General features: G+C 35.8%; 1 protein-coding gene across 1 annotated transcript; it reads left to right on the forward strand.

Annotated features, from left to right (window-relative positions):
• Positions 1 to 18,524: 18,524 nt before the first annotated feature.
• LOC148938683 (uncharacterized) lies at positions 18,525 to 81,649 on the forward strand. The gene is made up of 3 exons (XM_089107609.1): positions 18,525 to 18,567; positions 78,737 to 79,351; positions 81,310 to 81,649. The coding sequence occupies exons 1-3, from the start codon at positions 18,525 to 18,527 to the stop codon at positions 81,606 to 81,608; spliced, it is 957 nt and encodes a 318-aa protein (XP_088963735.1). The 3' UTR covers positions 81,609 to 81,649.
• The last annotated feature ends 62,530 nt before the right edge of the window (positions 81,650 to 144,179 follow it).

A 144,179-nucleotide genomic window follows, 5' to 3' on the forward strand; every position in this document is an offset into this window, starting at 1 on the left:
AATATTTCTAAATCATGGTAATTTTGTACAAAAAACATTACTCGATATTATTAAAGCAGACAGATAAGGTCAAGCCGACGTAAAGTGGCCAGTAGATCATCCGGTGTTTTTTCTATGCAACCAATTTTATAACATAAATAGGTCGTCAGGAAAAGGCTAGCCATGGAAGGAGAGAAAAGGAAGGTCGTGAGAGAAAAGTCGAAAAGGGCACAGACAAACTGTTTTCATAAAGATTTCGAAAGTGAATTAAAATTAGAATTCATTTGGATCTACACGACGAGATATCCAATTCATCGGCTTATCATTTATGCCAAGTTTGCAACTTTTCTAGTCAAAGTTCTACTGAGAAATGTCGTTAGTTTTATAAACAACATGATAACCGTGCCTAATTTGGGAAACACAGTGATATCCTCATAAGTAATTTTTCTTAGAAAACTTTCGAGAAGACCGTTCGACCATTTTTTTTTCTGTCAACTGTAATTTGACGGTTCAGCTCAAAAAACAACCTAACATAACCTAACCTAGCCTAGGTACCTTTCCCTCCCCTAAACCACAAAAAAAAACAGTTTAAACATTGTAAGCGCGATAAGAAATCACGCTTTGCAATCCATTATTGGATTGCAATACTCGTTTGTCTGTTTTTTTCTTGTACAGTCTACAGCGCTGGGTTAGATATAATGCACCAGTACCCTTATTTTATTTATTATTTAATGAATTTGAAATCAAATTTTAGTTTGTCCATACCAAATATAACACCGCTTAATCATAAGCAGCGCAATAGTGCTGCCTACGCAAATAACAATGTTGGCACAATGTATTATTATTATTTTTTTTTGGTTTCTTGGTCTTAGGCCAGGGCACTTCGTGTCGAAAGAGTTGTCGTAGAAACTTCGTCAAGGGCTCATTCGATTGGAAATTAAAGTGGCTTGTGCACTTTTTAATAATCGAAAATGATTGGAACGCAACTAACACCCCTTCCACGACCACCATTTCCCCAAACACATCCAATCAAAATTTTGAGTTAGCCATTTTGTTCAGCGTAGTTGATATCCAGGTAGAAATTATGTTTTTGAAGAGGAAACTCCTCCCAGCCCTCAGGGCAAGGGTTGGAAGTTGTGCCCTGGGGGCATATAAGGTTTGTATAGAAAGCGTTTTCGAGAAAGTTCAAAAAAGGCTCGTTTGATTGGAAATTCAAAGGGCTAGTGCTCTTTTTAATAGTCAGAAGTGCTTGGAGGGCAACTAATCCCCCTCTCCCACCCATCTTTTCCACAAACACATACAATCAAAATTTTGAGATAGCCATTCTGTTCTACATAGTTGAAAGTTCTGGAAATTTGGTCTTTGAGGATGGCATACCCCCCCCCCCCCGCTCCCACGCCCTCAGGGCAAGGGTTGTAAGTTATAAGGTTTTTTTTTATAGAAAGCATTGCCGTAGAAACTTCAAAAAGGGCTCATTTGATTGGAAATTGAAATGGCTAGTGCCCTTGTTAATAGTCGAAAGTGATTGGAAGGCGACTAACACCCTTTCCATGCCCATCATTTATCCAAACACATCCAATAAAAATTTTGAGATAGCCATTTTATTCAGAGCAGTTGAAAGGTCTGGAAATTATATCTAAGAGGATGACACTCCCCCCACAGCCCTCAGGGTAAGGGTTGTACGTTATGCCCCGGGGGCATATAAGGTTTTTATTAAAAGATTTGTCGTAGAAACTTGAAAAGGGCTCATTCGATTTGAAATTCAAAGGGCTAGTGCCCTTTTTATAGTTGAAAGTGATTTGAGGGCAAATAACCCCCCTTTCACGCCCATTTTTTCCCCAAACACATCCGATCAAAATTTTTAGATAGCCATTTTGTTCAACGTAGTTAAAAGTTTTAGAAATTAGGTCTTTGAGGATGAGAACCCCCTTAGAAACCTCGGGGCAAGGATTGTAAGTTATGCCCTGGGGGAATATAAGGTTTTTATAGATAGTGATGTATTAGAAACTTCAAAAAGGGCTCATTCGATTGGAAATTAGAAGGGCTCGTGCCCTTTTTAATAGTCGAAAGCGATTGGACGATAACTAACACCCCTCTCACGCCCATCATTTCCCCAAACACATCCAATAAAAATTTTGAGATAGCCATTTTGTTCGATGTAGTTAAAAAGTCTTGAAATTATGTTTTTGAGGATGACACTTCCCCACTGTCCCCAGGGCAAGGGTTATCAGTTTTGCCCTGGGGGAATATTATTTTTTTTTATAGAAAGCGCTGTCGTAGAAACTTCAAAAAGGAATCGTTCGATTGGAAGTTGAAACGGCCAGTGCCCTTTTTACTAGTCAAAAGTGATTGGATGGCAAGTAACTCTCCTCTCACGCCCACCCTTTCCCGAAACACATCCAATCAGAATTTTGAGATAGCCATTTTGTTCAACGTAGTTGAAAGTTCTGGAAATAATGTCTTTGAGGATGACAACGCCCTCAAAGTCCTCAGGGCAAGGGTTGTAAGTTATGCCCTGGGGCATATAAGGTTTTTTTTAGAAAGCGCTGTCACAGAAACTTCAAAAAGGGCTCATTCGATTGGAAATTGAAAGGGCTAGTGCCCTTTTTAATAGTCAGAAGTGATTGGAGGGCAACTGACCCCTTCTTACGTCTTACGCCCACCATTTCCCCAAACCCATCCAATCAAAATTTTGAGATAGTAATTTTCTTCAACGTAGTTGAAAGTTCTGGAAATTAGGTATTTGAGGATGACAACCCCCCCATTGAAAGTATTGTCGTAGAAACTTCAAAAGGGCTCATTCGAATTGAAATTAAAAGGGCTAATTCCTTTTTTAATAGTTGAAAGTGATTGGAGAGCAACTAAGGCTCCTCTCACGCCCACCATTTCCCTAAGCACATCCAATCAAAATTTTGAGATAAGCATTGGGTTTAACGTAGTTGAAAGTTCTGGAAATTAGGTCTTCGAGGATGACAACCCCCTCACAGCCTTCAGGGCAACGGTTGTAATTTATGCCCCGGGGACATACAAGGTGTTTATAGAAAGCGTTGTCGTAAAAACTCAAAAAGGGGTTATTCGATTGGAAATTGGAAGTGTTAGTGCCCCTTTTTAACAGTCGAAAGTGATTGGAAGGCTTGACATTTTTATAGTAAAGATCGATGTGGGTTCAACGTATTATCCTTTTTTCTTTTTTTTTTTTTTTGTTTAGACCAGGGCAATTCGTATCGAAGGAGTTGTCTTAGGAATTTCGAAAAGAGCTCATTCGATTGAAAATAGAAAGGGCTAAATCCCTCTTTAATAGTCGAAAGTGATTGGAGGGCAACTATTCCCCCTCTAACGCCCACCCTGTCATTTGCCCATTATGTTTAAAAACTAAATGTGCCTTAAGATTAAATCAAAATGCACTGTGTTAATACTGATTCCCAATAAAGCATCTCACCAGTACCCCAAAAACGACTGAGGGCATTACGTTCAAACTTTTGGGGCTACTTCTGCTCTTGAAATTTAACCAAATCAGAATAGCATAAGTATATCCAAGCTATCAAAGAAAGTAAACAGATTGTTTTTGCGAATGGTATCAAGTTTTCTGTTTCAGGTCAACTAGAGGAGGTATGAAACTAAATTAAACACTACTATTTGTGTCCAGATTTTTAAAAGGGTGTATGTTGTTAAAATTTTCTGAAAATTTTTCTCCAGCATACAAATAGCAGGCCAAACTATAAATCTTAAAAAAACGAAAAGATTTAAAGTATTTTTTTCTTTTTCCCTGAAAAGACTATGTCAATATAAAACGAACAGAAATTAATTAAAAAAAACTTTTTTCACAAAATAAGTTTTTCAGAGAAAAGTAAAGAACTCTATTAAACCAAAAATGAGCAAAAATAAAATCAAATAATCTACCAAGCGTGAAACTACCACAAATCAGCATCGATAGATAAATGAAACCCAAAACGAACAGAAATTACAATAAACAACCGAGTCAAACTCAAAACGAGCAGAAATTAACATGAGTAAGGCTCATAACCCCTATGCCTTCCCAAGGCCAGAACATAAATTGCACTGTACTGAAAAAAATACAAATGAATGTGCTTTGTCAGTTTAATATACATACACTGAAATTTAGTAATCAATATGTTAATATTGTTTGATTTATTAAAGTTATAAAGTAAAAACGTTAGTAAAAACAAGCAGCCCCCTTCCATGCCCTCTTTTCCCTGATGTGTCCTATCAAAATTTTGAGATAGCCATTTTGTTCAAAATAATCCAGTTACCGTATGAAATTTCCTCCAGGGTTAACAAAACCTCCCAGAGTCCGGACGTAAGGGTTGTAAGCTGTACACCGGGGACACTTAAAGTTCTTATAGAAATAGTGTTCGTATAAACTTTAGAGGAGGCTCTTTTGATGGAAATTTGAAACTTCTCGTGCCTTTTTTAAGAGTCAAAACTGATCTGAGGTTAATTAGCCCCCCCCCTCCACACCTTCTTCTCTAAAAATGCATCCGATCGAAATTCTGAGATAGTCATTTGGTTCACAATAGTCCAAAGTTCATACAACAATGCTTTCAGGATAGACATAGCCCCCAAGGCCTCGAGGGCAAGGGCTGTAAGTTATGATCCGTGTCATATAAGGTTTTTATTGAAATGAAAAGTTCTTGTGTCCTTTTTAAGTGTCAAAAGTGGTTGGAGGGCAACAAGCCCCCTCCCCACGCCTATCATATCCCAGCACAGATCCAGTGACAATTTTGAGACGAGTACTTTGTTCAGGTCCAGTAATTATGTCTTTGCGGATGTCGACCCCTACCTCCTCCCGCAGCCCTCAGGGCAAGGACTGTAGGAGATTTGAATGCTACTTTTACTACTACTACTACTGCAATTACCACTGCTACTGCTGCCATTATTACCCCTAAAACTACTGCTTTTGTACACTGTTCTATCAGGACTGAGGATATTGAAATGAACATCTGAGGAAATGTTGAGGGGAGAGTTAAACTAAATCAAAACATACTATGTCAATTCAGATTGTCACAAGGGCACATCACCAATATTTTTGGAACGGCTTTCCGTATCAAGCTGAAACTTCCGGAGCACCATGAAGGGGAGGTTCAACTGACCAAAAGGCATCTTGTACATGCTACTACTGCTATTAATACTGCTGCTACTACTGTTACTTCTACTGTTACTACTACTACTACTACTACTAATTCAACATTATTACTGCTACAACAGCTTCTACTAATGCCACGACTTCTATTATCCTAATACTATTAAGGCTAAACGTACGAAGGTCAAAATTTGACAGAATATTGAGGGGACATTCCAACTAAATGAAAATACACTATATGGATGAAGATTGTCAAAACGGTGTATCTCAATAATGGATTTGGGTATTAAGTTGAAACTCTCAGAGAATGCTTAAACGGGTAGATCAATTGATCAAAAGATAGCCTAATATGTACATGCTACTACTAATACCACTAACACTGCTACTGTTACTGATGCCACTAATACCACTACAGTACTGTTTCTAAACTACTCCAACTACTGGCTCAATTGCGACTACTTGTATGGCTAACAGAATTAAGATTAAAAGGCCGCAAAAGGGTAAATCAGCAATATGTTTGGAACGGCTAACCGTTTCAAGATAAAACTTCCAGGGTATCATGAGGGGATGTCCAACTAACCAAAAGGTAATGTGTTTATGCTACTCCTGCAATTAATACTACTGCTACTAATAATACTACTACTAATGCAACGCTACTACTGCTAGTACTTCTAGTAAGTAAGTAAGTAAGTAAGTTTATTCAACAATAAATACAGATTTGAAATACGATATTCTTATTACCCCTCGAAAGGCTCCATAGCCAGGGATATAAGGGGGATACAACAACAACAAAATCAATATAAACAACAACTGAAAAAAAAAACTATACGCCGACAAAACAATAGATATACTTAAGAAAATTATTTTTGGCTTATATAATAATAATGTGACTTATTAACCGCCAATTTAAGAAGTACTAGCTGATACATGCACGATCTAAAAATTTTAGAGATTTATAAGTTATACATAAATAATTTTGCCATCTAATATCAAATCGAATATCAATATCAAATAGAAGAAACACATTTTATGAAAGTTAGATACCTGTTTTTTGTTCCAATGGATATCAATGAATATAAAATCAACGGTAAATTACACATAAAAATAACAAATGCTTTCATATATTCTCCCCCGAAAGGCTCTATGGGCATGAAAAAACAGGGGAGAAACAAAACTAAAAAAAAACAAAAAAACAAATACATTCATCAAACATTTTTAAATAATAAATTCACATCACCAAACCAAACAATACCCACCCCCACCAAAAAAAAATTCAAGCTAGGCAAGGGAGTAATAATACATGAATCCACCCACACAAATAAATTAGAGAACCAATCAACTCATCGGAGAACCGGGAAAAAAATTAATTATTTGCAAGAAAATCTCTAACATGCTTTTTGAACATACCAAACGATTGGCAGCCCCACGCAGATTCTGGGAGAGTTCCAAATCATATTACAAGCTATCGGAGGGTTAAAGTCAGACCGTATTGACGGAGCATAAGGTATCTGTAAATTATTGGAAGTGCGGAAAAAACAAGTCGATTGCTCGGAAATAAAAAAATATATTACTACATAGGACAGCAGGAAACTGGCCATGTAACCTCAAAAAATTAAAAGAAACACAAGACAGAAATAATTGTCCTGCTACTACCGCTACTACTATTATACTATTACTATTTAGGCTAAGGGTATGGAGGTGAAAATTTGAGAGAATATTCAATGGAAATTGGAAATAAATCAAAAGATACTATGCGCATGCAGATTGTCAAAGGTGCGTTTCTCAAGAATGGATTTAGGTAATAAGTTTGAACTTTCCGAGAATGCTTAAAGGGAAAGATCCATTGTCCCAGAGGCAATATGTGCACGCTATTACTAGTGATACTACCACTGCTACTTTTACTACAACTAATACTACTACTCGAACTACTATTTCTATTGCAACTTCTTGTAAAGCTAAGAGAATTTAGATGAAATTTTCAGGAAGTATATGAATATGCAGGTTATCAGAAGGACATATCCGCAATGTCATGGCAATAGCTAATGGCGTTAACTTGAAAATTCCAGGGCTTGATGGGGGAATGTTCAACTGATTAAAAGGCAGTATGTTAACACTTCTGCTGCCGTTAGTACTAATTTTATTAATGTTAATACTACTGCTAGTAATAATGCTACACCTGTGAATACTATTATAACTATGCCTAAGGGTATGAAGGTGAAATTACCAGGGAATATTAAATGAGGAAGGTGAGCTGAATCGCAACACACCGTCAGTATGCTGGTTGTCAAAAGGGCGTATGAGCAATATCTTAGGAGTAGTTTGGTGTGTGAAGTTGAAATTTACAGGGCTTGTTGTGGGTTTTTTTGAACTTATCAAAACACAATATTTGCATCCTAATACTACTGATTCTACTTATACTACTACTACTGCTACTACTACTACTGGCACTGCTACTACTATTACTACTGCTACTACAACTACTGCTATAAAGCTAAGGCTACTACTATAATTCAACTTCTGTTACAGTTACTGATATTACTACTGGCACTTCTACTACTCCTACTTCTCCTTCTACTACTCCTACAATGCTTCAGTATCGGCTTATGGTATTAATTTGAAACTTTCAGCTTGTGTCGAGGGGGATACTGAAGAGAACCAAAGGTCCTATGTGCATACTGCTACTAATGGTTCTTCTGTTACTACAACTCCTGCTGCTACGCGAGCTCAGGATATTAAGGTGAAAATTTCGAGGAATATTTAGGCAGATGTTGAACTCAATAAAAAAAACACTATGAGCATGTAAGATTGTCAAAAGGGTGACACAGTAATATCTCAAGAACGGCTTATATTATTAAGTTGAACCTGTCAGGGTAACTTGTGGTGGATTTTGAACTAGCCAGAACGCAATATATGTGTACTATTAATGCTACTACGATTGCTGTAACTAATGACGCTAAGGGTATTAGGGCGAAACCCTTAGGTAACGTTTAGGGGGAGTTTCAATTAAACAAAAAAAAATATATGCCTGCAAATTTCAAAAGTGCATATAAACAATATCATAGGCAGCGCAGTGCTATCATATATAGTACTATCATAGAGCTAATCTGATTGGAAATTGAAAGTCCTAGTGACCTTTTAAGAGCAAAAATGATTAAAGTGCAAACAGCCTTCTTCCCAGGCCCATTAATCTTCTGAACACATCCAAACAAAATTTTTAGATAGTCATTTTATTCAGCATAGTGAGACGGGCCAAAAACTATGTCTCTATGGATTTTGGGTATGTCAACCCCCACAGTTATTCAATTTGACTATTATGCTTGTAAACTAAGTCAAAAGGCACTGTGTGTATGCTGGTTGCCAATAAGACATCTCAATGGTAAGAACTAAGTTGAATATTTCAGGGCTACTACTAATACTATGCTCTGCTCTTATAATTTAACTAAATCCAGTGAGAGTAAATGTATCCAGGCTTTCAAAGAGGATAGATAAATTTTTGGGAATGGTATTAATTTTTCTTTTTCAGATCAACTTGAGGAGGTATAAAACTAAATGAAACAATAGTATTTGTGTCCAGATTTCCAAAAAGATGTATGTTGTTAAAAACTGTTAAATAATTTTCTCCAACATACAAATAACAAACCAAGCTGTGGATTCTATTTGAAAAAAAAGATATTTAAAATGTAATTTTTTTCCATCAAATAGACAATGTCAATAAAAAACGAACAGGAATTAATTTTAAAAACTTTTTCAACAAATTAAGCTTACTGAATTTTAAATGTTTCCACCTTATCAACTTTGTAAATCGAAAATTGTTAAGACTTTAAGGAATAAATATCGGTATAAGTATATCAATTTGTTAATCCACATTTGTTTGTTTTTACCTCAGTAAAGTGCAAATTATGTTCTAGTCTTCAGAAGACATGGGGGCTGTTAGCTCTACTCATGTTAATTTCGCTCGTTTTTAATTTGACTTGGTTATTTATTCTAATTTTTTTTCATTTTGGGTTTCATTTATTTATTGATGGTTATTTCTGGTGGTTTTACGCTTGGAAGATTATTGGTTTAATAAAGCTGATTTTTGGTTTAATAAAGCTCTTTGCTTTTCTTTGGAAAAATTATTTTGTGGCAGCCCTTTTCATATAGGGAATAATTTTTGTTCCTTTTAAGTTATTAATTAAAAAAAAAATTTCCACAAAATAAGTTTTTCAACGAAAAGCAAAGAACCCTATTAAATAAAAAAATGAGCAAAAAAAAATCAAATAATCTACCAAGCGTGAAACTACCACAACTCAGCATCGATAAATAAATGAAACCCAAAACGAACAGAAATTAGAATAAATAACCGAGTCAAACTCAAAACGAGCAGAAATTAACATAAGTTGGGCTCAAAACCCCTATGCCTTCCCAAGGCCAAAACATATTTTGCACTTTACTGAAAAAAGTATAAATGTTTTTACTTTTATAACTTTAATAAATCAAAAAAAATTAACATTTTGATTACCAAATATCAATATATGTATATTAAATTGACAATGCACATTCATTTGTATTCTTTCAGTAAAGTGCAAATTATGTTCTGGCCTTGGGAAGGCATAGGGGTTTCGAGCCCAACTTATGTTAATTTCTGCTCGTTTAGAGTTTGACTCAGTTATTTATTGTAATTTCTGTTCGTTTTGGGTTTCATTTATTTATCGATGCTGATTTGCGGTAGTTTCACGCTTGGTAGATTATTTTATTTTATTTTTGCTCATTTTTTGTTTAATGGAGTTCTTTACTTTTGTCTGGAAAACTTATTTTATGGAAAAAGTTTTTATAATTAATTTCTGTTCGTTTTATATTGACATAATCTTTTCAGGGAAAAAAGCAAATAATACTTCAAATCTTTTCGTTTTTTTAAGACTTTATAGTTTGGCCTGCTATTTGTATGCTGGAGAAAAATTTTCGGCAATTTTTAAGAACATACACCCTTTTAAAAATCTGGACACAAATTGTAGTGTTTAATTTAGTTTCATTCTTCCTCTAGATGACCTGAAACGGAAAACTTGATACCATTCGCAAAAAAGTCAGTTTACTTTCTTTGATAGATTGGATACACTTACGCTGTTTCGATTTGGTTAAATAAGAGCAGAAGTAGCCCCAAAAGTTTGAACATAATACCCTCAGTCGTTCTTGGGATACTGCTAAGATCCCTTATTGGGAATTAGCCTTAACACAGTGCATTTTGATTTAATCTTAAGGCAACATTTAATTTTCAAACATAATGGGAAAATGGGAGGGTGGGCGTGGGAGGGGTATTAGTTGCCCTCCAATCACTTTCGACTATTAAGAAGGGCATCAGCCCTTTCTATTTTCAATCGAATGAGCCCTTTTCGAAGTTCCTACGACAACTCCTTCGATATGAAGTGCCCAGGTCTAAAAAAAAAAAAAAAAAAAAAAAAAAAAAAAAATCATATATCCATGTCGATCTTTACTATAAAAACGTCAAGCCTTCCAATCACTTTCGACTATTAAAAAGGGCACTAGGCCTTTTGATTTCCAAACGAATGAGCCCTTTTTGAGTTTCTACGACAACACTTTCTAAAAACACCTTATATGCCCCCAGGGCATAAAAAACAACCCTTACCCTAAGGGCTGTTGGGGTAGTTGTCATCCTCTAAGACCTAATTTCCAGAACTTTCTACTACGTTAAACAAAATGGCTATCTGAAAATTTTGATTGGACGTGTTTGGGGGAATGGTGAGCGTGAGAGGGTGGTTAGTTATACTCCACCACTATCGACTATTAAAAAGGGCACTAGCCCTCTCAATTTCCAATTGAATGAGTCCCTTTTGAAGTTTTTACGACACCTCTATCTATAAAAACCTTATATGCCCTCACAGCATAACTAACAACCTTTGCCCTGGGACCTCTGGGGGTTTGTCATCCTTAAATGCATAATTTACAGAACTTTCAACTACGTTGAACAAAATGGCTATCTCTAAACTTTGATTGAATGCTTTTGGGGAAATGGTGGGCGTGAGAGGGGGGTTAATTACTCTCCACTCACTTTCGAATATTAAAAAAGGCAATTTAAATTTCCAATCAAATGAGCCCTTTTTGAAATTTCTACAACAACTTTCTATATAAACCTTATATGCCCCCAGGGCATAACTTAAAGCCCTTGCACTGAGGGCTCTGAGGGGGTTATCATCCTAAAAGACCTAATTTCAACAACTTTCAACTACGTTGAACAAAATAGATATATCAAAATTTGGATGTGTTTTGGAAAATGGTGGGCGTGAGAGGGGGGCTGGTTGCCCTTTAATCACTTTCGACTATAAAAAGGGCACTGGTCCTTTGAATTTCCAATTGAATGATCCCTTTCTGAAGTTTCTACAACATCGCTTTCTATAAAAACCTTATATGCCCCCACGGCATAACTTACAACCCTTGCCCTGAAGGCTGTGGGGGGAGGGGTTGTCATCCTTAAATACTTAATTTCCAAAACTTTCAAAAAATGGCTATCTAGAAATTTTGATTGGAAGTGTTTGAGGAAAAGATGGCCGTGAGAGGGGGTTTAGTTGCCCTCAAATCACTTTTGACTATGAAAAAGGGCACTAGCCCTTTGAATTTCCAATCGAATGAGCCCCTTTTCAAGTTTCTACGACAAAGATTTCAATAAAAACCTTATATGCCTCTAGGGCATAACTTATAACCCTTGCCCTGATGACTATGGGGGGGGGGGGGGGTGTCCTGCTAAAAGGTATATTTTGCCAAAATTTAAACTGCGTGGAACAAAATGGCTATCAAAAAAATTTTGATTCGATGTTTTTGGGGAAATGGTGGGCCTGGAAGGGGTGTTAGTTGCCTTCCAATCATTTTCGACTATTGAAAAGGGTGCTAGCCCTTTTTATTTCCAATCGAATGAGCCCTTTTTGAAGTTTCTACGACAACACACTCTATAATAACCTTATATGCCCCCAGGGCATAACTTACAACCCTTTCACTGAGGGCTGTGGGGGGGTGGTCATCCTCAAAGACCTAATTTCCAGAACTTAAAACTACGTTCAACAAAATGGCTATCCCAAAATTTTGATTGGATGTGTATGGGGAAAAGGTGGGGGTAAAAGGGGTGTTAGTTGCCCTCCAATCATTTTCTACTATTTAAAAGGGCACTAGCCCTTTGAATTTCCAATCGAATGAGCCTTTTTTGAAGTTTATACGACAACGCTTTCTATAATAACCATATATGCCCCAAGGGCATAACTTACAACCCTTGCCCTGTGGGGGAGTGTCCTTATCAAAAACATAATTTCTATCTTGAAATCAACTACGCTGAACAAAATGACTATCTCAAAATTTTGATTGGATGTGTTTCGTGAAAAATGGTGAACGTGGAAGGGGTGTTAGTGGCCTTCCAATTACTTTCGACTATTAAAAAGGGCATAAGCCACTCCAATTTCCAATTCACTAGCGTTATGCAAAAACCGTCTAAGTCACATTTTCCAAATTTTACAGGAGAGCGATTTTTCTGGTTGAAACCGTCTCCTGAATCCGATTATGAACGAAAACTACTGGGGAAAAATGATATATACAAAAAAACATCGAGGAATCGAAATTTGCCATTAGATTTCGCTAAAATGGAGTATATTTTGAGATAATGGACTTAATCGTTTTTTGCAAATTGAATTTTCTCAAAATCTTTCAAAAAAAAATTTGCAAATTCAAGCTAAGTCAATTCCGTTTATGTAAGAAATGGTAAAAAAAAATTGTAAAACATGAGAACATTACCTCATTCTTCTTCATTTTCATTTTCGAGGTAGTCCACCGCTGTATTGTCATAAAGCAAATTTTTGTAGAATGCATGATATTCTTCAGGCACAAACGGCAGAAGTGACATCAAGTCGTCGTATTTCGCTTTGGAAATCGTCTTCCCATTGGGATACTTTGTCTTCATACCTGAAAATGAAATTTTCTGAGATCCTGTCTTTCTAAAAATCATTGTTCTGAACGGTGCATCTTCATCTAGACAAGTTTTGAACTTGACGATGCCACATTCTTTTTCGTATCTCAACCAACGGACAGCTAACCAAGAGAATGGCTAATTTGCGGTGTCCACTGTCCTTTTGACACATCTTTTCCTGAAAAATTCGTTATAGTCAAACATTTCTAACTTTGACATCTCAGTGGTGGTCATGGGTATTTTTCCCCTTGCAAAATGTATTAAGTTCGTCCAGTCAGCTGGAACTCGGATTTCGAAGTCTGTATACTTTTTGACCTTCTGAATCCTGGCATGATCGCTGTCGCGATCTTTTGTAGAAAGCTATTTTAGTCTGTACGAAGGGCGTAGGAAGACACTGCTGAAGATCAAAGACCTACAACAGAGTGGAATGGTCGTTCTTTACAACCTCTTTGTCTTTCTGTTTAGACTCCTACGCCGATTTATAGGCTGTCACATGGGCCTCAAGCTGAGCTTGCAAGTCTTTTTTGGAATCTTCAGGAATAGCACAATTAAGCTGTTGCTTAAGCTTCTCACACGTTCCACAAACGTCCCTGACAGGAGGTTTAAATCCAAGATTGTATTCTTGATAGAAAATTTTCTTGTACATTGCAACCGATTTTGCTGGCAACCCCTTTTCTGCAGCAAAATCTTTGTAAAGATCGTACATCTTCTGAAGGCTTAGATTAGAAGAAAGATATTTCCTAGAAGTTTGTGACCTTCCATAGTGGGATTCATAAGCAGGAAGTGATTCAATTTGCTGCTTTATGAGCTCAATGTCAGCCGGGACTGATCTGTTGAAAGCTTGGCGTCTCTCAGGAGTGCTAATAATAGAAAACTTCCCATGTTTTCCTTCAACCGTTGCAAGCTCTGCTTTGGTTAGAGCAAAGACAGACATAAAACAGGACTTGTATATTTTAACTTTCTCCGATTCAACAGTCACATAATAGTACCAGGCATAGCGCTCCTTGTTACTATCATCTTTTCTCTTCCTGGTTCGTTTCGGTCAAGTTCTGTTCATTCAGTTCAGAAGAAATTGCTGCTGCTGTTTCTTTTCACCTATTGCCCAGTAAGGATTCAAACAGACTGGGTTTAGTTTCAATACCAAATTTTTCACAACAGTTCAGCCTGCACCTTCTAAAAGCTTCATTCGGTCTCCTAGCAGGGTGAACAATATTTTTGTTAGTCACATATTCTTCGCCTTTGTATTTACTTTCCGTCTGTTCTCTCCGTCTCATGTTCTTCCTACTTCGGCCACGCTTTCGTCCGGAATGTGCATCTTCCGCAGTAATTTCACTGTCTTGTTCAGGCAAAAAATCTGTCACGGGTTTTGAACAACATTCCCTGACCCACGGGATGGCACATTCTGTTCTTGTTGGCTTGTATTATTATTAATTTCACTAGGACTCTCTTCTAATTGTAAAACACTAACTGACTGGGTTGTCCTGCCATCAAAGTCCGCTTCCTCAGCTGGCTGAAGGCTTTTGTATACCTTTGGAGGATTAAGAACAAGAGCAACGGAGTCTTTTTGTCGCTGCTACTACTGGAAGGAACAAACTCAGAAATCATCAATTCTGCAGAAGAAAGATCCTCCTCTGGGTCACTATCTGTCAAAATTTCGTCAATTGCATTTAGATCAGAAGGTTTCGAAAGATCAAGTTTTCGCCTGGTTCTGCGATCCTATTGCCTGGAAAAAAGGTAGTGTTGAAAACTAGTTTAAAGCCTTTTAAGAGTATCAAGCATCTTTCAGTTCTGTCACAATACTCTCCTACCCAAATGAGCTTAAATGTATACTTTTACATCCGTGGAATCAGTTCTCCAATTTGGCCAATGAGCCCACAAAGACTTAAATAAATAAAAAACTAGCTTTTTCTCCTGTTGTTGTAGCGAGAATACGCTATTTTTTGGCTTTCTATTTGGGTGGATAATGTGAATTGGGGATACAATGCCCGGCAAAAGACAAAACATATGTTTTTGTAGCTGCAATTCTGGTTTTATTAATTCTAAAAACATTTGCTGCAGAGGCTATTAACTTTGAGGATTCATTTATAGCAAGAGTGACATTCTGAGTAATTGGGTGGTGAATAGCCTGCTTAGCAATACTATCAGCAATTTCGTTACCCTTAATCATTATCTGAGAAGGAACCCAAATCATTTTCAATTGAAGAGCATGGAAAGACATTATTTCTCTGAATCTTTTCCCGTAGATGAACAATGATTGGAATAACTTTACCTTGGCTCTTTTTGAGATCAGAAAGAACCCTTTTAGAATCACAGAAGATATCAAAGGAACCTAATCCAGGTTCCAGCACGGCATCCAGAGCTTTCTGGAGAGCAAGGCATTCCGTATGGAAAATCGAGATTCCATCTGAAACTCTCATCCCAATTGATGAACCATTCTATTCAGAAACAGTGCATTTGGAAGGCTTTCCATCATTGGACACTAAACTATTAGTAAATATATTTTTCCTACTGCAAAATTTTGTCAATTTAGCTATTGTTAGTTGACAAAGGATTGAAGTGTTCATCATAGTCTTAGGGCAATCCGTTCCAGGGATATTAGTGTCTACGGCATTATCAATACTATTGGAAGGATTGGAGGTCTGAGTCTTGCAACAAAATATTAGGTTTTCAGGAACACCAATACTATCCAGTAAGGAGCTCAACTTGACAATGGCTGGACTACTATATGGCTTCCAATTTTCACATGAGAATGATAAATTTGCCGAACACTCCTTGAAAAACAGGGTGGTTATGATTGTTGTTAACTTTCATAAACTAATTAGATGATAATTTCAAGAACCTTTCTTCTAAAGAAGGGATATTCACCTTCTTGTACAGTGCTGCAGTGGGTGTACTTTTACGAGCACCAGTGATAAGTCTCAGACTCTAATGTTCTAATGATTCTATTTTAGAAAGTACTCTTTTGAAGCTGAGAAGTACACAGAAAGACAATATTCAATCTTTCCATATATTATGGAAATGAGTAGTTTTCGAAGCCCATCTCGGCTGGCACCCCACTCTTGCCCTGCAACGGCACGCAAAAAATTCAGCCGTTTTCAAGTGCATTAGTCAGATAAGAAATCTGAACATTCCAATTTAACTTATTATCGAGCCAAACTCCAAGGAACTTTATATTCCTGTCAAAGTGAATGAACTGATTATACAGAGTCAAACTGGTTGAGGGAAACCTTGCCTTTGGTCACTTTTCCTATAGAAAACAGTGCCAGTAGTTTTTGGGATAGAAAAAAACAGACTTTTTGGATTAAGCCATATTGACAGTTTATCAATAGCTCCCTAAAGTTGGGGTTTACGAAATTTCCGGACAAGTGCCCTTAGTCCAAATGGCCAAGTCATATGCGTACAAAATAAATTTTACTGTGGGTATATTATCAAAAAAGACAAGCCCCTCAGGCATGTAGCCCTTGGGGGGATTTTCCTGCAATTCTTGTGAACTTGGGACAGGGTAATCCTTATCACAGGAAAATGTTAACATTAGATCATCAGCCAAATCTAGCTCAGATCATCAAACCAGAACCTTATTGGACACATATTGATTCTTGACCTTAAAACAGTTAACACCGTTGATTGACCCTACCAATATTGAGTCCTTTTGGAACTCTTTAGTCTGCTTTCTCAAAAGAATAATTGCTTTCATGATTATCCCCAGAGTGGGATTAAGGGGACCAGGGTGACTATTGCTTGTTAACCAGACTCTTATGATTTTTACTCATAGTAATAACATTGGTCTGAGATAACAGAAGATGTAGCTGAACATCCTAAGTCAGGAGGGTCGGACATTCCTAATGGCTAGCCAAGCACTATAGGAAACACCAAAAAAAAAAAAAAAAATAACACTACCAGTCTCAAGATGAAAAGAAGAAAAGGAAAAATGGCTTAAATGCCTTTAACCTTTAAACTAATAAACACAAGAAAATCAAAATTTAGCAAAATGCTTTATTAGTTTAATCTTTTCACCATTTTCTCCTTCCAGAAATTCCATTTGGTTTTTAAACACTGATAATGGTGATGAATCAAAACAGTACAAGTCAAATCTTGCGGCCACAGACAAAAAGCAAAAACATGCCAAGTCCAGTTACCGCCGGATCCATGAACTTGGATTGTTTTTGCGATTTACAAATTGCTCTAAAGGGACTTAGACTGAAAATTCAAATTTTAACTCTGACCTTATTTGAAGACGTAGATCGATTCTGATCATACCAAACGACTTGTCGTGAAATTTTACATAAGGCGGAGCCCATAACTCAATTTCGTAAAAAATGTGACTTAGACTGTTTTTGCATAACGCTAGTGAATTGAATGAGCCCTTTTCAAAGTTTCTACGACAACTTCTTGGATACGAATTGCCCTGGTCTAAAGGAAAAAAAAAAAAATACATTGTGCCAATATCGTTCATATATGCCCCCAGGGCATAACTTAAAACTCTTGCCCTGAGGGTTGTGGGGGAGTGTCCTCCTTAAATACATATTTTCTATCTGAAAATCAACCACGCTGAACAAAATGGCTATTTAAAAATTTTGATTGCATGTGTTTGGGGAAATGGTTGGCGTGGAAGGGGTGTTAGTTGCCTTCCAATCACTTTCGACTATTAAAAAGGGCACAAAACACTCCAATTTCCAATCGAATGAGCCCTTTTCGAAGTTTCTACGACAACTCCTTTGATAGGAAGTGCCCTGGTCTAAAACCAAGAAAAAAATATTAATACATTGTGCCAACGTCGTTCTTTACTTAGGCAGCGCAATTGCGCTGCCTATGATATGCCGTACTTATTTTCATTTGAAAATTATTTATGTATTCAATGTTAATACAAAAAGTAAGGGGATCGTAAGTATATTTTTAATTCATTTTTGAAGAGGAGACAAAACATAGACCCACTCCCCCCGATACAGCCTTGAAGGAATACGACTATATGGGAGGAATGAGTTGACAGCCCCCTTCACATACGAAATATTTTCGTACTTATCAGATGATTAAAAACAATTGTACATTTTTATCAAATTTAATTTTATTTTAACCCTTTAGGATAGGAGTTATCCTTTTGGACGTATAAATATGTAACAGCATTTTTGCCGTGTGTTTAAAATCAGCAGGATTGTAAAGATCTAAGCATTTTAGTAAGGAATAAGTAATGTACAAAAGAATAACCTGAACAAATCAGGAGCTGGAGCAAGGATAAAGGTAGTTCCTATTAGCCCCTCCCCCCGAGAGAACTAATAAAAATTATGTGTGTAACCATGAATCACTTGGGAGACCAATATTGTTTTAGTTTTTCTTTTATTCTTTTTGTAAAGGGTATAGTTTCATGGTTTGGGATTGATAATAGTCTTATTCAGTTACATTTCATTGAGACAGCCTTTTTCTTAGTATCTAGCGCAACTCAAAACTTTCTAACCTGGGAAACAAAAGCAGAGCCTTTTACCAGTCTCCGTCATAGCTGTAGAAGTAATGCTTGTATTTAATAAGTTCAGAGACAAAACTTTGAAGAAAGGTAAGCTGCATATTAATTATTGGAAATAGGAGTGGTCCCACTCTTCCTGCGTTGGCCGTTACTAATCAGTCGTAAAACCCGTCGGGGCTTGGACTCCCGGAGATTTTGGAAAATGGAAATAATACAGAGGTTTGACAACACCTTCAGGGAAAATGGAATAAAATGAGATCAGAACTCGGGGGACCTTTGAGTCACCGCTCTCTCCCCCAAAAATTCAAATACGAGTATCGAAGATTTTTGTTTTCTATGGATTATCAAAAAATTGATTCTTTTTCAGCCATCATGAAGGATTTCCAACAAAACTTTGTAAAAGTGTATAGAAAAGTCCGATTGTGTTTATATAGCTTAGTGCTTGGCGTTTGGTGGGGAGGTGGAGGTTCTTTAAAGAATCACATATAGAACCATGAATGACAGAACAACACATTGTTTTTGGAAACATGAACAAAAGAATTTTGTTGGTCAGCATTGCTGTCAATACTTTAACTGCAATAAACCATGTCAAAGATGATTATGAACACAGACTTTCAGGTTTCCAACCAGAAAAATTAGACATGTATTTGGCAGAATTTTGTCTATTTACTTCTGCAGAACAGTTCACTGGTTATATGCATTGACAAAGTCGACATGCTTTCATGGAAGCAAAGAAATATCCGAATAACATGTATGCTCTTTAAGAAATCTTACATAAAAATGAGGATGAAATATACACTGAAAACTGAGATTATTATTATTTATTTTTTTTTAGTCCCTCGCGCGTAATTTTGAAAAACCCAGTTTAGACTATTATCAAGATTTAGTTTTGTCAAATTTTGTCAAGATAAGTTGGTCAAATGTTACAAATGAATCAGGCTTTTAAGTTTTTTTTTATATGCTGGTCTAAGATCTTGGTAATAGCGTTTACTTGAAACCTACACTAATTTGGAAGACTTGGCTTGATAGTCTCTAAAGTGTCACATTGTTCTATGGTCAGGTTCAAAACGCTTAATGTGTCAGTTTCTATAATCCTTTTTTGGCTTGACAGATTCGTTGACAAGAACAATCTTCGATATAATATAATTAAATTAAAACTACTACTACTACAAAAAACTCACTGGAGCACCTAGCCGCTTGAGGCTAACACAGCTTCGCACGCTCCTTGTCCATCCCAATCTATTTAAAACCTCCCTCCTCACACCCTCTGAAAAAGTTCCCATTTTTCTTAACTCTTCCCTTAGGACATCCTCTAACCCTATTCAGGGAGAAGGTTGGCCGACTAGGACAATCTGTCGTCCTTCAATCGCAGAATGTGTCCTAGCCATCTCATTCCTTCTCTCATTATAGCCCTAGAAAATAGGATTGATCCATGTTACAGCTTACTATTTGAGATACTGTCAGTCAGTCGGATACCTAAAACGATCCATAAGCATATTCTTCGGAAAACATCTAGTAACTCCTCCTCTGTTTTTCGGAGCGTCCACACTTCAGAACCATACTTGACCTTTGTCATCACTGTAGCTTCCAATGCTCTAATATTGGTTCGCAGACTTAAATCCCAATCCTTCCAAACTTTTTTCAATTGGGGGGAAAACACCGTGGGCCTTGGCCATTTTACTTTTATCATCTTCACTGCACCACCGTCTTTACTAATAATACTACCTATAGGTAAGTGAAGCTCTCCACTTGATCAATATTTTCGTTACCCAGCATCGCCTCTTCCAGTTTATTGTTTCTAGTCTTAGTGAATTTGTCTTCTTGACATAAATTTTCCTATTCTTGCACAAAAACAAATATTAATAGAGTTCTGAACATTTCTGCTTAAAACTATATTAGGATTTTGTACAAAAATTAATTAAACAAGTTAAAACATAGATGTTAGCAGTCAACGGTCAAACGAGTTAACGGCATCCCTCTCAGAATTTTCTGAAAGTTTCACCTTAATACCCTAAGCCTTTTAGAAGATCCAGGATGAAACATATCCTCTTTTCCAATAAAAAAACCTTATATGTTAATAATGGCTACTTGCATAATCTTATAACCCTTCCTCCGAGGGCTGGAGGATTTTTCATCCGCGCGGGCATTGTTATTTGACTATTTTTAACAAAATAGCTCTTTCTAAATTTTGATTTGGTGTATGTGGGAAACAAAGGGCATGAAGGGGAGGTTGGTTACCCTTCGAGCCCTTTGACTGTTATAAAGAGCACTATTGCTTTGAGTTTCCAATCGAAAGAGCCCCCTTTGAAGTTTGTACGACCATCTCTTCCATATAAAGTGACTTCGGTAAAGAAAGCGTTGTCTAGGGATTATTATTGACTGATAATGTTTATATGCTGAAATATATTAGAAGAGAGAAACCACAAAGGAAGAAAGCACCATCATATTTCAGTTTAAACATCATTGAGTCAAGAGTAAATAAAAGGGAATGTGTTAAGAAAGCATTAAAGAGCCTTCGAACCATCTGTGGACGGTTATAATGGTTTCGTTTTAGAGGTACGAAGATAACTTTTATGAGCTTAAATCCTAAAAGAGGGCTCTAAAATCCTAACGCTGTTTTTTCTAAGTTTGTATGTTCCCTTTGAAACATATAATTTTAAGACGATAATTAATCTAATTATAGCCTACATGTAATTATAAGAAAACGCTTTTCGGTATTTTCAACCAGTAGCTGGTTGAAATATACCAGTAGCTTAATATACCAGTAGTTAATGGAAATATACCAGTAGTTAATATACCAGTAGCTGGTATATTAACATGATAAGTAATGAAGCTGCACTGAGATAGCCGTTATATGCTTGCTTTCAGTAGATGAAATATTTTTTACCAGAAAAGAAAACTTCGAAAAATAGTCTGGAAGCTCTCGAAAATGGTGTCGGACCGAAGTGAAGACTGCACCATTGAAATTATCATACCGAAACCTGCGTATAGGAGATTTACAGTCCTTCATCTTGAGCCTTGAAATATAAGTTACATCAAAACCTTACAAGCTGCAGCACTTATGATCATGAGTGCTGTACTGTTATGATCCAGCAGCATTACACTGCTGCTACATCAAAACCTTACAAGCTGCAGCACTTATGATCGTGAGTTTTGTTCTGTTATGATCCAGCACACTGCTGTATCCTTGCATTAAACTGCTGCTACATCAAAACCTTATAAGCTGCAGCACTTATGATCATTAGTTTTTTTAAACTAAAAACTTTATCTCGCATAATGGGATAGTACCCAAGTAACTGCAGTCAGGCAAGTGATTTTATTCTCTAAATCGAAAAATAGAGAGTTGTCAATCCCTGAAGCCGCATTTTATTTTCTTGTAGAGATGGCATACAATTTCGCATGCAAACATCTTTCGGAATATAGAATATGAGCTTTTCTTTGGTATCTTTATTATTTTTGGTACTTTCGCATTATCCAGGCCTCTCTAAAAAGTCAAGTTTGGTTAATGCTAATGAAATAAAATAAAGTAGGATGACTATATAATATTTTAGAAACAAATTTGGGCTATATGTTTGCACATTAGGGGGAGTGGGTGGGGGCAAAGCATAGCATATATTAAATACGTAACCTAACCTAGGTACCTCCCCCCCCCCAAAAAAAAACAACAAAGAACAACCCTTTAAATATCTTAAAACCACGCTATACAATGTATTTCTTTACTTCGGTGTATTGAATCATCTTATAAAAGCGGGTTTTTCATTGCGTCTTTCCCGTTTGACTGTAGCATATCTTGTTGGACTTCTTTATAGGGGCCCTGATAATGCGAAAGTACCCGCTTTTCCTACCCACTTCAAATAGAAGGGGCTATTTTAGAAACTTGGAAGGGGGATCAGGCAATTGAAAATTAAAAATTCTTGTGCCACTTTTAAAAGCTGAAAGTAGAGGGGGGGGGGTTCTACTCCGAACAGCACACCAAATATGGGCGTAGAATACGAACAGCACACCAAATATGGGCATAGAATACTGACGGGGCACCAAATAAGGGCATAGCCTCCCTAGGGAGAATGATTACATAATGGGGTCAATGACCTCTTTTTCCAAGGTCGATTTATTTGATGTTTCTATGTGTAATAACTCCGGAACGAAGGTTGCACATGCGCATTGAATTCTAACGGGAACAATGTTATTGATCTAGGACTCGAGGGGAGAAGTGAATTTCCGAGAACTTGATTGCATAATCGATCGCGAATGTCATGGTGTCCAGAAATAAGGGCATAGAATACTGACGGGAGTCCATACATGGGCATAGAATGACGTAATCGACTAGGAAAATGGATTTCTGAGAAATTGATTACATAATCGGTAGAACCCTATCAGAAGGTCATGACGGGAGTCCATACATGGGCTTAGAATGACGTAATCGACTAGGAAAATGGATTTCTGAGAAATTGATTACATAATCGGTAGAACCCTATCAGAAGGTCATGACGGGAATTCATTTATGGGCATAGAATGACATAATCGACTAAGACAAGCAAGTTACTTTCTTAATGTCCCTCCTAAACCCATTTTCCAACTTGAAGTACTTATCTTTTTCACCCACAACTATACTTTACAGCTTTTTTGATACCTCAACACAAAGAAATACTTTTCAAATACCATTTCAGAGCAAGTTACTTTCTTAATGTCCCTCCTAAACCAATTTTCCAACTTGAAGTACTTATCTTTTTCACACACAACTATACTTTACAGCTTTTTGGATACCTCAACACCAAGAAATACTTTTCAAAGACCATTTCAGAGCAAGTTACTTTCTTAATGTCCCTCCTAAACCCATTTTCCAACGTGAAGTACTTATCTTTTTCACCCACAACTATACTTTACAGCTTTTTGGGTGTCCCAACACCAAGAAATAATTTTAAAAGACCACTACAATGCAGGTCACTTTCATTTTGACCCTTCTAAACCTCTGCCCCAACATGATGGAAATTACTTCTTCACCCACAAATATTACAGTACAGATTTACGGAAACCACTACAAAAACACAAGCATAACAATGACAATAAAATTTAAAGTTACATTATTTAAGATAATCCTAAAAAACTAATAAAACTATTATAAATACTCATTATCACCACAACTATATAATACATCCTTTTGGATAACTCAACACCAAGAAATACATTTCAAAGACCATTTCAGAGAAATTTACTTTCTTAATGTCCCTCCTAAACCCATTTTCCAACTTGAAGTACTTATCTTTTTCACCCACAACCATACTTTACAGCTTTTTGAATACCTCAACACAAAGAAATACTTTTTAAAGACCATTTCAGAGCAAGTTACTTTCTTAATGTCTCTCCTAAACCCATTTTCCAACTTGAAGTACTTATCTTTTTCACCACAACCAGATCATACAGCTTTTTGGATACCTCAACACCAAGAAATACTTTTCAAAGACCATTTCAGAGCAAGTTACTTTCTTAATGTCCCTCCTAAACCCATTTTGCAACTTGAATTACTTATATTTTTCACCCACAACTATAATTTACAGCTTTTTGGATACCTCAACACCAAGAAATACCTTTCAAAGACCATTTCAGAGCAAGTTACTTTCTTAATGTCCCTCCTAAACCCATTTTGCATCTTGAAGTACTTATCTTTTTCACCCACAACTGTACTTTACAGCTTTTTGAATACCTCAACACCAAGAAATACCTTTCAAAGACCATTTCAGAGCAAGTTACTTTGTTAATGTCCCTCCTAAACCCATTTTTCAACTTGAAGTACTTATCTTTTTTACCCACAACTATACTTTACAGCTTTTTGAATGCTCCAACACCAAGTAATACTTTTCAAAGACCCTTTCAGAGCAAGTTACTTTCTTATTGTCCCTCCTAAACCCATTTTCGAACTTGAAGTACTTATCTTTTTCACTCACAACTATACTTTACAGCTTTTTGAGTGTCCCAACACCAAGAAATACTTTTCAAAGACCATTTCAGAGCAAGTTACTTTCTTAATGTCCCTCATAAACACATTTTGCAACTTGAAGTACTTATCTTTTTCACTCACAACTATACTTTACAGCTTTTTGGATACCTCAACACCAAGAAATACCTTTCAAAGACCATTTCAAAGCAAGTTACTTTCTTAATGTCCTCCTAAACCCATTTTCCAACTTGAAGTACTTATCTTTTTCATCCACAACTATACTTTACAGCTTTTTGTATACCTCAACATCAAGAAATACTTTTCAAAGACCATTTCAGAGCAAGTTACTTTCTTAATGTCCCTCCTAAACCCATTTTGCAAGATGAAGTACTTATATTTTTCACTCACAACTATACTTTACAGCTTTTTGAGTGTCCCAACACCATGAAATACCTTTCAAAATGCATTTCAGAGCAAGTTACTTTCTAACTGTACCTCCTAAACCCATTTTCCAACTTGAAGTACTTATCTTTTTCAACCAAAACTATACTTCACAGCTTTTTGGATACCTCAACACAAAGAAATACTTTTCAAAGACCATTTCAGAGCAAGTTACTTTCTTAATGTTCCTCCTAAACCCATTTTCCAACTTGAAGTACTTATCTTTTTCACCCACAACTATACTTTACAGCTTTTTGAATACCTCAACACCAAGAAATACTTTTCAAAGACCATTTCAGAGCAAGTTACTTTCTTAATGTTCCTCCTAAACCCATTTTCCAACTTGAAGTACTTATCTTTTTCACCCACAACTATACTTTACAGCTTTTTGGATACCTCAACACCAAGAAATACTTTTCAAAGACCATTTCAGAGCAAGTTACTTTCTTAATGTCCCTCCTAAACCCATTTTCCAACTTGAAGTACTTATCTTTTTCACCCAAAACTATACTTTACAGCTTTTTGAGTGACCCAACACCAAGAAATACTTTTCAAAGACCATTTCAGAGCAAGTTACTTTGTTAATGTCCCTCCTAATCCCATTTTCCAACTTGAAGTACTTATCTTTTTCACTCACAACTATACTTTACAGCTTTTTGAGTGTCCCAACACCAAGAAATACTTTTCAAAGACCATTTCAGAGCAAGTTGCTTTCTTAATGTCCCTCCTAAACCCATTTTCCAACATGAAGTACTTATCTTTTTCACCCACAACTATACTTTACAGCTTTTTGGATACCTCAACACCAAGAAATACTTTTCAAAGACCATTTCAAAGCAAGTTACTTTCTTAATTTTCCTCTTAAACCCTTTTTGCAACTTGAAGTACTTATCTTTTTCACCCACAACTATACTTTACAGCTTTTTTGATACCTCAACACCAAGAAATACTTTTCAAAGACAATTTCAGAGCAAGTTACTTTCTTAATGTCCCTCGTAAACCCATTTTCCAACTTGAAATACTTATCTTTTTCACCCACAACTATACTTTACAGCTTTTTGGATACCTCAACACCAAGAAATACCTTTCAAAGACCATTTCAGAGCAAGTTACTTTCTTAATGTCCCTCCTAAACCCATTTTGCAACTTGAAGTACTTATCTTTTTCACTCACAACTATACTTTACAGCTTTTTGGATACCTCAACACCAAGAAATACTTTTTAAAGACTATTTCAGAGCAAGTTAATTTCTTAATGTCCCTCCTAAACCCATTTTCCAACTTGAAGTACTTATCTTTTTCACCCACAACTATACTTTACACCTTTTTGGATACCTCACCACAAAGAAATACATTTCAAAGATAATGTCAGAGCTAGGTAATGTCTTCATGTTCCTCCTCCCCACCGTGTAATTCTTGAATGAATTATATTTTTCACTCACAACTTAATTTTACTGCTTTTTGGATAGCTCAACAACAAGAAATACATTTCATAGACCTTTTCAAAGCAATTTACTCTCTTTATGTTCATCCTAAATCCATTTTGCAACTTGAAGTACTTATCTTTTTCACCCACAACTATACCTTACAGCTTTTTGGATACCTCAACAACAAGAAATTCTTTTCAAAGACCATTTCAGAACAAGTTACTTTCTTAATGTCCCTCCTAAACCCATTTTCCAACTTGAAGTACTTATCTTTTTCATCCAAAACTATACTTTACAGCTTTTTGAGTGTCCCAACACCAAGAAATACCTTTCAAAGACCATTTCAGAGCAAGTTACTTTCTTAATGTCCCTCCTAAACACATTTTCCAACTTGAAGTACTTATCTTTTTCACCCACAACTATACTTTAAATCTTTTTGAGTGTCACAACACCAAGAAATACTTTTCAAAGACCATTTCAGAGCAAGTTACTTCCTTAATGTCCCTCCTAAACCCATTATGCAACTTGAAGTACTTATCTTTATCACCCACAACTATACTTTACAGCTTTTTGGATACCTCAACACCAAGAAATACTTTTCAAAGACCATTTCAGAGCAAGTTACTTTCTTAATGTCCCTCCTAAACCCATTTTGCAACTTGAAGTTAGTGAAATTTTAACTCAAAACCATTACTTGTATGAATTTTTGTGTCCGACATTCCAAGAATGACAGTTAAATGTCAATGTTTAAGCAAAATTCTTTCTATATGTACATTAACAACTAATTTTCAACGATGCAAGATTTACCTATCTCACAATATAATCTCCTTAAAAAAAATTATGTTCCCACACCACCAATACAAAACTTTCAAGGACCATTTCAAAGCAAGTTACTTTCTTAATGTCTCTCCTAAACCCATTTTGCAGCTTGAAGTACTTATCTTTTTCACCACAACCAGATCATACAGCTTTTTGGATACCTCAACACCAAGAAATGCATATTAAAGACCATTACAGAGAAAGTTGATGTCTTAGCATCCCACATACACTCATTCTCGAACTTGTAGTATTTATGTTGCTCACCTACATCTTTACTTTACAGCTTTTTGAATAACTCAACCCCAAGAAATACTTTTCAAAGACCATTTAAGAGCACGTTCCTTTATTAATATCCCTCCTAAACCCATTTTGAAACTTGAAGTACATTTATTTTTCACTCACAACTGTACTTTACAGCTTTTTGAGTGTCCCAACACCAAGAAATACCTTTCAAAAGGCATTTCAGAGCAAGTTACTTTCTGAATGTCCCTCTTAAACCCATTTTCCAACTTGAAGTACTTATATTTTTCACCCACTTTCTCAATGAAAAAGAAATTAGTTTTTAATCAATTCTTTTTTTCCAAATAATATAAAAATTTTCCACTTCGGTTCAGATTTTTCTCAAGGGAATGAAAAAATTTAAAATAATGTTCCAAATTTTCTCAACAAAGTGAAGAAAAGTTTTTGATCTCATCTGAATTTTCCCAAAGAACACGCTCCAATTCTAATTTCTCCAGAGAAAACAAAAATCTTCCAATTCAGTTCTTTATTTCACAAAGACATAAAGAAATTCTCTTCTGAATTTTCTTAAAGAAGTGAAAAAAAAGTTAGCTCAGTTCTAAATTTTTCATAGAAGACAGGAAAAGTTATACTTTGATCGTGAATATTCGAGTTCTATTCTGAATTTTACCAAAGAACACAATTCAATTCTAATTTACCCAATAAAAAATTTAAAGTTCATTTCTAAATTTTTCGGAGGAAGATAGAAAGAGTATGGTTAGGTTTGGTTAGACTAGATTAAGTTAGGTTAGGTTAGGTTAGCCTACGTACGCTTCACTTAGGTTAGCTTAGGTTAGGTGAGAGACATGCAAAAAGTTAGGTGTATGATTAGGTTAGGTTAGGTTAGATTAAGTTAGGTTAGGTTAAGTTAGGTTAGACTAGGTTAGCCTACGTACGCGCGCGTTACGGTTGTGGGTGAAAAAGATAAGTACTTCAAGTTGGAAAATGGTTTTAGGAGGGACATTAACCAAGTAACTTGCTCTGAAATGGTCTTTGAAAGGTATTTCTTGGTGTTGGGACACTCAAAAAGCTGTAAAGTATAGTTGTGGGTGAAAAAGATAAGTACTTCAAGTTGGAAAATGGGTTTAGGGGGGACATTAAGAAAGTAACTTGCTCTGAAATGGTCTTTGAAAGGTATTTCTTGGTGTTGAGGTATCCAAAAAGCTGTAAAGTATAGTTGTGGGTGAAAAAGATAAGTACTTCAAGTTGGAAAATGGGTTTAGGAGGGACATTAAGAAAGTAACTTACTCTGAAATGGTCTATGAAAGGTATTTTTTGGTGTTGAGTTATCCAAAAAGCTGTAAAGTATAGTTGAGGGTGAAAGAGATAGGTAGTTCAAGTTGGAAAATGGGTTTAGGAGGGACATTAAGAAAGGAAATTGCTCTGAAATGGTATTTGAAAAGTATTTCTTGGTGTTGAGGTATCCAAAAAGCTGTAAAGTATAGTTGTGGGTAAAAAAGATAAGTACTTCAAGTTGGAAAATGGGTTTAGGAGGGGCATTAAGAAAGTAACTTGCTCTGAAATGGTCTTTGAAAGGTATTTCTTGGTGTTGAGGTATCCAAAAAGCTGTAAAGTATAGTTGTGGGTGAAAAAGATAAGTACTTCAAGTTGGAAAATGGGTTTAAGAGAGACATTAAGAAAGTAACTTGCTCTGAAATGGTCTTTTAAAAGTATTTCTTGGTGTTGGGACACTCAAAAAGCTGTAAAGTATAGTTGAGCGTGAAAAATATAAGTACTTCAAGTTGGAAAATGGGTTTAGGAGTGACATTAAGAAAGTAATTTGCTCTGAAATAGTCTTTGAAAAGTATTTCTTGGTGTTGAGGTATTCAAAAAGCTGTAAAGTATAGTTGTGGGTAAAAAAGATAAGTACTTCAAGTTGGAAAATGGGTTTAGGAGGGACATTAAGAAAGTAACTTGCTCTGAAATGGTCTTTGAAAGGTATTTCTTGGTGTTGAGTTATCCAAAAAGCTGTAAAGTATAATTTTTTATGAAATATATAATTACTTCATGTTTGGAATTGGGTTTATGTGGGATATTTAGATAGTAATTGGCTATTAAAAGTTCTTTTAAAAGTATTTCTTGGGGTTGCGTTACCCAAAAAGATGTAAAGTATATTTGTGAGTGAAAAAGATAAGAAATTCAAGTTGGAAAATGGGTTTAGGAGGGACATTAAGAAAGTAACTTGCTCTGAAATGATCCTTGAAAAGTATTTCTTGGTGTTGAGGTATCCAAAAAGCTGTAAGGTATAGTTGTGATGAAAAAGAGAAGTACTTCAAGATGGAAAATGGGTTTCGAAGGGACATTAAGAAAGTAACTTGCTCTGAAAAGATCTTTGAAAAGTATTTCTTGGTGTTGAGGTAACCAAAAAGCTGTAAAGTATAGTTGCGGTTGAAAAAGATAAGTAGTTCAAGTTGCAAAATGGGTTTAGGAGGGACATTAAGAAAGTAACTTGCTCTGAAATGGTCTTTGAAAAGTATTTCTTGGATTTGAGGTATCCAAAAAGCTGTAAGGTATAGTTGTGATGAAAAAGATAAGTACTTCAAGTTGGAAAATGGGTTTATGAGGGAGATTAAGAAAGGAACTTGCTCTGAATTGGTCTTTGAAAAGTATTTCTTGGTTTTGAGGTATCCAAAAAGCTGTAACGTATAGTTGCGGTTGAAAAAGATAAGTACTTCAAGTTGCAAAATGGGTTTAGGAGGGACATTAAGAAAGTAACTTGCTCTGAAATGGTCCTTGAAAAGTATTTCTTGGTGTTGAGGTATCCAAAAAGCTGTAAAGTACAGTTGCGAGTGAAAAAGATAAGTACTTCAAGTTGGAAAAAGGGTTTAGGAGGGACATTAAGAAAGTAACTTGCTCTGAAATGGTCTTTGAAAAGTATTTCTTGGTGTTGAGGTATCCAAAAAGCTGTAAAGTATAGTTGAGGGTGAAAAAGATAAGTACTTCAAGTTGGGAAATGGGTTTAGGATGGTCATTAAGAAAGTAACTTGCTCTGAAATGGTCTTTGAAAAGTATTTCTTGGTGTTGAGGTATCCAAAAAGCTGTAAAGTATTGTTGTGATCGAAAAAGATAAGTACTTCAAGTTGCAAAATGGGTTTAGGAGGGACATTAAGAAAGTAACTTGCTCTGAAATGAATTTTGAAAAATATTTCTTGGTGTTGAGGTATCCAAATCTGTAAAGTCTAGTTGTGGGTGAAAAAGATAAGTACTTCAAGTTAGAAAATGGGTTTAGGAGGGACATTAAGCAAGTAACTTGCTCTGAAGTTGTTCTGAAAAGTGGATCTGGAAAATAGGTTCTTGAACTTGTTCTGAAAAGATATAATAAAGCCATAAAAAAGTATTAAAAAAATGGAGAGGGGACTCTTTGGGGCCCGGGGAGGACCTTTGGGGATCCGGGGCCCTTGAGGGCCGGGTGGTCCTTTGGGTGCCCGGGGGACCTTTGAGGACCAGGGGAGGACCTTTGGGGGTCTGAGGAGGGCGTTTGGGGGATAACATTTCGAAATTTTTACTTTTTAGTTTATTTTTTTTTGCGGCGCATCCCTGCGGCGCATCCTGCGGCGCTTTCCTGCGGTGCCTCCCTGCGGCGCATCCCCTGCGGCGCTTTCCTGACCCCGCGGCGCATCTCTGGGGCGCATCCTGCAGCGCATCCTGCGGCGCTTTCCGGTGGTGCCTCCCTGCGGCGCATCCCCGCGGCACTTTCCTGACCCACGGCGCATCCCTGCGGCACATCCTGCGGCGCTTTCTTGGCCCACGGCGCATCCCGGCGGCGCTTCTCTGGCCCGGGGGACCTTTGGGGACCTGGGGAGGGCCGTTGGGGTACAGGGAGGGCCTTTGGGGTCCGGGGGGCACTTGAGGACCGATTGGTCCTTTGAGGACCAGGGGAGGGCCTTTGAGGGTCTGCGGAGCGCGGTGGGGGTCCGGGGGGCAGTTGGGGGTCTGGGGGGCCCTTGAGGACCAGGGGAGGGCCTTTGGGACCCCGTTGGTCCTTTGGGAGCGCGATGGGCCTTTGGGGGGCCCGGGGATGGCCTTTGGGGGTCTGGGTGGGCGTTTGGGGGCGCCGGTGGCCCTTTGGGAGCCTGGGGGGCCTTTGAGGACCGGGGGCTTCCTTCGGGGTTGGGGTAGGAGGATTGGAACCCTTTGGCGTTGGGTTAGAGGACCTCACAACACTGTTCAAATGAAACTTGTGTATTATAACGACCACACTCAAAACCTCTTCTAAAATCTCTTCAAAAATCATCTTTTAAAATGTCTCTAACTGTTTTGCCGAAATAGTTCCATAACCTGTCTAAACCAGTTTCGCCCAAATAATCCCTAAACGAAATTCAGCGTGTTCCTTTTGTTTTTGGCATCTCTGCGCTAATGCATTTCAAATTAATAAGAAACCTGATTCCCGCGCTAAAACAATTCATCGCTAAGATGTTTCTTGGAGAATTGTTTCCATGGCCTTTGGTTATTAATATCTTTTGGAGTTCGACCAAAGGAGTTGTTTCCGAGGCCAAGACATTAATGATTTGGATCTATTCCTGGAGAAATGTTTCTAGGCGAAAATTTTTAAAGTCTGACAGATGATGTCATTGATTGATTGATCTGTCAAGAAAGGGGAAATTAATTTGTTGTTTCTAAGGGGAATTATTGATTCATGATAGGTGAATTGAGGTCGACAGCACAGGTGTTCCAAGGTCGATGTTGTTGTTGTTGTTGTAAGTGCACGCTCTCAGCGAATGTCAAGGTCGTTGTTGTTGTTGTTGACTTGGAAATTTAGGTCACGATCGATTACGCAATCAAGTTCTCGGAAATTCACTTCCCCCTCGTGTCCTAGATCAATAACATTGTTCCCGTTAGAATTCAATGCGCATGTGCAACCGTCGTTCCGGAGTTATTACGCATAGAAACATCAAATAAATCGACCTTGGAAAAAGAGGTCATTGACCGTTTACGCAATCTTTCTCCCTAGGGAGGCTATGCCCTTATTTGGAGCCCCGTCAGCATTAAAAATGCCGACAGGACCACGTGGTCCTGTTCGGAGTAACACCCCCCCTTCTACTGCTGAAAGGTCCTTTAGGGCAATCATCATTCCTCTTGCTTCCTTATCTACTATCCAGCTCTCCTCTAACCCCTATGGTATTAAATCAAATTTTAAGATATCTGTTTTGTTAAAAAACTTTGAAATGTCTAATAAGTTTTGCCTACGGGGTTGAAACCACCCCCACAGCCTCAATATTAAGCAATCTTACCCTGCTATGCTAAATCAACGCCCAGGCACACGAAAAAATAATGAAAGTAAAATAAAAATGAAAAAAATAAACATTATAAGACATTCTACACCTCATATTATGCCTCTATTTTCGAATGTCGCTCAAATATTTCTAAATTCATTATTTTCTTCATTATTTTTATTTGTCATACTTCCTCTGTGGCTGCTCAATTTTGCATCTGGAGTGAATTTTCCACGGGGAGCCAATATCCGGGGGCCAATTTTTCACCGCGGGTAGCTGAAACAGAGGGAGACGTATTCCGAGGAACTTTTCCCCTTGGAGGGATTTCAACGGAGGGAATTATCCGGGGCTATTTTTTGTAGGGAGATTTTCAGGGGGAGTAAGCCTAACACCGATCAGGACGGATATTAGTGATTTCGTTCAAGTACATCCTGTTCTAACTTGTTACTATGTTCTAATAGAGGGATCCGATTAATGGTAAGGCAAGATCCTCCTTGTTGGCACTTTGAAAGCGTTTGACTCTGCACCACGACAGTAGTAAGGCATCTATTGATTGAAAACTTACATGATAACTTACATTGAATTGCACAAGAAAACCCACGCGTGTGTCATTACACTTACACGTGAACATTCTAAAAAGCTTGGTAGGGTTTTTGTAGTGACAATTTCCAGACAACATTGGCATGCGTCTTATCGGGATTAAGAAAACAAAGGATGGAAACGTGTGATTCAATACACCTTGACAAAAGAATTTTTTGGCAATTGGCATTTTTTTTTCTGATAAAGAAAAAGGGTTTAGCATTTATGAATACTTAGATATGTACTGTATAATACACAAGTGATGTTTGGACAGTGTTGTCAATTTAAAATAGTTTAACGTTATACTATACGAAGAAGTTGATACTAAGAGGTGTGTAGATGACAAGAAAAGAATTGTAATAACGGATAGCTTTACTTTTTCGATGTGTTCCATATAATACATAAGTGGTGGGGTGATGGCAGAAGGATCTCTTAGAGTACTTATAGTGCTGTACGATGGGCCGAGCTGCTAGCGAAAACCCCGTCTGAATGAGTTGAAATAAAAAATTTTAACAAAAAATGGCTGAAAAGTGCTTTGGGGGAGATAGGTTGATTGTGTACTGTATAATACACAAGTGATGTTTGGACAGTGTTGTCAATTTAAAATAGTTTAACGTTATACTATACGATGAAGTTGATGCTAAGAGGGGTGTAGATGACAAGAAAAGAATTGTAATAACGGATAGCTTTATTTATTCGATGTGTTCCATATAATACATAAGTGGTGGGGTGATGGGAGCGGGGTGTCTTAGAGTACTTATAGTGCTTTACTGTGGTACGAATTGCTTGTGAAAAAACCAAATGAATGACTTGAAATTAAAATTTTAACAAGAAATGTCTGAAAAGTATTTTTTGGGGGATGGGGCGATGACAGAGTGGATGTCTTAGACTAGTTATAGTGCTGTACTCTGGCATGAATTGTTTTCGAAAACCCGGATGAATTCGCTGAAAATAAAGTTTTAACAAGAAATGTCTGAAAAGCGCAGTTGTTTTCATGTAAAAATATCCTTCCCCTTTTCCGTGGAAAATTCCCCCCTCAAGACAATTCTTAATTTCTGATCGCGCTTTTCAGACATTTCTTGTTAAAACTTTATTTTCAACTAATTAATCCGGGTTTCCAAAAGCAATTCATGCCAGAGTACAGCACTATAACTAGTCTAAGACATCCACTCTAGCATCGCCCCATCCCCCAAAAAAAACTTTTCAGATATTTCTTGTTAAAATTTTATCTTCAACTAATTCATCCGGGTTTTTGAAAGCAATTCATGCCAGAGTACAGCACTAAAACTAGTCTAAGACATCCAATCTGTCACCCCGCTCCCATCCATCCAAAAATATTTTATTCAGAGATTTCTTGTTAAAAAATTTTATAGTGAATCCTAAATCTTTAGAAACAGCCTCTATTTCGTCCTGTTTAAGTTTTGATGTTGTTCCTTACTTTCAGTTGAATAAACTTTTTTATAATTCAATTTCTGATCATGGGGGGTAGGCAGCGGTTGAAGTTGTTTTCACGTAAAAATATCCGTCCCATTTTCCAAGTAAAATTCCCCCCCTCAAGACAAATCTTAATTTCTGATCGTACTTTTCAGACATTTCTTGTTAAAACTTTATTTTCAACTAATTCATCCGGGTTTTCGACAGCAATTAATGCCAGAGTACAGCACTATAACTAGTCTAAGAAATCCACTCTGTTATCGCCCCATCCCCCAAAAAATTCTTTTCAGACATTTCTTGTTAAAACTTTATTTTCAACTAATTCATCCGGGTTTTCGAAAGCAATTCATGCCAGAGTACAGCACTATAACTAGTCTAAGACATCCACACTGTCATCGCCCCATCCCCCAAAACATACTTTTCAGAAATTTCTTGTTAAAAATTTTATTTCAAGTCATTCATTTGGGTTTTTCACAAGCAATTCGTACCACAGTACAGCACTATATGTACTCTAAGACACCCCGCTCCCATCCCTCCAAAAATATTTTATTCAGAGATTTCTTGTTAAATTTTTTTATAATGAATCCTAAATCTTTGGAAACAGCCTCTATTTCTACCCGTTTAAGTTTTGATGTTGCTCCTTACTTTCAGTTGAAGAAACTTTTTTATAATTTAATTTCTAATCGCGCTTTTCAGACATTTCTTGTTAAAACTTTATTTTCAACTAATTCATCCGGGTTTTCGAAAGCAATTCATGCCAGAGTACAGCACTATAAATAGTCTAAGACATCCACTCTGTCATCGCCCCATCCCCCCAAAAATACTTTTCAGACATTTCTTGTTAAAACTTTATTTTCAACTAATTCTTCCGGGTTTTCGAAAGCAATTCAGGCCAGAGTACAGCACTATAACTAGTCTAAGACATCCACTGTGTCATCGCCCCATCCCCCAAAAAATACTTTTCAGACATTTCTTGTTAAAAATTTTTATTTCAAGTCTTTCATTTGGGTTTTTTACAAGCAATTCGTACCACAGTACAGCACTATAAGTACTCTAAGACACCCCGCTCCCATCACCCCACCACTTATGTATTATATGGAACACATCGAAGAAGTAAAGCTATCCGTTATTACAATTCTTTTCTTGTCATCTACACCCCTCTTGGTATCAACTTCATCGTATAGTATAACGTTAAACACATTTCCATCCTTTGTTTTCTTAATCCTGATAAGACGCATGTCAATGTTGTCTGGAAATTGTCACTACAAAAACCTTACCAAGCTTTTTAGAATGTTCACGTGTAAGTGTAATGACACACGCGTGGGTTTTCTTGTGCAATTCAATGTAAGTTTTCATGTAAGTTTTCAATCAATAGATGCCTTACTACTCACGACGTGGTGAGTTTTACTGTATTTGTCGAATACGTTTGAAAAGTGTAAAGACTGTTTATTGTGTTTATGAAGAACCACTGTGTGCAATGAACCGATTCAAACATCTCAGTTTTGGGAAGAGGTTTAACTCAGTCTTGAGCGGTAACCTTGTGATGCTTTTTTCGCGGAAGATGTCACTGTGCTAACATTTTTCAAGGAAGATATTAGGCCCGTACTTTTGCACTATGATCTTACATCTAAGATCTCACATCTTTCTGCAAAGATTTCCGGTCTTTTAACTCATCTTTGTTCTAAGATCTTACAGCTCACTGATGTTAGCAAAAAGTATGAAAGACGCCATCTTTCTGCCATATAGAACAATGATGAGAGAACTTTGATAATATACTCATCATTGTTCTTAGACCATTGATCAGAGCAGAATGAGGAAAGACATTTGCAGAAGAACGCTATAAGATGTAAGATCTTAGTGTTAAGATTTCTCTTTTAAGCGTTCTTTGTCAAAAGATGTAAGATCTTAGCACAAAGATGAGTAAAAGAAAGGCCCTATTTTTAGTAACGTAAGCACCCATGCAGGGTTGCCACCCCTAGTGATTTATCACTATTTCTAGTTGTTTTTATGTCACCTAGTGATTTCTTTCTAGCTAGTGATTTTCGTTTGAAAAGCAGCGATTTTTTTCCTAAATCTAGTGATTTTTCATGGTATAGTGCTTAGATCCATGAGTTAATCGAATAAATCATACAAGAAGCAAACTAATAAAAAAAACACACAAAACAGTGATTCACCACAGTTCCTAATACGTTCCAGATTAGCATTTATGCAAATATAACGCCTTTGAAACTTCCGATTTCCCACCATATATCCATATCAAATATTCTATATTTCCTATTTTACAACATTTGCTCCGGCTGAATTTTTGTCTTCAAATTTATGTTTTTTTTGTTTTTTTTTTATTTAATGTATCAGTTCTAAATTAGATTTTCATCTGTTAAGACCTTTGAAAGTGGAGTGAATGGTGGATATGAACACACCCTTTACATCTGCAAATAGAACAGAAATGGAATAATTGAAAAATAAGATGGTAGTTAGCCTATTCATTAAATATAATTTTCTTAATGAAAAAGGAAATCATTTAAAAATTACGTAGGACTTAGTGATTTTTATAATAGAATTTGCAATACAAATGGATAGATTAAATCGATTGTAGTTTGATTATTGAAGTCGGTTGGATGTAAGGGGGGGATATCTACTCTGGGAATGGTCTAATGATTTTACTTTCTACTTCTAATATCTAATCAAAACTCCAACAATTCTCCAAATTCTCTTATTTGTAACTGAAACACCTAATAAACGTAATATCCTATTCTTTACGTTTTTGGGTTTTTGTGCTAATTTATCACACAGTTTACGGTAGCGAACAGTAAGAATAGACCTACAAGGTTCAATAGTAACCGAAATTCTAGAAACAGAATTTTGACGTCAATCAATATATCATCGGCTTATTATGTTGATTCCAAATATATAAGATCCATTAAGCTTAGTTTGACCCATAAAAGGCTAAGAAACTGTGAAAATTTGCCGGATTTTTGAAAGAGGAAGGAAACACCCAATAAAAGTGAAATAATTTTAATTAAAATAAAAACCATTAGATTCGGCGCAACAGTGAACCCTACTGTACAGGTTTCAAGCCCATATCTGCAAAAGTGTTGAATTTTGTATTATTTGCCAGAAGAAAGATCACGAATGCATGTTAATTTTTTTTTTTTCCCAGGGTGATCGTATCGAACCAACGGTTCTAGAACGTCGGAAGAGGGCTCATTTAAACAGAAATTAAAATTTCTGGTGTCCCTTTGATTTTACCACAAGGTAGGGTACTTTACCCCCAAACCTTCCTAATGTGCAACTATATAGCCCAAATTATGTTATTATGTAAACTAAAGTATTATATTTCATCATATTTTGGCATATTTCATTAGGATTAACATAATTTTACTTCTTGGGTGTGTTCCGTATAATTAACAAGTGCCTCTTTATTTTTAAGAAGCAATAAGACCGATGCTTATCGAAATTTGTGAAGAATGGGACACATTTTTTCCATGTAATTATAAAAGGGCCATTTTCAAAATTGTCGCTGGTATCCCAATAATTATACTAGCTCAACCAGAGTAAAAAGAAAAACAGCTTCTATATTTTTTGGGGAAAAAACTGGGGTTTCGGATCGACAAGGAAAAAAATTAAAAAGAAAAAGCAAATATTTCGATTTGATTACCGATAACCAATTTTCAGTGATCGGAGTATAAGCCAAGGATACAAACTCAGGAACAGAGAGGAAGTAAGTATTTTGTTCTATTCTCCGCATAAAGATGCAAAAAGGCATTTCTCAAAATTTCAAGGGTATTTTTCATTTAAGAAAAAAACCTCATCAAACTAAAGGTATTTTTCTACGCGCCGATTTTTTTAGTGAATTTTTTTCAAGAATCTAGTGATTTTTTTCTCATCGGGTGGCAACCCTGCCCCCATGTGAAATACAGATAAATGTAACGAAGACCATTTTCCCCAAAGTTATCTAATCAAAATCTTGAGATGACTGTTTTGTTCAGTATAGTTAAAAGATCAAATAGCTATGTCTTTAGGTGTAAAATAACTTTCCACAGTCCGTGGGGAGAGGCATGTAAGGTATGAAATTTGCCATTGTTTACGTATAGTATTTGTTATTGGGAAGTATATAGATATTTTTAGGGGGGTGCTTCGGGTGTATATCTATGGGGAGAATCTTACCTTGGGAGTGAAATTTCCGGGGGTGAATTTTCCAGGGAAAATATCATACTGAGGGGATTTGACAAAAATATTATACGAAATTCTTTTTAATTGTCTTACATTCACTTTGCCAAATTTTACATGTGGACATGTCCCGGGGGAATTATCCAGGGACTATTTTTCGCGTGTTTTGATTTCAGGGTAATAAATTCCACAGAAGGGGATATTTCTGGAGTGGTCAAAAAACCGATTAGAGATTAAAGTCTTATTCGAATAAAAGAATGCTAAGGAGAATTTTTCAGGCTGAATCGTCCGCAAGCAATTCTATGGAGAGGGGTGATTTTCAGCGAGGATGGAACTGTCTGGAGAGAACTTTTACGTTAGATGAAACTTTTACGGAGGATTTTACCGTGGGGGGGGGGAGGTATTAAATGAAAGTTGAGCCAGATTTAGCCGGCATTACTTGAAAAAAACATCAGAAAATAAATAAAAACAAGTTTTTTAACTGAAAGTTAGAAGGAACATTAAAACTTAAAACGAACAGAAATTGTTCCATAATGGAGGGTTATCTCTCTTCAATAGCTTGCTCCTTACGCTAAAGTTTGACTGTTTGTGCCTATTTTTTAAGAGCTACTACTGAAACACGAAGCCTTTTAATTAGAATAAGAAGCCTTTTTAAAAGTGTTAACAGATTTAGCGTAAAGAGCAAGGTATTGAGGAGGAGGGGAACCCTTCATATACTAAATAAATCTGCCAAAGTTAATGTGCAAAATTGATTAATTGAGGAGCATAAGCTCACGGGTATACTTTACCCAAGCGCTTGTCATAAGAAGAAAGGGGTAGCATATTTGTCACTTTTTGATTCATAAAATTTGGTTTGTATTATAAAATGCACCCTTTACGTTGTCACCCTTTACTTTACGTTGTCAATCATGCAAAGACAGGTATATTTAAATGAGATGTCGGCTGGATTATTCTAATGACGTATCTCTTGTACTATGCTCATGTTAGCAGGTCATTCGGATCTAGTTTTTTTTTAGAATCTCAGGCTGTAAACACTGGAGTAGTTAACGCACCACTACTAGTAAGGTTCCTTTTTGTGGAACTCTTTAGAATTTCTAATTTGGCTCATTTATTTTCTATTCTTAATAATTTGACTTTGCCTATCTGTATACTAGCAAAGATTGCAAGATTTATGGTATGTTCATGCTCCCTCAGGCACTATCACGGTTCTAAATGCTTTCTTCCCTTAATATCATTGACTTGATATTGTACTGTATGTATTGCTTTTAATCCAAACACTTATCTGGACACAATCCCCGATTTTTCTCCGTTTCCTAAGAATAGAAAATCGGATCATCATCTACAATCATTGTTTAGAAACCAAGCGGAACAGATAAAGCCTTGGTTGGCATCTCTGCATTCAAAAGAACCAGTAAAAGCTGTTTTTCTTAAGAATTTAAGTTAAAATTATTAAAAGTAATAAATTAATAAAACAAAATATTTACTTTTTAGAAATTCTATTGACCTAAATTCAACGGGAAGGGTGAAAAAATAAGTAAAATTGCATTACTACTAAAAATTTATTGCAGCACCAAGCTGCCAAGAAAAGCTGCCAAGCCAAGAAAGCTGCGCATGCTTTTTCTTCACACAGATCTATTCAAAGCTTCAGCTTTTTTTTCCCTCCGATGAAATTCTAATTTTCTGTAATTCCGTTATGACTTCTCCCCACCCCATTTGAGGACGATTTGATTTGCATTTAACCTCATATGTCAAAAAGCAGGAATTTTAGCAATCTACCCTTCTCCATCCGCAAAGCTTCACCCTTTAATACCATAATAATTTCAACCTTTATTTCATCATAATCCTTGAAAGCAGTATAGAGCTGCATTTTTCGTACAGCTTATCTTTTGATATAAGGTCAGTTAAATGGGTTCTTGAAAACGGTTCTAGGGACAGTGTCGTTACTAGCCAAAATGTTTTTTGTGAGGGAGGAGCAAGAGATTTTACTGACTGGTTATTTATTTTTACAGACTTTTTTTTTTCAATAATTATCATAATGTCCGTATCGAATACAGTACGGAAAATCACGGCACGAGTCGGTAAAATCGCTGGATTTACCAACCGAAATTTAGATGTTGGTATATATCATATCACTATTTTAATGCTCTTTATTTAACCAAAAGGAAAATTGTGGCATAATCTGTAAAATCACGGTAAAAGGAGTCAGTAAAACTGGTGCGTTTACTGACCAAGTTCGAAATTTCGTGTATATGACATGTCAGTATTTTCGTGGTCTTTACTGAACCGAACAAACAATTTTACAGACTTATTTTTTTACCTTGTGACCAAAAAATTGGAGAGGGGGCGTTCTCTCATACGTTACGGCCCTGGCTGGGGGTCCCCCAAAAAAATTCCCAACGGGAAATTACTGCCCTCCCCTTCCCAGCAGAAAATTTCTCCTGAAAACTCCCATCGGAAAATCACCCTGGAAAATTCTTCCGCGGGATATCCCTCCCACTGAAAATTCCCCTTCCCCGTGGAAAGTTCCTTCCCCTGGAAATATACCCCGCAGACAATTTACCCTCCCGGGTTAAATCTCTCCCCATTTTCTCCGGATAATTCCGACTTTATTAGCAAAGGAAATTGGAAGTTTTACTCTCCTGTTTAAGTAACAACAAAAGATTTTGCCATAGTAGTGGTATTTTCTGCAATTTTTTGGGATAAAACGACAATTTTGGCCCAAAGGATGCTATAAAGCCATCAAGTGAAACACACAAAGAAACTAAAAAACGCATACAAAATTTGTTTATATCCATTTTTGTTACGTTTTTATGAATCAGGCAAACATTTCGGGGGGGGGGGGGGTCAAACCCCCTAATCCTCTCTCTGGGTACGGCCTTGCGCGTCCATGATCTTTCTTTGGCAAAAATGCAGTTTCAAATATTCGTACATTAGAATTTGAAACCTCTACAGTAAAGTTCTCTAATTGTATTGCAGTTAGGGAGGGGGGTAGATGCTTCAAAGGATGCATTTTAATTCCAAAAAACCTAACTCTCATTGAACCTTTAGATAAATACAGAATTAGTTCTATAGAAGAGGGTGGAGGTAGATTTGATATATAATCCCTCTCGATTGTCGGGAAAATTTCTGTTCTACATTGTCATCGTGAAATTAAAGAGCAACATTAAATCCCAAAATGATTATAATTTATTCTGCATAATAATTTATTAGTAACATTAAATCCCAAAATGATTATAATCTATTCTGTATAATAATTTATTAGTAACATTAAATCCCAAAATTGTCATAATTTATTATGTATTGGAGGTGGATGTCCCCTCTTTATCCCCCCCCCCCTCTCAGGATCTTAGAAATTTCAGAGGATGCTCATTCGATCGGAAATTGAGATTTTAGTCATTGTTTTAAAGTTGAAAGTGCATAGAGACCAACGAATAGGTTAGTCTTTGTAGGAGGACTTGAGTAGTAATGATAGTGCTGATCCGAAACTTACATGAAAATTTACATTTAATTTCACAAAAAAGTAGTCTAACCAGTACATTAAGTTACCAAGGAGAGTCACACCTTACCAGGGTGCGGTCATCACGACAACTTGATTGGTAATTGGATTTGAATAAAAGGACTGATTTTCATTGCAATTCATATTAGTAAGAGAATTGAATTTAGAGAGAATAGTTTATTTGAGAGGATATTAGTAGAGAAAATGAGTGGTGCATTTACATTATTGGAGATTGATGCTGGAGCCGGCAGCAGCAATGATATACGAGTACGAAACGTGGCTGTGGAAATAACCGGAGGTTGTAGACTATGCCTTGAATGGGACGATATGTATGCCAGATACGTGATATCATTAAGTAAATTTAAGCTGGAGGAGCAACTATGTTTTGCTGGAAAAGTTAATATTGTCCATATAAATAAACTTCGGACAGCATTAGGTGTGCTATCGAAATATATTGATGAGAACAAAATGCATCAGTGAATATTATTGTTGTAATTATGCTCAATAAAATTGTTTCTAAATCAAAGGTATTTTTCTTTCTAATAGTAGACTAGCGTATATTTTTTTTAGAGTAGAAAAAATTATGGTTAGTCTGAAGTTGGTTGTGAGAGTGTTAGGACTCCATTAGGAAATGGATAGATTTGAGAAAGAGCGAATCATGGGGAATCTAGTGTTTATGGAAAAACGTTTGATTCTAGATGATGATTTTCTAGAGTTGTCTATTCAAAGGAAGATATTTTCTCGGGGAACGCTTGTCGACATAATGGAAACTGATTCTCGATCATTAGACTATTGCATAAAGCTTCTACGTCGTGGTCCAAATGCATTTACACAATTTATTGATATATTGATCACGACACAGCAAAATGATATTGTGGATATGCTTTTAAACATTAGTTTAGAAATTTAGGACTTTTTTTTTCATGAGAAATATGGCGTGCAAGGATGATTTACTCCTCTCTCACTATCCCAGACATTTTTTTGTTGTTGTTAGCTCAGGAAAGAATCCTAAGTGTGATTTTAGTTTATTGCTACGAGATTGGTATCGTCGTGGTTTTAGATTGTTCTGGGAGGAGGAGGCGGGTCACCGATTCAACTGTTGGAACAACAAAAGAATATGGTTTCTACGTCATCGTTGTGAAGATAATGGGTCTTAAGATTATAAACCCACTCATTTTTATTTGACTGTGACGGAGTGTGATTCGACACTTGAGGACACTGTTTGTAAAATTGCTTCAAATAACCAAATTGAAACATGTGAATTCTATAGAATGAATGAAAATAGTATCATCGACTATACAAAGAGATATGACAAGAATGAAGTTACACTCTACTGTATAAAATGTGATTCTGACATTTCAGTATGTCAGGATTAGTACACTGTGAATTCGCATTATCTACCTGCTTTAGTGGTTGTCGGCTAATACCTATACCTAGTAGAAGATGATATCTAAAGAGTAGAAAAGTCGTTTTTATCATGTTTATAAATTTTTATCATTTATTAATAAACAATTTCAAATACATTTTTAGAACGTTTTGTTCGTAGGGCACTAAAATCAAAATTAAATACGCTTGTAAGTTTACTTTCCATTAGAAAGTCGTTCAATCGAGGTAAGTCAACGTAGATGTCGAGAAACTGCTTGTAGGTATAGCCACGGCATCTGAACATGAAAAAGAGTAGTGCATGAAAGTCACATGTCTTAGTCGTTAAATCTTGTACTCTTCGTTGATTTTGAATAATGGTTTTCCCACTACTTTCAATAAAGTTGCTGATGTATGGTATGTAGAATTTATACGATAGGCCAAGAGGATAAAAAAATTCAATATTCTTCGCTGTTTGAAAGATGCCTAGCCAATGGCCAGTCTTCAATGTCGATTGACTGCTATTAACAATGATTAGGGTATTGTTAACACTTGGAATTTTTTCAATGAAGTCCGAAGGTATGCAATAGGACTTGTACTGGGACATGTATGGATCCATACTAAATACGTTGATTATTTGGTTTGTGTTCATGGTGCTAGGTCTAGTAGAACATTGCCGTCGGGTGTGATTTCCCAATATGTTTCAAATTGACTCAATGGTATTAGTGTGATACTCTCAGTCAAAGCATCGGCAAATGTACACTCTAAACGTACATTCCCTGTTCGTACTATGTTCATATTCTGAGTCCCCGACAAGTCTAAAACAATTATCCCATGATTTTTTGAAAACATTGAATCGGTTATTCCATTTTCAAATAATTGAGAGTCATGATCTAGGGATTGCATAGTCAACTCATACAGAGTTCTGTAGGATTTTTTGTCAAAAGATAAAGTGTACAGTGGAATACCATTCCCTTTGCACACAAGGCTAGATAGAACAAAAAAATTAAAATCATGGGGGGATTCAGTCCAGGATCCAACTGCACTGCCACTCTTCACAAAGGACAAAGCCAATTTTGATGGAATTTCTCCATTGATAAATGATGAATCGCTATAGCTAGGAGAGCTGGTGGCGATGTGACGTTGATTGATGATTGTATAGGGGACAAGAAGTTTAATGTTGTTACCATTGGCTCTTAGATTTTCCACTGCCAATGCAACAGAGCTCATAACCTGTTGTTTTCGGACGTGGAGAATTGCCGATGTAATAATGACATTTGCATCGGGTGCTGCAGGAAGTGTTTTTCTCAAAATGAAATTCGATGAGGCCATCTGTAACTTTATGTCAATCTTGACATTGGGGGGTAACCATTGGGATATATTGAATATCTCATGATTTAATTTTCCAACCAGATGATACTCTTGGCTCACTGCAGTAGTCAACTCGCCGTCAGTATCAACACCTGATCGATATTCATAGCCCAATGATAGTCCTCTCAAATCCTTGTACGCCTTTGGTGTCATCATCATAAATTGTATGTAGCTTCCATAGTTGGATAAGTTATTGCTATTACTCACCAATGTTCCATTAATAAATACATTAATTTGTTTGAACAGATTGTGTAGAATACAGTTTTCATAGGAGAGACCATTGCCAGCAGTTGGAGTTGTACTATCTGACTTTTTCTTCACCACAACATTTAAATCAATAAATGTTGATGACAAATCAATGAAATAGTCTTCATTGGAAAATATTTGAAAGTGTATATTTTCCAAGAGAGGTAGTTGGGGATGAAACTGTTCATAGTAGCCATACTTGAAACTTACATAAACATTTTCAGCATTGAATAGATACAACCAGGACCTGATTGATGGATACTATTCTTTCTGGGAGAGATAGGTCATCTTAAAAAAAGAAATCCTTCTTTGATCTAACAATCTTTTTCTTCTTCTTCTTCTTATTGGTCTTCCTTGTTTTATTCCTCAAAGTCCTTGTTGATGTCCTTCGCTTCCCGCCTGGGTGAAGACTGATGAATGAATGACGCGCACGCATCCTTTTCAATCCCTCCCCATTTTGCCGAGATTTGAATTGCTCACCAACGGCTCTTGCGGAAGATCTAATATTTTCCTTAACACTCTCCTCGAAATTCTTGCCCGACCCCCAGTCCTGTAGTGTTGAGGCAGCAAAATTTGATGCAGCAGGTACAAGATATTTTCTGGCAAGGGGTAGTGCAGAACGAAATAGCCCAACAAACCAGCTACCAAGACCATAGCCAGACATTGTAGTACGCCCCTTGTAGTAGTCCAATCCATTGCCTATTTGACGTGGACTCAGAGCATCAACATAACAATCGATATCGGGACAGACAAATGGAATTCTTCTATTGTTCATTTTAGGTGATGGTGCTGTCGCCGACAATGGGTCGAAAATGACATGTAATCACTACTAAGCCTTTTGTTATTGCTAGAGGATCACCCAATTCACTTCTTAGTGTTAACTGACAGAGTTCCAAATACGAAGTGTTTACAGGAACATACTGAAGACGCTTTATATTATAGTGATGAACAAGTTCATGAGTTGTTTTTCGTTCAAGAACACGTAGGAGGGGGACATTTGAATTACTGACTTTCGATGTTTCCAAAAAGGATGCATAGAGAAATATGCAAGAATCTGAGGCAAAACCAGGTGGATAATCAGCAAAAATAACTTGATCCATCCCGTAAATGGTGCCAGCATTTTCCCCATTGATCATATTCTGTTTAAACCCAAGAACATCTCTCAGATTGTCATTGAGAATAATTATTTCAGCCCATTCATAGTCGACAAAGAGTGTCCAATCGAATGGTATAACTTTTCTATCATACACACGATCCTTTCTCAGGATGTCATAGGTATTTTTGAGAATACAGTCGACAGGAGCCACTTCATACGAACCTTCCAATTTGATGGCGGGGGAGAGTTTCGTCCAAAAATCACTTGTCGTATTCAAGTCGTTGTAGAGAGGATCGGAAACATTGAACATAAAAATTACAAAGAAATCATTGGGTATTGTCAAAATCTTCAACACCGATCCGAGAATCAAAATCAGAGTTGTGTCCTAGCCACCGAACAAGTTACTGTTTCCTACCCCTGTGAGTACGTGTCTGTAATATCTTTTCAATTTGATAGATTTCACTATTATCTTTAACTTTTTGTTGTTCATAGTCATAAAAGCCACCGAGAATCTCTTCATCTTTGGTATCGCGCAAACGATAAGTTATGGGTTTAGTTTCTAGGATTTTTGTCACTTTAAAAAGTTCTGTGGACCACAAGTAATTCCCCTTTTCAAAAACGTTAGTTGTTCTATTAGTTCAAACAGTATCACCAACATTCTTCTTGGAAATCATTTCACTGGAATATTATTTAAAACAGGTGTCAAGTGTATCAGAATCAGAATGATAAACTTCCGTTGGGGATGAGTTGGAAAATGATCGATGAAGTTGTTGATTATAGATCGACATGATTTTATCTAAATCCAGAATAAAAGACGGTGTATTTTTCAATATACAGTATCTTGACATTAAAATTCGAATAGTTCTTATCAATCGTTCGGCCAATGCAGCCTTTATAGGACTATGACTATGATTGAGCAGTGCATTATATTTCGCTAGTACTTTTGCAACATGGGGATTAACAAATTCACTACCGCGATCCGTTTGTATTTTTTTTATATGAATCCTGTTCGAGAATATTTTCAATGGCCTGAGCAACTTCGACGCCTCTCTTTGATCGCAATGGAATTGCATATGCAAAACGACTATAAACACTGATTGCAAGTAGAATGTACTTGTATGGTGTATTGTGACGTCGTTGAATCTCATCTAGAGTCAGGAGATCTGCTTGCATTATATGCAATGGGAAAAAGGCTTTAGTTTTTCGATATTGATTAGCACGAAGTCTATGATTTCTATGCAGAGTGTAACTTGATCCATTTTGTAGATAGTCTTGTTCACTTTTAGTGTGAATACCAGTGACATTGGAAAGAGTGGTGGGTGAACTTAAACTCCCCGCCTCACCAATATTTACGTAAACATCTTTCAGAAACTATTTTGTAAATAAGCGCATTGTGTAATGCCTATTACCCTTTTGTACGCAAGTTGTAGTTGTTGATGGTGACATTATACGTGTTTGTTTTTGTCTCCCCACCATTGTCAACTTTCCTTTAAGTTGGCTAGTACTTTCCAAGATTGACTTAAAATCTTCTTCTTATTCTTCTGCCTCTTCATGTTCATATTTTAATGGTGTTGTTGTCGATGATGATGATGGTGCATGTTCATTTAATTTTTTTAGAATTTGTCTATTGCTAATAAGACTTTTGGGGAAGTTTAATGTATTTAGAAAGTTGTATAGATGAGCGTCAAATGATAGTAGTCCTTTACGATTTGTAACCATATCATAGATTAAATCAAGTAGATTATAGCTCTTGCCCTGAATTATAATCCTTTTCCCATTGCTCTCAACTTGAACATGATCTTGACCACTCTCCATGAGATAGGTTAGGAGTCGTTTACTTTGTTCACGATATGAGTGTGGCATTAGATTTCCAATTTTCAATACAGTTGAATCCAATTCTTCCTTCTTTAATTGTGTTCCAGCAGCAGAATCCTGAAGAGATGATTCTATTTTGTAACCAATACTATTAGGCTTTACGCGAAAGGACTGATGTTTGTTCAGTCGTTGAAGTGCATCTTGATTTAAAAGTAGTTTTTTATCATCCTCAATGTTTTCGTTTTTAAGGAACTTACTCAGATTGTTCATAAAACGTTCTAAAGGTGAGAGAATAAGTTATATTCGAGTCAATTCATAGGATTTTGCCATTCTCTCTAGAGAAAACTGTTTACAAGTTCTGAAATTATTGGCAGTAAAAGTGTGAAAAAGCTACCGCCCGCCTGAAAAAGTTGTGTTTTTTTAATATTCTTCCCTTTTTCTAGAGGCCCATGTACGTACAATGGCACGATGTTGCTTTACCTGTTGCATAAATACTTCTGGCAGTTGAACATTACCCTCGGTCAAATTTAAACAAAGTTCAGATAATAGATTAATGAAATCATTTTCAATACCATGTTTGAGTATGGCTTTCCTAAGCGAGGGTTTTGAACTGCTTAGAACTGAAAACAAATGTCTATTTTCATGTAGTTTCTTCAGTGTCATGATAGCAACTAATAGGTCTTTTTAGTGTTCACGGGGAGATATACTGTAATTTCATTGTCAAAAATATCTGTGACTACACGCAGATCCTCGGGTGTATTTTGATTAAGATCCAATAGGATATAGCCGTAGGGTTTATTAGCTGCCTGATTGTATGCTGAGAGCAGAAATTTAGGGGTACCGGGATATATCTGTTTATTGAGAGTTATTAGCGAGCTAGAATCACGAACAACTCAGTAGATGATAGAGTAGGTGCAGTTCAATGCAAGTGTTCGCATGCATTTGCTCTGATGAAAGAGAATGTGTAGAACCAGAGTAGCGGAAATCTTTTCATGATGAGAGCGAACAGTGAACAGTTGTAGCATTTCCTGGGACCATTGTTCAATAGATCAGCCAGATCGTCAATAATCAGCCAAGAGTTTGATTCAATAATGCTGAAAACATCAAGTCCCTGTATGAATTGTATCTGCACCAAACCCGTGGTGGCAATTGCTTTTATTTTATCGTATGACTCCTGCAAAATACTGTAACAATAGTAGATTTTTTCGGCTTTCCTACAAATATTTTATCGCAATCTTTATTTATTTTAGTTAAGAGTGTCGTTTTGCTTGACATTGATGCCCCAGACAGAAACGATCTGAATGGTTTTTCAAATTGATACATGTTCCCTTCAACAGTTCACCTAGACAATTAACTGTAGACTATAGCTGTCTAATGGCTGTCCTTCAACAGTTCACCTAGACAACTAACTGTAGACTATGGCTGTCTAATGACTAAATAATTTCCCTATTACTACTAGTCCGTTCAAGAATAATGAGAAGAAGAAGAACACGAATAAAGAATCATATTTTCTTTTATTATATACACATAAAAAAGTTATAACACTTAAAAAATACTACATTGAAAAAGCACATTAAACATGAAAAATATACACTTTTTAATTTATAATATAAAAATACAACATTTACATAGGCACTAGAAAAAACCCTTAAATAAATACACTTTTTTTTTTCTTTTACTTATAAAACATTTATTAGAATAATGCACTTGAAATAATATCACACTTTTATTTACAGTATTTGGTATGGGATACCCCGGGGGCAGCCGCGGGGCCCGCTGTGGCGGGCCAGGAAGCACCGCGGGAAGCGCCGCGGGCCGGGAAGCGGGGGTCCGCTGCGGCGGGCCGGGGCATTAAATAGTGGAAATTGCTCTGCCTTGCACACACATTGAAAATTGTTTGTGATATAGAAAAAAAATTTTTTTTAAACATCCAATTACCCAAAAAACCCTCCCACCCCATTTATACTTTTTTTAAATGAATTTAAGTTAATTTTTCTTGACCGAGTTGTTTTATGTACTCTATACATTCAATTCGGTCTGAAGTTAAATAATGTCCGTGTGGTAGTACCTTAAGACCATCCTCAAGTACAAAGACTTTGTCCGATATGGCAGACATGGCCTTTTTGTAAACTCTACATGCGTAATTTTTAAAATGTAAAGAGCAAATCGCTATGAGCTTCGTTCTTGGGACTAAACTACGTTCCACACAGTTTCTGGGCACACTAGTGTCAAAATTTTTTTCACATAGTGTTTAGGTACCCCCATCCAAACTTTTTTGATACCCTTGTGGTGCGTTTTCACCTAGTATACCTTTTGCCCAGGACACACACCACTGGATATCAGATCGCTACCCGTTTAAGATTTTAGCAATCAAAATTGATTTGGGGCCTGGTGTTTCACTAGCTCTGGGTAGAGGGATTCGTCCCAATTAGTGTAGTCCATTCGTGAGCTAATGTACTCGCTATTTTCCAAATCATTCAATAGATTTTCAGTTTTGACTTTTAAGAGGAGTGAATCAGTGTCCCCGTAATACACTTGAACTTGTCCCTCAATCGGCCACTGTACCTTGCATACATTATAATAAAATGACAACATGAGTTTCTTGCATATTTCAGTTATTGCACTCCCCCCTGCAACATTTTTATTTAAAACAATGTTTCTTTTCTTACGGTGTAGGATGCGATGCGGTGTAGGATGCACCATATCAGAGTCTATGATTGTGAACGATGTGAACTTGGGATCCGCAATGATTCGAGCACAATCTTTGGGTTTGGTTACAATGTCACATCGACTTCTGTTTCGTACGCTCTCGCACATTTTGCCGAAAGCTGAGTTCAAAATGATTTTATAGACTTCTATTTCAACTTTCGTTTTTGCTTGTGAAAGCTTACTGACAAAGGTGTCAATAAACCTTTTCATGTAAGGCTTTTGATCAAATTGGAGGGCTCTATGAATCTTTCTGACTTTGAAACCATTGGACACCATCCATTTCAATAGCACGTGATGAACAACGATATTCTGTTTCGGGTTGAGGTCGGCAATTAGTTTTTGTTTTGAAGGTACCTAGTGCATACTCCCATCCTCTACTAAAGATAAATTGTAGGGGCTCAGAGAGTCCCTACCCACCGGTCTATTTATACAAGGAAAAAAAAAGTATTTCACCGAGTCATGGATTTTCATGGATGTCTCACCGTCGCTTTAAAAAAAACATCCCTATGACCCATTTTCCTCAACACTAGCAATGTCGGGGATATTCGAAGCACACGGATTTTCAAGACCTTTATAATTGCCACACGGCAAACAGTAGTGAGACATTGACGATGGGTAAAGAGAATTCATATCCAAAAGAACCGCGTCCGACTTTTCATCGGTGTGCTCTCCGGTCGGATCAGTTTTCATGATACGATCCCTGTGAAAAACATACCCACCCCTCATTGATCTCTCTACAAACAGATGCTGATCCACATCGGCGATCAGACCTATTTCTTCTTCGATGATTTTAAGTATCAAGTCCATCACCAAATGAGCAGTGGAAAAATAATAACCTAAATCCAACCCAAATTCCCCATAGATTCTATCCGTATTCTTGCACACAGTATCCAGAAGAGTGAATACGTCACTAGCCAAGTATAGTTAACAATAATCCCACCCATTTTTACATCCACCCTTTGCCCAAACCCTCCTAGCAAATTCATAGTCGCTAGTGGTGCACTCACTCTAAGTAAGAGAATTGTAAAAAGCTTCAATTGGCGGTAATGACACCTCATCTAGCCACGAGGCAGAGTTGTAATAATCATATGGATATATACCCTTAGACGTTAATATATCATACATTTCATCATCGGGGACGCGCTGTTTAAGGAGAGGGAAGCTATCAAAACTGTCAATTTTTCGTACTTGAATCAATTGACATAAGAATTTGGAGAAGAACCTGATCGAGTCTAAAAAACAAATTTTATTTAATCACTTGTCACCCTTATCTACAGTTTTCCACATGCATTTTAGCGCCTGTATCCATTCTGAGGATTTGGATAAAATTTTATATGAAAAATAACCATCTATCCATGAGTTATCTAAAACTCCACCCTTGGCAATGCGGGCCAACGCCGGTAGAACAAACTTTAAGTCGTAATTGGAATTGTGTATAAAAAGAGGTACAAAATACTGTTGACTTACGTTTAAATTGCACGATTGGTGGGCTACCCCTCTAAAGTTCATCCCCCCCGATGTAATTTACTGCCACAAATGATCATGGTCGATCACCTTCCTCCTCCCCCCATTTCCAACACCTTCATCAAATTTCCCCTCGCAAACCCAACACATTTTACGATTTTTAATGGCCGTTATGTCATCTGGTGATAGGAGCATAGGATAGTTTGTATAACTGAGGCGCGAAATTGCACCGTTCGCTGTTTTGATTAGACTGACCAATACCGAGCGCATGAAGTCTTCACTAATAATAGAAATTATTTAATCAAACAGTTCGTGGTAACGAACTGTAAGTAAGGAGCGACCCGGCTCAATGGTAACCGAAACTCTAAAAAACGGAATTTTGATACCAATAGATATATCAAAACAATCAGATTTCAATGCTGATTTCAAATATATAACTTTCATCAAGTTTAGTGCTACCCATCAAAAGTTACGCGCCTGAGAAAATTTGGCTGATTTTCAAAAAAAGGGGAAAGACCCCTAAAAGTTATAGAACCTTAATGAAAATCACACCATCATATTCAGCGTATTAGAGAACCCTACTTAAGAGGTTTCAAGCTCCTATCTACAAAAATGTGGAATTTTACATTTTTTGCCAGAAGAAAGATCACGGATGCGTGTTTATTTGTTTGTTTATTGTTTTTTTTATTTTTTTCCCCAGGGTTGGTGGTATTGAACCAGCGGTCCAAGTATATATCGAGAGGACTCAATTGAATGTAAATTCAAATTTCTAATGTTAATTTAAAGTGACCAAAAAAATAAACGGCAATTAGGCCCCCTCCCATACTCATGCTTTTCCAAAATCGCCCGATCAAAATTTTAAGATGGCTATTGTGTTCAGCATGGTATAAAATATGATCAATATGTCTTTTAGGATGACTTAATCCCCCGAAGTTCCCAGAGGGAGGGCTAAAAGTTATGAACTTTATCCAATGTTAACATATAGTATTGGTTATTGGGAAGTGAACAGAAGTTTTCAGGAGGTTTTTTTTCTGGTAGTGGGAGGGAAGGGTGGGTCGGGGGTTATGTTGGAGGATCTGTTCATGAAGGAAGTTTTCATGGGGGAAGGGAAATTGCCATGAAGGGGGCGCCGGACTTGCCAGCATTATTTATTGGTTATTGGGAAGTATACAACCATATTCAGGAAGGATTTTTTCTGGAGGGGGGGGGGGGCTAGAGGAGGGGGTTACTCTGGAAAATTTTTCCGAGGAGTATGTTTCTTTGAGGTATGGGACATTTCTATGAAGGGGGCGCCGGATTTCCAAGCATTATTTAAAAAACGATCAGAAATTAAATAAAAAAAAACAAGTTTTTTCAACTGAAAGTAAGAAGCAACATTAGAACTTAAAACGAACAGAAATTATAACGTATGTGAGGGGGTTCTCTCCCAGGTCAATACCTCGCTCTTTACGCTACAGTTTTTTTTTAGTGCTTTCAAAAGAGCTATCTATTCTAATTAAACGGCCTTTGTGATTCAGGGGTTTGTGAATCAAAATTTTTTTTAACTGTTAACGTAAAGAGCGTGGTATTGACTAAGGGGAGAACCCCCTCATATACGTAATAACATATACATAATTAAAAAAACAATAAAAAAACAAGCGATACGCCTCAATAGTAATCGAAACTTTTAAAAATGGAATTTTGATGTCAATAAATGTATAAAAAGAATGTGTTTATAATGCTGATCCTAAATATATAAATTTTATTAAGTTTAGTATTACTCATCAAAGGCTACGAGCCTGAGAAAATTTACTCGATTTTTTAAAGAGGGGGGAACATCCCCTACAAGTGAAAGAATTTTAATGAAAATCACACCGTCAGATTCAGCGTATCAGAAAACCCTATTACACAGGTTTCAAGCTCATATCTGAAAAAATCTGCAACTTTGTAATTTTTGCCAGAAGAAAAATATACGAATATAGAAGTTAGTTACGTAAGTTAATTTGTAAAGACATCCATTTAGCAAAAGAAAAGTAAAATTTTTATGCAAATAAAAGCTGCATTAACTAAAAAACGATCAGAAATTAAATAAAAACTTAAACCGACCAGAAATTATTCCGTATATGAAAGGGGCTGTCCGCTCCTCAACGCCTCGCTCTTTCCGATAAAGTTTGACTCTGTAACACAACTTTATTTTTTAAAAAAATAAAAAACTGTATTGTAAATAGCGAGGCTTTGAGAAGGGGAGAGCCCCTTTCATATACGGAATAATTTCTGTTCGTTTTAAGTTTTAATGTCGCTCCTTACTTTCAGTTTAAAAAACTTGTTTTTTTTTATTTAATTTCTTTTAAGAGCCATGCTCACTCTTTCAAAGGTCATATAAGACTGGTGAGCCGCACTTTGGCTAAGTTTACTATGAATGGAAAATTTTTTAGGTCTTTGAAATGGTATATATGTTTCTCATTAATCTTCTCTCGTTGCTAATTGCGCTTAGCTCTTGAAGAGGTCTACTGGCACTGGCTATCTACATTTGTTACCACAAATGTATTTTTATGTGCGATGATACTTACTTACGGTCATAATAAATTGTTATCGTTTTGCAGTATGACTATTCTGTGTAATAAATATAAGCCAAATTTTTTTTGTTCCTTTAATTAAACTGTTGGTATTATTTTTGTTCACTGTCTTTCATCCACGAATACTGTCAAATGTGTCTAGTATAGTACAAGTACATGTGTAATTTGGCTAAAGTAATCTTGGGACAAAGTATTAACTACGAATTTAAGATTTTTCTCATCAGAGTAAAAGTGCATGACTTATGAAGCTTTCCTGTTGACGTCAGTACTTTGATTAAATGAACGTACGACCTTATAGTTAATGGGGGGGGGGTATACGAGTGGTATTATTCACTCTTAACACAGGTGGCATAAAAATAAAAACAGGTTTTATTAACATGTTTATGATAAGTATCACTACTTATTAACACTAGCAACGTACAATTTTGGAGGTCATGGTAATAAGAGTAATCAACTATCGCTCTGAAACGCGGGCGCTCCAAGAGGTTGAGGAAGAAAAACTAAATGTGTTCCAGCAGAATTGTCCTAGGATGGTTTTAAGTGGGATAACAATCCCCCTAGGAAAGTTACTCCCTCCAGGGCCGCCCTGTGGAAAATTTCCCACCGGATAATCCCCCCCCCCATGGAAAATTCCTCGAAAAGAAAAATTGAGTGGCCACAGATAAAGTACAAAAAAGAACCTTGAAATGTTGATCAGATGTCCTAAGGGGTAACAAAAGACCAGATATCAAAAGCAGTTCTAGGACAAAGTTCTAGGACAAGTCAGTAGTAATGATATCCGAAAATTACGAAACTTATGCTGATCCGAAACTTACATGAAAACTTACATTTAATTTCACAAAAAAGTAGTGTAAGCAGTGCATTGACTTGCCAAGGCCACTGATATATAGGTTTCACCAGTGATTGCATAATATGTGATGAATGACGGGTTTCTGACATAATTCATGTAGGTCAGATTTCTACTTCGTAATATATATATGGCCTATATGCCTTTTAGGGTAAGTACATTATCCTTGTCAAAAAAAAACCGGTGTGTCTTGTTTATGTGTTAACTCAGTTTTTTGACTATAAAATCGAGTTTCAAATTGGAATTTTCTACAGTTTGAATAGTTCATTCATTCTATCTATATATATATTTTACGATCATTTACATTGGTAGAGATATGGAATGTTCTAAGCGACTTCTGGTGAGTAAAATTTTCTTATATTATAATAAAAAAGAAATCCATTTTTGTCTCGTCATTAAGTTAATGAAGAATTTCCTTTACCTTCCTTACTTACGCTTTTTTCACCGTGCTGTTAGCTCTTTTAAAAAGCTTCCTATGTTAATTAAACACTCCATGTGTTTCAATTTTAGTAAATATTAAAAAAAAAAATTGAGGCAGGCTCACTTCGATTTTGGCTCATCGTACATGAAAAATTAAAACAGAATTTGCTTATTAGATTCGGCAGATATAATTCGGATATGAAAGTTCGCCCCCTCCTTAATATCATGTTCTTTACGCTAAAGCTGATAGCACTTTCAAAAAAGCTTCCTATTTTAATTAAAAAGTCTCTGTTTTTTTTTCAAATTTTAGTAAATATTCAAACAGGGCAGTCAGTTTCACCATAAAATAATCAAATCGCTTTACATCCTTCTACCTGAAAAGGGATGTTTTTCCACTATCTGATAAGAGCATGTTCACACATTAGTTGACTAAATGGCTTTCTCAAAATTGAGTTATTACATAACTTACGAATTAACTTACGTAACAAAATTCTATATTTATATGTTTTTATCACGTGTATTAAGGAGTTTACCCCTAGTCAATACCACGCTCTTTACGCTAAAGTTCAAATTTTGTTTGAATCACAAACTCTTGAATCACAAAAGCTGGTTAATTAGAATAGATACCTCTTTTGAAAGTGCTAAAAAAAAAAAAACTTTAGAGTAAAGGGTGAGGTATTGACTAGAGGGTGAACCCCATTATATACTTAATAATTTTTTGGTTTAGGCTATGTCTAGGGGTCTTCTTCCTTTTTCTGTGATTTTAAGTATTTCACAATTTAGGTATATAAGTTTTAAAAGCTTTGCATATAAAATTGAAAAAGATCTATAATTGTCAACTTTTTGTGTTTGGTACTAATTAAATTGTGCCATTTTTTCAGCTTTTGGGGGTTTGGTACTGTGGTATTGAAGGGGCAGTGCCCTCTCGTAAGATAAATAGTTTGAAAACAGAAAATAATTTTTATTTTATTTTAGGATGCTGTTGGTCAGCCATCACAACAGAAGCGTACAAAGTTGGATGAACCCCAGGACAACATCGAGACAGGGATAATCGAATCATTAAATTCAATCAGGCCAAGTGCAATTTGTTTCACTCCACATTCTGAGGGAAGGGAGGAATCCAGCGACCTAGCTGTTATTTTTGACGTGAGTGCAAATAGATATTCTGAAAATATTCCAATACTTTATTACATCGGTACCTTCTATGCTTCAAGTGAATAATGCTATTTCGCGATTTACTTGTAAAAATATGGTATATAACCGGATTAGCATGACTATTTGGGATAATGAGATGCAGGAGCCATAATGAGATGTCAGCTTCATATATGCATGAGATACCTAGATTATTTGATTTTATTCTTGTTCTTTTTTTGCTTAATGGAGTTTTCTACTTTTCTTTGAAAAACTTATATTGTAGTTTTTTTAATTAATTCTTTATAAACGACGTCTGAAAGACAAGGATGGTTCAATTAGAACAATAAGTAACTTTTTTTGAAGTACCGAAAAGCTGTAGCGTGAAAAAGAGCGAAGTTTTGAGGAAGTGTAACCCTCCTCATGTGCGTGATAATTTCTGTTCGTTTTAAGTTTTAATGCTACTCCTTACTTTCAGTTGAAAAAACTTATTTTTTGTTTATTTAATTACATGCAATAGGGCGATTCTACAGATACTCATAGCCTTATTAAATTTATATTTTTAATGAAAAAGAACTCTATATGCAGTCATGCAGTTATGCAGTAGCGACCAACAAATATGCAGTCATGCAGTAGAGACCAACAAATATGCAGTCATGCAGTAGCGACCTAAAAAAAAGAAACACAAATAAAAAATAAAAAAAAATCAGCCAAACAAAACGTATACTAAAACATATGAAACCAACAGTTTAGGAAGGTCTAGCTTTCCTTTTAAGATATATTCGTCTTCAATATTTAACCGATTTTTAATGTTATAATTTATATGTGAACAAATTTAGGTAATTAGGTCCTCTTTCTAAAGTTCAATGCGGCACAAATGACAAAATAGAATACTGGGTACATGTCTGTTAAATGAAACACGTCCAAGAAGTGAAGTTATATTGATCCTAATGAAATATACCAAAACATGATGATAATATAATATTCTAAAAACAAAATTGTTGAAACTACGCCGAAGAATTATGGAAAGCAGGCCGCGTAGAACAAATTATATTAAATACCTAACCCCTAACCATTTATATATATCCAATAGACAATTAATATATACATGCATCGTAGTTTTTCTCACTCAGAACAAGCAAATCATAACCGAATCCACAAAGGGAAATCGGTTTCTGTCAGATCGTTCATAATATAATTCTAGAGTGTGTTTCATTTAACAGACAAGTTCCGGGTAATGTTTGAAGAACTTCATAATTTTTTAAACAATCAAAAAAAAAAATCTTAGATAACGGTGAAGGCTAATTTAATAATACAAGTTGTTACAAGAGTCGCCATCGGGGTATTTACCTAAGCTTTAATTCTTAAATCATTTGTAAATTTAATTGTAAATTTAAATTTAAATTTAATTGTAAATTTAATTGGGCACTTTAATTGTTGATATGGAAGGAGAAAAAAGTTCTTCTTCTTATAATGATTTAATTAGTACAGGTTTACTGCTACCAGCACTTCAATCAAATCCGTCACCAAGCGAGATAGGAAAATTCGGATTGCCAAGAAAAGGGAGAAACATACACCACCACCACCAGTATCGAACGTATGGGATTCATATCCATTAACCGAGGCTGACGAGCAATGTTTCATAGAGAATACTGCCTCGGTTGAACGATGGTCGTGTTTTATTGAGACTTACAATCAAGAGGGGCAGGCACTAGAGATGATACCCTATTTTGTATTTTCATTCTGAACATTATATTTTTTCGAATAAAACCATTAGTTTTATATATCATTCTCTTGTTCTAACTCAACCTCTAAGAATAAGGCTTCATTTTCCTGATTAAACCAAATATATTTTTAACATGTTCTGTTGTCATTATGAAACACATATGCCTATGCGACTTTGTTTCTTCTGATTGTTAAGGGTGTGGGACAATAACTATGAAAAAATGACATAGTTCATTAACTTTACAAAAATAATGGAAATTTCACATAAAAAATAAACCCTTTTTTCTATAGATTAATGAAATAGTAGCGCCAATGAATCATGAAACATCAACATTTACTGGACCTCAACCAATTCTATCACCACCAATGGAGTTTAGAGACGAACCTTCATTAGCTCTAGACAATATGGAGTGGCATAGGGGTTTTCTTAATGATTGTCTTGGGGAACAATATATATAGTGATGAACAAGTTCATGAGTTGTTTTTCGTTCAAGAACACGTAGGAGGGGGACATTTAAATTACTGACTCTCGACGATTCCACAAAGGATGCATAGAGAAATATACAAGAGTCCGAGGCGAAACCAGGTGGATAATCAGCAAAAATGACTTGATCCATCCCGTAAACGGTGCAAACATTTTTCCCATTGATCGTATTCTGTTTAAAGCCAAGAACATCTCTCAGATTGTCATTGAGAATAATTATTTCAGTGTCAACAGGTGAGGTAATGTAAATCCTATCGTGTTCCAATGAATAATTAAAATGAAATTTACCATTCCTACGATATGAGATTTTTCTATTGATTGTACGACACAAATCAGCCATATTATCGTATTCAATATATTTCAATTTGTCATGTGAATATTCACTATATTTAAGTGCTTCAATACATTCATAGTCGACAAAGAGTGTTTAAACGAATGGTACAACTTTTATATCGTACACACGATCCTTTCTCAGGATGTCATAGGTATTTTTGAGAATACAGTCGACAGGAGCCACTTCATACGAACCGTCAAATTTGATGGCGGGAGAGAGTTTTGTCCAAAAATCACTTGTCGTATTCAAGTCGTTGTAGAGAGGATAGGAAACATTGGACATAAAAGTTACATAGAAATCATTGGGCATTGTCAATATCTTCAACACCGATCCAAGAATCAAAATCAGAGTTGTATCCTAGTCACCGAACAAGTAACTGTTTCTTACCCCTGCGAGTACGAGTCTTTAATATCTTTTCAATTTGATAGATTTCACTATTATCTTTAACTTTTTGTAGTTCATAGTCATAAAAGCCACCGAGAATCTCTTCATCTTTGGTATCGCGCAAACGATAAGTTATGGGTTTAGTTTCTAGGATTTTTGTCACTTTAAAAAGTTCTGTGGACCACAAGTAATTCCCCTTTTCAAAAACATTAGTTGTTCTATTAGTTCAAACAGTATCACCAACATTCTTCTTGACAGTCGTTTCATTGGAATATTGTTTAAGAAAGGTGTGAATTGTATCATGATCAGAATGATAAACTTTCCGTTGGGGTTGAGTTGGACAATGATCGATGAGGTCGTTGATTATAGATCGACATGATTTTATCTAAATCAAGAATAAAAGACGGCGTATTTTTCAATTTACAATATCTTGAAATTAAAAGTCGAATAGTTCTAATCAATCGTTCGGCCAATGGAGCCTTTATAGGAATATGACTATGATAGAGCAGTGTACTATATTTCTCTAGTACTTTTGCAACATGGGGATTAACAAATTCACTACCGCGATCCGTTTGTATTTTTTTTATATGAATCTTGTTCGAGAATACTTTCAATGGCCTGAGCAAATTCAACGCCTCTCTTTGATCGCAATGGAATTGCATATGCAAAACGACTATAAACACTGATTGCAAGTAGAATGTACTTGTATGTTGTATTGTGACGTCGTTGAATCTCATATAGAGTCAGGAGATCTGCTTGCATTATATGCAATGGGAAAAAGGCTTTAGTTTTTCGACATTGATTAGCACGAAGTCTATGATTTCTATGCAGAGTGTAACTTGATTCATTTTGTAGGTAGTCTTGTGCACTTTTAGTGTGAACACCAGTGACCTTGGAAAGAGGGGTGGGTAAACTTAAACTCCCCGCCTCACCAATATTTTCATAAACACCTTTCAGAACTTCAACCATTTTGAAAGTAAACACGTTGTGTAACGTCCGCTACCCTTTTGTATACTAGTTTTGGTTGGTGATGGTGACTTGATACGCTTCGCTTTTTCCTCCCTATCATTGTCAAGTTTCCACTAGGTGTGCTAGTATTTTCCAAGGTTGATTTAAAATCTTCTTCTTCTTCATGTTCATGTTTTAATGGTGTTGTTGTCGATGATGATGACGATGCATGTTCATTTAATTTTTTTAGAATTTGTCTATTGCTAGTAAGACTTTTGGGGGAATTTAATGTATTTAGAAAGTTGTATAGATGAGCGCCAAATGATACTAGTCCTTTACGATTTGTAACCATATCATAGATTAAATCAAGTAGATTATAGCTCTTGCCCTGAATTATAATCCTTTTCCCATTGCTCTCAACTTGAATATGATCTTAACCACTTTCCATGAGATATGTTAGTAGTTATGTACTCTGTTCACCATACGAGTAGGACATTATATTTACAATTTTAAACAAAATTTAATACAAATACTCCTTATTTAAATTTTTTACAGCAGCAGCAGCAGCAGCAGAATCCTGAGATGATTCTTTTTTGTGATCAATACCAGTGGCCTTCACACGATAGGGCTTATGTTTGTCCACTCGGCGAAGTGCATCTTGAAGTAAAAGCAGTTTTTTATCATCCTCAATATTCTTGTTGTCAAGGAATTTACTCAGATTGCTCTCAAAGTGTTCCACGGGTGAGAGAGCGAGTTCTATTGGAGTTAATTTATAGGGTTTTGCCATTCTTTCACTAGAGAAAACTGTTTACAAGTCCTGCAACTATTGGCAGTAAAAGTGTGAAAAAGCTACCACCCACCTGAAGAAGTCGTTTCTTTTTAAAATTCTTTCCTTTCCTTTTAGAGGCCAATGTACGTACAATGGAACGATGTTGCTTTGCCTGTTGCTTAACTACTTCTGGCAGTTGAACATTACCCTCGGTCAAATTTAAACAAAGTTCAGATAATAGATTAATGAAATCATTGTCAATACCATGTTTGAGTATGGCTTTTCTAAGCGAGGGTTTTGAAGTGCTTAGAACTGAAAACAGATGTCTATTTTCATGTAGTTTCTTCAGTGTCATGATAGCAACTAATAGGTCTTTTTAGTGTTCACGAGGAGATATACTGTAATTTCATTGTCGAAAATATATGTGACCACACGCAGATCATCGGGTGTATTTTGATTACGATCCAATAGGATGTAGGCGTAGGGTTTATTAGTTGCCTGATTGTATGCTGAGAGCAGAAATTTAGGGGTACCGGGGTATATCTGTTTATTGAAAGTTATTAGCGAGCTAGAATCACCAACAACTCTGTAGATGATAGAGTTGGTGCAGTTCAATGCAAGTGTTCGCATGCATTTGCTCTGATGAAAGAGATTGTGTAGAACCAGAATAACGGAAATCTGTTCACGATGAGAGCGAACAGTGAACAGTTGAAGCATTTCCTGGGACTATTGTTCCATAGATTCAGCCAGATTGTCAATGATCAGCCATGAGTTTGGTTCAATAATGTTGAAAACATTATGTACCGGTAATAATTGTAAATTTATCAATCCCATCGCACCAAGAGCTTTCATTTTATCGTAAGAGCCTGACCAAACCATATAGATGTATTTGATTTCTTTTATATTCTCCAAATATATTTTGCTACCAACCACTAATGGGTTGTTTAAGCAAGCCGCATGGAACTACATTAACATTCCGAACAAAAGTAATATAAATGGTGTTTTGAATTGACATATTTTCACTTCAATACTTCACCTAGCCAATTAATTGTAGACTATGGCTGTCTAATGGCTGTCCTTCAACAGTTCACCTAGACAACTAACTGTAGACTATGGCTGTCTAATGACTAAATAATTTCCCTATTACTACTAGTCCGTTCAAGAATAATGAGAAGAAGAAGAACACGAATAAAGAATCATATTTTCTTTTATTATATACACATAAAAAGTTATAACACTTAAAAAATACTACATTGAAAAAGCACATTAAACATGAAAAAAATACACTTTTTAATTTATAATAAAAAAATACAACATTTACATAGGCACTAGAAAAAACACTTAAATAAATACACTTTTTTTTCTTTTATTTATAAAAAATACAACATTTATTAGAATAATGCACTTAAAATAATATAACACTTTTATTTATAGCATTTGGTATGGGATCCCCCCGGGGGTGGCCGCGGAGGCGGCTGCGGGGCCCGCTACAGTAGGCCGAGACGCGCCACGGGAAGCACTATGGGTCGGGAAGCGGGGGTCCGCTGCGGCGGGCCGGGGCATTAAATAGTGGCAATTGCTCTGCCTTGCACACACATTGAAAATTGTTTGTGATATAAAAAAAAAGAATTTAAAAATCACACAATTACCCAAAAAACCCTCCCACCCCATTTATACTTTTTTTAAATGAATTTAAGTTAGTTTTTCTAGACCGAGTTGTTTTCTGTACTCTATACATTCAATTCGGTCTGAAATTAAATAATGACCGTGTGGTAGTACCTTCAGACCATCCTCAAGTACATAGACTTTGTTCGATATGGCAGACAGAGCCTTTTTGTCAACTCTACCTGTGTAATTTTTAAATTGCAAGGACCGAATCACCATAATCTTCACTCTTGAGACTAAATTAAACTCCACACAGTTTCTGTGTACAGTCATTTGGGAATTTTTTTTACACAGTGTGTAGGTACCCCCTTCCCCACTTTCTTGTTACCCTTGTTGTGCGTATTCACCTAGTATACCTTCGGCCCAGGAAACACACCACTGGATATCAGATCGCTACCCGTTTCAGATTTTAGCATTAACAATTGATTTGGGGCCTGGCGTTTCACTAGCTCTGGGTAGCGGGATTCGTTCCAATTAGTGTAGTCCATTCGTGAGCTAATGTACTCGCCATTTTCCAAATAATTCAATAGATTTTCAGTTTTGACTTTTAACAGGAGTGAATCAGTATCCCCGTAATACACTTGAACTTGTCCCTCAATCGGCCACTGTACCTTGCAAACATTATAATAAAATGACAACATGAGTTTCTTGCATATTTCAGTTATTGCACTCCCCCCTGCAACATTTTTATTTAAAACAATGTTTCTTTTCTTGCGGTGTAGGATGCGATGCGGTGTAGGATGCACCATATCAGAGTCTATGATTGTGAACGATGTGAAGTTTGGATCCGCAATGATTCGAGCACAATCTTTGGGGTTGGTTACAATGTCACATCGACTTCTGCTTCGTACGCTCTCGCACATTTTACCGAAAGCTGAGTTCAAAATGAATTTATAGACTTCTATTTCAACTTTCGTTTTTGCTTTTGAAAGCTTACTGACAAAGGTGTCAATAAACGTTTTCATATAAGGCTTTTGATCAAATTGGAGGGCTCTTTGAATCTTTGTGACTTTGAAACCATTAAACACCTTCCATTTCAATAGCACATGAGGAACAACGATATTCTGTTTCGGGTTGAGGTCGGCAATTAGTTTTTGTTTTGAATGTACCCAATGCATACTTCCATCCTCTACTAAAGATAAATTGTATTGGCTTAGAGAGTCACTACCCACCGGTCTATTTAAGCAAGGAAAAACAAAGTCTTTCACCGAGTCATGGATTTTAATTGATATTTCACCGACCGTCGCTTTAAAAAAACCATCCCTCTGCCCCATTTTCCTCAACGCTAGCAATGTCGGGGATATGCGAAGTACACAGATTTTCAAGCAAGTTATAATTGCCACTCGGCTAACAGTAGTGAGACATTGTCGATGGGTAAAGAGAATTCATATAAAAAAAATACGTCCGACTTTTCATCGGTGTGCTGTCTGGTCGGATCAGTTTTCATGATACGATCCCCATGAAAAACATACCCACCCCGCATTGATCTCTCTACAAACAGATGCTGATCCACATGGGCGATCAGACCTATTTCTTCTTCGATGATTTTAAGTATCAAGTCCATCACCAAATGAGGAGTGGAAAAATAATAACCTAAATCCAACCCAAATTCCTCATAGATTTTATCCGTATTTTTGCACACAATGTCCAGAAAAGTTAGTACGTCACTGGCAAAGTATAGTTTACAATAATCCTACCCATTTTTACATCCACCCTTTGCTCAAACCCTCCTAGCAAATTCATAGTCGCTAGTGGTGCACTTACTCTCAGTAAGAGAATTGTAAAAAGCTTCAATTGGCGGTAATGACACCTCATCTAGCCTCGAGGCAGAGTTGTAATAATCATATGGCTATATACCCTTACACGTTAATAAATCATACATATCATCATCGGGGAAGCGCTGTTTCAGGAGGGGGAACCTATCAAAATTGTCACTTTTTTATACTTGAATCAATTGACTTAAAGATTTGGGTAAGAACCTGAAAAAGTCTAAAAAACGGATTTTATTCAGGAACGTGTTACCCTTGTCACCTGTTTTCCACCTGAATTCTAGCAGCAGTAGCTTCTCCGATGATTTGGGTATGATTTTATATGAAAATGAACCATCTATCCATGCGTCATCTACAACTCCACCCTTGGCAATGCGGGCCAACGCAAGTAGAACAAACTTTAAGTCGTAATTGGAATTATGTATAAAAACAGGTACGAAATATTGTTGTCTAACGTTTAAATTGCACGACTGGTGTGCTACCCCTCTAAAGTTCATCCCCCCCCCCGATGTAATTTCCTGCCACAAATGATCATGATCGATCACCTTCCTCCTCCCCCCATTTCCAACACCATCATCAAATTTCCCCTTGCAAACCCAACACATTTTACGATTTTTATATCTGGTGATAGGAGCATAGGATAGTTTGTATAACTGAGGCGCGAAATTGCACCGTTCGCTGTTTTGATTAGACTGACCGATACCGAGCGCATGAAGTCTTCACCGTCACCCAACATCTCAACTACATCCAGCACTTGCTTGGTATTATTGGAATCTCGTTGCGCATGAGCGTAGGAGACCCCTATGGCTTCATTTATTTTAACACGATTTGAATTTGACGGATCGCACACGTCTGTCAGTTTCGCTTCGCAGTCTAAAGAGATCTTATTGTTCTGCAGGAGCGTGTTTTGGAAATTTTTAAAACGTAAGATCGCTCTATCTCCGCTTACCGTCTCCACAGCCTGGTATCCATGACGTTTACAGTGTTTCATGTGATGCTTTAACTTTAAATCAGAGCGAAATCTTGAGAGGCATGTTGGACAGTAATAACGTGCCTCTTGTTTCTTACCCTCCCCCAAAACACTACTAAGATCGGTATTTGGATTAAAATGACCAATTGAATCAGGGTCTGTGGGTGGAGTGTATAGAAGCCACACCCAATGTTCCACTGATTCAATTGAAGGAGCCCTCACTGGAAATAATACCCCCTTCTTATCGGAACGGTGACCCTCCTCAAATTCTGTTTCATACTGTAACACCGTGACAACAATCTTTAAATGTGCATTAGCCCGCTCGAAAATATCTATTCCTTTTAGTGTCACGGGAAATTGACCATTTAACCTTTAAAATCTACTTTGGGGAACTTTGAACCCTCCCAACCATTAACTGCCATTTTATCCAACTTTTTCTTAGATGCATCTTTTTGAAGTGGTCTGTATGCTGCAATTAAAAATGCATACTTGAAACACTGTAGCCTCGTATCGAAACAGATTCGTTGTATCCCCTGAGACCCCTGTAAATCTGAATGATATTTTAAAATTATAGCCCTCTCCCCAGCCCCACCACCTCTTAAAATAAAATCCTTTTTAAATCTACAAATATTAACATTTAAACTTTCAATACATAAAACCACAGACCCACTACCCCCCTCGTTATAATTTTCCCATTTACTTTGAATACTATTAGCCCAATTAAGAAAAACCTCCCCATAATTTGATAAATGCGGGTGAATTGCCAACATCTCTGTGTGCAAGTATTTCGAATACATCTCACCCGCATTTTCATTTAAAAAAAATATTTTTAGTGCTATCGAAGCTTTTAAACTGACCCCCACCCCCCACCCCCCCCTGTGTTGTTAAAGAATGGCTCGAATGTTATTATTATATAAATGTGTATTGGCCGAGGGATCTGTTATTATATCCCCCGACACTGTGGAGTTAAAGGGATCACCGAATTTGGCGCTGTAGACCTTTGTGTGATGCAAGGCAGAGTTGGAAAGAAAAAAATCTGGAAGAGGGGGTACTTGTGTTGTTACTGTATTACTACTACTACTACTAGCACTAGGTTTAACATTATGCGGAATGGTGGGGGTTGACAAAGAATTGTCAATAGCACCACCGCCCGTTTGTTCATTTACTTTGGATTGAGATGGCACAAGGTCCCCTGGGCTAGTTAGCATGTCTTCAAGTGTGTTTGAGGATAGCTGATCAAGCCAGCCTGTATTGTCTTTTGACGTAATTTCTATATAAGGACCCGGTTCAGTTGCACTACTAACATCGCCTAAATGCTCCCGCATGAATCTATCTGCCAATTCCGAGTCCTCCATCATGTCAATGTTACAAGTTAAATCATCTAGGCTGGCCATGTCCCCAAAACAATCATTAAGGAAACCCCTATGTCACTCCATATTATCTAGAGCTAATGAAGGTTCGTCTCTAAACTCCATTGGTGGTGCTAGAATTGGTTCAGGTCCAGTAAATGCTGATGTTTCAGGATCCAATGGCACTGCTATTTCATTAATCTATAAAAAAAGGGCTTATTTTTTTTCTATGTGAAATAACCATTATTTTTATAAAGTTAATGAACTATTTCAATTTTTCATAGTCATTGTCCCACCACCTGAACAATTAAAAGAAAAAAAGTCACATAGGCATATGTGTTTCATAATGACAACAGATCATGTTAAAAATATTTTTGGTATAGTCTGGAAAATGAAGCCTTATTCTTACAGGATAAGTTAGAACAAGAGAATGATATATAAAACTAATGGTTTTATTTGAAAAAATATAATGTTCAGAATGAAAATACAAAATAGGGATTCATCTCTAGTGCCTGCCCCTCTTGATTATAAGTCTCAATAAAACCCGACCATCGTTCAACTGAGGCAGTATGCTCTATGAAACATTGCTCTTCCGCCTCGGTTAATGGATATGAATCCCATACGTTGGATACTAGTAGTGGTGGTGTAAGTTTCTCCCTTTTCTCGATAATCCGAATTTTCCTATGTCGCTTGGTGATGGATTTGTTTGAAGTGCTGGTAGCAGTAAACCTGGACTAAATAAATCATTGAAAGAAGAAGAACTTTTTTCTCCTTCCATATCAACAATTAAAGTGCCCAATTAAATTTACAATTAAATTTAAATTTAAATTTACAATTAAATTTACAAATGATTTAAGAATTAAAGCTTAGGTAAATACCCCGATGGCGACTCTTGTAACAACTTTTATTATTAAATTAGCCTTCACCGTTATCTAAGATTTTTCTTTTGATTGTTTCAAAAATTATGAAGTTCTTCAAACATTACCCGGAACTTGTCTGTTAAATGAAACACACTCTAGAATTACATTGTGAACAATCTGACAGAAACCGATTTCCCTTTGTGGATTCGGTTATGATTTGCTTGTTCTGAGTGAGAAAAACTACGATGCATGTATATATATATATATATTAATTGTCTATTGGATATATATAGATGGTTAGGGGTTAGGTATTTAATATAATTTGTTCTACGCGGCCTGCTTTCCATAATTCTTTGTCGTAGTTTCCATAATTATGTTTCTACAATATTATATTATCATCATGTTTTGGTATATTTCATTAGGATTAATATAACTTCACTTCTTGGGTATGTTTCGTTTAACAGACAAGTACCCAGTATTCCATTTTGTCAGTGGTGCCGCATTGAACTCTAGAAAGAGGACCTAATTAGCTAACTTTGTTAATATAAAAATTTTAACATTAAAAATTGGTTGAATATTGAAGACGAATTTATCTTAAAAGGAAACCTAGACCTCCCTAAACTCTGGGTTTCATATGTTTTAGTATACGGTTTGTTTGGCTGGTTTTCTTGATTTTTTATTTGTGTTTCTTTTTTTTCGGTCGCTACTGCATGACTGCATATTTTTCGGTCGCTACTGCATGACTGCATATTTGTTGGTCACTACTGCATAACTGCATGACTGCATATAGAGTTCTTTTTCATTAAAAATATAAATTTAATAAGGTTATGAGTATCTGTAGAATCGCCCTATTGCTTGTAATTAAGTAAAAAAAAATTAGTTTTTTCAACTGAAAGTAAGGAGTGGCATTAAAAACTAAAACGAACAGAAATTATCACGCATATGAGGAGGGTTACACTTCCTCAACACCTCGCTCTTTTTCACGCTATAGCTTTTCGGTACTTAAAAAAAAGTTACTTATTGTTCTAATTGTACCATCCTTGTGTTTCAGACGTTGTTTATAATTAATTAATTAAAAAAACTTTGTACAAAATAAGTTTTTTCAAAGAAAAGTAGAAAACTCCATTAAACAAAAAAAAGAACGAGAATAAAATCAAATAATCTAAATATCTCATGCATATATGAAGCTGACGGACCTTTACATTTGTAACACCCAGAAGGCTCCTGCATCTCATTATCCCAAATAGTCATGCTAATCCGGTTATATACCATATTTTTACAAGTCAATCGCGAAATAGCATTATTCACCTCAAGCGTACAAGGTACCTATTTAATAAATTATTAGAATATTTTCAGAATATCTATTTACACTTACGTCAAAAATCACAGCTAGCTCGCTAGATTCCTTCCTTCCCTCGGAATGTGGAGCGAAGCGAATTACACTTGGCCTGATTGAATTTAATGATTCGATTTTTCCTGTCTCAACGTTGTCCTGGGATTCATCCAACTTAGTACGCTTTTGTTGTGATGGCTGATCAACAGCATCCTAAAATAAAAAAAAATTATTTTCAGTTTTCAAACTATTTATCTTACGAGAGGGCACTGCCCCTTCAATACCACAGTACCAAACCCCCAAAAGTTGAAAAAATGACACAATTTAATTAGCTAGTTCAAGTCTTACTTATTCAGAATATTAATGGAGGGCACTGGGCCTTCAATTCCATAGTACAAAACACAAAAAGTTGACAGTTATAGATCTTTTTCAATTTTATATGCAAAGCTTTTAAAACTTATATACCTAAATTGTGAAATACTTAAAATCACAGAAAAAGGAGGAAGAAGACCCCTAGACATAGCCTAAACCAAAAATTATTAAGTATATGACGGGGTTCACCCTCTAGTTAATACTTCACCCTTTACGCTAAATTTTTTTTTTAGCACTTTCAAAAGAGGTATCTATTCTAATTAACCGGCCTTTGTGATTCAAGAATTTGTGATTCGAACAAAATTCGAACTTTAGCGTAAAGAGCGAGGTATTGACTAGGGGTAAACTCTTTAATACACGTGATAAAAACATATAAATATATAAGTTCGTTATGTAAGTTAATTCGTAAGTTACGTCATAACTCAATTTTGAGAAAGCCATTTAGTCAACTAATGTGTGAACATGCTCTTATCAGATAGTGGAAAAACATCCCTTTTCAGGTAGAAGGATGTAAAGCGATTTGATTATTTTATGGTGAAACTGACTGCCCTGTTTGAATATTTACTGAAATTTGAAAAAAAAACAGAGACTTTTTAATTAGAATAGGAAGCTTTTTTGAAAGTGCTAACAGCCTTAGCGTAAAGAGCATGATATTGAGGAGAGGTCGACCCTTCATATCCGGATTAAATCTGCCGAAACTAATATGCAAATTCCGTTTAAATTTTTATATACGATGAGCGAAAATCAATGTGAATCTGCCTCTCTTTTTTTTGAATAGTTACTAAAATTGAAACAAATGGACTGTTTAATTAATATATGAAGCTGTTTAGAAGAGCTAACAGCACGATGAAAAAAGCGTAAGTAAGAAAGGTAAAGAAAATTCTTCATTAACTTAATGATGAGACAAAAATGGTTTTCTTTTTTATTATAATATAAAAAAATTTTACTCACCAGAAGTCGCTTAGAACATTCCATATCTCTACCAATGTAAATGATCGTAAAATATATATATAGATAGAATGAATGAACTATTCAAACTGTAGAAAATTCCAATTTGAAACTCGATTTTATAGTCAAAAAACTGAATATATTAACACATAAACAAGACACACCGGTTTTTTTTTGACACGGATAATGTACTTACCCTAAAAGGCATGTAGGCCATATATATATTATGAAGTAGAAATCTGGCCTACATGAATTATGTCAGAAACCCGTCATTCATCACATATTATGCAATCACTGGTGAAACCTATATATCAGTGGCCTTGGCAAGTCAATGCACTGCTTACACTACTTTTTGTGAAATTAAATGTAAGTTTTCATGTAAGTTTCGGATCAGCGTAAGTTTCGTAATTTTCGGATATCATTACTACTGACTTGTCCTAGAACTTTGTCCTAGAACTGCTTTTGATATCTGGTCTTTTGTTACCCCTTTGGACATCTGATCAACATTTCAAGGTTCTTTTTTGTACTTTATCTGTGGCCACTCAATTTTTCTTTTCGAGGAATTTTCCATGGGGGGGGGGATTATCAGGTGGGAAATTTTCCACAGGGGGGCCCTGGAGGGAGTAACTTTCCTAGGGGGATTGTTATCCCACTTAAAACCATCCTAGGACAATTCTGCTGGAACACATTTAGTTTTTCTTCCTCAACCTCTTGGAGCGCCCGCGTTTCAGAGCGATAGTTGATTACTCTTATTACCATGACCTCCAAAATTGTACGTTGCTAGTGTTAATAAGTAGTGATACTTATCATAAACATGTTAATAAAACCTGTTTTTATTTTTATGCCACCTGTGTTAAGAGTGAATAATACCACTCGTATACCCCCCCCCCCCATTAACTATAAGGTCGTACGTTCATTTAATCAAAGTACTGACGTCAACAGGAAAGCTTCATAAGTCATGCACTTTTACTCTGATGAGAAAAATCTTAAATTCGTAGTTAATACTTTGTCCCAAGATTACTTTAGCCAAATTACACATGTACTTGTACTATACTAGACACATTTGACAGTATTCGTGGATGAAAGACAGTTAACAAAAATAATACCAACAGTTTAATTAAAGGAACAAAAAAAATTTGGCTTATATTTTATTACACAGAATAGTCATACTGCAAAACGATAACAATTTATTATGACCGTAAGTAAGTATCATCGCACATAAAAATACATTTGTGGTAACAAATGTAGATAGCCAGTGCCAGTAGACCTCTTCAAGAGCTAAGCGCAATTAGCAACGAGAGAAGATTAATGAGAAACATATATACCATTTCAAAGACCTAAAAAATTTTCCATTCATAGTAAACTTAGCCAAAGTGCGGCTCGCCAGTCTTACGTGACCTTTGAAAGAGTGAGCATGGCTCTTAAAAGAAATTAAATAAAAAAAAACAAGTTTTTCAAACTGAAAGTAAGGAGCGACATTAAAACGAACAGAAATTATTCCGTATATGAAAGGGGCTGTCCCCTCATCAACGCCTCGCTCTTTGCGCTAAAGTTTTTTATTGTTTTAAAAAATAAAGTTGTGAGACAGAGACAAACTTTAGCGGAAAGAGCGAGGCGTTGAGGAGGGGACAGCCCCTTTCATATACGGAATAATTTCTGTTCGTTTTAAGTTTTTATTTAATTTCTGATCGTTTTTTAGTTAATGCAGCTTTTATTTGCATAAAAATTTTTACTTTCCTTTTGCTAAATGGATGTCTTTACAAATTAACTTACGTAACTAACTTCTATATTCGTATATTTTTCTTCTGGCAAAAAATACAAAGTTGCAGATTTTTGCAGATATGAGCTTGAAACCTATGTAATAGGGTTTTCTGATACGCTGAATCTGACGGTGTGATTTTCATTAAAATTCTTTCACTTGTAGGGGATGTTCCCCCCTCTTTAAAAAATCATGTAAATTTTCTCAGGCTCGTAGCCTTTGATGTGTAGTACTAAACTTAATAAAATCTATATATTTAGAATCAGCATTATAAACACATTCTTTTGATACATTTATTGACATCAAAATTCCGTTTTTAAAAGTTTGGATTACTATTGAGCCGTATCGCTTGTTTTCTTATTGTCTTTTTTATTACGTATATGTTATTACGTATATGAGGGGTTCTCCCCTTAGTCAATACCACGCTCTTTACGTTAAAAGTTAAAAAAATTTTGATTCACAAACCCCTGAATCACAAAGGCCGTTTAATTAGAATAGATAGATCTTTTGAAAGCACTAAAAAAAAAAACTGTAGCGTAAATAGCGAGGTATTGACTTGGGGGAGAACCCCCTCACATACGTTATAATTTCTGTTCGTTTTAAGTTCTAATGTTCCTTCTTACATTTCAGTTGAAAAAACTTGTTTTTTTTTATTTAATTTCTGCTCGTTTTTTAAATAAAGCTTGGAAATCCGGCGCCCCCTTCAGAGAAATGTCTCTTACCCCAAAGAGACATCCTCTACGGAAATATTCTACAGAGTAACCCCCTCCTCTAGCCCCCCCTCCAGAAAAAATCCTTCCTGAAAATGGTTGTATACTTCCAAATAACCAATAAATAATGCTGGCAAGTCCGGCACCCCCTTCATGGCAATTTCCCTTCCCCCATGAAAAATTCCTTCATGAACAGATCCTCCAACATAACCCCCAACCCACCCTTCCCTCCCACTACCAGAAAAAGAACCTCCTGAAAACTTCTGTATACTTCCCAATAACCAATACTATATGTTAACATTGGATTAAGTTCATAACTTTTAGCCCTCCCTCTGGGAACTTCGGGGGATTAAGTCATCCTAAAGACATAGTTATCATATTTTTGACCATGCTGAAAAAATGGCTGTCTCAAAATTTTGATCGGGGGATTTCGGAAAAAAATAAGAGTGGGAGGGGGCTTAGTTGCCCTCCATTTTTTGGTCACTTAAAAAGGGCACTAAAACTTTTAATTTCTGTTCCAATTAGCCCTCCCACGATATTATAGGACCACTGGGTCGATACGATCACCCCTGGGAAAAAAAACAAAAAAAAAAAAAACAAAAAAACAAATAAACACGAATCCGTGATCTTTCTTCTGGCAAAAAATTGAAAATTCCACATTTTTTTAGATAGGGGCTTGAAAACTCTACAGTAGGGTTATCTGATAAACTGAATATGATTGTGTGATTTTCATTAAGGTTCTATATCTTTTAGGGAGTCTTTCCCCTTTTTTTTGAAAATCAGCCAAATTTGATGGGTAGCACTAAACTTGATGAAAGTTATATATTTGAAATCAGCATTGAAATCTGATTGTTTTGATATATCTATTGGTATCAAAATTCCGTTTTTTAGAGTTTCGGTTACCATTGAGCCGGGTCGCTCCTTACTTACAGTTCGTTACCACGAACTGTTTGATTAAATAATTTCTATTATTGAATAGAACTGATATCTATTTTCATTAATATGAGAATAAAAGAAATATGATGATATATTTTATGAGATTCAGATACGTCTAGAGACAAAAATAAAAATTATTCTAAATAACAATCACAAAATAAATTGAATTAGGTACTTTCTCATTATATGGGCATTTACAAGGAAACCAGTCACAAAAAACTCATTTTTGACGGGTTAACCTCTATAGAGTAATATAATGATAGCTTGGTTTTTATTGCGTATACGATATTTAAAGTGTTGTTTTTGTGAGTTTAGGGGGGGAAGGTATCTTGGTTCGGTTAGGTCACATATTTAATATATGCTATGCTTTATCCCCCCCTCCCACCTCCCTAATGTGCAAATACATAGCCCAAGTTTGTTTGTAAACTATTATATATTCATCCTATTTTATTCTATTTCATTAGCATTAACCAAACTTGACTTTTTAGAAATACCCATATATTGGGAAAGTAGCTCGAATTATTATAACTTTAAGAGGATCGTAGTCTCAAAATGCATCACAAATCAACAAAATCTCCGCATAAATTTTGGAAACTGGTGCCCCAATCAAAGTACCCAGTTTAAGAAAAGCTGATTGCAGATTGTTGCCTGTATTAGGCATAACACATTATTGTGAGTCCCTTTTTTCAACAATGAAGTTTATAAAAAAAAAGCACCGTTCAAAACCCATAACCGAGCATTTGATGTAATTATTTTCATGCCGCAGTAACAAACTATGAACCCGATTTTAGAACCTTCAACCATGTTGCAAACAAAATGCCATCTACCAGCAAACAATGGATGCTCGAGGACGTTCTCAAGAAAATAAAATTTCATATTGCCTGATGTTTTTATGGTTTTGTTTTCATGTTGGACCTCGTAAAAAAATATTATTGGAACGCGGCCCTACCTATATCAAAGTTCAGCCATCTTTGATAAATTTAGTTGAACCTTCACACATCTTCGACGTAAACTCTTTGTTGAAAATCTCCAAGGGTCGGTTCCAGATGTCAAAGATATCATATGTCAGTTGCCAAAACGTCTTTTTTTCAATGTTCTTGTCTTGGTGTTTTCTTTTCCTAGGAACCATAGCTTGTTGATCACTTATTTTTATGTCCTATTTAAAAAAAAGAAAAACAAGTTGGACCTTGAAGATAACATTTGTCCATTCTTTAAAGACAGAAAGACCAGTTACGCTCTGAAATTTACCTGCTCTTTTACAGAGACTTCTCTCTGAATTTTACCGAGATCTAGATCCCTCATTTTTTGTTGCAGTTTTGTCTTTTTGTCTAGGTAATCTTGGTGAATAGTAGCCAGTGAACTAGCAGAATGAATATTGCCAACCTGAGAATGGGTAAATAGTGCTGTCATTGCCAAAATTTAAGAAACAAGATAAGATCAGTGTATGAAGTCGTTGGTGATAGGCGTATTCCCCACGGATACAAAAGGGTTAAAAAGGACAATATATCAAAAAAGATTCTAGTACAGGGGTTGGTTGGCCGCCAGTCAATTTTAACTTTTAAAAAAGAGACTAGAACTACCAATTTCCGAGCGAATAAGCTTCCTTCGAAGTTTCTACGACCACTAGGAGGGAGTTTGTGGACCAGGAGAGGGTTTAATGGTACCCTTTACGTTCATAATAAAAGAAAACTTCTTTTTGTAAAGCCCCCAAAAATGCCCCTTTCCCCCGAACAATAATCTTGGAAACTGCCTTGACCACAATCACAGGCTGAACAATTGCTTTAATTAATTCTAAATAAAAATGAATTCAATTTACAATGATTGGTGGCAATTTGTGTTAGTTTACAGTTAGGAGAAGTTTCCGCAATTTGAATTCCCACAAGATCAGTATGATCATTTAAAAAATGAAGGATCCAGGGCTCAACAAATTGGGAGAATAGCTCATCCAACTTCATATATAGGTTTTTGCGCAAAGTTTTATGAAATTCATTTATTTGGAATATATCCGGTAAAAGCTATCGCCTTAGTTCCAAGATCGCTGGGAAAACATCCTGCGAAAGAAGTTATTGCTTAATATTTAGCAGAATTATAGTTCTTTGTAATTAAAACCATAGAAATTCTTTGGACAGAAACAAGCTTTTCCAATACTCGTTATTCAGCAGTGACACCTATAGAGCTATTGCCTACAAGCTGGTGGATTCAATTGGAGCTTTGTACAGATTTCTGAGGGTAAATGATCTGACACCCTAATTTATTCTGGGCTCTGGCTGCATATAACAGTTTTGTTGGACATTGCTTGCCTTTTTTACTTTATTTTAAAACAAGATAATTTCAAAGTAATTTTCTATTCAAACTAAAGCACAAGTATTTTCCTTATCACTTAATTGTATTCTACTATTTAAAAAAAATAAGGATTATTTGGTGCATAATTCTTTCCTTCGTAAAGAGAGTAGCCTCATCTTTATTTTCTTCGTAATTTTATATAATTTTTTTGACCACATCTTGATTCCAATGGTACACTTTTCATTTTGATCTGACGCTATTTTCGAGTGGGTTTGAGGCTTTTTTCGAAACCACCATAAATTTCTTTTCGCAATAAACATTTACTTGTAAGACAAACCAAAATAATAGTTAAAATTCCTGAGTCAGTGTTACATGGGGTTTATTTTTTCACTAGGCAGTTTTTTTTCAAAACGCGTTTTTAACTTTTGGTTACTATGGGCTTTGGTTCGCTCTTCACGAGGTTGCAGCTGCCGCTGCAACCATGATACCTCGCCGGGACATGCTTTAAAAAAATTAGCCTAGAAAATGACTGAAAAAACAACAACAATGGATACCAATATTCCCGATACGATACACTCGATACCAATACGCACGATACCGATACGTGCGATATCGATACGCAGGATCACCACATACAGCCCTTCCCCAGGGATTATGGAGGGCCATATCATCATCAAAACCATATATATTGGACCTTTGAACTATTTTAAACGAAATGACTATCTCAAAACTTTTATGGGACTTGTTTGGGGGGGGAGGGGCCTGTAAGGAGGGGGGCTATTTGTCCTCCATTCTTTTTGGCCACTTAAAAAGGGCACTTACAAATTTAATTCTCTTTCGAATGAGCTAGTACACAACTCTCTATGATGCTCTGGCCACCCCCAAGCCATTCTAGAAAAAAAAGAAAGAAAAAATAAACGGAGACAGATCAGTGCTACCCATGCAAAAATGTCATTTTCCTTGGTATTCAAGGGGGGGGGGGACTGTAAATATCTTATAACAGGCTTTCGACCATGCTGATTCCAATGCTGCACTTTTTATTTCGATTTGACACCATTTTCAAGGGGTTTCAGGCTCTTTCGAAATCACCATAAATTTCTTTTCGCAATAAACTTTTACTTCTAACATTAACCGAAACAATAGTGACCATTCCAGATTCAGTGTCAAATGGCAATTTTTTCTCACTAGATAGTTTTTTTTTCAAAACACGTTTTTCAACTTTTGGTTATTATGGAATGTGGTTCGCTCTTTACTAGGTTGCAGCTGCCGCTGCAACCATGATTTAAAAAGGGTACTAGAATTTCAAAATCATGTTTTAATAAAAACTCTCCCTATTTTCCAGGATCATCGGCTCGATACAAACACCCCTGGCAAAAAAAAAAAAAAAAAAAAAAAAACAACAAGTAAACATGCATCCGTGAAATGCAAAATTCTACGTTTTATAGATAAGAGCTTGAAACCTCTCCATTAGGGCTTTATAATATCCTGAACTTTATGATGTGATTTTCATTAATGACACTTTAGGGGTGTTCCCCTTTTTAAAAAATTAGGCAACTTTTCTCAGGCACTTAGTTTTTAATGGGTAACTTTAAACTTAATGCATTTTTTATATTTAAACCAATTCTTGTGCTGGATTAATTGTTATTAATTGTACAAACTCTCTTATTTAGGGTTTCGGTTACTATTAGCAAGAGTCAGTCCTTATTTACCTTTACCAAGACCTGTTTGACACATGCTAGGGATTACCAGCAACCTTTAAAGAACTTTTTTCTGTGAAATAACTCTAATAACAATAGTGCTATGCACTGTCGTTAATACTTTTTTGACCCACGTAATTTTTTTTTCCATTACAGGCTTTTTGAAGCTGGCCTGTTCCTTCATTTTGGTCTGCATCTACTCGACAATATATTTAGTGCATGTGGCAGAACATCCAGTTGAGGATATAGCTGCTGTTAATATTGAAGATGATAACTCCAGTCTCTGTGTGAGGACTCGGACTCTACCGTCTTTTGATATTTGCCCATTTAAGCCTGAAGAAGACATGTATGTATCGGCTGGACTTATTGAAAAAGGAATATGGGAGCCTGATATACTGACAATTTTCCAGCAAGCTCTCAGAATTCACCCGAATGCAACAGTTATTGATATTGGGTCACATGTTGGTTTTTATTCTCTGCTAAGTGCCAAGATGGGTCATAGTGTAATTGCAGTAGAACCATATATACTGTGCCTTTTGAGATTGCGTAAAGCAGCAAAAATTAATGAACTTGATAATAAAATCAAAACAGTTCAATCTGGTGCGTCAAATGATAGAAATGTTTACTATATGTACTTTAAGAAGGGGAACATAGGTGGGACATACTTGAGAGAATCAGAAAGTGTTAACGGTTTTCGCGTGAAAACAGTTATGCTCAGTGACTTGATATCAATCAAAGAAAGAAGAACTCTAATAATAAAAGCTGATGCAGGTAAGAAACAAACCTAATTTTATAGTTTGTGAAATCATGGCCTTTCAACCATTTTTTTTGGGTGGGGGGCTATTTGGTAGAACTGTCCTAGATGTTCTTTGTCAATCTGATAGTCGTGTCTAAGCAGTATTCACCATTTTTCGTGCTGTATCTCTGCTTTTGATGACCAACAGTGGAAAACAAAAAAAAAAAAAAGAAAGAAAAAAGTATTTAAACAAGTAAAAACACTATAGAATCTCAGAGTAAAAACCCTATTACAATCAGAGTAAAAACCCTATTACTGAATGATTGTTAATTATATTCTAACTCATATATAGTCGAGTTTGATTTTTGGATGGAAATATTAATTGGATTAATGAAATTAATCTGATGTGCTATGAATACTTATTTTATAAGACACTTTTATATTTTGGTCACTTCTCCTCTTGCCCAAAACAATACTTGAAATTGTATCCCCAAAAATGCTAATGATATGGTACAATTTTTTTTGAAATTATCAGGGTTAAAAAGGGCAGGAAACAGTAAAGTAAGTATTATTTTTAGGGAGATGGCTCATTTTTTAAGGTGGTACCCAGTTTCATCTCAATTCCCGTAAGACAAAATAATTATATGAAAAATAAAGGTAAACCATGAAAATATGGATATTAGAAGGGAACTTGGCAGCAGTTCCCCCAGTCTCCCCTAGATTACATTTTTCAAGAGTTTGATGCTGAAATAGTTAATACTAATATCTCAGTCACTTAATTTGGGGCTGGACATTACTTTTGATTCTTTTTACGTCAACCATGGCAAATATGTGCGACTGTGCGACTCATCTGACTGTTTTGCCAGAAGAAAATTCTTCTTGCAATGTTGTTATTGGTTTCAAACCAAGTTTGATGAATCAAACAGTGCAAATGTAATAGATCTCGTAATAGAACTATCATCTTCAACTGATACTGAGATGATCAGGGAAAAAACCTGCGATACCAGTAACGTTCCTATTCAACGTAATTATACAAATGACAGAGGAAAATAAATTGGGATTCCCAGCTCATATTTTGGTACCAATAGAAAAACGGTAGAGTTACGCATGATGAGCGACTCTCAGTAAATCAGTCCTTCTGTGGCTGGGATCCCTCCTCATTGGAAACCCCTAAAGAAACAGAAATTCCAGGAGACATTTTTTTTTTTTTTAAATCAACCGAATTGAAGAATAATAACACAATACAAACAGCTGATTTTAAATATACACAAATAATCGAATTCATCCCTATAAAAACATTTTCCCCGCGTATCTATTCCTTCCCCTATCATTTTCTTTCATCTTCCTTATTTTGTTTTTTGTAATGCCCTAGCGGGTGTATCCCATTTGAGCGCTTTCCCATTTGAGCGCCATGGCGCGCAAATGGGAATTTCCTATTTGCGCGCCGTATTTTAATTAGTTCAGTTGTGTCCCATTTGAGCGCCAGATAATATTTTGCGTTTCCTCTTCATGTTGAAAATCGCTCTTCTCTTATCCAAGTCCGAAATTGAACTGAACTGAGCTAACAATCTTGCACCCTCTTATCACATTTACTTCGAGCGCCCATTAATCCTAATTTACGATGCAAGGTCAGGTGACCTAATTGCGTAAGCGATTGCACAACCGTTTACCCACAAAATGCAATAGGATTTAGTGTGGGAGCATATTTTTTTACCCTCTTATAACAAGTATTTAATGATGCCAGGAACAATATTTCTGGTTAGTATTAATAAGCCTTAGCAGTGGTCTAAAATTAGGGAAAGAGCTTGCTAGTTTCGGTACCCAAGAATTCAAAATTATTCAAAATTAAAATACAGCTTGCCGATTCATTAGAGAGCTTATCAATTTTATAGAAGTTTTTATGAATTAATTTTATGAATTTTCTAGTAATTTATGAATTAACAAATTTTTGCAAATTTATTTCCGTTTAGATTAATTTTGTTCTCTATTTTAGAGGGATTCGAATGCAAATCTTTGTATGATCCGAACCTATTTGAACTTTGGCACATCCCGTACATTTTTATGGAATGGGGTCTAATGTTCCGTGGCAGACATATATCTGCAAATCCATGTCAAACAGAAGATTTAGATAGATTGGTTTTTCTGTTATCAGTGAATTATATAGCCTACGTTAGCAAAAACTGCAGAAAGCTCCCTAACGACTGGACAACTTGGAGAGTAGATGACATATTCTGGGTTCATAACAGACAGCCAATGCTAAACTGCTCTTTACCAGATAATTCAGTGAAATGAATTTATTTAATATACGTTAATTTATTTTTGGCATTTATAAGCTTCAGAAGATAATCATATTTTTTGTACGTTTTTTAACACAAACCTTGGTTTTAGCCAGGCATCGTCTTGCAGCTAGGTGCTTACTTTTTGGTTTTAACAGATAATACAAATCAGTATAGCTTTCGATAATTCTGTACGCAAAAGTGTCTGTTTTCGGTGCGTCAAGTACGTGTGGCACAAGAACACATTCTTAAAATATAATTTAGAATAGGTTGTAGCATTAAGCAAAACATAAGGATCTCGGATTTGGTGTAATAGCTGCGACTATCTGAAGGAAAGGTTAAGTCATGTTTCTATTTTAAGTATCCAGTGTTGTCACTGAAATCGAGCCCTCGGTATCTGAACAAGTACCTTTGTTATCGGGAATTGGGATGGCAGCTTCATTATTCAGGATTCGAAAGCGATCTAGACTTGGTATAACAGCTCAGGGCCAAATCCAGGATTTTTTTTCATGGGGTGTTTTACAAAAGGGTTTTTTTTCCGGTCGGGGGGGGGGGTAAAAATTTAATAAAAAAACATCAAAAATATGTTTATATCTATTTTTATTATGTTGTCACGAGTCGGACAAACATTCGGAGGGGATGTTCAAACCCCCTAGCCTCCCCTGGATACGGCCTTGTTACAGATACCAAATTCTGGTACCCAAGGAAGCACATCAAGTAAAATATATGAAATGACTGTAAATTCCTGCATACACAAGGTAGGGTAACCTCGGATACCCTTTTGCAAAAATATATGCTGTGTATTTTTTTGGTTCTACGGGGGAGGAGGAGCTGGAGTTAGCGTGTCAATGAAGATGTATTCCCGATTTACTTGTATCTGTACTATTGGTTTATGTTTCTGCAGCTTACCAGTTTTATAAAGTATCGATCCCACACAGAGTCGTATCCAGGACGGGGGGGGGGGGGGTTAGGGGGTTTGAACCCCTCCCCCAAATTTTTGTCTGAATCGTAAAACGTAACAAAATGGATATAAATATTTTGTATGCGTTTCTTGAGTTTTATTTGTACCCCTCCCCCACCCGTCCCGAAAACAATTCTTGTGTAAAACACCCCCCGAAAAAAAATCCTGGATACGGCCCTGATCCTACATGTAACCTGTATAAACGAAGATACTATCATACATTACTTGAGGATATACCATCATGCATTCCTCCCAAATACAAAATTAAAAAATTATGATCCAAGAAGTACACAATATTTCTTTGCAGTAATTTCAATTACCTATATTACTTCACTGATTTTTCTGAGCGCCGAAATTAACGATCAACATCCCAATTTTAGATACCGCGATTGAAATTATTTTGGGTGCCAAATATAGAAAGTCCTGGCTCAAATTTAGATGCAAAGAAGCCCCTACAAACAAGGCCGTGCTCATAGGGGGGTTTGAACCCCTCCCGAAAAATTTTTTTGACTCGTAAAAGCGCAACAAAAATGGATATAAAAAAGTTTTGTATGCGTTTTTTGAGGTTTTTTCTTGTAAAACCACCCCGAAAACAAAATCTTTGAGTAAAACCCCCTGGAAAAAAAAAATCTGGGTACGGCCTTACCTATAAAGAACCAAACAATCAATGGCGTTAATTCATGAGAAATAAGGGCAGAAGAGTCAAAATGACTTTTTTTTGAAAATCCGGGGGGGGGGATTTTTTTTTTCAATTTTATCAATGAAAATACCAAAAAACTTTTTTCAATAAAGAAAGAACGGAAAAAAGTATTTTTCAAAATTTAAGGCGTGGTTTTAAGAATCTAGTGTGCACAAAACCTTCCCAGTCCTCCCAACCCCCCAAATTCCCGCCACTCCAAATGGTCGGCTGTTGTTTTACCAGTCATCAGTAGACATTTGAATCGACGTAACTTTACAAGAAATAAATTTAAAGAGAAAGTACAGATTTTTGGAGTTATTCTTGATATATATACGTACTGATAAATTTTTACGCCTACTATTAGGTAGTATGACCTCTAATTTTTATAACTCATTTTTTTTTTCAAAAAATCAAAATAAGATAATGGAGCTTATTAGCCTATCTTTCAATTTTGGACAACGATGTAGACTCTACTATTTTGTGAGGTGCACCATAAATGCTGAATAATATTGATGTTCCACCCCCGTGATTCCCAACTTGGGGAACAGGCCCCATCGGTGGGGCATGGCAGTATTTTGGTTGGTAATGGGGAAGACCAGGGGCGTCGGTTGGGGGTGGCATGGTGGGGGCAGTTGCCCCCCCCCCATAATTTGAAGAAAAAATTATTATAAATCCCATGCCCTTTGACTATCTGGATATGGACCACTCTTGCCCCCCCCCCCCACAATAAAAATGCTGGAGATTCGCCCCTGGCGAAGACGTGTGCCCTTTGGCTGACCATACTTTAGAGCATTAATTTAAACATATGCAGGCAGGTTCATTAGTGATAGAGTGGAAGTAACCAATTATGTTTAAATTTATAATATTACTGCCATAAAAGGGTATCTGTTACCTCTCAGCACCCACATTACAGGCTTAGTCCAAGAATATTCCTCAGAATGAAGGGGAATTAGTAGAATAGTTCCCTCCCCCTTTTCTTATCTGAAGGATTATTGAAAGTAAAGGATTTAGGCAGGCAAATGCACTTTTCGAAGCTTCACGGACCTTCTACCCACACCCAAAAATATCCACTAACCCTCTCCATAATAGGTTATGTACTAATATGCACCGCAGAATATAATTTTAACAAGGCTCAAATTATTTAATTCAGTTATTCTACATAGCTGTTAATTTTGTATGGATTGCTTGCATCTTTAGGAACGAATAAGGCACCATACAGCATTATGGCCTCTGAAACTGAGAAGCTCAATATAGGCCTACAGGTCTGATAAATTTAAATTTGTTTTATATCTTAGAATTTTTACGAGGCAGTATTTTGATCTTTTTTGGGACAGATTTTTTTTATTTGCGCCACAAAACGGCAGAAAATGTTTCTTTGACGTGGCGCAATCTCTTTAGCTACATAAACAGGGCATTACAATTTAATTTTCGTGTATACCCAATATTCTCGGGTAACTGGTTTGATGCATTATTAAAAAAAAAAACAACGCAAAAATAAAATAAATAAAGATGACGTGATAAAAATACAAAATTTAGAATTATTGTAGATAGGCACTTAAAACCTCTGCAGCAAGGTTGTCAAATGTGCTATATTTGATGGTGTAATTTTCGTCAATATTGCCCCTCTTTTTCAGGGTAACAATTTGAGGATATTTTTTTTTCCTTTTCTAAATTTACACAAATTCTCTAAGTTCCTGAAACTACAATGGGTAGCTTCCAACTTGATAAATTTCACATAATTAGAATCACCATAAAAATCAAATATATATATATATATATATATATATATATATATATATATATATATATATATATATATATATATATATATATATATATATATATATATATATATATATATATATATATATATATATATATATATATATATATATATATATATATATATATATATATATATATATATATATATATATATATATATATATATATATATATATATATATATATATATATATATATATATATATATATATATATATATATATATATATATATATATATATATATATATAAAAAAATATATATATTGCTGTCATAGTTCATAGTTACATATGTCCTTCCAAATCTAAGAAAACGACTGTTAAGAATCTAGAGCGCCTTATATTTAAATAGAAGTCTTTGATTGAAACTAGCCGCTCCAGTGTAGAATCACGAACCATCCTCCATGACCAGTCCCCCTCCCCCTTCCTTTTTTATGTCCATATATGAATGAAACAATGCATTGAGCACTTTTATTCAACACAAGAAAACTCCTTCGCCCTTTCAAAAATACCATTCAATTGGAAAGCAGTTCTTTGTAGATATTTTCTTCATTAGAAAGCTTTATCCTGAGGAACGTCAATTTTCAATCTAAGCTGTGGAATTTGTCATCCTAGCCTTTCCTTGAGTGGGAAAATGCATTTGAATTATTCCCTTATCTCTTTCTAGATAAACAACATGAGACTAAGAGGGAGAGATTTAAAAATGGGCTTTACTTTTTTAAGTACCTAAATTAGAGCAGCAAGGTGTCGCAATTTTCACAAGTGTAAAAAAAGGAGCACCACATCACATCAGCATATCACAAATCGTAAAAAAAAGTTACTTCATAATTAACTCCATATGCCTATGGTAATTAAGTTTAAAAAGTGCATGAAAAAGTAGATGCAAGTATACGTGCCCTCTATTCCTTGTGTTCCTAAAAACCCTGGCCCTTCGTGTGGCCGTTACTGAGATACTGAATTCCAACATTATTCTCAAAGTACATACGTCTGAAATAATTCGTGTATATATTCATATATGTTAATTCTAAACTAAAATTTTGTCCAAGTAAAAGATAGAGCAAACCGAAGAATTCGTCTAATACAGGGTTTATTTTAGACATTTTTTCAAACCTATATAACCTTCTTTCGAAAAGCGTTTTTCCAAAATCAAGCCTTTACTCGAAATGCAGTACCACGGATGCGTGATTGTTTTTTTTTCCAGGAGTAATCGTATCGAACTACGAGTCCTCGAATAATGAAATATTAAAACCCATTCTAACAAGCATTGTACGTTTCTGTGCCATATTTAAAAAAAATGGCACTTTTACCAAAAGAAATTTTACCACAGAAAAGTGGCAATTTTATTATGCAAAACAACAATTTTTGCCCCAAAGAGACCCAAAAGCTATCTAGCGGAAGTTCTGAAACTGCCAATAGATTTGAAATTATCATGACACTATTTTGAACTTCTCAGTTTCAGTAAAGTCTTTGTTCCCCCTTAGCCCAGACAACGATTCTTGAAAATTCCATGCCAATCAGAAAAAAGCTTTTGAATCATTTTCGGACACCGTATTTGGAGGTATGGGGATCCAACTAAAATCAAATTTTTGCTCTTTTTCGAGCCTCATCCTCTTTCGGGTCCTAGTGTCAGGGGAATCCATATTTTTTAGTTTTTTTTCTTGTGCACTGGGATCCTCACGGCCGAAGATTTTTAGGATTTTAAGTTTAATCCTATCAGAAAATCTTTTGGGCCTTTTTGGGGCCTCGTGGTTAGGAAATTTTTGCCATAAACTAAAATTATTTTGTATCTTAGAGTTCTTTTTGCCAAAGAACTAAAGGTTTTAGTTATTAATTCGTCCTGAAAAAAGTTTCGTAGCCCTTTGTCAGACCCGTTTTGGAGACACCCTTGTTTCTATATTTCTCTCTTTATTTGAGTTTCCTAAGCCCCAAAACTTAAGGATATAAGGTTCAACCCAATCAGAAAAAATTTGGTTTTTCCCCCTTTTTCTAAGGGGGGGACTATAACCTCAGACTAGAATTTTTTTTGCTACATAAGGGGTCACTTGATCCAGGGACTTACAGTTCTGAATTTAGAAAGTCTGTTTAGAAAGACAGAGTTGGTTTACCTTTTTCAGGCAACCTGCTTGTGTTTTTTCCTTTTTTAAGGATTGGGGCCCCCTTAGTCCAAGAAATTTCAGATATTAATTTAGTATGAACCCACCCAAAAAATATTTTTGCCCTTTTCAGCGTCCTTTGGGATCTGAAAATTGTCATATTAGGTTTTCCACTGCGCCCGAGGATTTGTGACTGCAAGATTCTATCTGATCAGGTACAAGAAGGTTTTGGTCAATTATCAAGCCTCAAAGTACTCTCCCTTTCCAAACAAAAAGGTGCGGTTCCCATAGCCAAGGTGACAGTTCACGGAAGTTTCACGCCAGTAAAAAAATTGTAAATTTTTTTGCCGCAATTTTGAGGGTGCCGTTCCTACAAACTAAAATGTACTTTGAGTATCGGGGTTCAATTGGCCAGGATTTTACGGTTTTAATTTTTAACCTGCTCGGAAACAAAAATATATCGGCCCTACTTGGGGTTCTATTTCCAAGCAAAAAAAATTAGTATTTTTTGAAACTTGGGAAAGACTTTCAAATGCCTGTCAAGCTAATCGAGATAAACGTTTTTTGCTCTTTTGGGTCCGTATCACCAACCTAAATTATTTTTTGTGCACGAGGTTCTGTCAGCCCATCAGGAGATTTCGAGTTAAGTTTTTAAGGCATTTGGTGGAATAAATTGGTTGCCCTTTTTCAGAGGAAATTAATGTTTTTGTTCTGTGTGTTCTTGTGCCTTGGGGTACTCTTATAGGTGTCCTTTGGGGAGGGAGGTGAAAGGGGGGAGGATGCAAAGGGGCAGTTGCCCCACATAATTTGTAAAATGCTATAATTTATCAAGTAACCCTAAAAGTGATAATTGGTAAGAAACTAGAACATATGTTGCCAGGTTCGTTTTTTTTGTTAAATCGCTAATTGGAGGTACATTAGGGGGTACATTTTAATTTCGTTTTGAATTAAGGTCCATACGGCATAATTTATAGTAGCACTAGTTTCGTTTCAAGTTTGATTAAATAAAAAAAACAAGTTTTTTTAACTGAAAGTTAGGAGCGACATTAAAACTTAAAACGAACAGAAATTATTCCGTATATGAAAGGGGCTGTCCCCTCCTCAACGCCTTGGTCTTTACGCTAAAGTTTTTTATTGTTTTAAAAATACAGTTGTGAGAAAGAGTCAAACTTTAGCGTAAAGAGCAAGGCGTTGAGGAGGGGAAAGCCCTTTTCAGACACAGAATAACTTCTGTTTGTTTTAAGTTTTGATGTTGCTCTTTACTTTCAGTTAAAAACCTGTTTTTTTATTTAATTTTTAATGTTTTTGAATTAATGCAAGTTTTGATTTTGGCTCACCGTACATGAACAATTAAAACAAAATTTGCATATTAATTTTACTTTTTTTGGTTAAATGGCTTTCTCGAAAGTTGTTTAATTTTATTTACGAACGTTTTTATTAGTAATAAATATACGTAAATTACGAATTAACTTACGTAACGAAATTCTATATTCATATGTTTTTAATACGTATATTAGTGGGTTCGCCCCCTATTCAATACCTCGCGTTTTACGCTAAAGTTCGAATTTTGTTCCAATTCCTTAAAAATGACCCTTAATCACAAAGGCCGTTAATTAATCTTTGGCTTAAAGAGCAAGGTATTGATTGGGGGCGAACCCAATCATATAGGGCCTACGTAATGATTTCTGTTTTTTTTAGTTTTGATATTGCTCCTTACTTTCGGTTTAAAAGCTTGTTTTTTTTTTATTTAATTTCTGATCGTTTGTTTAAGTAGTGGTGGTAAATCCGTCGCTCCCTTCATAGCAATGTCCCTTTCCCCATGGAAAATTCCTCCATGGAAAGATCCTCCCACATAACCCCCGACCCCCCCGTTACCAGGAAAAATTCCCCCTGAAAACGTCTGTATACTTCCCAATAGCCAATACTATACGTAAACATTGGGTAAAGTTCATAACTTTCATCCCTCGCGCCGGGGGCTTTGGGGGATTAAGTCATCCTAAAAGACATATTGATTATATTTTCGACCATGCTGAACAAAATGGATATCTCAAAATTTTGATCGGGTGATTTTGGGAAAAATTTGTGGAAGGGGGACTAGTTGCCCTCCATTTTTTGGTGACTGAAAAAGAGCACTAGAAATTTTAATTGCCCTTCGAATTAGTCCTCTCATGATATTTTAGGACCACTGGAAAAAACAAAACAAAAAACAAATAAACACGCATCCGTGACTTCTTCTGGCAAAAAATACAAAATTCCACATTTTTTCAGATAGGAGCTTGAAACCTCTACAGTAGGGTTCTCTGATACGCTGACTCTGATGGTGTCATTTCTATTAAGGTTCTATTGCTTTTAGGGGGTGTTTCCCCGTTTTTTCGAAAATCGGGCAAATTTTCTCAGGAGAGTAACTTTTGATGGGTACGACTAAACTTGATGAAATTTATATATTTGAAATCAGCATTAAAATCTTATTCTTTTGATGTATCTACTGGTATCAAATGCCGTTTTTTAGAGTTTCGGTTACTATTTAGCCGGGTCCTTACTTACAGTTCGTTACCACGAACTGTTTGATACTGTATGGTAATTGTACATAAATAGATGCGCGCAATTCACGCCAAACGCTGAAAACCGCCCCGTAAGCCTCCACCGCCGCATGGATGTGAAAACAGGATTGCTAATTGAATTTTATTTTTGATTTATGTGGGTTTTGTTTATTATGTATTGTACGACGTTTTAAGATTAACCGAGTAGCATCTTTGCTAAATAGTAGATTTTCTTTGTTACTGCTTCAAGAAAAATGTCCTATTGAAGAATAAAGGCAGGTCCACGCGACCTTTACTTTTTTACCGTCTGCTGGTTGGTAACCATCATCAAATAACCTCTCAAATTAAGCTTCCAGACGGCTTAAAAACATGTTTACTGCAGCTACTAACAACTCACTGAAGCACCAAGCCGCCTGAGACCAACACAGCTGCGCACGCTTCTCCTCTATCCCTATCTATTCAAAGTCTCCCTTTTAACACCCTCCCAAGAAGGTTCAATTTACCTAGGACGAGCAGAAATAAGGTCGTAGCATCTCAAAGTTCAAACAAACAGAAATTACTATTAACTAATAAATTAAACCCAAAACATGCAGACACTAAACATGAATAATCACGTTAAATATAAAGATAACTGATACTGCTATACATGGATAAATGGACCTAAAAAAACAAACTGAAATTAAAATGAATAATCAGGTCTTCGACTCCTTCCCCCGATTCGTTCCCGACACATAATATAGTATTTTGATATCCTCGATGTAATTAGCTCTATCATATTTTGATTTACGTCACTACTTACCATGTATTTACCTAGTCCCATAGGAGCTAGTTGCGCACAAACAGTTTGGTGGATGAGAGGCACAAATAGCGTGGCCCCTCTCCCCCTCCCCAACATGGAATCTGAAGTAAAATTCAAATTCCATCCCCCAAGCCTATCCACTTGAAAGTTGCAGAATCGCTATTTCATGACTTGGATACACAGTTACACAAGTGTCTTTTGATTTACCTTCACCCCTTCCCCAAGTCAAAATTTGAATTCCACTTGGTCCTTAAACCAAACACTCACTAAAACTTGCAACTGGAAATCCCTACCCATTTCCGAGATCATAAAGATAACAAGAGAAATCGGGTGCACATACAATCTTTTGATTTACTTAAGTTTGCGTTTGATTTCTAGATCATACCCTTAGGAAATTTTGGGAGCTTTAGCCCTACGGACGATCCCTATGAGCTCCTAGCTGTTGGAAAAACTAGGCCAAAAGGGCTACTTTTCTGCTAAGTCCTATCTATGAACAATGGGTATAATTCACATAATTTGCAGCCATTCTCCCTGGTGCTGTGGAGTATATGTCGACTCCAGGGGCATACTTATAAGACTTTTCAACCCTTCTTAAAAAATGGCCATCTCAAAATTGTATCTGATATCAGGGGAGTTATGGGTTACCGGGTAGCAGAAAAGAGCATGGAAGGGAGGTTAATTGCCCTTCAATCACTTTTGACACTTAATAAGGGCACTAGAACTTCAATATCTGATCAAATGAACCTCCTTTAACGTTTCTGCGACCATTCCCTCCATATGTAAAGGTCAAATTAAAAAAAATTCTAGCCTTTTTCCAGCTCTTTTTAAGGCCCCATTTTGGAGGAACGCATGTTTTTTTTCCTTTTGGCATTAGGGTCCTCTTAGCTCAAGGATTAAAAGGATATAAGTTTCAAATCGATCTGGAAAAAGGATTTTGGCCGCTAAAAAAATTAACATGCGACGGGGTACACTGTTCAAAATCGTCTTTAATAACTGGGCTTGCGATTTGTGCTACTCTATCGACATAATGTCAACAGAAGTTAGCAATAAATTGTTTGCTGTCTATGAATTTTCACATTGCTGTCGACAGAAGAGTGTTTAATTGACTGAGGGTATTTTACATTCTGCCCGCAAACGAAAGACCGATGGAGATCGCTTAAAATAGCATTATTTGGAGTATATACTATTTTAAGGTATTTGGCATGTTCATATGCAAAGATTGAAATATTGCATAATTGGCGTAATAAGCTTGACATACCCATTCTTTTGGATGAACTAATATATCTTGAAGTCACTTTATAAGCTCAATTCTGACTGCCAAAACTTAATGGGCTGAGTAATTTTCTTGAAAACACTTGGTGGTATAATTATTTACCAAAACTAAGCTTCCGGCATACTATCTAAGTAAGGCAATACTTCCATATGTCCAATATTGTTCGCTGCACGCTGGAACGTACTTTCTCAGCCGTACACTAGTTACATTACAACTTCTTATTGTGATTAGAAAGGCCTGATATAATTGCACGCAGTTACATTAAGGTATGCTAAAAGGTTTATACACCAATATATACGTTGACCAGATCAAAGAACTCATTTTGTGGGCTCTTCGTCTAGGGGAATGTCCGGTTCATTGGCTATTTCGTGGACCTCGTGAATGGGATTTATCTTTAACGGAGATTGAAACTTTTGTGCAGTCCGATTTATAGTATCAAACAGTTCGTGGTAACGAACTGTAAGTAAGGAGCGACCCAGCTCAATGGTAACCGAAACTCTAGAAAACGGGTTTTTGATACCAATAGATACATCAAAAGAATCAGATTTCAATGCTGATTTCAAATATATAACTTTCATCAAGTTTAGTGATACCCATCAAAAGTTACGCGCCTGAGAAAATTTGGCTTATTTTCAAAAAAAGGGGGAACGACCCCCTAAAAGTTATAGAACCTTAATGAAAAACACAACATCATATTCATCGTCTCAGAGAACCCTGCTGCCGAGGTTTCTAGCTCCTATCTACAAAAATGTGGAATTTTGCATTTTTTGCCAGAAGAAAGATCACGGATGCGTGTTTATTTATTTTTTTTTTTTTTTTTTTTTCCCAGGGGTGTTAGTATAGACCCAGTGGTCCTATAAAATTGTGGGAGGGCTCATTGGAACGGAAATTAAAAGTTCTAGTGTCCTTTTTAAGTGAACAAAAAAATGGAGGGCAACTAGGCCCCCTCCAACGCTCATTTTTTTCCCAAAGTCACGCGATCAAAATGTTGAGGTAGCCATTTTGTTCAGCATGGTCGAAAATATGATAACAATGTCTTTTAGGATGACTTGATCCCCCAAAGTCCTCAGGGGGAGGGCTGAAAGTTATGAACTTTGCTCAATGTTAACATATAGTATTGGTTTTTGGGACGTATTCAGACTTTTTCAGAGGCGATTTTTTCTGGTAGGTGGGGGAAGGAGAGGGTCGGGGGCTATATGGAAGGATCTTTCCATGAAGGAAGTTTTCATGGGGGAAGGGAAATTGCCATGAAGGGGGCGCCGGACTTGCCAGCATTATTTATTGGTTATTGGGAAGTATACAACCATTTTCAGGAAGGATTTTTTCTGGAGGGGGGGAGCTAGAGGAGGGGATTACTCTGGAAAATATGTTCGTGGAGGATGTTTCTTTGGGGTAAGGGACATTTCTATGAAGGGGGCGCCGGATTTCCAAGCATTATTTAAGAAACGATCAGAAGTTGAATAAAAAAAAAACAAGTTTTTTCAACTGAAATGTAAGAAGGAATATTAGAACTTATAACGAACAGAAATTATAACGTATGTGAGGGGGTTCTCCCCAAGTCAATACCTCGCTCTTTACGCTACAGTTTTTTTTAGTGCTTTCAAAAGAGCTATCTATTCTAATTAAACGGCCTTTGTGATTCAGGGGTTTGTGAATCAAAATTTTTTTTAACTTTTAACGTAAAGAGCGTGGTATTGACTAAGGGAGAACCCCTTCATATAAGTAATAACATATACGTAATAAAAAAAAACAATAAAAAAACAAGCGATACGGCTCAATAGTAATCGAAACTTTTAAAAACGAAATTTTGATGTCAATAAATGTATCAAAAGAATGTGTTTATAATGCTGATCCTAAATATATAAATTTTATTAAGTTTAGTTTTACTCATCAAATGCTACGAGCCTGAGAAAATTTACTCGATTTTTTAAAGAGTGGGGAAACATACCCTACAAGTGAAAGAATTTTAATGAAAATCACACCGTCATATTCAGCGTGTCAGAAAACCCTATTACACAGGTTTCAAGCTCATATCTGCAAAAATATGCAACTTTGTATTTTTTGCCAGAAGAAAAATATACGAATATAGAAGTTAGTTACGTAAGTTAACTTGTAAAGACATCCATTTACCAAAAGAAAAGTAAAATTTTTATGCAAATAAAAGCTGCACTAACTAAAAAACGATCAGAAATTAAATAAAAAAAACAAGTTTTTTAAATTGAAAGTAAGGAGTGACATTAAATCTTATAACGAACAGAAATTATTCCGTATATAAAAGGGGCTGCCCCCTCCTTACCGCCCCACTCTTTACGCTAAAGTTTGACTCTTTCTCACAACTTTATTTTTAAAACAAAAAAAAACTTTAGTGTAAAGAGCGAGGCGTTGAGGAGGGGACCGCCCCTTTCATATACGGAATAATTTCTGTTCGTTTTAAGTTTTAATGTCGCTCCTTACTTTCAGTTTAAAAAACTTGTTTTTTTTATTTAATTACTTCATAGGATGAAGTCCTATAATTTAAGGACCAAGCTGTGGAGTATATGTCGACTCCAGGGGCATACTTGTAAGACTTTTCAACACTTTTTATAAAAAATGGCTATCTCAAAATCGTATCTGATATCAGGGGAGTTATGGGTTACCGAGTAGCAGAAAAGAGCATGGAAGGGATGTTAATTGCCCTTCAATTACTTTGACCCTTAATAAGGGCACTAGAACTTCAATATCTGATCAAATGAACCTCCTTTAACGTTTCTGCGACCATTCCCTCCATATGTAAAGGTCAAATTAAAATAATTTATAGCCTTTTCCCGGCTCTTTTTAGGGTCCCATTTTGGAGGAACGCATGTTTTTTTCCTTTTGGCATTAGGGTCCTCTTGGCTCAAGGGTTAAAAGGATATAAGTTTCAAATCGATCTGGAAAACGGATTTTGGCCGCTAAAAAAATTAACATGCGACGGGGTACGCTGTTCAAAACCGCCTTTAATAACTGGGCGGGCGATTTGTGCTACTCTATCGACATAATGTCAACGGAAGTTAGTAATAAATTGTTTGCTGTCTATGAATTTTCACAATTTTACACCAATATATATGTTGGCCAGATCAAAGAACTCATTTTGTGGGCTCTTCGTCTAGGAGAAAGTCCGGTTCATTGGCTATTTCGTGGACCTCGCGAATGGGATTTATCTTTAACGGAGATTGAAACTTTTGTGCGCACCGATTTATAGTATTACTTCATAGGACGAAGTCCTATAATTTTACCCATATTCTCCTTTTACAGAAGTAGAAAGGAGCCCCGAGAGTCGAAATGAAATTAAGAATTTATTTCGTTCCCCAATACAGTCTCCTACTACCTATCCTTTGCACCGTTGTATTCTGCACGTCTACCAGAACGAGGTGTCAGATCCCAACCAAACTTGGTAAGATGTAAGAATTGGTATTTGGTAACATAGCTGTGATTTTTAGTGTCTGGTCTTACACTGACCAATACAGGGACAAGGGGCTACTGAATTTTTCGAGTTAGGATATCAACCTGAATGCCACATTTCAGAACAATTTGGTGGATTTGCAAGAGTAGATTTGCATTGGTGCAAGAGTAGATTTTTGCGTTGTTCCTTTTGGGAGTTGACCACTAACTCCTGATCTGATCAATGGGGGGGGAGATCCTAGGTTTTGAAATGATGATATTCAATACAAGCTGTAGTTCAATCTCGACAAAAATTTATTATAGTAAAAACTAACTTCGTAGTTTTAATTCTCAAGGGTCTGGGACCTAGTGGGAGGAGGGATTACCAAATTTGTCACCACAAGAGCATCTACCAAAATAGTTTGCCAGGATTTCAACCAAATCTCGTACAAAATTGAAGTCGGCTGAAACCTGATCCATTCTTTTGGGGCTGAAACCTTATCCATTCTTTGAGACGGGTGGGTAGGGGGCCTCTTTCTGAGCAAGATAGAAATAATCAGAATAGGTTTCCAAACATAAATATAACATGGCGTGAAGTAACAGTTACTGTCCTACTTCTGTTTTTTGGGGATCAAGAGAAGATTCTACCTAAACTGGTAATAAGAATGGAAGTATTAAATACTTATAGTGAGTTTGTCCACCACAGTGATTTTTAAAAAAATTACATGCTGCGAAGTGAGGCCTAATTTACGTGTTCCATCTTCTTGGGGCCCTTGCCCAGTCTGGCCTCTTTAAAGGAAGGAAATCCCTAAGTTTTTGTCTTCAGGACATAGACCAGAACAAGCTTATAAGCCGAATTATTAGTTAGGGTGGTGAAATTGTTAAAAAAAAATCTTGGTAAACATCTGCAGATATGATTTTGGGTATCTCTGCTCAACCTTAACTGTAAGGGGAGAACTACATATTTGTCATCCTAATGCACGAAAAGGACCTTTAGCATCTCAACCAAATTTCTTGCACTATTAATCTCGCTACCACTTACAATCCATTGCCGCACCGAGTCTCCTGATGCCAGTCCAGCTGTCCACGCTCCTCACCCAGCCCAATCTACGAAATTTCCCCTCAATTTCTTAGCCTGTTAATAAAACATGGGACTGCTTTTGTCCGGCTATATCTTCCAGGTCCTCGACAATTTTATCCATGACATCCGTATCACGCTTCTTAAAGCCTACTTTTATGCCTTACCTACTTCCCATGCTTTTCTCTTATTCCCGTATCATCGAATAAAGGATTCAATCCTTTTAGTTTGTGCAACTACTATCTACCATTGGGCTTATACCTAGAATACACTGATATTCCGAATATTAGGGACCGTTCAGGCTTACGTATAAAAAAAAAAAACTGTACATATATAATCCTTAGTCTCCGCGCTCGTTCATAGTGGGTAAAATTTGTACACCAAATGTTTTAAGAAGTTAAAACCTGGAAAATGTGTGACTGTGATGAGCTTAAAGTTGTTGCGGCTTGCACAATTGCCATTTTGTCAATAGAGCCAGGGCTTCCACTCTCAAAAATTAAAATTCGGGGAAAAGTATTAAAAATTCGGGGAGTTTTTGGCGACAAGTCTTCAAGATTCGAGGATTTTTCGGGGAAAAAAACAAAATGGAATTTCTTCGCAAAAATTTGGGAGCCAAAATTGGTTTTAGCTTCGGTTTCAAACTCAAGTAGGGCTTGGATCTGAGTAGTAAATCAAGCCTTTTACAAAATATGTTTTAGAGCCAGAGTCCGGGATTGGAACCCATAGCTGAAAACGCTTATTGCTGATATTGCGGAGAAAACTTCAAAATTATTTAAAAAAAGGAAAAATAGTGAACACATGTGAACTGTAAATACCAGTAGCAATTTGTTATTAAGTCATTAATCTCAGTAATTCATTAATAATATTTAAAAACAAATATTGTTTGCGGTTTCTAGATAAGTAAATTAAATAGAAAAATTCAACCTATAAGTACGGGGTAATATTAAAACTTAAACCGAACAAGAACTAAACTAAACAACTAAATTTAAACTTAAATTAAAAAGAGAATTTTGACGACAATTGACACATTATTGGTTTTTAATGCTGTTTCTAAGGTCTTAGGTGTTTACCCCCCCCCCCAAAAAAAAATCCTCCCACGGAAAAAAACGGAAAATACTCCCCCTTCTCCTTACAAAAATATTCCCCGCAGAAAATGCTTCCCTGCTGAAAGTACTGCCCACAGAAAGTACCCTCGAGGAAAATATCCCCCATGAAAAATACCCTCGGAAAAAACCCACCCCCGTGCGGAAAATACCCCCCTCGGAACATACATTTTTTTCATTGCTTGTTTTTACTATGCTTTCCTTTCTTTTGGTTACCTAGTAATTACTGTATAGTCACCGATTAACCCCCAGCCCTCCCACATGCCCTGTGATCATCCATATTCCAAATATAATACTTATTGCAATCTCGTTTTTATATCAGCCCTTCTAATGCCTGGACATGATAGCTGTAGGCTACAAATCATATAAAATTTACTTATTCTTTACTTCGCACTAACATTATTTGGCATTATTAACCAACTGTTCGTTATAAATAAGTCCGAAAATATATAAAAGTTGACACGAGAATGAGCCTAATAACCAAATTTTTACTTTAAGCTGTATTGTAAATTTTCTTATGGATAATATTTTTGGGGTTACTTCTGTTTGAATCCTCTATTCCCCGACCTTTTACATAGTCTATAGCTAAATTTTGCCTCATTAGGAGGGGGAGGGAATGGTACATTTGTTTATGGCAAGAAGATTGTATTTAGGGATAGCTCTTATGGCGAAATAAATTATACAACATTTTCTTTAATTTTTTTTGTTTCTATAGTGTATTACAGGTAATTACTTGTTTAAAAAAAACTGTCTTCCTAATTTAGTAATTGAGATAAATGAGCACTTGAACAAGGACTAGACCTTACTCATCCATACAATCACCTAGGACAAAACAGTATATCTAATCCGATAATCCGAAAATCAAGGCTACGATAGAGCAAAATCAGCACAAATAAGTATAAGTCATTGTCACAAAACCAAGCCATAGCACCTTAAATCTACAAAATTTTAATTGTCCCCAAGTAATCACCACATATCAGGGCTTCTCAGACGAAAACTCAGTGCCTATATAGGTTTCGGCCCTTAAATTTCATTTATCTCAGAAATGGCCTTCATACAGGGTTACTAATCATTAAAGTATTAAAAGTTCTAAAGGTAGGCATTAGATATTTAAACAAATTTACTTGTCTATTCCAAATTTGAGCAGAACATATTTCCCGTAAAATTTCCTTTGCCTAACTAACAGGTTTGCAAGACCGTAAGAAGGTCCCAAAACTGCAGTTCAAACCGTGGTTGAGTGATTTTAGGTGAAATTTCGGGGATTCTGGGAACCAAATTTTTTTCGGGGAGACACATAGATTTTCGGGTAAATCCCCGAAAATTCGGGGATAGTGGAAGGCCTGACTAGAGCAGTGAGCAGAGTCGGGAACGTAAGATTTATGCGCGCGAACTTCTTACGTGTGGAAACACCTACCAGAAAAAGACCGGTTATTCTTTTAAAGTCACCTGTCATAGTGAGTAATTGGTAAGAACTGATATTACTGTAAATTTTACTTTGTGCCCTCCTGCTTATGCCAATTGGTTCTCTTCTAAATGTTATTCATTGGTGATTAAACTTAAAATGACTAATCATCCAAACATGAAAACCTTCTTGTATAAACCCCTCTTCTTTTCTATCAAGCTTAGAGCGTTTTTTTCCGATATCCCTAGCTGTGTTTCTAAATTTTCTCCGTAGGTCACCTTGTGTTACTTCGCTTACTGTGATCCTAAATTTGTTCCATCCCTCTTCTTCCTTGCCAAACTTAAAACTCTCCTGTTTAATATCCAACTGCTTCGGAAAATTCCTTCTCAAATTGTCATTCTGGAATCTATTCTGGAAGGTGTATAACCGTTATTATTTTTCTTTTCCTACTCCAAATTTACCCAGGCTGGGATACCATATATCCCTATTTCTACCAAACTGTGCATTATAAACCTTCAATAAAAATACTTCGTTTTTACCTGGGAGTCTGTCTATTTGTTCCTGTAACTGGAAATAAAATTCATCTGAGTAAGTAAATTCAGTCAGGGGCATATACCCTTATGACTGATACCTTGCACGTTTCGGTGCAATTAGCAACTAGAATTCTATTATTAATATTGAAATCTTCCCAATTTGAGCAAGACTTAAAAGCTTCCTTGTTCATCATGGTCCTTACTCCCTTCCTACGTATCCCACCTAATTAAATAAATTCTCTATTACATAATTACATGTTTCCTTACACTAGGAGATGTGTGAAACTCGTAACAAGTCCAGTACAGAACGTCTGAATTCGCCAGTCAAAATGTCCATACGACGGTTGTGTTTTAATATTTTAAAATTCCAAGTCGAAGTTTATATTTTACTTAAATCAATCAAATTGTTATGGCCTCAAGAAGAGCAATGGGTACCACCAGTAAAGGTCAGGGTTTTCCAGACTAAGTGATGCTCTTCTATCAACAAAAGTTGGTGCCCTGCACAAGTAATCTCAAGCCTATTACCTCCGAATCATTATATATTTATGACAGAAACCCATCCAGAACAAACAAAATCCAGACAAATTATTCATTAATCGAAATCCAGTGAATATTGTGTTGTTTAAGCTATAATTTCATGGATGAGCGTCACTCCTCGTTTTCGCCCTGCAGTAGTATCTGCATTTACGATCACGATTAAACAAAATTGTGAAAATTCCAACCTGACATCATTATGAGGCCACGAGCACAGGGGTTCTCTTCCAGAGATTGGGACCGAAGAAGGAGCTCATGAGTAGTATGCTATCTTTACATACGAGCCTAACACCCATTTTTGGGCACTAGATCTTGTCAGCACTACAGACTGTACACCCTTATTTGGGCACTAAAGCTATATATTATAACCAGAATACACCTAGTTTATTCTGTCCAATTTGGGTCATTGCCCTAATTACGTACAGGTGTCCAAATTTCTGTCAGAATTTGAATCGAATACAAAATCTGCTATCCTTAAAAAATATATATTCTTTCTTCAGTCACTTTGTGAAAACTGATATTTACAGATATCTTTAGCAGTGTATTGTTCAATAATCAAACAGTTCGTGGTAACGTGTAGCGACGTGAAGTGACCCGGCTCAATGGTAACCGAAACTCTAAAAAATGGAATTTTGAAAACAAGAGATACATCAAAAGATTCAGATTTTAATTCTGATTTCAAATATATAAGTTTCATCAAGTTTAATCTTACCCATTAAAAGTTAGGTGCCTGAGAAAATTTGGCTGATTTTCGAAAAAAGGGGGAAAGACCCCCTAAAAATTATAGAACCTTAATGAAAATTACACCATCATATTCAGCGTATCAGAGAACCCTATTGTAGAGGTTTCAAGCTCCTATATACAAAAATGTGGAATTTTTCATTTTTTGCCAGAAGAAAGATAACTGATGCGTGTTTATTTGTTTTTTGTTTTTTTTTCTTTTCCCCAGGGGTAATCGTATTGATCCAGTGGTCCTAGAATATCGTAGGAGTGCTCATTAGAACGGAAATTAAAAGTTCTAGTGCCCTTTTTAAGTGACCAAAAAAATGGAGGGCAACTAGGCCCCCTCCCACGCTCATTTTTTTCTCAAAGTCACCCAATTAAAATTTTGAGATAACCATTTTGTTCAGCATAGTCGAAAATCTAATAAATATGTTTTTTAGGATGACTTAATCCCCCAGAGTTCCCAGGGGAAGGGCTGCAAGTTATGAACATTGCCCATTGCTTACATATTGTATTAGTTATTAGGAAGTATACAGACATTTTCAGGAAGTTTTTTTTCTGGTGGGGAGGAGGGGCTGGAGGAGGGGGTTACTCGGGAGAATATTTCCGTGGAGGATGTGTCTTTGGGGTAAGGGACATTTCTATGAAGGGGGCGCCGGATTTCCAAGCATTATTTAAAAAACAACCAGAAATTAAATTAAAAAAAATTCATCAAGTTCAATCTTACCCATCAAAAGTTAGGCACCTGAGAAAATTTGGCTGATTTTCGCAAAAAGGGGGAAAGACCCCCTACAATTTATAGAACCTTAATGAAAATCACACCATCATATTCAGCGTATCAGAGAACCCTACTATATAGGTTTCAAGCTCCTATCTACAAAAATGTGGGATTTTCCATTTTTGCCAGAAGAAAGATCACGGATGCGTGTTTATTTGTTTGTTTGTTTGTTGTTTTTTTCTTTTCCCCAGGGGTAATTGTATTAACCCAGTGGTCCTAGAATATCGTAGGAGGGCTCATTGGAACGGAAATTAAAAGTTCTAGTGCCCTTTTTGAGTGACCAAAAAAATGGAGGGCAACTAGGCCCCCTCCCACGCTCATTTTTTTCTCAAAGTCACCCAATTAAAATTTTGAGATAGCCATTTTGTTCAGCATAGTCGAAAATCTAATAAATATGTTATTTAGGATGACTTAATCCCCCACAGTTCCCATGGGAAGGGCTGCAAGTTATGAACGTTTCCCATTGCTTACATATTGTATTAGTTATTAGGAAGTATACAGACATTTTCAGGAAGGATTTTTTTCCGGTGGGGGGGGGGGGCCGCAGGCGGGGGTTACTTGGGAGAATATTTCCGGGGAGGATGTTTCTTTGGGGTAAGGGACATTTCTATGATGGGGGCGCCGGATTTCCAAGCATTATTTAAAAAACGACCAGAAATTTGAATTAAAAAAAAACAAGTTTTTTCAACGGAAAGTAAGAAGCAACATTAGAACTTAAAACGAACAGAAATTATTACGTATATGAGGGGGTTCTCCCCCAAGTCAATACCTCGCTCTTTACGCTACAGTTTTTTTTAGTGCTTTCAAAAGAGCTATCTATTCTAATTAAACGGCTTTTGTGATTCAGGGGTTTGTGAATTAAATTTTTTTTAACTTTTAACGTAAATAGCGTGGTATTGACTGAGGTGAGAACCCCCTCATATGCGTAATAACATATACGTAATAAAAAAAACAATAAAAAAACAAGCGATAAGGCTCAATAGTAAGCGAAACTTTTAAAAACGGAATTTTGAAGTCAATAAATGTATCAGAAGAATAGGCTTATAATACTGATTCTAAATATAAAAATTCAATTAAGTTTAGTATTGCTCATCAAAGGCTACGTGCCTGAGAAAATTTACCTGATTTTTGAAAGAGGGGGGAAACACCCCCTACAAGTGAAAGAATTTTAGTGAAAATCACACCGTCAGATTCATCGTATCAGAAAACCCTATTACATAGGTTTCAAGCTCATATATGCAAAAATCTGCAACTTTGTATTTTTAGCCACAAGAAAAATATACGAATACAAAGTTCGTTACGTAAGTTAATTTGTAAATTACGTCAGAACCAAATTTAGAGACAGCCATTTAGCAAAAGAAAAGTAAAATTTTTATGCAAATTTTGTTTACTTATTGAACGACGTTGAGCCAAAATAAAAGCCGCATTAACTCAAAAACGATCAGAAATCAAATAAAAAAACAAGTTTTTAAAACTGAAAGTAAGGAGCGACATTGAAACTTAAAACGAACAGAAATTATTCCGTATATGAAAGGGGCTGTCCCCTCCTCAACGCCTCGCTCTTTACGATAAAGTTTAACTTTTTCTCACAACTCTATTTTTTAAAACAATAAAAAACTTTAGCGTAAAGAGTGAGGCGTTGAGGAGGGGACAGCCCCTTTCATATACGGAATAATTTTTGTTCGTTTTAAGTTTTGACGTCGCTCCTTACTTTCAGTTTAAAAAACTTGTTTTTTTTATTTTCTCTATAATGATCAGCTCAAAGGGTTGAAATTTTAATCACTTACCAACTAAGGGAAAAATGAGAGAATGCTGACTCCCACGCCACATTATATATATGTCAGAATATGAGTAGTCTATATTCATCCTTCACAAGGCAATTGATTCAATTAAAAAAAAAACGATTAAGATCAACCTAACTTCTTTTCTTGGCTGTGGTCGCTATAATACACAAGTACCAAGTGAGAAAGGCAGCTAATATAAATGTTGTTTTTTATTGAAGTGTGCATAAAGTTGAAACTAATAAAGTCGAATACATTTTAGGCAATGATACGACAGCTCATTAGTAATCCATGCCCCAGCCTCCAAGGGCCCCAATGCTCCTCCCCCAAAACTTTTTGCCCCCATTTTCTGTGCTTATTTTTCCACTTTGTAAAACTTTTTTAACATAGAAATTTTTCAACTTTTTATGTCTTAAAATGACATGAAAAATGCTTTAACGAAAAAAAAATCACATTTAATATTTCCAAAATACAAATGAGAATTATATAAATATGTTAGTCTTCATTTTTACTATTTGAAATATAAGGTTTGTAGTAACACTTTTCTCTTTTATTGCCTAATTTTTTTGGACGGAAATTATTCGACTTTAACTTTTTTATTTTATTTATGCGGCTGTACCAGTGGTGCTCTATGGCTGGTCATCGGCACTGCCTTGTTTATTGTATATTTTCAATCAGTAATTTGTGTACATAGGAAGGATAAACACTAGCATCATATTTTAAAAAAAGTGAAGATGAGTTATTAGAAGAAAGTTTGTGCATATGATATAGTCATCGTTGCGTTGAACGCTCACAAAGACAAATATTTAAATTATAAGACAAGCAATAATGGAAACCTTATTGGAAATGTATGCATGCTCTGTCATGACAGTGAGGATTTATATTTCTTTGGAGTACCAAAACCATTCAAAATTTTTGATAGTGGACATATGACAGTATCATTTCCAGAGATGATAGTGCTCAAAGAGAACGCAAACATAAAAATAATTGTGGATGGTGGGCAAAACTTGCTATTGTGGGCGGTAACACGTTACCTGTTGATAGATCCTATCAATAATGTTCTGCTATTAGTATTCAAATGAAAACAAAAGAAGAAGAAAGTTTTACTGCTGCACTAATGTCCTAAACCACATCTTGTCTACTTTCCAGAACTGTTACCTATTTTAAAAATAATGTGATAATAAACAGTGAAACCGCAGGCAAAATAGGGCATTGGCAGACATTATCACTAATGAAGATAAACATGAATTGATGGAAAACAAATCACATGTGAACATTATTACTACCATGACCATGTACAAACATATATAGTCAATGAACCCACTAATATCAAAGACGAAATGCATATTGAACCTGTAGCTGAAACAATGTTAAAACTCGTATATGACACCAAAATGGAACCCATTGGCAAACAATATAACAACGGGTATAAGGATGAATTGATGAAAAACAAAGAGCATGTGAACAATATTACGACCATTCATCATATACCAACAGATGCTGTCAATGAACCCAATAATACCAATGATGAAATTGGGGATGTGGGTGTAGCTGAAACCATGTTAAAACTCGTGTTAGATCCAAAATGGAATAAACACAAATGTCAAGAGAAACATGATAAAGTTTCAATAAAAATATCTTAGGCATTAGTTTGTTAAGTTTCCATTATTTTTAGGGCACGTTAGCATATCGAACGTGTTTACTAAAGTCTGAAATTGATGAATTAGATTTTTACCACAGTCTGAGATGCATGAAACGAATTCTTTTTAGACTTAGAGACATATGAAGACGGAAATTTATCAAAATTCACTCAAACACAGAAACTACTATCGGCTCACAAATCGTTTACTAGAGTCTGAAAATAGGAGAATGAAATTTTTACAGTAGTCTGAGAGAGATAAATGGAACTCTTTTTAGATTTAGAGACATATAAAGTGGGAATTTATAAGGATTCACTCAAACACAGATACTACTATCAGCTCAGAAGTGATTTACTAGAGTCAAAAATAGGTGAATTGAAATTTTTACCATAGTCTGAGATAGAAGAATCGATTTCTTTTAGAGTTAGAGACATATGAAGTGGAAATTTTTAGCAAGATTAACTCAAACACAGACATTGTTATCAGCTTACAAGTGGTTAACTAGAGTCTGGAATATGTGAACCAAATTTTTTACCTTACTCTGAGAGAGATGAATTGAATTTTTTTTAGAGTTAGAGACATGTGATGTGGGAATTTATCAAGATTCACTCAAACACAGAAAATAAAACAATACTACTATCAGCTAACAATTATTTTACTAGAGCCTGAAATAGGTGAATTAGATTTTTACCATGGTCTGAGAGTGATGAATCGACTTCTTTTCAGAGTTACAGACATATGAAGTGGGAATTTATCAAGATTCAATCAAACAGAGACACTACTAACAGCTCAAAAGTGGTTTATTAGAGTCTGAAACAGCTGAATTAGGTTATTACCCAAGTCTGAGAGAGATACATCGAATTCTTTTCAGAGTTAGAGACAAACAACATGGGAACTTGTCACAATGCAGTCAAATACAGACATTACTATCAGCTCACAAGTAGTTTATTAGAGTCTGGAATAGGTCAATTAAATTTTTACCATAGTTCGAGAGATATGAATCGAATTGTTTTTAGATTTCGAGACAAATGAAGTGTGAATTTATCAAGATTCACTTAAACGAATACACTAATATCAGCTCAAAAGTGGTTTACTATCGTCTGCAATAGGTGAATTAGATTTTTACCATACTCTGAGAGAGTTGAATCGAATCCTTTTTAGAGTTTGAGACATGTGAAGTTGGATTTTATAAAAATTCACTCAAGCACAGACACTAAAATCAGCTCACAAGTGGTTTACTAGAGTCTGAAATAGGTTAATTAGAGTTTTTTTTACCATAGTTAGAGAGAGATTAATCGAGTGCTTTTTAGAGTTAAAAACGTATGAAGTGGGAATTTATCTAGATTCAGTCAAAAACAGACACTATTATCAGTTCACAAGTGGTTGACTAGAGCCTGAAATAGTTGCAGGAGGTTTTTTCCATAGTCTGAGATAGAAGAATCAAATCCTTTTTAGAGTTAGAGACATATAAAGTGGAAATTTAGCAAGATTCACTCAAACACCAAAATTACTATCAGCTTACAAATGCTTTACTAAAGTCTGGAATAGGGGAACCAAATTTTTTACCTTACTCTGAGAGAGATGAACTGAATTCTTTTTTTTAGAGTAAGAGACATATGAAGTGAGAATTTAACAAGATTCACTCAAACACAGACAATACAACAATACTACTATCAGCTAACAAGTGGTTTATTAAAGCCTGAAATAGGTGAATTAGATTTTTTCACCAAAGCCTGAGAGAGATGAATCGGATTCTTTTTAGAGTTAAAGAAATATAAAGCGGGAATTTTTGAAGATTCACAAAACACAGACAATACTATCAGCAAACAAGTAATTTACTAGTGTCTGAAATAGGTGAGTTAGAATTTTACCATATTCAGAGAGAGTTGAATAGAACTCTTTTTAGAGTTAGAGACATATGAAGTGAAAATTTATTAGGATTCACTCAAACACAGACACTGCTATCAGCTCATTAGGGATTATCCGTAGTCTGAAATAAGTGAATTAAATTCTTCCCTTAGTCTGGGAGAGATAAAAGGAATTCTTTTTAGAGTTAAAGAAATATGAAGCGGGAATTTATCAAGATTCACTCTAATACAGACACTACTACCAGTTCCCAGGTGGTTTACTAGAGTCAAAAATAGGTGAATTATATTATTACCCTAGTCTGAGAGAGTTGAATTGCATTCTTTTTAGAGTTAAAAACATATGAAGTGGGAATTTATAAGGACTCAATTAAACACAGACACTTCTATCTGCTCACAAGTGGTTTACTAGGGTCTGAAATAGGTGAATTGGATTTTACCACAGTCTGAGAGAGATGCATCGAATTCTTTTTAGAGTTAGGGATATATGAAGTGAGAATTTGTCAAGATTCACTAAAAAAAGATAATAATGTCAGCTCATAAGTCGTTTATTAGAGTCTGAAATTGGTGAATTAGATTTTTACAACAGTCCGAGAGAGATGAATTGAATTCTTTTTAGAGTTAGAGACAGTTGAAGTCAGAATTTACAATGATACAATTAAACTCAGAAACTGCTATCAGCTCACAAGTGGTTTACTAGCGTCTGAAATAGGCGAATTAGATATTTACCACAGTCTGAGAGAGTTAAGTCGAATTTTTTTAGAGTTGGAGACATATGAAGTTAGAATTTATCAAGATTAACTCAAACACAGACACTATTTTCAGCTCACAAGCGGTTTACTAGAGTCTGGTATAGGTAAATTAGATTTTTACCATAGTATGAGAGAGATGAATTGAATTATTTTTTTAGTTAGAGACATATGAAGTTAGAATTTATCAAGAATCACTCAAACAAAATCACTAAAATCAGCTCGAAAGTTGCTTACTAGAGTCTGAAATAGGTGAATTAGATGTTTACCACAGTCAGAGAGAGATGAATAAATTTTGTTTTTAGAGTTAGAGACATATGAAGCGTGAATTTATCAAGATTCACTTAACGGATACACTACTATCAGCTCACAGGTGGTTTTCTATCGTCTGAAATAGGTGAATTAGATTTTCCCATAGTCTGAGAGAGATGAATCGAATTGTTTTGAGTTAGATACATACGAAGTGGGAATTTATCAAGATTCACTTAAACACAGACACTAATACTATCAGCTCACAAGTGGTTTACTAGAGTCTGAAATAGGTAAATTAGATATTTACTAGTCTGAGAGAGTTGAATCGAATTTTTTTTAGAGTTAGATACATATGAAGGGGGAATTTATCAAGATTTAGTTTGAGAGAGATGAATCAAATTGCTTTGAGTTAGAGACATATGAAGTGGGAATATTTCAAGATTCACTCAAACACAAACAATACTAACAGCTTACAAGTGATTTACTATACAAGTGATTTACAAGTGATCTGACATAGGTGAATTAGATTTTTACTATTGTCCGAGAGAGATGAATGGAATTGTTTTGAGTTAGAGACATACGAAGTGGGAAATTATCAAGATTCACTTAAACACAGACAGTAGTACTATCAGCTCACAGGTGGTTTACTAGCGTCTGAAATAGGTGAATTAAATATTTACTATAGTCTGAGAGAGTTGAATCGAATTCTTTTTAGATTTAGATACATATGAAGGGGGAATTTATCAAGATTTAGTCAAACAAAGACATTACCATCCGCTCAGAGGTGGTTTACTAGAGTCAAAAATAAGTTAATTATATGTTTACCTTAGTATGAGAGAGTTGAATCGAATTATTTTTAGAGTTAGAAACATATGAAGTGAGAAATTATCAAGATTCGCTCAAATAGGGACATTACTACCAGCTCTCAAGTGGTTTATTAGAGTCTAAAATAGGTGAATTAGATTTTTACCAGTCCGAGAGAGATGAATCGAATTGTTTTAAGTTAAAGACACAAGAAATGGAAATTTATCAAGATTCACTTAAACACAGACACTACTGTAAGCTTTCAAGTGGTTTACTAGAGTCTAAAACAGGTGAACTAGTTTTTTTTACCATAGTCTGAGAGAGATAAATCGAGTTCCTTTTAAAGCTAGAGACATATGGAATGGAGAATTTTCAAAATTGAACCAAATGCCGGAACCATTATCAGCACACAAGGTGCAAACTAAAAGCAGAAATAGATGAGTCGGACTTTAACAATATTTTAAGAGAGCGGAATTGAATTCTTTTCAGAGTTACAGACATATGAAGTGGGAATTTGTCAAGACGCACTCAAATACAGACATTACTATTAGCTCATAAGCGGTTTATTAGAGTCTGAAATATGTGAATTATATTTTACGATAGTCCGAGACATATGAATCGAATTCCTTTTAGAGCTAGAGACAAATGAAGTTTGAATTTATCAAGATTCCCTTAAACTGATACACTACTATCAGCTCACAAGTGGTTTACTATTCTCTGGAATAGGTGAGTTAGATTTTTACCATAGTCTGAGAGAGTTGAATCGAATTCTTTTTAGAGTTAGAGACATATGAAGTTCGAATTTATCAAGCTATCAGCTCACAGGTGGTTTACTATCGTCTGAAACCGGTAAATTAGATTTTTCCATAGTCTGAGAGAGTTGAGTAGAATTCTTTTTAGAGTTTGAGATATATGAAGTTGGAATTTATCAAGGGTCACTCAAACACAAACACTACTATCAGATCACAAGTGGTTTACTAGAGTCTGAAATAGATGGATTAGATTTTTATCATAGTGTCAGAGAGATGATTCAAATGCCTCTTTGAGTTGGAGACATATGGAGTGGAAATTTTTCAAGATTCACTCAAACACAGACACTACTATCAGTTCATACACGGTTTACTAGAGTCTGAATTAGGTGAATGAAATTTTTACCTTATTCTGAGATATAAGAATCAAATTCTTTTTAGAGTTAGAGACTTATGAAGTGGAAATTTTTAGCAAGGTTCACTCAAACAAAGACATTGTTATCAGCTTACAAGTGGTTTACTAGAGTCTGGAACAGGTGAACCAAATTTTTTACCTTACTCTGAGAGAGATGAATTCAATTTTTTTTTTAGAGTTAGAGACATACGATGTGGGAATTTATAAAGATTCACTCAAACACAGACAATACAACAATACTACTATAAGCTAACAAGTGGTTTACTAGAACCTGAAATAGGTGAATTAGATTTTTACCATGGTCTGAGAGTGATGAATCGACTTCTTTTCAGAGTTACAGACATATGAAGTGGGAATTTATCAAGATGCAATCAAATACAGACATTAATATCAACTCAAAAGTGGTATACTAGCGTCTGAAATAGGTGAATTAGATTATTACCCTAGTCTGAGAGAGATGAATCGAATTTTTTCAGAGTTACAGACATACGAAGTGGGAATTTACCAAGATGCACTCAAATACAGACATTACTATCAGCTCATAAGTATTTTATTAGAATCTGAAATAGGTAAATTAGATTTTTACCATAGGCCAAGAGATATGAATCGAATTCTTTTTTGATTTAGAGACAAATGAAGTGTGATATTATCAAGATTCACTTAAACGGATACACTAATATCAGCTCACAAGTGGTTTACTATCGTATAAAATAGGTGAATTAGATTTTTACCACAGTCTAAGAGAGTTGAATCATATTATTTTTAGAATTAGAGATATAAAAAGTTGGAATGTATCAAGAATAAACTCTAACAACGATACTAAAATCAGCTCACAAGTGGTTTACTAGAGTCTGAAATAGGTTAATTAGAGTTTTTTTTACCATTGTCTGAGAGAGATGAATCGAATGCTTTGTAGAGTTAGAGACATATGAAGTGGGAATTTATCACGATTCACTCAAACAAAGACACTATTATCAGTTCACAAGTGGTTTTAATTGAGTCTGAAATAGGTGCATGAGATTTTTTCCATAATCTGAGATAGAAGAATCAAATTCTTTTTAGAGTTTGAGACATATGAAGTGGAAATTTAGCAAGATTCACTCAAACACTGACATTACTATCATCTTACAAATTGTTTACTAGAGTTTAATAGGGAATTGTTTAATAGGGAAACCAAATTTTTTACCTTACTCTGAGAGAGATGGATTGAAATCTTTTGTTTAGAGTTAGAGACACATGAAGTGCGAATTTATCAAGATTTACTCAAACACAGACAATACAACAATATTACTATCAGCTAACAAGTGGTTTACTAGAGCCTGAAATAGGTGAAATAGTTTTTTTTACCATAGTCTGAGAGAAATGAATCGAATTCTTTTAAGAGTTAGAGAAATATAAAGTGGGAGTTTATGAAGATTCACAAAACACAGACAATACTATCAGCAAACAAGTGGTTTAATAGAGTCTGAAACAGGTGAATTAGATTTTTACCGTAGTCAAAATCTAATTCAACGTATTCAACTGTCTCAGGACAGTTGAATCGAATTCTTTTTAAAGTAAGAGACACATTAATTGGGAATTTATCTAGATTCACTCAAACACAGACACTACTATCAGCTCATTAGGGATTATCCGTAGTCTGAAATAGGTGAATTAAATTCTTTCCGTAGTCTGAGAGAGATGAAACGAATTCTTTTTAGAGTTAAAGAAATATGAAGCGGGAATGTATCAAGATTCACTCTAATGCAGACACTACTATCAGTTCCCAGGTGGTTTACTAGAGTCAAAAATAGATGAATTATATTTTTACCCTAGTCTGAGAGAGTTAAATTGCATTCTTTTCAGAGTTAAAAACATATGAAGTGGGAATTTATAAGGACTCAATTAAACACAGACACTTCTATCTGCTCACAAGTGGTTTACTAGGGTCTGAAATAGGTGAATTGGATTTTACCACATTCTGAGAGAGTTGAATCGAATTCTTTTTAGATTTAGAGACATATGAAGTGAGAATTTATTAGGATTCACTCAAATACAGACACTGCTATCAGCTCACAAGTGGTTTACTACAGTCTGAAATAGGTGAATTAGATTTTAACCATAGTCTGAGAGAGATGAATAGAATTCTTTTTTGAGTTAGAGACAGATGAAGTGAGAATTTACAAGGATTCAATTAAACTCAGACACTTCTATCAGCTCATATGTGGTTTACTAGCGTATAAAAGAGGTAAATTAGATTTTTACCACAGTCTGAGAGAGTTGAATCGAATTGTTTTGGAGTTGGAGACAAATGAAGTTAGAATTTATCAAGATTAACTCAAACACAGACACTAATTTCAGCTCACAAGGGCTTTACTAGAGTCTGAAATAGGCAAATTAGATTTTTACCATAGTATGAGAGAGATGAATTGAATTATTTTTTTTTAGTTAGAGACATATGAAGTTGGAATTTATCAAGAATCACTCAAACAAAATCACTAAAATCAGCTCGAAAGTGGCTTACTAGAGTCTGAAATAGGTGAATTAGATGTTTACCACAGTCTGAGAGAGATGAATAAATTTTCTTTTTAGAGTTAGAGACATATGAAATGTGAATTTATCAAGATTCACTTAAACGGATACACTACTATCAGCTCACAGGTGGTTTACTATCGTCTGAAATAGGTGAATTAGATTTTCCCATAGTCTGAGAGAGTTGAGTAGAATTTTTCTTAGAGTTTGAGATATATGAAGTTGGAATTTATCAAGAATCACTCAGACACAGATACTAAAATCAGCTCACAAGTAGTTTACTAGAGTCTGAAATAAGTGAATTAGATTTTTTTCTACCATAGTCTGAGAGAGATAAATCGAATGCTTCTTAGAGTTAGAAACATATGAAGCGGGAATTTATCCAGGATCAATCAAACACAGACACCACTATCAGCTCACAAGTGATTTACTGTAATCTGAAATAGGCGAATTAAATTCTTCCTTTAGTCTGAGAGAGATGAATCGAATTCTTTTTAGAATTATAAGACATATGAAATGGGAATTTATCAAGATTCACTCAAACACAGAAACTATTAGCTCACAGGCTCACAGCTCACAGACACTATCAGCTCACAGGTGGTCTACCAGAGTCAAAAATAGGTTAATTATATTTTTACCTTAGTCTGAGAGAGTTGAATTGCATTCGTTTTAGAGTTAGAAACATATGAAGTGAAAATCTATAAGAATTAAATTAAACAAAGACCCTGCTATCAGCTCACAAGTGGTTTACTAGCGTCTGAAATAGGTGAATTAGAGTTTTACCCCAATCTGAGACAGTTGAATGGAATTCTTTTAGAGTTGGAGACTAATGAAGTTTGAACTTATCAGGATTCACTCAAACACGGACACTACTTACAGCTCACAAGCGGCTTACTAGAGTCTGAAATAGGCGATTCAGATTTTTACCATAGTATGAGAGAGATGTATTGAATTATTTTTTGAGTTAGAGACAGATGAAGTTGGAATTTATCAAGAAACACTCAAACACAGACACTAAAATCAGCTCGAAAGCGGCTTACTAGAGTCTGAAAAAGATGAATAAGATTTTTATCATAGTGTCAGAGAGAGGAAACGAATTCTTTGTAGAGGTACATACATATGAAGTTGAAATTTATCAAGATTCACTCAAACACAGACACTACTATTAGCTCACAAATGGTATACTAGAGTCTGAAATAGGTGAACTAAATTCTTTGCCTTACTCTGAGAAATATGGACTGAATTTTTTTTAGAGTTAGAGACATATTAAGTGAAAACTGATCAAGATTCACTCAAACACAGACACTACTATCAGCTCACACGTGTTATACTAGAGTCTGAAATAGGTTTTATCAAAGTCTTAGAGAGATGAATCGAATTCTTTTTAGAATTAGAGACATATGAAGTCGGAATTTATCAAGAATCACTTAAACAAAGCCAATAATATCAGCATAAAAGTTGTTTACTAGTGTATGAAATAGGTGGATTAGATTTTTACCATAGTCTGATAGAGTTGAATTGAATTCTAGAGTGCAGTGGGTATTTCTCAAGATTCACTCAAACACAGACAATACTAACAGCTTACAAGTGATTTACTACTGTCTGACATAGGTGAATTAGATTTTTACCATACTCTGAGAGAGTTGAATCGAATCCTTTTTAGAGTTTGAGACATGTAAGGTAGGAATTTATCAAGATTCATTCAAACAAAGTCATTGCTAACAGATTACGAACAGTTAACATAGGTGTGAGCCAGGTGGGCTGGATTTTATCATAGTCTGAGAGACATGATATGACCTCCTTTCTTAGTTAGATACATAAGGGGTGGGAATTTATCAAGATTTAGTCAAACACAGACATTACATCACAAGTGGTTTACTAGCGTCTGAAATAGTGGAATTAGATATTTACTATAGTCTGAGAGAGTTGAATCGAATTCTTTTTAGAGTTTGATACATATGAAATGGGAATTTATAAAGATTTAGCCAAACACAGACATTAACATCAGCTCTCAGGTGGTTTACTTGAGTCAAAAATAGGTTAATTATATTTTTACCTTAGTATGAGAGAGTTGAGTCGAATTATTTTTAGAGTTAGAAACATATGAAGTGGGAAATTATCAAGATTCACTCAAACAAAAACATTTCTACCAGCTCACAAGTGGTTTATTAGAGTCTAAATTCGGTTTATTAGAGTATAAGTGGTGAATTAGATTTTTACTATAATCTGAGAGAGATGAATCGAATTGTTTTGAGTTAGAGACATATTAAGTGAGAATTTTTCAAGATTCACTCAAACACAAACAATACTAACAGCTTACAAGTGATTTTATACTGTCTGAAATAGGTGAATTAGATTTTTACCATAGTCCGAGAGAGATGAATCGAATTTTTTTGAGTTTGAGACATAGGAAGTGGGAATTTATCAAGATTCACTTAAACACAGACACTATTACTATCAGCTCAAAAGTGGTTTACTAGCGTCTGAAATAGGTGAATTAAATATTTACTATAGTCTGAGAGAGATGAATCGAATTCTTCTTAGAGTTAGATACATAAGAAGTGGGAATTTATCAAGATTTAGTCAAACACAGACATTACCATCAGCTCACAGGCGGTTTATTAGAGTCTAAATTAGGTTAATTATATTTTTACCTTAGTATGAGAGAGTAGAGTTGAATTCTTTTTAGAGTTAGAAACATATGAAGTGGGAAATAATCAAGATTCACTCAGATAGAGACATTACTACAGCTCACACAATCACTTTCGACTATTGGCCCTTAAATTAAAGGGCAGTAGCCCTTTAATTTCCAATCGAATGAACATGTTTTGAAGTTTCTACGACAAAGCCTTCTATAAAAACCTTATATGCCCCCAGGGCATAGCTTAAAGCCCTGAGGGTTATAGGGGAGTCCCTCCTCAAAAATATATTTTCAACCTGAAATTCAACTGCGCTGAACAAAAATGGCTATCTCAAAATTTTGATTGGATGTGTTTGGGGGAATGATGGGCGTAGGGGGTGGGGGCTAGTTCCCCTCCAATCACTTTCGACTATTAAAAAGGGCACTATCCCTTTGAATTTTCAATCGAATGAGCCTTTTTGAAGTTTCTACGACAACGCCTTCTATAAAAACCTTATATGCCCCCAGGGCATATCTTAAAACCCTTGCCCTGAAGGTTCTGGGGGAGTGTCCTCCTCAAAAACATATTTTCTATCTGGAAATCAACTACGCTTAACAAAATAGCTATCTCGAAATTTTGATTGGATGTGTTTGGGGAAATGATGGGCGTGGGGGGGGGCGAGTTGCACTCCAATCACTTTCGACTAATAAAAAGAGCATTAGCCTTTTAATTTCCAATTCAATAAACCTGTTTTGAAGATTCTACGACAACGCCTTCTTTAAAAACCTTATATGCCCCTAGGGCATAACTTAAAACCCTTGCCCTGAAGGTTGTGGTGGAGTGTCCTCCTCAAAAATATATTTTCTATCTTAAAATCAACTACGCTGAACAAAATGGCTATCTCAAAATTTTGATTGGATGTGTTTGGGGGAATGATGGGCGGGGGGGGGGGCTAGTTGCCCTTCAATCACTTTCGACTATTAAAAAGGGCACTAGCTCTTTGAATTTCCAATCGAATGAGCCTTTTTTGAAGTTTCTACGACAACGCCTTCTATAAAAACCTTATATGCCCCCAGGGTATAACTTAAAACCCTTGCCTTGAAGGTTCTGGGGGAGTGTCCTCCTCAAAAACGTATTTTCTATCGGGAAGTCAACTACGCTTAACAAAATAGCTATCTCAAAATTTTGATTGGATGTGTTTGAGGAAATGATGGACGTGGGGGGGGCTAGTTGCACTCCAGTCACTTTCGACTATTAGAAAGGGCACTAGCCCTTTAATTTCCAATCGAATGAGCCTGTTTTGAAGTTTCTACGACAACGCCTTCTTTAAAAACCTTATATGCCCCCAGGGCATGACTTAAAACCCTTGCCCTGAGGGTTGTGGAGGAGTGTCCTCCTCAAAAATATATTTTCTATCTAGAAATCAACTACGCTGAACAAAATGGCTATCTCAAAATTTTGATTGGATGTGTTTGGGGGAATAATGGGCGGGAGGGGGGGGGGGGGCTAGTTGCCCTCCAATAACTTTCGACTATTGAAAAGGGCACTAGCTTTTTGAATTTCCAATCGAATGAGCCTTTTTTGAAGTTTCTACGACAACGCCTTATATAAAACCCTTCTATGCCCGCAGGGTATAGCTTAAAACCCTTGCCCTGAGGGTTTTGGGGGAGTGTCCTCCTCAAAAACATATTTTCTATGGGGAAATCAACTACGCTGAACAAAATGGCTATCTCAAAATTTTGATTGGATGTGTCTGGGGGGATAATGGGCGTGGGGGGGGGGGGGGCTAGTTGCCCTCCAATCACTTTTGACTATTGAAAAGGGCAATAGCTCTTTGAATTTCCAATCGAATGAGCCTTTTTTGAAGTTTCTACGACACCACCTTCTATAAAAACCTTATATGCCCCCAGGGTATAACTTAAAACCCTTGCCCTGAGGGTTGTGGGGGAGGGTCCTCCTCAAAAATATATTTTCTATCTGGAAATCAATTCTGCTGAACAAAATTGATATCTCCAAATTTTGATTGGATGTGTTTGGGGGAATTATGGGTGTGGGCGGGGGCTAGCTGCCCTCCAATCACTTTTGACTATTAAAAAGGGCACTAGAGCTCTCGATTTCCAATCGAATGAGCCCCCTTTGAAGTTTCTACGACAACCCCTTCCGTACGAAGTGCCTCTGGCAAAAAAATAAATAAATAATAATAATAAAACATTGGAGCCGTATGGCCTTTACTATAGGCCACGCTATAGTGTTGCCTCTAATACATTACACTGCAAGAGTTGATCTAGCGTTCTCTAGAGTAGCCCACATTTGTCGGGATGTTAATTATGGTTGGCTTCTTCGAATCATTCACGCCAATGGCGCCTCTTTTTTCTTTATCTGCATTTATTTTCATATTGGTCGAGGAATATATTACGGCTCGTTTCACTACTTTGAGACATGAATAACAGGGATTGCCCTGTTATTCCTAGTGATGACCGCCGCCTTTTTAGGGTTTGCCCTTCCATGGGGGTAGATGTCCTTTTGAGGGGCTACTGTAATTACAAATCTAGTGTCGGCGGTCCCCTGCATCGGAAATGATGTAGTTCAATGGCTCTGAGGGGGATTTGCCATTGACAACCCTACTCTCACACACTTCTTTACCTTTCATTTTTTGATTCCCTTTTTTAGTTGCCGGCATGACCATAGTTCATCTTTTGTTTCTTCACCAAAGAGGCTCTAATAATCCTCTAGGGATTAACGCCAATGTAGACAAACTCCCCTTTCACCCCTACTTCACTATTAAGGATACTTTGGGCTTTATGATTTTTGTATTTCTCCTAGTCGCGCTTTCCCTAACTAGTCCCTATGTACTTGGAGACCCAGACAATTTTACTCCCGCCAACCCGCTAGTTACTCCAGCCCATATTCAACCGGAGTGATATTTCCTCTTCGCGTATGCTATCCTCCGGTCCATTCCAAATAAATTAGGCGGGGTAATTGCGCTCGTCTCTTCTGTTCTTCTATCCTTTACGTTTAAGCCCAAGTTCCGAGGCCTTGAATTTTATTCTGTAGATCAACCCCTATTTTGATCGTTGGTTTCAGTCTTTTTACTCCTTACCTGAATCGGAGCGCAACCTGTAGAGGAGCCTTATATTATCTTAGGTCAAATCCTCACATGTCTCTATATCTCCTATTTTCTATTTACTCCTGTTATGATTAATATAAACAACAAAATCATCTAATGCGGTCCCTTAGCTCACTAGAGCATCTGTTTTGAAAGCAGAATGGGGTAGATCGTACAACCAGGGATCTTTGGTATTAACCACCTTGACAAAGGCCTCAGTAAAAGCAGAGAAACATTAAAGATACCGGTAGAAGACTCTTTCAACATAAATATATTAAATTATCATATCGATATCCACAACTTTGCCTATATTGAAGGGTGTCCCACAGGGCTCTGTGCTTGGACCACTTTTGTTTTTAATTTACATTAATGATCTCGTTGATGGTCTTCATCCCCTTCTTTTTGTGCAGCCTATTCTTTTTGATGATGACAGTAACATTTTCATTGCTGCAGTGGACCTGACATCTGCCACTTCCCTAGCTCAAGGTCTTCTTGATAAAGTAAAAGATTGGTGCTGGTCAAATGGTATGACTCTCAACAGCCAAAAAAGTGCCATTGTACACTTTAGGACCCCTTATCGTATGAGAGATGTAAGGGAGCCAATCATCCTGACTTATGGGAATGATGTTATACCGCAAGCTGCTATGGTGAAATTTCTTGGTGTGTATCTTGACTGTTTTCTCTCTTTTAAGCCTCATACAACTCAAACCCGTTCCCTCATCTTCCGCCAGTCTTCAATGTTGCACCGGGTTAACTCATTTCTTCCCCCAGATGTTATGCTTTCTCTTTATTATGCTTTTATATTTCCTTACCTTTCTTATTGCTGCTCTGTCTGGGGTAATACTAATAAATCTCTTCTCTGCTCACTTCAAAGAGCCCAAAATAGGGCAGTGAAGGCTAGTTTTCTTCTCCCTCGGCTTTACCCTTCCTCTGATCTTTATAATGATACTAGAATAGCTCAGCTGGATCGCTTTGTGGGTAAAAGTAATCTTTATTTAGCGCATTCTGCTTTTCTAGGTACACTTCCACCGCCTCTGCAGCAATTTTTCTCAAGGACAGGCTCAGGTAGGTACTCTAATTTTTTACGTAGTTTTTCTCGTAGACTTATTTTACCCAAACATTCATCTAAAGCAGCCCAGAAGTCTCTTGCTTATAAATCAATTCAATTATGGAATTCAATCCCACCGGATGTCCCGTTATTTTTGTCTGCAAAGGCAGTTATTCGTCGTGTCTTTTCAGTTTAGTAATTTCTCTCTCTCCTTCGTTTATTTTCTCTGTATTCTCCTTTCCTAGTGTTTCTCCTTTTTATGTTTTTCCCTTATACATCGTTATTATTATATTTTTTTTTTAATATGTGCTAGTGTTTATTTTCTTTAATCTTTGTTTCATATATATTGTTTGATTTAGAGTAATATTTATGGTTGTTTTAGGGCTTTATTATTGTGTTGTAAGGCCCACAACAAGCCAAGCTTCTTGGGCCAAATAATTTTTTTTTTTTACGTTTGTAATAGAGTTTAGTATTAATATAATGATTGATTGATTGATAACGAGGGTAAGACCCCCGTCTTCAAAGATAGAAGTATACAATAACAGAGAATATTAAAAAACTTATCCCCCCCAAAAACCACACTGAATAGTAAAGATATAAAAAGAATATTAGCGTATTCAGATAACATAGTAAGCGCAAACCCAGCCCCCATATATTCCGTATTAAACCCCGACACTAATTCAGACTCTCCTTTGGCTAAATCAAAAGGAGTACGGTTAGTTTCTGCCAAAATTGTAATGAATCAGCAGACACCCAAGGGGAAACACGAGTATAGAGGTCACCCAATGTAAAAAGACTTAACTAGGTACCCCCCTAAATCGAAATTTTTAACAATATTAGGGGGGAAAGAATAATGATGATCAAAGACACTTCATAAGAAATGGTTTGAGCTCCTGCCCGAATTCTTCTCAGCAGAGAATATTTGAAATTAGAAGATCAGCCGGCCACTATAATACTATAAACTCCGCACAAATAACCAAGAGGAATGATAAGCTAAATTTTGCACCGTAAGATATGAATTTGATTAATGTCGATAAGAAAAAGGAAAGGAATAAGCTAAGCACAGGAGCCACAAGATAGGGTGTGAAGTTAGAAACTAGAAGGAGCGAAACGTCCCTACAGAAAGTTTGATTCCATTGGAGAATGGCTGAAGTGGCCCCGCGAACCCAACCTTATTAGTACCCTTACTTAATTTAATATACCCTAGTACCCTTTGCTATAGTAGTGTTAAAAAGCAACTGAAACTAAGATCATAAGTAGGTTTATAAAAATAAAATAAATCATCTATGCCCGTTATATCAACTACGGTATCCTTATAAATATATCCTAAATCTAATCCATTTGTCTGCAAAAATGATATAAAACCCCAGGAGGTCCTGTCTTATTGTCTTAGATGAATTTGTCTTGGGGGTAGAAACTATCCTGGCTTACGCCGGTCTGAACTCAGATCACGTAGGGGTTTATTAGTCGAACAGACTACCTATCTAAGCTGCTGCACCGAATAGGATCCCTGAACCAACATCGAGGTCGCAAACTCTTTTGTCGATTTGAACTCTCAAAAAGAATTACGCTGTTATCCCTATGGTAACTTGCTCTGTATTCATCTAAGGATCAATGATCATTTATTGATGTATGTATGTTCTCGAGTGTTTATTCTCCTCTCGACGTCGCCCCAACCAAACATCCTTTTTTTCCACCCAATTATCCACTGTTGGATAAAGAACCCGAATGTAAAGATCTATAGGGTCTTATAGTTCTCCAAGAATATTCAAGCTTTTTCACTTAAAAATTAAATTCAAGTTCATTAGGGAGACAGGTTGCCTCTCGTCAGACCATTCATTCTAGCCTCAAATCAAAAGGCTAATGATTATGCTACCTTCGCATCGTCAATATACCACTGCCCTTTAATTAATCAGTGGGCAGGCCCGACCTCCTAAAATTAAGAGGCGATGTTTTTGTTAAACAGGCGGAGACAAGTTTTGCCGAATTCCTTCCAAATTTTTTAGAATAAATTGTATTACATTTTTGTACTTATACTAATTTTATCATTATGACTGCTGGATTTTAATAATAAGCATCGGCTAGTTTCAATTAATCAACTTTAAATTATTATTTAAGTGAATCTGGTTATTACACCCTGGCAACTTTTAAGCCTATCCATGTCACTGATGATGATTTGATGCAATTTTTTCTAGAGCTCGCCCCCTAGAAAATCTTCCTTAAGGAGTACCCTAAAGGAGTCTTTTGCCAACCAGATATAAAGGTACGCCATATTTTTTACACCGACATTAATCTTAAAGAGAGTTATGAGACAGTCATCTTTAATTAACATAGATCACCTTATTTCGGGATTTGACAATAATGGTCAAGATTAAATAAACCCTGATACAAGAGGTATAATAAATAACTTCTTTGAAATTAATGAAATTTTCCTTCTCAGTACTTTTTTGTAAATAAAGTTTAATTCTTTTACTTACAAAATATTATTTTAAATAATTATGTAAACCAAAGTTTGAGGAGTACTGTAGAGTATCTTCTTTGTGTAAATAAAATGTTAATTCAAACTCCCTCCCCTCTTTCAAGATAAACCTTTCAGTTCACCTACTTTCTTGTGACTTATCTCTTCGGACAAGAGAGTAATAGACAATGTGTAAATTTCTAAGAGCCTTTTTCAGTATATTAGGTCTTACTTCTAAATCCACCTTATTTGCTATCATAAAATAGAAATTCCGTATGAGGTTTCATTGTAACCCACCCTCTCCCGGGCATGAGCTACACCTTGATCTGATTTATTAGCCTAGACTTTTAAGCGGATCTTTTTATCTAGTCCTCTACACGACGGTATATAAGCTGCATAACTAGTTCGGGTGAATTTTTTCGTGGATTGTCATTTATGGGACAGGTTCCTCTAGTAGGTTTAGAAACCGCCAAATTCTTTAGGTTTTGATGCTACTACCCAGGTTAATTAAGAACAGACTAATAGGGTATCTAATCCTAGTCGTTTGACCGCCTAAAACGTACTTTAACCAAAAGATTCATGATAAGTACAGATTTCACCCCTGTTAAAGTGAGACGTTCTTGTCTCAAAGTCCAATTATTAACCTAAAATGTTTGCTTTAAGAAACAGTATGACCGCGGATGCTATCACTCAATCCTATCTTATCAATCGCTATTCCTAGGAAATAGATATTAATACTAATCACTGCACCACTGATCTAAACAAATACCCTGCATATGACTCGAAGAAAAAGCAAACAGCCCAGCTAGAATCAAACTTTTACTCAAACCCGTAGAATGAAAGGATGAGTGGCCGGGCTACGGGTATAAAGAGAGATGCTCAAACAATCAGAAAAAAAGGATAATTATACCCTATGTTGACTACTCGCTAGTAAAATGCTAAAGTTGAATTGTATAGAGCTGGTAACACAGGTAGAATAGAGAGAACTGCGAAAGCAGTCTAGCCTGCAAGCAGCCGAAACCCATTCTCTGACCGCCATATTAAGTGGACCCACCACAAAATAATCTTGTTTAACAGAAGAAATCGACCCCAAATTCCAAAGAATGTTAAATAAATAAGTCTAACTCAGTACAAAGTTTGATCGGCAGTAAGATTTATTATACTATTTTTAAATACTTACTTAATACCAGAGTCAAGTGAATATCAACTAATGCCCGGAAATGACCACTAAATGAAACTGGCACTCGGCATGCTATTGAGCGAAGTTAAATACTCTGTACGAAATCAATAATAAATGATTCACGGGAGTTTACTTGAGTACTAGCTTTAATCTATTTATGTTTAGAAGAAGAGCAAAACAAAACTTAAAGGAAAATAGGGAACTAACCCACCCCTATGAATGTTGAGTCTTCGGTGAAAAATAAACTAATTGGCCCGGGTGATTGTGTACTGTATAATACACAAGTGATGTTCGGACAGTGTTGTCAATTTAAAATAGTGTAACGTTATAATATACGAAGAAGTTGGTACTAAGAGGGGTGTTGATGAAAAGAAAAGAATTGTAATAACGAATAGCTTTACTTCTTCTAAGTGTTCCATATAATACATAAGTGGCAGGGTGATGGCAGAAGGATCTCTTACCGGATGAATTAGTTGAAAATAAAATTTTAACAAGAAATGTCTGAAAAGCGCGATCAGAAATTAAGAATTGTCTTGAGGGGGGAATTTTCCATGGAAAAGGGGAAGGATATTTTTACATGAAAACAACTTCAAAGGTATATACGGGATAATTTGCTCACTTCATATACGGGATAATTTGCATTCGTCTTAGTTTTTAACGATGCTCCTTATTTCTAGTTGAGAATGCTTATTTTAAATTTAATTGGGATGAAAAGTCAAAGTCTAACATCAAGAACAAGGTATTTCGGAGGGGGTAGCTCACTTCATATACGGGATAATTTCCATTCGTCTTAGTTTTTAACGATGCTCCTTATTTCTAGTTGACAATGCTTATTTTTTAATTTACTTGGGATGAAAAGACAAAGTCTAACATAAAGAACAAGGTATTTCGGAGGGGGCAGCTCACTTCATATACGGGATAATTTCCATTCGTCTTAGTTTTTAACGATGCTCCTTATTTCTAGTTGAAAATGCTCATTTTTTAATTTAATTGGGATGAAAAAGTCAAAGTCTAACATAAAGAACAAGGTATTTCGGAGGGGGTAGCTCACTTCATATACGGGATACTTTCCATTCGTCTTAGTTTTTAACGATGCTCATTATTTCTAGTTGAAAATGCTTATTTTTTAATTTAATTGGGATGAAAAGTCAAAGTCTAACATAAAGAACAAGGTATTTCGGAGGGGGTAGCTCCCTTCATATACGGTTAATTTGCATTCGTCTTAGTTTTTAACGATGCTCCTTATTTCTAGTTGAAAATGCTTATTTTTTAATTTAATTAGGATGAAAAGTCAAAGTCTAACATAAAGAACAAGGTATTTCGGAGGGGGTAGCTCACCTCATAATACGGGATAATTTGCATTCGTCTTAGTTTTTAACGAAGCTCCTTATTTCTAGTGGAAAATGCTTATTTTTTAATTTAATTGGGATGAAAAGTCAAAGTCTAACATAAAGAACAAGGTATTTCGGAGGGGAGCAGCTCACTTCATATACGGGATAATTTCCATTCGTCTTAGTTTTTAACGATGCTCCTTATTTCTAGTTCAAAATGCTTATTTTTTAATTTAATTGGGATGAAAAGTCAAAGTCTAACATAAAGAACAAGATATTTCGGAGGGGGTAGTTCACTTCATATACGGGATAATTTGCATTCGTCTTAGTTTTTAACGATGCTCCTTATTTCTGGTTGAAAATGCTTATTTTTTAATTTAATTGGGATGAAAAGTCAAAGTCTAACATACAGAACAAGGTATTTCGGAGGGGGCAGCTCACTTCATATACGGGATAATTTCCATTCGTCTTAGTTTTTAACGATGCTCCTTATTTCTAGTTGAAAATGCTGATTTTTTTATTTAATTGGGATGAAAAGTCAAAGTCTAACATAAAGAACAAGGTATTTTGGAGGGGGTAGCTCACTTCATATACGGGATAATTTCCAGTCGTCTTAGTTTTTAACGATGCTCCTTATTTCTAGTTGAAAAAGCTTATTTTTTAATTTAATTGGGATGTAAAGTCAAAGTCTAACATAAAGAACAAGTTATTTCGGAGAGGGGTAGCTCACTTCATAATACGGGATAATTTCCATTCGTCTTAGTTTTTAACGATGCTCCTTATTTCTAGTTGAAAATGCTTATTTTTTAATTTAATTGGGATGAAAAGTCAAAGTCTAACATAAAGAACAAGGCATTTCGGAGGGGGGAGCTCTATTCATATACGGGATAATTTCCATTCGTCTTAGTTTTTAACGATGCTCCTTATTTCTAGTTGAAAATGCTTATTTTTTAATTTAATTGGGATGAAAATTCAAAGTCTAACATAAAGAACAAGGTATTTCGGAGGGGGCAGCTCACTTCATATACGGAATAATTTCCATTCGTCTTAGTTTTTTACGACGCTCCTTATTTCTAGTTGAAAATGCTTATTTTTTGATTTAATTGGGATGAAAAGTCAAAGTCTAACATAAAGAACAAGGTATTTCGGAGGGGGTAGCTCACTTCTAATACGGGATAATTTCCATTCGTCTTAGTTTTTAACGATGCTCCTTATTTCTAGTTGAAAATACTTATTTTTTAATTTAATTGGGATGAAAAGTGAAAGTCTAACATAAAGAACAAGTTATTTCGGAGGGGGCAGCTCACTTCATATACGGGGTAATTTCCATTCGTCTTAGTTTTTAACGATGCTCCTTATTTCTAGTTGAAAATGCTTATTTTTTAATTTAATTGGGATGAAAGGTCAAAGTCTAGCATAAAGAACAAGGTATTTCGGAGGGGGTAGCTCACTTCATATACGGGGTAATTTCCATTCGTCTTAGTTTTTAATGATGCTCCTTATTTCTAGTTGAAAATGCTTATTTTTTAATTTAATTGGGATGAAAAGTCAAAGTCTAACATAAAGAACAAGGTATTTCTGAGAGAGTAGCTCACTTCATATACGGGGTAATTTCCATTCGTCCTAGTTTTTAAATTTTTTTTTTGAACTTCGAAATTATTCAACTTTTTTTTTACATCTCTAAATCATATCAGAAAAATAGAATGGCACTTTTGATTTAAATTTTAAAATATATTCTTGTGCATACCCATACTCCTATTGATGAGGACTGATGGTTCTAATTCAATATTTTTTTCATGAAAACAAACTATTTTTTTAATAAATTTTTTTTTTGAACTTCGAAATTATTCAACTTTTTTTTTACATCTCTAAATCATATAAGAAAAATAGAATGGCACTTTTGATTTAAATTTTAAAATATATTCTTGTGCATACCCATACTCCTATTGATGAGGACTGATGGTTCTAATTCAATATTTTTTTCATGAAAACAAACTATTTTTTTAATAAATTTTTTTTTTGAACTTCGAAATTATTCAACTTTTTTTTTACATCTCTAAATCATAAAAGAAAAATAGAATGGCACTTTTGATTTAAATTTTAAAATATATTCTTGTGCATACCCATACTCCTATTGATGAGGACTCACGGTTCTAATTCAATATTTTTTTCATGAAAGCAAACTATTTTTTTTTAACTAATTTTTTTTAGACTTTGAAATTATTCAACTTTTTGTTTACATCTCTAAATCATATCAGAAAAATATAACGACACTTTTGATTTAAATTTCTATATATAATATTGTGCATACACATACTTCTATTGATGAGGACTTATGGTTCTAATTCAATAATTTTTTTTCATGAAACAAACTATTTTATTAACAATTTTTTTTTGGACTTCAAAATTATTCAGCTTTTTTTTTAATCCATAAATCATATCAGAAAAATAGAATGACACTCTTGAGTTAAATTTTAAAATATATTCTTGTGCATACCCATACTCCTATTGATGAGAACTGATGGTTCTAATTCAATATTTTTTTTCATGAAAACAAAAATTTTTTTTAACAAAATAAATTCTTTATCAATGTCTTTTGACATATCAGTTTGATAACACTGACATAATTTAAATATCAAATTGAACAAATTCTTTATTAACATTCCTTATCGATATCATATGTCGGATACCTCGGATAACATTGACAAAATCTATCTATTAGAATGAATAAATTCTCTATCATCATCCGTTGTGGGATTTCTCATTATGAAAAAATTGTAAGTAAGTAAGTAGCAAACTCTTTCTTGAATTCACCTCTTGGATACACAATACAGAAATTATAATAAAAAAATATAGTTTAAAGGCTTCATTTGCATGCAATAGATACCGAGAGTTCTATGACTCCTCCCCGCAGTGAATTCTAAGGGTTTTATGACTCCTCCCCACAATGAATTCAGATGGTTTTAGGACTCATCCCCATAGCCATAATTCCATTCAACCTTGAGCGAAGGTATAAAAGTTTGATGAAGTATTTTTCTACTTAACAACTACATTAATAGCTTTCAAGATGATAGGACTGTATGACACAGAATTTATCGGTTTGAAAAAATCATCTTGTGGTGTTATATTTGAATGTATATTTTATTATTGTCTATGGAACTCGAAGAAATTGACTGTTATCATTGGATAGTGAATTATAATATGTTTGACTATGATAGAAGCTTGTGGAGTACTACGTTACATCATATAAACAGACTGGGATTCTACGATAGAGTGATTACACCACTTAATAATACTGGTCAGGAACTGAGAAATGTTCAGTAGGAAGTCAGTGAAATTTGCAGCTTTTTCGGGGTTGAAGCACTCTACGTAAAGGGCAATGTACCTACAGATAAAGTTTTAATTCAAAAGTGTGACCTTAGGATTCAACTTTTCAATCTAGAAGAGTTTAAGTGTCCTAAATTTGAAGGGGGTTATCACCGTCCTGAAGACAAGGTTAGGTTCTTCGCGTAGTGGATACCTAAGGACATACCTGATCGTGATAAATCCATAAGACATGGTAAAAACTATTCTATATCATGGGACCATCGTTTCTGGATGTTTAAGAGTGAACTCTAAGTACTATTTTTATGTAAACATGTGTTGTTGTTTTTTTTTTCTCAAAAAATCTGTTAATACGTTTAAGCATTAAATATCTTTAAGCTTAACCCGTCTTTTTCTTTAGAATAGTTCTATTCATTTCATTAAATTATGAAGAAATTGTAAGTAAGTAACAATCGCTTTCTTGAATTCGCTTCCTGGACACAATACATATATTTAATTCAAGAAATTATGATAAAATCGCAATTAAGTAATAAACTCTTTATTGTTTTCACCTATTGGATACACAATACGGAAATTTCATTCAAGAAATTATGAAGAATTTGTAAATAGGCAACAAACTCTTTCTTGAAGTCACCTCTTGTATACACAATGCAGAAATTTCATTCAAGAAATTATGAAAAAATTGTAAATAAGTAAAAATGTGTCTGTGTGTGTGTCCCCACCGCAATGTCTCCCCACCACAATGTGTCCCCACCGCAACCCCTCCGCCCCACCACAGTGGCCCCCCGCGGCGTTCGCGCGAACGCCGTGGGGGCCACTGTGGTGGAGCGGAGGGGTTGCGGTGGGGCGGAGGGGGGCATTAAATAGTGGAATTTGCGAGGTAATTGCTCTGCCTTGCACACACAAAACACACACACACACACACACACACACAGACACATTGTCACTTACTTACAATTTTTTCATAATTTTTTGAATGTAATTTCTGCATTGTGTATACAAGAGGTAACTTCAAGAAAGAGATTGTTACCTATTTACAATTTCTTCATAATTTCTTGAATGAAATTTCCGTATTGTGTATCCAATAGGTGAAAACAATAAAGAGTTTATTACCTATTTGCGATTTTATCATGATTTCTTGAATTAAATATCTGTATTGTGTCCAGGAAGCGAATTCAAGAAAGTGATTGTTACTTACTTACAATTTCTTCATAATTTAATGAAATGAATAGAACTATTCTAAAGAATAAAGACGGGTTAAACTTAAAGATATTTATTGCTTAAATGTATTAACAGATTTTTTGAGAAAAAACAACAACACATGTTTACATAAAAATAGTACTTAGAGTTCACTCTTAAACATCCAGAGACGATGGTCCCATGATATAGAATAGTTTTTACCATGTCTTATGGATTTATCACGATCAGGTAAGTCCTTAGGTATCCACTGCGCGAACAACCTAACCTCGTCTTCAGGACGGTGATAACCCCCTTCAAATTTAGGACACTTAAACTCTTCTAGATTGAAAAGTGGAATCCTAGGGTCACACTTTTGAATTAAAACTTTATCTGTAGGTACATTGCCCTTTACGTATAGTGCTTCAACCCCGAAAAGCTGCAAATTTCACTGACTTCCTCCTGAACATTTCTCAGTTCCTGACCAGTATTATTAAGTAGTGTAATCACTCTATCGAAGAATCCCAGTCTGTTTATACGATGTAATGTAGTACTCCACAAGCTTTTATCATACTCAAACATGTTATAGTTCACTATCCAATGGTAACAGTCAATTTCTCCGAGTTCCATAGACAATAATAAAAATGCACATTCAAATATAACACCACAAGATGATTTTTTCAAACCGATAAATTCTTTGTCATACAGCCATATAATCTTGGAAGGTATTAATGTAGTTGTTAAGTAGAGAAATACTTCATCAAACTTTTATACCTTCGCTCAAGGTTGAATGGAGTTATGGCTATGGGGATGAGTCCTAAAACCATCTGAATTCATTGTGGGGAGATGACATAAAACCCTTAGAATTCACTGCGGGGCGGAGTCATAGAACTCTCGGTATCTATTGCATGCAAATAAAGCCTGGAAATTACATTTTTTTTAATTTCTGTATTGTGTATCCAAGAGGTTAATTCAAGAAAGAGTTTGCTACTTACTTACTTACAATTTTTTCATAAAAAGAAATCTGACAACGGATGATGATAGAGAATTTATTCATTCTAATAGATAGATTTTGTCAATGTTATCCGAGGTATCCGACATATGATATCGATAAAGAATGTTAATAAAAAATTTGTTCAATTTGATATTTAAATTACGTCAGTGTTATCAAACGTATCTGTCAAAAGACATTGATAAAGAATTTATTTTGCTAAAAAAATAGTTTGTTTTCATGAAAAAAAAAATATTGAATTAGAACCATCAGTTCTCATCAATAGGAGTATGGGTATGCACAAGAATATATTTTAAAATTTAACTAAAGACTGTCATTATATTTTTCTGATATAATTTAGAGATTAAAAAAAAAGTTGAATAATTTTAAAGTCCAAAAAAAATTGTTAAAAAAATAGTTTGTTTTCATGAAAAAAAATTTGAATTAGAACCATCAGTCCTCATCAATAGGAGTATGAGTATGCACAAGATTATATTTTAAAATTTAAATCAAAAGTGTCATTATATTTTTCTGATATGATTTAGAGATTTAAAAAAAAGTTGAATAATTTCGAAGTCCAAAAAAAAATTTTTTAAAAAAATAGTTTGGTTTCATGAAAAAAATATTGAATTAGAACCATCAGTCCTCATCAATAGGAGTATGGGTATGCACAAGAATATATTTTAAAATTTAAATCAAAAGTGCCATTCTATTTTTCTGATATGATTTAGAGATGTAAAAAAAAAATGTTGAATAATTTCGGAGTCCAAAAAAAAATTTGTTAAAAAAAAAGTTTGTTTTCATGAAAAAAATATTGAATTAGAACCATCAGTCCTCATCAATAGGAGTATGGGTATGCACAAGAATATATTTAAAAATTTCAATCAAAAGTGCCATTCTATTTTTCTGATATTATTTAGAGATGTAAAAAAAAGTTGAATAATTTCAAAGTCCCAAAAAAAAATTTTAAAACTAAGACGAATGGAAATCATCCCGTATATGAAGTGAGCTACCCCCTCCGAAATACCTTGTTCTTTATGTTACACTTTGACTTTTCATCCCAATTAAATTAAAAAATAAGCATTTTCAACTAGAAATAAGGAGCATCGTTAAAAAATAGGACGAATGGAAATTACCCCGTATATGAAGTGAGCTACCCTCTCCGAAATACCTTGTTCTTTATGTTAGACTTTGACTTTTCATCCCAATTAAATTAAAAAATAAGCATTTTCAACTAGAAATAAGGAGCATCGTTAAAAACTAAAACGAATAGAAATTATCCCGTATATGAAGTGAGCTACCCCTCCGAAATACCTTTTTCTTTATGTTAGACTTTGACTTTTCATCCCAATTAAATTAAAAAATAAGCATTTTCAACTAGAAATAAGGAGCATCGTTAAAAACTAAGACGAATGCGAATTATCCCATATATGAAGTGAGCTACCCCCTCCGAAATACCTTTGAAGTTGTTTTCATGTAAAAATATCCTTCCCCTTTTCCATTGAAAATTCCCCCCTCAAGACAATTCTCAATTTCTGATCGCGCTTTTCAGACATTTCTTGTTAAAACTTTATTTTCAACTAATTCATCCGGTAAGAGATCCTTCTGCCATCACCCCACCACTTATGTATTATATGGAACACTTCGAAGAAGTAAAGCTATTCGTTATTACGAATAGCTTTTCTTGTCATCTACACCCCTCTTAGTATCAACTTCTTCGTATAGTATAACGTTAAACTATTTTAAATTGACAACACTGTCCAAACATCACTTGTGTATTATACAGTACACAATCATCCCATCTCCCCCAAAACACTTTTCAGCCATTTCTTGTTAAAAATTTTTATTTTCAAGTCAATCCTTAATAGGATCAAATTCGCAAATCCTGCACTCAAATTCGCAAATCCGATTACCCCTTTTTAAATGTCAATCAAACAATTCTGATTGTAGCATCCAATTTTTTAATAACAAACTGCATACTCTCAAAACATGTTGGACCACATTATACCTTGCCTAGCAACTCGGCCCATCGTACAGCACTAGAAGTACTCTAAGAGATCCTTCTGCCATCACTCCCACCACTTATGTATTATACGGAACCCATCGAGGAAGTAAAGATATTCGCAATTACACTTCTTTTCTTGTCATCTACACCCCTCTTAGTATTAACTTCTTCGTATAGTTAAACATTAAACTATTTTAATTGACAACACTGTCCAAACATCACTTGTGTATTATACAGTACACAATCACCCCATCTCCCCCAAAACACTTTTCAGCCATTTCTTGTTAAAAATTTTTATTTCAAGTCAATCCTTAATAGGATCAAATTCGCAAATCCTACACTCCAATTCGCAAATCTCATTACCCCTTTTTTAAATGTCAATCAAACAATTCTGATTGTAGTGTCCAATTTTTTAATAGCAAACTGCATACTCTCAAAACATGTTAGACCACATTATATCTTGTCAACTTTAAAAAAAAATGTGCATTTGATAATTCCATGTGCAATAAAACCTTGACTTTAGTTTCATAACATGCTTGACCACTTTGAAAGGTGTCAAGGAACGTAAAGGCCCCAAATAGCACAGGAAGGAACGTAAAGGCCCCAAATAACACAGGAAGGAACATAAAGGCCCCTAAATAGCATAGGAAGGAACGTAAAGGCCCAGAATCCATAAGTACATGCTTTGGAAAGGTGTCAAGGAACATAAAGTACTAGAATCCATAAGTACATGCTCTGGAAAGGTGTCAAGGAACATAAAGTACTAGAATCCATAAGTACATGCTCTGGAAAGGTGCCAAGGAACATAGGGCAAGCAAATCCATAGGTACATGCCCTGGTAAGTACATATCCTATATGTGTAAGCAAAGTATTTCCTATATGTGTAAGCAAAGTATTTCCTATATGTGTAAGCAAGGTATTTCCTATATGTGTAAGCAAATCCATATTTAGCATACTACTCCTGCATACATATATATATTATTATAATATATACCGTCCTGTATATTGCATTCACCGCTCTTTTATTAGTATTAAATAAAAAAAAAAGTTTTTTAACTGAAAGTAAGGAGCGACACTAAAACTTAAAACGAACAGAAATTATTCCTTATATGAAAGGGGCTGTCCCCTCCTCAACGGCTTGCTCTTTACGCTAAAGTTTTTTATTGTTTAAAAAAAATAGAGTTGTGAGAAAGTCAAACTTTAGCGTAAAGAGCAAGGCGTTGAGGAGGGGACAGCCCCTTTCATATACGGAATAATTTCTGCTCGTTTTAAGTTTTAATGTCGCTCCTTACTTTCAGTTAATAAAATTGTTTTTTTTATTTAATTTTTGAACGTTTTTGAATAAATGCAGGTTTTGATCTAGGCTCATAGTACATGAATAATTAAAACAAAATTTTCATATTAATTTACTTTTATTTGGTTAAATGGCTTTCTCGAAACTTGTTTCATTTTATTTACGAACGTTTTTATTAGTAATAAATATACGTAACTTACGAATTAACTTACTTAACGAACTTCTATATTCATATATTTTTAATAGATACATTAGGGGGTTCGCCCCCTAGTCAATACCTTGCTCTTTAAGCTAAAGTTCAAATTTTGTTCCAATTCTTTAAAAATGGCCGCTTAATCACAAAGGCCGTTAATTAGAATAAATAGCTCTTATGAAAGTACTAAAAAATCTCTGCCTTAAAGAGTGAGGTATTGACTAGGGGGTGAACCCAATCATATATGTAATATTTTCTGTTCGTTTAAAGTTTTGATTTTGCTGCTGTTGCAGTTGAAAAACTTGTTTTTTTATATTTATTTTCTGATCTTTTTTTTAAATAATGCTGGGAAGTCCGGCGTCCCCTTCATAGCAATGTCCCTTCCCCCATGAAAACTTCCTTCATGGAAAGACCCTACATAACCCCCGACCCCAGCACGACCCCAGCTACATAACCCCAGCACGTACGCAGAAATTTGTTTCGGGGGGGGGCCAATTTGTTTCGGGGGGGGGGGGGCAAATCCTTCAAACCCATTATTCTGTGAGAAAAATCAGAAAATTATGGGAAAATGAATTCCCATAAACAAAATTTTTTTTTTTTGGGGGGGGGGTCCCGTAGGCCCCCCCTGCGTACGTCCCTGCCCGACCCCCCCCCCCACTACCAGGAAAAATCTCCCCTGGAAACGTCTGTATTGTATACTTCCCAATAACCAATACTATATGTTAACATTGGGTAAAGTTCATAACTTTCAGCCCTCCTCCTGGGAACTTCGGGGGATTAAGTCATCCTAAAAGACATACTTATAATATTTTCGAACATGCTGAACAAAATGGCTATCTCAAAATTCTGATCAGGTGACTTTGGGAAAACAATGAGCGTGGGAGGGGGCCTAGTTGCCCTCCATTTTTTTTGGTCACTTAAAAAGGACACTAGAACTTTTAATTTCCATTCCAATGAGCCCTCTCAGGATATTCTAGGACCACTGAGTCTATACGATCACCCCTGGGAAAAAAAAATAAATAAACACGCACCCGTGATCTTTCTTCTGGCAAAAAATGCAAAATTCCACATTTTTGTAGATAGGAGCTTGAAACCTCTACAGTAGGGTTCTCTGATACGCTGAATATGATGTTGTGATTTTCATTAATGTTCTATAGCTTTTAGAGGGTCTTTCCCTCTTTTTTCGAAAAACAGTCAAATTTTCTCAGGCACGTAACTTTTCATGGATAGAATTAAACTTGATGAAAATTATATATTTGAAATCAGCATTAAAATCCGATTCTTTTGATGTATCTATTTGTATCAAATACCGGTTTCTAGAGTTTCGGTTACCATTGAGCCGGGTCCCAATAACCATTACTATATGTTAATATTGGGTAAAGTTCATAACTTTCAGGCCTCCTCCTGGGGGCTTCGAGGGATTAAGTCATCCTAAAAGACATAGTTATAATGTTTTCGACCATGCTGAACAAAATGGCTATCTCAAAGTTTTGATCAGGTGACTTTGGGAAAAAAATGAGCGTGGGAGGGGGCCTAGTTGCCCTCCATTTTTTTGGTCACTTAAAAAGGGCACTAGAACTTTTAATTTCCGTTCCAATGAGCCCTCCCACAATATTCTAGGACTACTGGGTCGATACGATCACCCCTGGGGACAAAAAATTCAAAAAAACAAATAAACACGCATCCGTGATCTTTCTTCTGGCAAAAAATACAAAATTCCACATTTTTGCAGATAGGAGCTTGGAACCTCTAGAGTAAGGTTCTCTGATACGCTGAATCTGATGGTGTGATTTTCAATAAGGTTCTAAAACTTTTAGGGGGTCTTTCCCCCTTTTTTCGAAAATCAGCCAAGTTTTCTCAGGTGCGTAAATTTTGATAGGTCAAATTAAACTTGATGAAACTTATATATTTGAAATCAGAACTAAAATCTGATTCGTTTGATGTATCTATTGATATCAAAATTCGTTCTTTATGAGTTTTGGTTACCATTGAGCCGGGTCGTACCTTACTTACAGTTCGTTACCACGAACTGTTTGATAATAAAAGAGTGGTGAATGTAAATTATTTATATCATTTATATATACATATTGAATTTTATTTAATTCCTTCTAAGAGGGTTTCTATAATAACACAGAGATATTGATTTATATTTACCCTGGAAGATTTGTTGTTCCAGGGTAAATAAAATCATTATCTCATTTAATACAACCCTCTTAAGAGGGTTTAAAATTTGACAGAGTTATAAACTTATTGGTAGTATATTCATCCTAACACTGCGTGTTAGGATCAAATATGCTACTAATAAGTTTATATCTGTTCTTATATATACATTTCATTAAATTACTTTTTTTATTTAATATGATTTAAATGACGTTCTATATACATAAATTAGTTTAAAATTTTAGGTCCAAAAACCCTTAAAATAACTAAAAATCAGCTTAAACCTTACGTTTAGAGAATTTTGTACGCCACTTTTCAATATTAATGGGGGGTCTATTGAGTTTGTTCCGAAAAATGGCCCTATTCAACATGCTGCCTTAAAGTCTGAGAAATGTAAATTTTAACTCACCCCAATTTTAGCTCCCAAAAACTTCTAAAATGGGAATTCCGACCCCCCCCCCTACCAACAAGAACACTTAAAATAGACTTGTAAATTAATCTTACCAGGTACCGCGGTTTTCATGGTGATTAACACGGGAGTGTAGTTTTTCATGATACACATTTTATGTATTATTTGAGTAACGCTATATGTTAAGCTTTGACTTAGCCTCCGAGAAAAACTCCTCCCTCAAATTCCTTCATTTATGAAGCGTTCTCAGGGGGGGGAGTCTTTCTCATCCAACTGAATTAAAGAGTAAGCTAAGTTAAGCTACTGGGCTCATACCCCAATGATAGGGAAATCTCTCTTTAAATGATTAAATGATTATGCTTTTTTTTTTCCTACGTTCTTATGGTATCTATCCACTCCTGATTAGGTTTGTGGATTAGAATAGAAATAAACTCTTTGAGATTTATCCCCATTATAATTGAAGAAAGAAAGGAAAATAGACTAAAATATTTTTTAACTCAATCGGTAGCCTCAGTAATCTTTTTAGCAAATACACTAAATCAATCATTTTCATTTTTAATCCCCCTTGCCTTATTAATTAAGATCGGAGCAGCCCCGTTCCACATATGACTAGTGAGTGTTTCTAAGTCTATGTCATGGAAGATCTTAGCCCTCTTAATAACTTTTCAAAAATTGGACCTCTTCTAGGGCTAATTATAACCCAGTTTACAAGCTCCTTTTTTATCCTTGTCAGAGCAATTGTTGGAGGGCTAGGGGGTGTTAGTCAATCCAATCTCCGCCTAATTATAGCTTTTTCCTCTATTAGACATTTATCCTGGCTTATGATTAATACAACCAGATTTTTTTTTGTATCAACTTACTATGTCACTTACTTAATTATTCTTTATCTTGTAGTAGCCCTATTGCAGCAGGGGGGGGGGTATTCTCTCTAACTCAGATAAGCGATAACACCAGACTAACTTATAAGACTTCAATGTCATTCGGCCTCCTCTCTTTAGCCGGGCTCCCTAGTAGAAAAGGGGGTGCTAGTCCCGTAGGAACACCATATATGGGCATGGAATCCCCAGGGAGAATGATTGCATAATCGAAGTGGGTCAATGACCTAAATTTCCAAAGGTCAATTTATTTGTTGTTGTTGTTTTGGCCAAGTGCACGCTCGAGGCAAATGTCAAGGTGTCCAGGAATAGGAAATAGTTAGATCACGTGTTTCCTTCTCATCCAATCAGTGAGTCAGTTACATCTGCTTTCTCAGCCCATCAGATGCTTGTTTAAATATGGCTTGCCTCGTTACATAGAAAATAATCCTTTATATTTTGTATATGCAACTGGATTACACTGTGATTAAATTATAAGAAATTACTTTGACATAGTTGAAAGAACAAGAATGGATTTTTTTTATGAGCTTGAAGTATTGGCAACCTCAATTTACCATGTAAGTTCTGTTTTAGTACATTTTTTATTTTAAAAATAAAATTATTTTCCTTGGTCACCCTCCAGTATATCAAAGTCCCCCCTCCCCCCCCCCCAACCTCCACCATGATATTTTTATACTCACTAGAAAACATAAAATATGTTTTTTACCCTCAAAACCTAACCCCTCCCCCATTGTTTTACAACCAAAATTCACGCAAATAGAAATAATTTTCTTATCGATAAATTTTAGCTTTTCTGTATTATTATTTAAAGTGTTCCACTGATTTCTGTCAATTCTTAAGGCATTATGCCACTCTATTTTGACATAATACTCCGCGCGAGGTTATAATGAGTTTGTCCCCCTTTTCCTGTGTGTTCACGATAGTGGCGGCCAAGTCGCAGGAACTATTTCTCCTTCAAATTAAAACAATTTCCGACAATTGCAATAATTAAGCGCAGACCTATGCAATCTCTATTTGCTGGAGAACCGGTGAAACAGACTATTTTCAAATTAGGGTCTAACTATATATTTTGGACATTATGTGAAAGGGGGAGGGGCATGAAAACTATGGTTTTTAACTTTGATATGCAAGGCTAGAAAGAAAAGTCTTTGGGAGTTGCATGAAGCTTATATTATGCGTAAATTGAATAGGATTCGTTGTGTAGACATGTACACCATTTGACAAAAAAACTAATGTGTAAATATATGCGTTGCGTCTCTAGGCATATTTTTTTCAAGCTTTCTGTCGATAAAGTTTCTTTTATATTCCCAGGAGGGGGGGGGCGTGAAAAACTATGTTTTTAAGAGGTGAAATTGAATGATAGAAAGAAAAGTCCTTATGATTTTCAAGAATCATATATTTTTATTAAATCTAATCGAATTTTAACCTTTGGTTGCGTAATTTTGTACTATATTAGTTTAATATGAAAAACAAAACTATTTCTACATAGAACAAGTAAGGGGGGGGGGATTATTTTTTTGTACATATAAACCATTTTACAAGAAAAGTAATGTGTAAATATATGCGTTGCGCCTCTAGGCACGTTTTTAATTTTTTTTCAAGCTTTCTTTCGATAAAGTTTCTTTTATATTCCCAGGAGGGGGGGGGGCGTGAAAAACTGTGGTTTTTAACTTTGATATGCAAGGCTAGAAAGAAAAGTCTTTAGGAGTTGCATTAATATTATATTATTAGTCAATTGAATACCATTTTAACCTATATTTGCGAAATTTAGGCCTATAGGATTGTAAAATGAAAAACAAAACTGTTTCTACGTATAAAAAGTAAGGGGGGTTCGTTGTGTAGACAGGTACACCATTTGACAAAAAAATTAATGTGAAAAAATATGCATTGCGTCTCTATAAACGTTTTTAATGTTTTTTCAAGCTTTCTTTTGATAGTTTCTTTAATATACCCAGGAGGGGGGGGGCGTGAAAAATATTGTTTGTAACTTTGATGTTGAAGGCCAGAAAGAAAAGTCTTTAGGAGTTGCATGAAGCTTATATTATGCGTAAATTGAATAACATTTTAACCTATGTTTGCAAAATTTTGGCCTATAGGATGCTGGGTTAACGATCTTTTTTTTTATCTAATTTAAAGCCTATAGACTGGAACGTTTAATTTTTGTCTAAATGGTAAAAATAGAAACATTGATTTCTATCCTAAGTCTATAGACTTTTTTCTCTTCTTTTAAGGCAAATTGTGAAGAATATATGCCCCCTCCATCTAAGGAAGTGAGAGAGGAGAAGGCAGTCCCTGCGAGACCATCAATTATTAAGCATGCTTGCCCTTTCAGGACCCCAAAACAAGTGTTGACTTGCCAAGTTTAATCTGTACAGGAAACAATGCAGCCTGGCAGAAAATTCAAGAGAGAGCGGGCGGCTTCTTTCCACGGACTTTTAATACCTGTCTCGTGTACACAAGAGCGTGATATTACCACACCGGTAATACTCCAACACATGCTATGCGGGCCATCTGGCACCCAGGTGCAGCCAGGATTTGTAAATGTGAGCATTTTACCTCTACTTTTAGAAATATATATATATCTATTTCTTCCAATATTTTTTTTAGTCTTTTGTTTTTCCCTATTTTTCAACATTGTGTAAAAGTGTCTCTCGGAGATATTTAAAATAAAATGTTATTTTCTCTATAGTCCTACACCCCTTGTTTTAAATTTCTTTGCTCCCCCTTCCTCGGAGATATCTAAATATAATGTTGTTGTTTTTTTGCAAAGAAACCGCTCTTTTTCTAATCTTTCCAATTTTCTCTGTTCCCCCAATTGTAGGCATCTTTGCTACTGTTAACCCTATAATAATATTTCTAGCTAATGTTCTAGTTTACTAATTTCTCACCTTTTGAAACTCAAAATGTTATTTTTCGCCGTGAATATTAAAGTTTTGATTTTTGGCATAAGGCTCAGCACAGGCATATAAATAGATCTGTTTCACCCTTTTCCTGTTTTGTTTTATCGTTAGCGGTTAGTGGTTAGGCCAAGTCTAGGTTTTCAGTGCTTTTTACGTAATTCTGTGTTTATTTCTGAAAATAGCGGAATTGTCTACAAAATTAGCGATAGATATTTAGGACATTGGAATTCTATGTAAGAGCGAAACAAGTTATACCCCCCAAAAATAATAATTGCTATTTATGACGTTGCTGAAAAGGGGGGAGAGGGGTTGTTTTTTTTCTCTATCAAATTAAAACGGTTTCATGCAGACACATGCAAGACTTAAGCGCAGACCTATGCAATCTATATTTCCTGGAGACCCGGTGAAACGAGTTAGTTTCAAAGTAAAGTCTAACTACATATTCTGTATAATGCTGAAAGGGGGGAGGGGGGACATTCCTCAATTCTATCACCACCAAAGTGAAAAAAAAACTGTTTCTTCACGCGTTGGTGAACGGGTATGGGAACCGGGAATTCGCTAAGAAAAAGATAGGTATTTACACCGTGGCGGCCGGGAAGCGCCAGTGGTCCCAGAAAGCTTCGGGGGAAGCACCGCAACGGCCAGCTCAGAAGGGGACTATTAGATATTGAAAATTGAGGGGGGGTGGAGTTGTTTGAACAAAATCAAATTTTGTTCCTCTATGTAAAGCGGGGTTTTAGATTTTCATTTTGGATTTTCTTTCAGTTGAATTAACCAAATGCTACTATGTGCATACTGCTACTACTACTAAGCATGTTTTAAATAATATCTAAATAATAATCCAAATTTTAACAATAGGGATAATTTGAACACTTTGAAAATAAGCTATTTTTTTCATTTATCGGTTGCATTGGTCCTATACTCGTCGTCATCATCATCATCATCATCATCCTCATCAGTTGGAGAAGGAGAGGAGTTCTCCAACAATTTAACATGGGACGATAACATTTTACCTGACAGTCAAATACCGTTTAATATTGATGAGTTTTTAGATGATTTTTTAAATCTAGAATATAGTGCAGTTGAGCAGGGGACTTACCTTTGTTGAGTCCAAACACACTACAACTTTTAAATGATTTTAAAAAGGAATTAATTTGGAACCCTCCTCTAGCCTCCGATAACATACTTCCACTTCAAACAACTGAAGTGGAGCATTTGCATACCCCAAATATTGACCAAGGCGGAGGGGGTGGGAATGTTTATCATATACTCTCGGGGGTGGGGGGTAATGTCCAATTTACAACATTTCCAGACTTTCAGCTGTCAAATTCGATATTAAATGCAAGAGCTGTCTACACTGCGACTTTTGGGGATCCGTTTAATTCACTAATGGAGAGAAATTTTGTGTTTGACCCCGTAGAAATTGTGCATGAACATGTAGATAAAATTTGTGCACTGCTGGAAAACCAAATTCAATTATGGGGAGGGGGAGAGATTCAATTAAGGTTTCTATTGTTTTAAAGATGTTTTATTTAAATGAGGGGAAAAGTGAAGTTTACCACCATTATATACATTCCGAGATGCTTTTGATTATTCTAATTTAGAAAATTTTGTGGGTGTTTTTTGCGAGTGGATAGGTCAAATTATTGCGCATCTTGAGAACTTTAACAAAAATGGGAGCGGCTCTGTAGTTCTTTATATTGAAAATTTAAGCGTTAATATCTGTAAATTTAAGAAATATTTTATTTTAAGAGGGGGGGGGCAGGTGGGGGGTCTGGGTGGTCAATAGTTTTAAATTATAATCCAGATTTAGAAGATTGTCGTGGTGTCCAGAAGATCTGTTTTGAAACAGCTGAAAAATGTTTCAAGTACGCTGTCCTCATATCAGCATTTGAGCCTCTAGCACGTTACGCTACTAAGACGAATTTAAACGATTGGGCTGTACATGGGAAAGAAGGGTCCAATTTTTCCATTGTAGATTTCTCTTGTTTAGAGGGGAAATACCCAGTAATGCTAAGATCTATTGATATTTTTGAAAGGGCTAATGCCCATTTAAATATCGGCATTACTCTGGCTCAATATGAAACTGAATTTGAAGATGGGGTTCGTTTAAAAGAAGAAGGGGGTGGTCTTCCCAGTAAGGGGCCCGTCAACTGATTTGGTCAAACACTGGGTTTGGTTGTTGTATACACCACCATCTAGTGACTTTGCCAATTCAATTGGCCATTTTAATCCGATTACAGACATTAGTAGAGTTCTGGGGGGTGGTCAGCCAAGGGGGACACGTTTCTACTGTCCGACATGCCTGTCACAATTCCGTATTGATATAAAACTACGGGATCATATGAAGCATGGTAGACGGCATGGCTACCAGTCAGTGGAAACGGTTTCAGGGGATAGGGCCATTTTACGCTTTAAAAATTTTCAAAACACCCTCCTCCAGTGCAACAAAATATCGTTGGATTGTGAAGCTAAGCTGGTGGAGGTGAATGATCCCCGATTTTGAAACCGAATCAAAGAACATCAAGCTATTGCAGTGTCCTATGCCCATGCCCAAAGAGACAGTTCTAACACCATGCGGTTGTTAGAAATAGTAGAAACATTGGATGAGGAGGACGAGTGCATGATCAAGGCACTGACTAAACTAATTGGCACAGCTAATGGTGCTATTTTTCGTTTGAGAAATACCCATTATCCAATGGTTTTGTCTACAGAGGATCGTCTCGCGATTAAAAATCAAAATATATGTTGGGTTTGTAAGGGGGTGTTTGTAGAGGGGGATAAAGGGACTAAAGGGAAAAGAGGGGGAAGGGGGAAAGTCAGATATCATAATCACTTGTGGCAGGAAATATCATCTGGGGGTAGTAATTTTAGAGGGGTAGCGCATCAATCGTGTAACTTAAATGTTAGCCAACAGTTTTTTATTCCAATTTTTTCCACAACTTAAATTATGACTTAAAATTTATTTTACCGGCACTGGCACGTATGCACAGGGAGGGAGGGGGAATAGATAGTCCATGGGTAAACAGTTCATTTACCTATAACATTATTCCCAAATCGGCCGAGAGGTTGTTGCTTCTCGAGCTGAAATGGCAGGCAGTGGATAATGGGCATACGTGTTGGAATAAAATCAGGTTTTTAGATTCTTTTAGTTTTTTCCCCAAGGCACTGAGTCAATTGATTCAAGTGCAGAAAAGCGACAATTTTGATAGCTTTCCCTTGCTTAAACAGCACTTTCCAGACAGTGAAATGTGTGACCTGTGGGCCTGCAAAGGTGTATACGCATACGACTATTACTGTTCTGGCGCTCGCTTAAGCGAGGTGAAACTACCTCCAATTGAAGCTTTTTACAATTCACTCACCAGTAGTGAATGCACAGCCAAGGACTATGAGTTTGCCAAGAAGGTGTGGGCTAAGGGGAATTGTAAAAATGGGTGGGATTATTGTAGACTGTACTTGGCCAGTGACGTTTTAACTCTGTTCGATATAGTCTGTAAGAACACAGATCAAATCTATTCAGAGTTCGGGTTAGATAAAGGCTACTATTTTTCCACACCACATTTAGTGATGGATTTGATTTTAAAAATTAGTAGGGAGGAAATAGGCTTAATCACCGACGTAGATCAACACCTTTTTGTAGAGCGTTCAATGAGGGGAGGATATGTTTTTCATGCGAACTGCGTCTTGTCAACCAATCCGAGTGGACAAAACAGCAACACCGGTGCAAAGTCAAATGCAGTGTTCTTGGACATGAGCTCATTGTACCCCTCGGCAATGACTCACTACTCTTTGCCGTGTGGGAACTATCAATGGCTTGAGAATCCTTGTGAGTTCCCCGACATTACCACCGTCGAGGATAATGGGCCACAAGGATGGTTCTTTGAAATTGACGGGCACATTCCTCTGGCACTTCACGATTCAGTCAGAGATTTTGTTTTTCCCTGTATCAATCGACCCGTGAACAGGGACTCACTGAGCCCCTACAATCGATCACTGGTTGAGAATATGGGGATGAATTGGCCCTCCACGAAGAAACAACTTACTACTTATTTGGAACCGAAGGAAAATGTCGTTGTTCATCATGTCCGTTTACACTGGATCTTGAGCAATAGCGTTATAATGACCAAAATACACAGGGTCTTACAGACCAATCAGCAAACATATTTGTAAACGTTTATCGAGACTTGTTGATAAACGCTCTAGGGCGAACTCCAAGGTAGAGAAGGAAATGTATAAACTCATTCTAAATTCAGCGTTTGGCAAAATGTGTGAAAGCGCACGTAATAGATCTCGCTGCGATGTCTTGACTGACCCTTTAGAATGTGCACGAATTATTGCCGATCCCAATTTCACATCGTTCACGAGCATAGAGACTGGCATGGTTCTTCTACACAGGAAAAAGCGAAATGTGGTACTGAACAAGAATATAGCGGGCGGCAGTTCAGTACTAGAAATTTCCAAAAAGCTCATGTTGTCGTTATTTTTACAATGTGTGTAAGGTGCAATGGCCACGGGAGGGGGAGGTTCAAGTTTACTATGGGGATACAGATTCTCTGCTGTTAAAGGTAAAAACTGAGGATTTATTGGGTGATCTAGAAAAGGGGGAACACATCAGCTCGCGGATGGATTTCACCAACTGAAATCCGTCCCTCTACCCCAAGTTGGTGAAATGTCAAGCCCCCAACCAACTATTAATGTTAAAATCAGAGACGGGGAGTGATTTGATATCCAGGGGGGTGTTCCCGGGTCCTAAAGTTTATTGCGTTAAAACTCATAGTGGGGATGAAAAGCAGGCGTGTAAAGGGGTGCCTACACATTTTGTAAAGAGCAATTTCAACATGAGCGTGTACAGAGACTGTGTAGAAAGTAGCCTAGTGCCGAGAGCACAAGTGCTTGCAATTCGCTCTCTACAGTATAGAAATTATACTATAAGAGTGGAAAAAAATGCAATGTCATGTATATCTGACAAAGTCTATGTGGTCGAGAATGGTGTGAGTGTCCTGCCTCATGGCCACTACCGTATTTCAGACCGAGTTGAATGCATAGACTATCGCAATCAACTTGGTCTGGA

This window comes from Artemia sp. Qi Xiang Cuo, unplaced genomic scaffold (assembly GCF_049724085.1).
Source record: "Artemia sp. Qi Xiang Cuo unplaced genomic scaffold, ASM4972408v1 HiC_scaffold_3025, whole genome shotgun sequence".
Lineage (NCBI taxonomy): Eukaryota > Metazoa > Arthropoda > Branchiopoda > Anostraca > Artemiidae > Artemia > Artemia sp. Qi Xiang Cuo.

Coding starts and splice junctions, on each gene's coding strand:
- LOC148938683 (XM_089107609.1), top strand. CDS start 18,525: ATGCTTGTATTTAATAAGTTCAGAGACAAAACTTTGAAGAAAG. Junction 18,568..78,736: donor AGACAAAACTTTGAAGAAAG/GTAAGCTGCATA, acceptor TTTCCATTACAG/GCTTTTTGAAGCTGGCCTGT. Junction 79,352..81,309: donor AATAATAAAAGCTGATGCAG/GTAAGAAACAAA, acceptor TCTCTATTTTAG/AGGGATTCGAATGCAAATCT.